The following is a 111628-nucleotide window of genomic DNA, read 5'->3' as shown; positions in this document are numbered from 1 at the left end:
TGTAGATGTACTCTTTACTTCTGAAAAGTCTGACTGAAAAGTGAAGCCTTTTATGAATGAAACAATGCAATAGGTACCATACAGTGAAGCAAAAATTAGCAACCTTTTGCAGCCAAGCAAAATCAGTAAGTTGAATTAAGGAATTTCCATATGCTGACAAATTCACTGAGTGGCTACAGTGATAGGCACTGTAAAAGAAGGGACTTAGTGGTGAGCAAGAGAGTTACCTGTGTGCCTTGCCTGCATGGTTCTTAAGATCTAGTAAGAAAGATATTGAGTGAGAAACGAAGCAGGGCCAACTTCATGGGTGTGCACTTGTACAGTCCCACAGGGACTGCTCCGAAGGTTCCTGAGCTTGATTTTAATACTTTGCTATAACCATCTTAAAATGCTTAATAGGGCCCCACCGATTATGTGGCCAAGCCTGACAACAAGTGAAATAAGTGTTACATAACAAAGGCAGGATGGTTGACTGTTGGTAGTGCTGGAAGAGCTGAGTTAATCTGGAGAATTCAGGGAGGGGAGCCAAGGAAACCAGGGTATCCACTGCAGACTCACTAGCTTGTGGGAAGTTCTTGAGTCATTTTTTTCTTCTTGCTGTCTAGATTGTCACTTTATTTTTGGCTATCAGCACTTCTACCATGATGTATCCTGGTGTGGATCTCTTTGCATATATCCTTTTTTAGGGTTCATTTAAATTCTTGGGTGTATAGATTAATGTTTTCAGCAAATTTTGGAGGTTTCCATCCATAATTTCTTCAGATATTTTTTTCTGCTCCTCTTGATAATATCATTACACATATGTTGGTGTATTTAATGGTATCCTACATTCTCTAAGTCTATTCATTTTCATTCATTATGTTTTTTTCAGATTACATAATTTATATTGATCTCTCTTCAAATTCATTTTTCAGTTTGGATCTTTCAAGACTTAAGTGGCTTTTTCATTGTAGTTATTGTACTTTCAATTCCATAATTTCCATTTGTTTTTTTAAATAATTTTTATTGATATGTCTTAAAGGAGTCGTTGTCATCATACCTTCCTTTACTTCCTTAAGCATGTTTTCCTTTAATTCATTGAATACTGTGGGTAAAATTGTAACATTTCCAGAATATCTCGCCTGGCTTTGGTGCATTTGCGTATCTGCAGGGATGGAGAGGAATTCATCTCCATGTCAGAGGGTAATCACCTGCGCAACCTAGGGCGAGTTTGAACCTGAGAGGTTAAGGGGAGGGGCTGGCTTGCTTGCTGACTTGCTTCCTACTGGAGCAGGAGAGAGAGAGTGCTGAACTGCAGTTTGTAAGCAATAAATGGGTTTTAAACTTTATTTCTCCATTTGACTGATTTCGGTTTTTAGAGGTATTTTGCCCTGGGATTTCCTCTCGCCGGACTTAAAAATACATAACAGCAATTTTGAAGTCTTGTCAAATCTGAAATCTGGGCCCTTTGACAGCCCATTTTCTTTGGCTTCTTTTTTCCCCCAGTGTATGGTTCACACTTTCCTGTTTCTTTGTATGTTTCTTTTTTTTGCTGAAAACTGGACGTTTTAGGTAATACATTGTAGCAACTGTGACTAAGGTTCCCTCCACTACCTCTCCAGCTATTGTTTTTGTTGTTTCCTTGTTTGTTTAGTGATTTAGCTAGGCTGTTTTGGTGAAAATTCTTTTCCCCCAGAATGTGAAGCCTTTGGTGTCACTCCTCAGAAGGTTTAGCTTTGCAGTGCACATTCTGGGGTGACACAGTTTTAGCACAGATCACTTTGACAGTCTGTTCCCCTAATTTCTCTGGTAAGCTGTCTGCTTCATTTGGTATTACACCCAGCTGTTGGGCTCCAATAATTGCCCACTGATGGCTCTATTATTTTTTATTATGTCACAGAGCACAAATTGCTCCACAGTCTATTCCAATGTCAGGCAGGTTAGTTCTGGGCCAGTCCTTAAGGCTTGTTCTGACACCAGGCAGTTCTTGTTAGCTACCTACTTGTCTGATTCACTCTGGTAAACTAGCTGGCCTATAGTTGAGCTTGTTGCCCTTAATTAAGAGGAGCCATGATTTTTGAAATGATTCTTGGGCTTGAACTTCCCCATACTCTCTTTCAAATAAAACCAGTTGCTTTGGTGATAGCTTTGCAGCTCTGTTCATGTGTAACACCTCTTGCCCTGGGCAAAATATGTGAGTCATACTCTGGGTGCTGAGTAGAGTGGTAACTTCTGATCTTGGCTTTCTTCTCCCAGAGTTGAACACCTGCCTTCTAAGTGAACAGGTGTGAAGGCATTTAGGAGTCCAGTAGGAGTCCAGTATTTGCACTGGGGTTGAGCCCTGTGAGTGGGGACTGGGTGGGGGAAGGGAGCCCTTGACCTTTTGGTTACATTCCCAAGGAATTTAGCCTCTTAAATATGGATTTGGAGGTGGGGATGAGAAATTCTAGTGTCCTGTGCCTCGCACTGAAATACATTTCCCTCTTGATTGGGAGCTGATGGGAGACGGAGTCCTGTCTTTTTGGCAAAACCCAATTGGAATGGATCTTCTGTCAAGCTCAGCCGGTTGGGACAGAAGGGGGGGTGATAGTGTTAGGGTCCGGGCTTCCGAGGCTTCTCCAGAGAACAAACTACACAGGCATAGAGATGTAAATTCAAGCAAAGTCTTTATTCAGCCAGCTAGCTGGGGTCCAATGTCAGCCCGACGCAGCGGGTCTCAACAAGGACCCCGAGCACTCAGAGCCAAGGGTTTATATAGCATTTTCAAAGCACTTAACTCATAGTAATTTTCCACAACTATACATTATTTTTGCAAGACATACATCCTGGGGTTAAGCAAGGGCAGGATAAGACTACTCTTCAATGGTTAGGGAGGTTCTGCACAATAAGCTTGGTATGTAAGATTAACTGACCAAGGGTCACAGCTGCCCACCAGCCAGTGCTCATGATTAACTTGTTTTTCAAGGCCTTACCCAGTTCCAGTTTTTCTTTCTAAGTCACATACTCAGAAAATGGCTTCTAGGCCTTTAAGATGGCTATGCTTATGCTAACCTATTTCTATTCTTACATTCCCCTCTTCTTCTTGTATCTATTTCAATCATGAAATTAGGGGTCATCTGTTTGGTTAACACTCTGATAGTTCTGTCTCAACACTATGATTTGCATGATGCTAATGCACTCTTTGATAAAGGTAACACATGGAGTGACTCTGGTTTGGCAGGCCTACTACTTGTTAGAATAAGCTGGGGTGGTGCTGATTACTTCTGTCCTGTTGCAGAGGGAGGTGTAAGTTTTAGGAACTCTCTCAATGCAGGTTTTTTGCCTACTTACAGAGGATAAAGTGAGTCTTGGTCTTTGTCTCATACTCTCTTCTACAGATAGGGACTCTAGCTGCTGCTAGGGAAAAGGGGCGATGACCGCTCTGGCTGCTTCGTGCTGAGAAGGGGGCGCAGTAAAGGGTGCAGCTAGGTCGCCATCACTGGTCAGTTGAGAGGGCCTCAGAAGGCTGGCGCTTCTATTCTGGGTTTCATTTCTATTACTATTTGCAGTTTTGTGGCTTCTAGGCAAGATAAAACAAATTGTGTTATTAGGTTATGTAGCAACATCTGGAGTTGGATTTTCTATTCTGGAAGGAGGCTGCCGTTATGGAAACAATACTTTTCTCTAAAATCACCCTCATTTTTATTAGAAGTAACCAGGTTAAGAAAATAATTAACAGCTGGCTTGATCATTTGCACAAGTGCAGCAAGAAGAGCAATTGATTACACAGGCTCTTTTAAATATGCTTTGCTGGAACTTTTTGTAAGGAATTTCAGATTGAACTTTTAAAGGCCTCTTGAGGCCAGACAGCCAAGTTAGACTTGCCATCAGGCTTTGCCTGCAGTACCTGTAGATTTGGATGAATTCTTCTCTTCTCAAGGTCTCTGCACCTGCCAGGAAGTGACCTTCTTTACTCACCTGGTAAGGCTGCTGGGAACTCTGTAAGCAAGGTACTAGGCCAGTTCTTCCAAGGGGCTTTGTTGGCTTTATAAAGTCAATCTCAGTTCCTTAAAGTTGTTCACATCTGAGTCCATGCACATGTCTCTCAGGTATGACATTCCAGTCAAAGCCCTGGCAGTATAACCAGTGTTCTTAAGTAGTCTTCTCACAAGGAAAGCAGATTCTTATTGAACTCGTGCAAATAAACATACTGCCATGGAATACAAAAACAGTCACTGAAAGTTTTTAAACTCTGGAGGGATCAGGTAGAGAGAAGGATGTTTCAATTCTGCTCATAAAGATAGTCATTTACTAAACTGTTGTCAGTTTAAGAGAACAAGGTTAAAACACTTTATCAGCAACATTTGAAACAAAAAGACACAAAATCATTTTCTTTAGTTTATGTAATCTTATGTAACTAATACCTGTTCTGCTGAAATCTAGTTCTTTACCAGTTTAGGGATAATACTATAAATGACAAAAGACTTACAAATGACAATGGTTAAAGATCTGATGAGAGCTTACTGTAAGATAGTTGACATAAGGAAATTCTGATATTTCTGTAATACAAAACATTCAGTAACAAAGTTTAGCATCATTCTCTTTGACAGTGCTTTCCTGGTATATATCAGATAAATAAGCCAAATTAGTCAAATACTTTCTCTAATGAGAAAAAATTCTTCTGACATGTTCCAGGGGCCCTCTGGAAAATATCAGAGTTAACTAGAGGTAAAAGCACTTTTTTGAACTTAGCATAAGTGTCCAAGACCAGATACAGAAAAAAGCAGAGAAAGTGCTTAAGTCTACAGGTCTTCCCTGAAAGCTTCAAGAATGTTTTACTCTTTAATAGTAGATATAAGCTGCTATGCAAATTCTATTAAAAGCTCTAAGATCATTTGCATTAAAAAATATGGAGAGTCATACAGCATATAAATTAAACAAGAAGACCTGGTGGTTGTCAAAAAAAAAATCTATCACAACCTTTCTCAAAAGTGGTCACACGTTTGTCCATTTAAACTTTTACAGTGAAACCTGTTTTTCTGGTAGAAACATAATCTTGTCCAGATTCTACAGTTTAATTTTTAAGGATAAATTTTGGTTTGTTAACTAAGTGCATTTAATCAGCTGAAAAAAGCTTTGTTACCATTCTGCTTAGGATAAATTAAGAAAACAAATAATCAGTAACAACTTTAATCATTTGTTGGTTAGAGATTTTTCTACTTATAAAAATATATGGAATAAATAATTCAATTTCTCAGGCCATGCAATCGTTTTCAATAACAAAATATTTCAAAGGCAAATAAAGCTTATACAGTTGTTAACAAACTTTAGCTTTTAGTCTTTTTAATATTACGATTTCTTTTCTTTTTTTTTTTTAATATTCTGGCAACTCACTGAGACTTTAAGCATGAGAAACTGCTTTGATCTTTCAACATTAAGAGCAGACTAACAGTTAAAGAAAACTGTTTAACTGGAAACGAGATTCTAATTTTGCTGTGGACTTGATATCAAGACTCACTTGCTTTAATTTCATTAGGCACGACTATATCTGTAAGAATATAGTAATTTATTCTTCATTTGCCCCATGGTCCCAAGCACATAAGCCGGTGAGAATTATGCCTGGGCTTGCCTGCGGCTTGACTGGGTTTATCTCACCTTATCTCTAAACATCCTGACCCTCCCCCCAAAGCAACAGGCTGAGCGGGTCCTCCACAACAAAAGGCACCACGCTGTTTTCTCTCTTTAAATAAATAGCTGTACTTTAGAACAAAGTTACTTTCCTTTATCACAAAACACATTCTTTAGCATGCAGAAGACTTTTCATTCTTTATACTTTTTCTTATTAAAACATACATCTTTTAGCATAGAGAAATGTTTTCTTAATTACTTTAAGTAGTTTTAATTAAAACTTAAAACTATTAGAAACTTTAATTTCCAGTGAACACTGAGAAGTAGGCTATTGTAAATTGTTAAACTAACATTCTTTAGATTGACAAATTTATGAACACATTTTATAATTTCTGTAACCATGAGCTTTACAGCACAATCTCTCACTAAACATAGAGTATATCTTCTTAACTTAGCAAAACTTTAAGGTTTTAGGTTACTACAAAGATTCTCAGGCAGTAGGTAGGTATACACACTGTAACACACAATTAAAAAGGAGTTCACTTGCCACACTCATTTAGTTCACTCATTTGTAACAACTATTCTAGATTACTTACAAGACCTTTACTGAATATTAGACAAAGCCAAGCCTTTAAGCATTTTATTCTTAAAAGATTTAGCAGATAACATGACTTAAATAACCTCAGATAAATTTAGGCAGCTGATAACCACAAGGACATGCCCGCCTCAGGCAAACTCAAATTAGCATTAATGCTTAACACTTTTTATCAGGTTTTCTGGAAGTTTTAGAATACCCAATTTTCACAAGCGCTTGTCTTTAAATCAATTTCATTAATACAATCAGGAGGTAGAAAGATATATTAATTTACACACTTAGGGGGTCGTCTGAGTCTGGCCCATGGTGAGAAAGAAGAAGGAAAAAGAATATGAGGGAGACAAAGGCGAAGGATGAAGATGCCACTTCAAACAAAATGACTGTTGTATGTGCTTGTGAACAAGTGCCTGTCGTTGCGGTTTTCATTCTATGGGGGACGCGAATTTATCTGGGATTCGCGGCTGTGACCCCCTTATCCTGTCACGGGAGTCTTCTAGCGGCGGGCGCCCTAATGGCTCTTAATTGCCCGACCCGTGCCCGCGGGGAATGATGTAGTGGCAGAAAGGAGGAATGGAGAGAGCAGGAGAACTTTAGAACAAGGAAACTTAAAATGAGAAGCGCAAAAAAATATAAACTGAAACCAAAACACAGTAAAACAGTCAATGATAACACCAAGCACACACACCACATCTGATCGCACTCGTTCGGACCGGTCCTTCTCCCACTCTGGTGTGCACCACACTCACCACTTTCAGGGTCCTCAAAAACTCTCGTAATTCTCCCGAAGGGCGTCCACTCGGACTGCCGCGGGGTGACGAGCTTGATCTTTTCCTCCTCGGGCGCCAGTTTTCTGCTGATCAGATTTGCCTTCCTAAGGCCGAGTCACTCGGATCCTAGGGCCAGGATTGGTTACCTGGGCTTTTACCCAGGGTCGCTAACCTGGGGGCCGGGACTACCAGCCCGGACTTCCTCACTCGGGACCACTAACCCAAGACCATACACGGGATGGCGACTCCCGCTTTATAATGGATTTATGCAGACACAAGGGGGCGACCCTCGAATTACACTGCCCCGTCCGAACAATTAGACCTTGCCTCCAGCTGTCCTTTGTTCTCAGGGAAGCCACTCGTATCCCGGACGAGCCCCCAAATGTTAGGGTCCAGGCTTCCAAGGCTTCTCCAGAGAACAAACTACACAGGCATAGAGATGTAAATTCAAGCAAAGTCTTTATTCAGCCAGCTAGCTGGGGTCCAGTCCAATGTCAGCCTGATGCAGCAGGTCTCAACAAGGACCCCGAGCACTCAGAGCCAAGGGTTTATATAGCATTTTCAAAGCACTTAACTCATAGTAATTTTCCACAACTATACATTATTTTTGCAAGACATACATCCTGGGGTTAAGCAAGGGCAGGATAAGACTACTCTTCAATGGTTAGGGAGGTTCTGCACGATAAGCTTGGTATGTAAGATTAACTGACCAAGGATCACAGCTGCCCACCAGCCAGTGCTCATGATTAACTTGTTTTTCAAGGCCTTACCCAGTTCCAGTTTTTCTTTCTAAGTCACATACTCAGAAAATGGCTTCTAGGCCTTTAAGATGGCTATGCTTATGCTAACCTACTTCTATTCTTACAGTAGCTCAAATGCCACAGAGTCTCACTACGCTTATCAAGATTTAGTATATTCTTTTCAAATAAATATTTATTTGCTCTATGTCTTTAAAACAATTTCCAGAGATTTTAGTTCTTTTTTTAAAGGTACTTCTCACCTGTTATTCTTGTTTCCCTGGGGAGTTGGTCCTCAGAGGAGCTCATACAGGCATCCTTTACGTAAGTGGAACCTCTTGGTAATATTTTACAGAACTAATCACTAAATACTTGTGAAACATTTTCTCCTATTGGCTCATGTAACACCACATATCTAAAGTCATGTTTTTATCCCAGGGCTCTAAATGCATCCAAATGCAGATCACTGCTAATTTTCTACCTCCAACCCTCTCCTAATCTTAGAATTCCATATATATATATATATTCTGCTGCTTTTTTGTCATCTCTTCTCAGATGTCAAAAGGACATCTCAACCTGGATGTGGCCCAAATAAGATTCTTGGTTCCTTGCATTCCCTAAATTTGCTCATCCCTCAGCCTTCTCAGTAAACCAAAACTTAGGAGTTAGAGCTCTATCCCCGACAACTAGCCCCATTCTAAAGTAGCAACAGTGTATTTGTATCACCCATGGTTGTTCAGTAACTTTTTGTAGAATAAATAAATGAGTCATTCCCGTGTTACAGGTGAAGAAACTGAAGCTTAGGAAGATTAAGTAAATCTCTCAATTTGAATCACTGAGTCTAGTCTATGCCTTTAAACCATAGGAAAAAACTTTGTTAAATTTTAAATGGTTGGTTTTCAGTAAATGTCACTGTTAACATGTTAATCAAAGGAGAGTTGAAAGAAAATAGTATAATCTATAGTTGGAATGGGACTTGAGGGCATTATCATGGAGGACTTTGCATACTAAGTCATCCTGGTGTGAAGGACACCAGTCATACTGGGTTAGAGCCTCCTTCGACCTTGCTGCATTCAACAGCCCATTTAAAAATATCTGCTTAGGAAATGTTCCCTAAAATTTCCTTAATAAATGAAAACTGATCATATACATACTGTGTTCTGTATTAGATACTGTGACAGCACACAACACATACACGTTAGTCTAAGGATTTGGCACTCTATTTTTTATTAAAGTGTCATTTATATACATTCTTATGTTGGTTTCAAATATACAACACTGTGATTCAACTGTTGCCCTGATTATTAAATCCTTACCCCCTCTAGCATGGTCACTATCTATCAACATAGTAATATGCTACAGAATCATTAACTGTATTCTCCATGCTGTCCTGCCATCCCCATGACCATTTTATCTTGCGATTGTGAATTATTGTGCCCCTTTATTCTCTTTCCCATTCCTCCTAAACTTCCCTAAACCCTCCCCCTTGGTAACTACTATTCCCTTCTTGGTGTCTATGAGTCTATTGCTATTTTGTTCCTTCTGTTTTGCTTTGTTTTTATATTCCACAAATAAGTGAAATCATTTGGTATTTGTCTTTCTCCACCTGGCTTATTTCAGTGAGCATAGATTTGACACTTTATTTTGTATTAAAAAGGAACAATTACAGTTTTTAATTAACATGCAGTGTGTATTACGGTTCTCCAGAGACCCAGAACAAATAGGATGTATATGTGTATACATCAAATAGATAGCTATCTATACCTATCTATCATCTATCTATATTACATCCTATCTATAGCTATCCATGTACCTAGAGAAATTTTAAGGAATTGGCTCATGCAATCATAGCTTCTGGCAAGTTTGAATTCTGCAAGGTTAGCCAGAAGGCTGGTGACCCAGGGAAGAGCTCATGTAGCTAGAGTCTGAAGGCTGTCTGGGGGCAGGATTCTGCGACCAACCTTTGGCAGGGTTGGTTTCTTCTGTGGCCTCTTTCCTTGACTTGTAGATCTTCTCCCTGTGTCCTTGTATGGTCTTCTCTTTGTACATATGTGTCTCAATTTTCCCTTTTAATAAGGACACCAATCATACTGGATTACAGCCTGCTCTAATGACTCATTTTGATAATTACTTCTGCATGTACCCTATCTCCAAATACAGTTGTGTTCTGAGATACTGGGTATTAGGGCTTCAACATATGAAATAAAATTTGAGGGCACATTTCAGACCATAACAGACTGGAACATGCTTTCAAATATTGACTAGGATGGAGGTATGTAAAATAGATAAGAAGTAGAGTCACTGAAGAGAAGGTTATATCAGTTATAACAGCAAGATTAAAGAGAAGAGGGGCATCTGAGATGAAATCTCCCATCTCCAAATAGGGCTGTGCAGGGCAAAGAAGAGCAAGATGCCAGTTAGGGCAGAACAGTTACCCAAGTGGGAGACTGTAGGCCATCAACAAGAAGCAAACAATGAAAGAGGAATTTGTACTTACATAATTTCAGAATATTTCTTTGGAAAAGCACAGTTTGCAGTTCTAAATGATGGAAAACCCTAAAGACATTCGTCTGGCAGGTAGAACTGGAATTTCAGACAGAGCTTGGAGTTGAGAGATTCTGAAGTCCCCTGAATTTCAGCCATGGTGGGAGATACCAGATGGCTTCAAGGAAGAATGGACACAGAAGAAGGCTGAAGAAAGCTCTCAGGAAAGAGAAGAGCTGAGAGTGATGCTGATAGGGAAAATTTACAAGGACAGCAACCTAGCGGGTGGCTCCCCTCTGCCTCGCCCCCTCCTCAACCCAAACAAAAAAACACTCCCTTGGTTTCCCTTTGCTGCCAAGCACCGGTTCCCAAGGTTTGCTCCCTAAACTCCCTCCCCCTTGCCTGCTCACTTGCTGTGCATGTAGGAATGTCACAGATAAGGAAGCAGAAAGGTATAAATTGCTCCCTTTTCCTTTGTTCGGGGCTCAGACTTTTTAGGAGATTACTCCCCTCTGAGCCCGCCGGTGTGACATAAAGCCTCAACACTCCAAGACATCTGAGTGCTGCTTGGTTTTTTCGGTCGGTGATCCAATCCAGGCTTTTTTTCAGTATTTTCGGAAACATTTTGTTCCCTGACTGAGAAACCCAACCGCGCTGGCCCTTTGTTGCCACTGATTTGGGGCAACGGTGGGGCTGTGATGGAACAGAAGATCACAACGGAGAAGGTGCGCCCTGCCTGACCTTTCGGCAGTCTCCCTCCCGGTTGCCCTGGGCCAGCCCCGCTCTGCTGTTCCCGCCAGACTCAAGGAGGCTTGGTATGTGAGGATCTGGTTCTGACACTGAATCCGGTAAGGCCCTGGGGCCCCTGACCCAGCCAATCCCACCCACTGGGGTGGAAGGGGAGCCTGATCACCTCCCGGAGACTTATTAGAAGTCTCACAGGTAGACATTCCTGGGGGGTAATGTTTAAACTCTGGTCTGCCTGGGTGTGTGTGTGTGTGTGAGTGAGTGTACAGGGCAGCTGAAGTCATTCAGTCTGCACTGAATCTGTGATTCCATGGCCTGCGCTATGGAATCTGTGTGGGCCCTCATCCGCTTTCGCGGCCAGCCGTCATGGCATATCGGTGATTCAGCTTTGGCTGACCTGGCCCAGGACTTACACAGGTGCACCTTAGCCAAGGCTGGCCAAAGTCTCTGCGAGGAGCACGAATGGACGGGCATCTGACTGGTCTCCTCTCTAGAGGAGGCACCCCTCCCTTGTCTGTTGTTGTGGCACGGTCCACGGACACGTCATGGGGTCAGGGCATAGTAAACCCACAGTCCTTGACACTATGATCAAAAATTTCAGAAAGAGATTTTCAGAAAACAACCAAGTAAAATTAACTCCTGGCAAGTTGAAAACCCTGTGTGAATCTGTATTGCCAACCTTTAGTGTAGGGTGGCCTCCAGAAGGAACCCTAGATGTCCCAACAATCCGCTGAGCCTGGTGGGTCATCCCTAGAGATCCAGGTCATCCTAATCAGTTCCCATACTTTAATTCCCGGTTAGAAGTTGCCCAAACTCTTCCCCCTTGGGTGCAATTCACTTGCAACAGTCAGGGACAGGGTAGGGTCTTAGTTGCCTCAACAAGGAAGCCTGCAAAGAAACAACAGAAGCCTGAGCCTCTGCACATTTTTACTGGTGACCCAAAGGAAAAGCTAATATTGCCCCTGCATTATGTGCCTCCAAGGCCATCAGCACCCAGCCCCTGGTCCCTGATACCTCGTCGCTGTCAGCTTCCCTGCCAACTCCAAACCAGGGAACCCACTTCCCCCTGGACCAGCAGCCTGACTGCACCCTCAGCTGGGAGCAGATGCCCTTCAGATGCCAGTGCAAGAGATGCAGGGCCTGAAAGCAGTACCCTGTTCACAATAGAAGAGAAGAGGCAGGTAAGGTCCTTGGTAGGGTGCATAGGCTGAAATTGCTGTTCCTGAGGAGCACCCCAAGAGGGACTTCACCACCCCTGAGGGACAGCACCAGATCCACCGATGTCAGGACGCTCTCCTCCAGGAGATCAAAGCTGGGTCCAAAAGGCCTATGAACATGACTAAAGTTTTTTCAGTCACTCAACAACCAGAAGAGTCTCCTGGAGGCTATTATGAGAGACTATGTGAAACTTATCGCATCTACACCCCTTTCAACTCTGAGTCGCCAGGGAGCCAGCAGATAGTAAACACCACATTCGTAGCCCAAGCTGCCCCAGACATCAGATGAAAGCTCCAAAAGCTTGAGTGCTTCACTAAGATGACTGAAATTGGCAAAAAGAAAAATGAAGAAAAAGGCAAGTCTCCTGGCAGCTGTCCTGAAAGAGATGGATGGGCAGAAGGCAGAGAGAAGTCAGCCACCAAGAGGGGGGAAGCTCAGGACCCCCCTAGCCAGAGACCAGTGTGCTTACTGTAAAAAAAGAAAAAAAGAAAGGGGGAAGGCATTAGAAGGATGAATGCCCCAAATGAGGCAAAGACCCAAAGCCCAGTTGCTGCTGGGAAGAGCACCATGAGGAAAGGCTCATTAGCCTGGCAGGAGCAGACAAGGACTGGTCTCTCTTGCATTTGGCTCCCATGAGCCCACGGTCAGAATGAAAGTGAGGGACCAAAACATAAATTTTATAATTAACACAGAGGCATAACACTCTGTGGTTACCCTCCCTGTAGCCCTCTTCAGTGAAAAAGACTGCAACTATTCTCGGTGAAAGATTATCTCGCCGCGACCCTCCTTACCCAGGACAACTCAGGAGACATGGGCCCACGCAAGATATTTTTTTATCTGAAAAAGCAAGTGGGACAGAGAGACAGAGAGAGCAGAGAGAGCAGCTGGACAGAGAGACAGAGCACAGCGAGACAGAGGGACAGAGAGACAGAGAAAGAGAGAGCAAGCAGCAGCATGGTGCAGAGAGTTGTGCCTTTTATTGTGGTAGATCCCCTTGGCCTGTTGCCTTGGGGAGGATGGAGATATTTAGAGATAAGGTGGGGCAGGCCCAGGCATGATTCTCACTGGCTTATGTGCTTGAGACCATGGAGTAAATGGAGGATAAATTACTATATTCTTACACTCAGAGCCACAAAGACAGAGGCAGTATCCCCTCTCACAAGAGGCGAGAGCAGGCATCCAGGAACGCCTGATCAGACTCAGAGAGGCAGGCATTCTAATAGAGTGTCAGTCGCCCTGGAACACCCTGCTTCTGCAAGTCAAAAGGCCAGGAGGAGGGCACCAGCCTGTTCAAGACTTGTGAGCCATTAATAGAGTGACTATTTCTTTACACCCAGTGGTCCCAAGCCCTCACACTGTCTTCAGCCAGATCCCAGAGTCTGCCAAATAGTTTACTCGCACAGACATTGAAGGGTCCCCACCGTAAGATGGCAAACTTCTGGCTTCTCTTCGGGGTCCTCAGTTCCCGCCAGCGCCACCTGAAGCCCAATCACCTCTCGCCCCCCTCCCAATCCCAGCACCTAGCCAACAGCCACCAGCCCTGTAGAAGTGACACCTCAATCAATTCATGCCCCTTCCTATATAACCCAGCACCTTTTCCTAATAAAGTGGAACTCTCCGGTGAATTGCTGCTATGTGTCGCTCCTTTCCTTTCATTGGTGCCGAAACCCGGGAGACGGGACACCCCAACTGGGCCCCGTCTTCCCCCCGACACCAGCAGCAGCTTGCCCTTGTCCTCTTTTTCCGGCGCTGGCTCATCACACTCACCACTCCTCTCTGGCCTTTAGGTAAGTTTTCCCCCCGGAGTGGGCCACTCTTCTCTGAGCTATCACAGTGCCATTGACCGTGATCGTCCGGCAAGGCCCTGACTCTCGGGGATGAGGAGGGAATGCTCCCTGCCTCAGGCCTTCACGGCTGCAGCGGACTCTCAGGCCCCTCCTCCAACAGCCATAAATCCCCGCCTCAAGCCTTTATGGCTGCGGCAGACGCTCAGGCCCCTCCTCCGACAGTCATAAATGCATTCACCATCCCTTCCATCAGTGCTGAAAGTTTTTAAGCAAAATTTCCCCGGGGTGGGCCACTCTTCCCCGAGCTATCGCAGTGCCATTGACTGTGATCGTCCGGCAAGGTCCTGACGCTCGGGGATGAGGAGAGAACTCTCCCCGCCTCAGGCCTTCACGGCTGCAGCGGACCCTCAGGCCCCTCCTCCAACAGCCATAAATCCCTGCCTCAAGCCTTTACGGCTGCGGCAGACTCTCAGGCAACCCCCTCCAACAGCCATAAATGAGGTGACTCCTTTGTGGATGAGAACGCTCCCTTTTTCCCCCTCCTCCTTCTGCTCCGTCCTCCAAAAACGCCTAGCGCTAGGTACCTCGTGACTCCGGCACTCTGCCTTCTTAGGGAAGTCTGGGTGATGACCCACACTTCCTAAGAAATTCCGACTCATATATGAGTTTCCGCAGACCACCAAGGATCATCGGGGACGCCCTTTGTCTCCTTGTGGTCTGCTTCCAGTCCGAGGATCTCCATTCATCTTCCCCTGTTTGTCTCCTTCTCTGTCCTTTTGCCACAGGAGCCGCCTCATCCCTCCCTGAAAGTTCACCTCTTGAATGCCTGCTTAAGCATCTGGCTACCCTCTCCCTGATGCCTGATATAAAACCAAAACTTCTCCATAAATATTGCTCCCAAGATTGGCCGACATACCCCCTAGACAATAACAACCAATGGCCCGCAGGGGGAACTCTTGATCCTAACATCACTCGTGATTTTTTAACTACTGCCAGCACCTGAAAAAATGGAAGGAGATTTCCTATATCGAAGCTTTCCACCTCCTCCTCCCCCCCGCCCCCTCCCAAGTTCTCCTAGCCTGCAAGCTGTCGCCCCCGCAGAAGCCTCCTGTTCACTCCCTTCCCCTTCTTCTCCTACAACAGCCCTTCTCCCTTCCTTCCCCACCATCTCCTCCCCCATCTCACCTCCTCTGCCTTCGTCCCCCGCAAATTAAGCCTGAGCCTTTCAGCCCCCCTTTAACTAGGTCCTGGGGGCCTCCTCCATCTTTGCCCTCATCACCTATTTCTCCCCTGTTAGGGACCGCCTTTGTCTTCTCACATGTTTATAGAGAGAATGGGAAAGCACCTTCCCCCATGTCTGAACGCAGCATGGGAAAGCACAAGCTAGAGAACAACCGGTGCAGTCCTTGGAAGTTATCTGTCCACAAAAACATATCTTGTCCTCGAAGATGAGCCAAGACTCTTCACTCTGAAAATAGGGAGACCTTGAAGATGTGTAGAAACACTGCCCCTGCTTCTAGCTATGCCCTTCCCCCACTTGCCCATGTGGCAGGAATGGAGAACAAAGAACATTCTCTTTACACCTTTCATAAGCAATTAACTAGAGCCCTGCTGTAGCTCAGTTAGTAGAGCATGGGACTCTTAACCTCAGTCATGAGTTCAAGCCTAACTAAAGCAGCAGAAGCAAGCAGCTGGGCTGCAGGCTGGCAACATGTGGGTCTGATTCTATCTTTCTTTATTTCCTTTGCCCCCCTTCCGCACTTCAGGACCTGCTTGAATAGGTGCGGCTAGACCACGTCACTCCCCCACAGACTGAGCCAGAACCCTTCAGTCCCCCTCAGACTCAGTCCCGAGAGCCTCCCAAAATTATCGCCCCCCTCTGGGAAGTAGCAAGATCTGAAGGCATCGTGCGCGTTCACATCCCTTTCTCCTTAGGAGATTTAGCCCAACTAGAGAAACGCCTAAGTTCCTTTTCCACTGATCCCACGACATACATCAGGGAGTTTCAATGGACCCTCCAGTCTTACAGCCTCACACATCATGACATTTTCATGCTCCTGGCCAATACTCTCCTCCCTGAAGAGCGTAGATGAGTTTGGGACTTCGCCCAAATGCATGCTACCGAAACCCACAAGACTGACCCCACCTATCCCACTGGCCCCACTGCTGTCCCTGAACAAGACCCACACTGAGATTATAACACCGCCATGAGTCTGTGCTCTCAAAATATTTTTGCCTCCTGCTTAATAGCAGGTCTGAAAAAGGCAGCTCGTAAAGTAGTCAATTTTCAAAAGCTCCAAGACATAATTCAAAAGAGAGATGAAACCCCCTCCGAGTTCTTAGACAGACTCACTCAAGCCCTATTACAGTATACCAGCCTAGACCCAGAAACACCTAAAGGAAGACACGTCCTTATGACATACTTCCTAGCTCAAAGCTACCCCGACATTAAAGCTAAACTCAAAAAGTTAGAACAGGGCCCCACTACCCCACAGACTGAGATCCTAACAGTGGCCTTTAAAGTCTTCCATAACCGGGAGGAGGAGAAAGAACGCTGTAAACAAAAAGCTGATCAGGCCAATTTCCAGATGTTGGCTCAGCTGATAAAACCACAACCTGGGCACCCCTCTACAGATAAGCCCCCACCAAGAGCTTGTTTCAAGTGCGGAAAAGAGGGACATTGGTCAAGGGCATGCCCCTCCCCCAGATCTCCTACCACCCAATGCCCCAGATGCCACAAAAAGGGCCACTGGGGGTCTGAATGCCCAACCACCCGAAGGGGAGGCTGGACAAACAAACCCCATCCTAAGCCCGCCATAGTGGGGCTGGCAGAAGAAGATTGATGGGGCCCAGGGGCTTCTTGCCCGACCATTTCCATCACCAAACAGGAGCCCAGGGTTACTTTAACAGTAGACGGTCGCCCCATCTCCTTCCTCCTAGATACAGGAGCCACCTTCTCAGTCTTGCGAGAATACCGGGGCTCTACCACGCCAGCCATTACTCCTATAGTCGGGCTAGGAGGTAAACAGATTTTCCCATTAACCCCCCACCTTTTATGCACAATCCTAGACAGTCCCATACCTTTCTTCCACTCCTTCCTAGTTATGCCCCAGTGTCCCATCCCTTTACTAGGATGAGACAACCTTTCCCTCCTCCACGTTTCCATAACTATATCCACTCCCACAGCCCCCAGTACTCCCTTTCTGATGGCCCTCATAGCCGACAACCCCCCTCTACCAAATGAAAGCTCCGGTTCCACTCTCATACACCCTGTAAATCCCAAAGTTCGGGACATTACAAACCCCTCCGTGGCCCTATGTCCCCCTGCCTCTATCAAATTACGTGACCCCTCTCAGTACATCTGTCAGGCCCAATACCCCCTAACCACTTCAGCCCTCATAGGCCTCCAACCCATCATTCAAGATCTCTTAAACAAAAATTACCTCAGACCCACTCACTCCCCATTTAATACCCCCATATTAGCTGTTAAAAAAACCAACGGACCTTTCTGCCTTGTCCAAGCCTCATCAACATAGCCATTGTCCCTATCCATCCCTTAGTTCCAAATCCATACAGCCTTTTATCGCAGATCCCTGCCTCAGCATCCCACTTCTCAGTCCTAGATCTCAAGGACCCATTTTTCTATCCCTCTAGACCCCTGCTCCCAAGAATTTTTCATCTTCACCTGGACAGACCCATACACAAGACATTCTGAACAACTCACTTGGACAGTTTTGCCACAAAGCTTCTGAGATAGTCCCCATATTTTTAGACAGGTCCTAGTTCAGGACCTCAAACAGTTTCATCATGATCACTCCAAGTCCACCTTATAATACATAGACAATCTTCTACTCTGCAGTCTCTCGTGGGAACAGTCTCAACTTGACACTGCCTCCCTACTTAACCTTCTAGCTTCCAGAAGTTATCGAGTATCCCCCTTCAAAGCTCAAATCTCTTCCCCTTCTGTCACTTACCTCAGATTCCTTCTATCTCAACAAAGAAAGTCCATTACCTTAGACAGAAAATAGCTCCTCTCTGACCTGCCCATTCCCAAAACCAAGACAGAAATCCTTTCCTTTCTAAGCCTAGCTAGATATTTTAGAGCATAGATCCCTAACTTCTCCCTGCTCCCTGTTGGCAAGACCCCTATACGACCTCAGCAAGAGCCCCCCTAAAAAACCATTATCCTCCTCACCCCGACACTCCTTCATTAAGCTCCATCAAGCCCTTGTAGAAGCCCCAGCTCTCCATCTTCCTGATTTGTCGAAGCCCTTCTCATTATACATTCATGAGAGGTCCAGTCAACCTCTAAGAGTACTAGGCCAATATTATGGCCCATCCTTTGCCCCAGTAGCTTATCTCTCCAAGCAATTAGACCCCACTGTTTGGAGATGGGCCCCCTGCCTACGAGCATTAGCCGCTAGACAGCTCTTGCAGAAAGAAGCTCATAAACTGACATTCAGGGCACCCCTTACCATTCTGTCCCCACATCACCTAAAAGATCTCTTAACCTACAAAAGTTTACAGACTCTCCCTCCCTCCAGACTCCTCACCTTACTGTCCTCTTTCCTCCAAAATCCCATTCACCCCCTTTGCCGTCCATACCCGAATCATGACTTTTTCCTCCTTTACTGCTCTCTTGCTTTTTTCCTCATTCCTATTGTCTTCCCCACCACCCCAGCCTCCTTTGTATGGGGATTCAAAGTCAGAGAGACTTACACACATCATCAAACAAAAGTTACTGCCCTCATTGCCACACCAGACTGCCCTCTGAAAAGCTGCTCTGATCCTTTATTCCTCCACTTTCCTCCCTCCACTGAAGTGTTCACTAGCACCTACCCTTATTCTCCCTACCTCTGCTTCCTCTATGACCAAAAACAAGCCTATTGCAGGCAATGGCCAGACACCTACGGGGGATGTCCCTACTGGTCTTGCACCATTCACTACATGGGTAACTTCCAGTACCCACAGTATTACTCCTCCAACCGTTTCATGAAATATCCCAATGGCTCATTCTCCTTATCAATCCCAGATCCCTGGGACTCTCGATGGGCTGCCAGAGTCACAGCCTCAGTTTACTATGGGGGGGGTCCTCGACCCCCCACGGTACCCTTCATATCTCTCAAAAGTATGTTCCCTCTCATTCCCAGATCTCTCAAGGTGCATCAGATAGCAGACATTCCAAAGAAGTCATTATCCAAACTCTTGACGGCGCCTCTTCATCTTCTTATCCCCGCCCCTCTTCCCATTTCTCCTACTCTTCATTACAGCTTATTCAGGACACCACCATCTTTCTCAACCACACCCTTAACACAGCCAATTGTTTCTTGTGTGCATCACTACAGTGCCCACTGCTGGCCGCCGTGCCCCTTAATATTTCCAACTACTCCTTCCATGCAGAAAGACAACCCCTCTTTCCCCTGGCAGACATGCCTCTATGGGAACCAGAATACGCAGATAATCTCACCATCCACCACTGTGTAAGCCCAACTCCAGCCCCCCTCCAGTGCACTTCACTGCCTCTCTATCTACACCCCTACCTCCGGCCCTAAGACTTTTACGCAACCGGGATACTTCTTTTGGTGTAATGGCAGTCTTTTCAACTCAGTGCCTCTCAACTCCGATACACCCTGCATTCTCGTCACCCTAATCCCACAGTTAACACTTTACAGCATGGCAGAATTCTTTGAGCTCCAACCTCCCTTGCCCTCATGCACAAAAAGAGCTGCTTTCCTTCCCATCATGGTCAGTAGCTCTTTGATCACCTCAGCCATTGGGGCAGGGTTTTTGGGAGAAGCCTTGGGTCACTCTCTATAGGCAGTTAGAGATCTCAACGCCAAACTTGAGGGAGCCTTGACATCCACTGCCGATTCCCTAGCCTCTCTCCAAAGACAGGTCACTTCGCTAGCTAAGGTCACCCTTCAAAACCAGCGGGCCCTAGATCTGCTTACAGCCAAGAAGGGCGGCACCTGCGTCTTCCTCTGGGAAGAGTGCTGCTATTCCGGCATTGTAGAGACTAACATTACCAAACTCACCGACCTTGCCTCCAGCCTCCACTCTGCTTCCAATTCCAACCCATTCTCTTCAATACTAACAAACCCTCTCCTCACCTAGCTCTGGCCCATTGCAGGCCCCATAATAATCATTCTTCTAGCCTGTCTCTTCTTACCCTGTATAATAAAGTTCATCAAATCCCAAGTCGGAAAAATCCCTAATCAAACTTTCAACCAGCTTTTACTCAGGAACTACCAGCTTCTGGTCACAGAAGATCCCTCACCCTCACGTGACCTCCTCACCACACGCTGAGATGGACCCCTCTCTCCACTGGAAACTGTTCCTGGAAACAATGGCCGCAGATGCCTGGCTCCTGACACCTATATCCTCTTGGCACCATTGGAATCAACAGGTCCTCAACCTTTGGTTACAGGGAACCTTCATTGATTTCCAAACGTGAAGAAGTCCACATCTACTCGTCCTTACAGTGGGGAGTCCTATCAACCCTTTCCTCCCAATCCTCATGCCCTCACTCCCTTCTCCGCCCCTGTTCAGCAAGAAGCAGCCAGAGAGAAAGCAACGTCCACAAACCCATAGAGGAGAAAGGGGGGAATGAAGGGTCCCCACCAGTAAGATGGCAAACTTCTGGCTTCTCTTTGGGGTCCTCAGTTCCCGCTGGTGCCACCTGAAGCCCAATCACCTCTCGCCCCCCTCCCAATCCCAGCACCTAGCCAACAGCCACCAGCCCCGTAGAAGTGACACCTCAATCAATTCATACCCCTTCCTATATAACCCAGCACCTTTTGCTAATAAAGTGGAACTCTCAGGTGAATTGCTGCTATGTGTCGCTCCTTTCCTTTCAGACATAAAGATGCCTTTCTCTGTCTCTGGCTGGCCCCCCAAAGCCAGCTGTTATTTGCCTTTGAATGGACTGAACTAGATAAGAGGGCAGATGCAGTTAACATGGATGCGGCTTCCACAAGAGTTCAAGAACTCACCCACCCTCTTTAGAGAGGCATTGGCTGCAGACCTTGCCAGCTTTCTGAGAGATACCACATGCTCAGCCCTCCTGTGGTATGTAGATGACCTCCTCCTTGCCAGTGACACCCAGGAAAATTGTGCAAAAGGCACAAATGCCCTCCTGCAACTCCTGTCAGACTCAAGATACCAAGCCTAATAAAAAAGGGCACAAATCTGCCAAGAGGAAGTCCAGTACTCAGGCTTCCTCCTCACCCAGGGAGAAAGGGCACCAAGGCCAGAGAAGAAAAAAAGTCGTTAACTCCTTACCCCAGCCCAGGACAAGGGGGAGCATGTGAAAGTTCCTAGGGGCCGCCAGGTTCTGCAAAAATCTGAATTTCCAGATTCTCAGCAATGGCAAGGCCCCTGTGCAACCTCCTGGGGGTGGGGGGGGCAGACTGAAAGCCCCTGCCTGGACAAAAGAGGCAAGAGCCACCTTCCTGGAAATAAAAACTGCTTCAGAACAGGCACCAGCCCTAGGCCTACCAGATATGAAAATGCCCTTCAGTCTCTTTGCTACATAATAAATGTAGCAATTCTGCATTGCAAAAATCATCAAAAAGAAAACAACCCTACAGCACACGGAAATGGGATGGCAGATAAAGCTGGCAAAACAGTAGCCAGTTAGGAGGCAGAGAGAGCTCCTTCCCTCACTGTGGCCCTAACACCCTGGTAGAGGCCCCTCCACCCAGGTACACTGAAAAAGAGAAAGACTGGAGCCCTTTAACTAACAACAGATGGTGGATGTTGCCAAACAGACGTATCTTTGTCCTGACTGCAACCGGGAGGCAACTAGTCAGCAAATACCACCAGCTCACCCACCTGAGAAAAACTGCACTGGAAGGCCTTCTCAAAAAGCAATACTACATCAGCCAGTTGCCAGCACTATGCTGAGCAGTGAGTAGACAGTGTGTAACTTGTGCCAGAAATAATACTTGGTCTGCACCATGACTCCCCTGGTGTCCAAAGAATGGGAGTTGCCCCCTTTGAAGACCTTGAGATAGACTTCACGGATGTCCAGCCAAGCAGGAGACTCAAATACCTCCTGGTAATAGTGTGTACGTACTCTGACTGGGGCGAAGCCTTCCGAACCAGAACAGAACAGAGCCGGGAGGTAGCCAAAGTCCTCCTGAGAGAAATTGTGCCCTGGTTTGGCCTACCGTCCACAATCCACAGTGACAATGAGTCTGCCTTTGTAGCGGATGTAGTGCAAATGTTAACTAAATTCCTCAATATTACCTAGAAACTTCACACTGCATACAGGCCACAGAGTTCAGGGAAAGGAGTGAATGAACTGCACCCTAAAAAGAACCCCAGTACATTCCTTCCAGGCTAGGGACTCAGTCTGAGTTAAAAATTAGAAAGAAGACCCCCTCAAACCTCAGTAGACTGGCCCCCACATTATTGTTCTAACTACTCCTACTGCCCTCAAGGTTGCAAGCATCACTCCAGGAGTCCATCATTCCTGAGTATAAAGAGCCTGTCATCCTGACAAGGAAGCACATCAGCAGGAGGCCCAGCCAGATCTCCAGATCCTCTCCACCTCCGCATCAGATAATTGCCCTCTGACTAATAGACACCTGCGCGTGGTAGATCCTGGCTTTCGTTGGAGTAGTGTCTTTTATTCTGGGCATTGGACTCTGTGCTGTTGCACCCTTGGACTGGACTATTCCTCAAAAAAGTTGCCCTTTCTATTGGGTAACCGTTTTACTGTGCTTACCTGTCTCTCCTAGCTGGACCCAAGTCTCAGCCTGCATTTCCAAAGTACCTCTCTGTAATGTTTAATTGTATAAAAGTTATGAAGTGCATAGTGGGCTAAAGAGAGCTAACTCCTTTCCCCCTGTGAGATTTCCTAGGCAGAACAAGCTGCCCCTTTACTGATCCCTGCTCAAGTCGGGCTCAGTGTAGCCGGATCAGCTGCAGTAGACACAGCAGCTCTAATAAAGAGACTTAGGGCCTGATGCCCTAACAGAGGAAGCTGATCAAGATTTAGAGCAGCTTGAAACCACCATGATTCAGCTGCAAGATCAGACTGATTCCCTGGCTAAAGTGGTGCTGCAAAATTGTAGAAGACTGGACCTCCTGTTCATGTCACAGGGAAGCTTATGTATAGCCCTTAAAAAAGATTGTTGTGACTTATCTAGCCAAAGTTAAAGAAAACATCCAGCATAGGTATAAAATGTTAGAAAATAAAAGGTCTTAGTTCCAGGGATGGTTTGAATAGAATCCATGGCTAACAACTCTTCTAACTGGCCTTGCTGGGCGAGCGATTCTGCTGTTCCTTTAAACTATTAGTGAAATCCTGTATATTTAACTGGCTCATTAACTTTATTGAGGATTGTGTTTCCTCCATACAGCTTATGTATATGTAGAGCCACTATGACCCTGTCATAAGCCAAGGAGATGATGCCCCCTAAACGAAGTGTTTGAAGGGGCATCAGAGGGGGAAGTGATAGGGAAAATTTACAAGGACAGAAACCTAGCAGGTGGCTCCACTCTGTCTCACACCCCTCCCTCCTCAACATAAACAGCACTACAAGGACAGCAATTTATGAGGTGGCTCCCCTCCGCCTCGACCCCCTCCTCAACCCAAACAAAAAAACACTCCCTTGGTTTCCCTTTGCTGCCAAGCACCGGGTCCCAAGGTTTGCTCCCTTAAACTCCCTCCCCCTTGCCTGCTTTCTTGCTGTGCATGTAGGAATGTTACAGATAAGGTAGCAGAAAGGTATAAATTGCTCCCTTTTCCTTTGCTCGGGGCTCAGACTTTTTGGGAGATTACTCCCCTCTGAGCCCGTCGGTGTGAAATAAAGCCTCAACACTCCAAGACCTCTGAGTGCCGCTTGGTTTTTTCCATCGGTGATCCAGTCCAGGCTTTTTTTCAGTATTTTCTGTAACAATGCAAAGGGGACAACTCCTGAGGGTACAAAAGACCCAGAGAGGAGAAGGCAGCGGTAGATTGCACCAAGCCTCTCAAATACAGTCCCTGATCCATAACAAAATGTTTCAGGCTGATGTTATCTGAGAATCACCCCATACTCTGGAGCCATCAACACTTACATCCCCCTAACTGGAAGTGGATGCTCATCAGTTTTATTCAAGAAAGAGGCCCTACTGAGTTCTACCCAGCCTCAAAATCCCAAGGGAGTTGTGTCAAAGGATGTAATGCCATGGCCCAGAGCACAGGGCCATTCATTACCTTTCCTCCTACATTCTCTTTCCTAAAGTGTAAAAATACATTGTAATGGCACAAACCATATGTAAAAGGTCTCTATTCATGAAACTGTAGCATAGGGAACTTATATTCTATTTTGCCATTTTCTGATCCCAGACACCAGAATTAATTTTCCAGGCCCAATCACCATCTTGCCTCTTATTACTCCCTAGAAATGGCTGCTGGATCTCTGTCAGTGATGATATTTTCCTCCTGGTGTTAGTCCAACCTAGCACCATTTACTTACTAGCAGAGGATAGCCCTAGAACACAGCTGTAGAGATAGTCAAAAACGGATTGCTCACAGGGCCCACTTTCCTCACTCTGGATGGAAAGTCAAAACACTTTCTAACCTAGTCACTCCAAAAACTTAACTTAGTCTATTAAGAAATAGTTTCCATAGGAAATATATATCTAGTTTCATTACATAAGTCTGCAGAAAAATTATTTGAAATAAAAATTTTAAGAAAAGATTCTACTACAAAAAAAGTGTGGTTTTTCTTTTTCAAATGTGTTTGAGCATGTGAATTATAGTGACCCATATTTGTGTGAAAGCTCTAAAAACTAAAAAGATCTTTATATCTTATGGGTTAATAAGTATTTAAATTTTCAATAAGTCTTTTCTTCTAAGCAGGTAGTTTTATAGAGGTGCAAATGTGATTCAAATCAATGAGTATGGTAATCATTGTTCCTCCCATCTCTTCACTGCTCAAGCTCAACATAATATGTTTCAAAAATTGAAGAATCCTGTTTGAATTATGCTCATGGCTTTTTGGCTTTCTGCACACTAGATGGCACTATATATACATTATTTCATGGGCAAGGAACCCACACATAGCTTGGTATTGCAGCCAAATACATACCCTTAGAAGAAAAAAGAAAAATAATGGACGTGATTTGGGAATGTATTGGAAAGATGAAGGGAGCAGAGGAAAATGATTTTTCAGTGATGGATACACAGGAGATGATCTTTATGAAATTTTTTTATATGTTGGTTCCAAATAGGGAGACAAAGAAGGTATTTTACAGCTGCAAGGTATGTCAAATCTCCAAATAGCTCTACCTACCAGGCCAGGCAGAACTGAACGAAATCAGCCTATTGTCAATAGACACTGGCTGAAAACAGAATTCCCCTGCTGTACTCAAGAACCCACTTAAAATAGCTGCTTAAGTAATGTTCCCTAATATTCACTTAATAAATATAAACTGATCACAGAAACTGTGTCTTATCCTGGACACTGTGAGAGCACACAACACACACAAACACACAAACACACCTCAATATACACAGCACACAACATGACTGTACACACAATATATACATGTTCATACACACAACACTCAGCAAAGAACACATGCACATAATATGCAACACATTTAAACACACAACACACAGCATACACAGAAAACGGAAACATATGATGCATACTTGCACATACAACACACTTCATACACACACGTATAAGTTCATTACACTCAGAGCACATACACACTTCTACATGAACACACACACACACACACACACACACACACATTCATACACCCCAACACCATGAATATCTAGCTTACCAAAATGATTCACTTGCAAAGGAAGGCAGCACATAAAACAAGGAAAGGTATAGCAGGGACCCCCTAGACAACAACTTGCCTTGGCCTCCAGTCATCTTCCTACAGATCCAGAAAGGAAAATTTTTAAAACCTTTAATTTTAACATGTTCCTCATAAAACAGGAGTAGCAAATATTAAAGAATACATTAATATTTTATATATTTTAAAGACTCTAATCTCTCTTGCGCATTGTAAAATTATACAGGAGATCATGGTAGAAATCAGTTTGCATTTGTCACATCACTGTGTTTACAATACTCTTTGGTGCCTTTAATGTAAATTATCCCGAAATGTTCTGGGTGGGTGTAGTTTCCTTCCCTCTGGAGATAACTTTTTTTTTTAAAGCATGACCAGTGTATAAGAACACCTATTCAGCTTGGTGTCCAAGGATATTTTAATTGGTAGCTTTACTGGTTTTGTGCTGACACCCACGTCCCATTGACGACTCTGACAGTTTTTGATTCCATTAAGTGTTCTGCAGCACTTCTCCCCTATTGAAAGTAAAGCAATGTATTTATTCTTTTAAGGTGAACATAGGTATTGGCTTTGCACATGTTAATTATATCCTGAGGTACTCACTTTCCTGTGATAGACATCACAACAAATATCTATGACCATACACCTCCTGCAAGTCCAAAAGTTTGAGAGGTGGTAGGGTTGTAGAACCACATTTTAAATGTGCCCTTTTGTTCACACACCTCCTCTCTATCCACTGAGATGGAAGAATTTTATGAAATAACACAATTGGTGTACTATATTTATTTTGGTAATCTAGAGCCGAAGTATTAGAAGTTTTTGTTTTTTTTTTTGAGAGCGCATCTCTCATATTTATTGATCAAATGGTTGTTAACAACAATAAAATTCTGTATAGGGGAGTCAATGCTCAATGCATAATCATTAATCCACCCCAAGCCTAATTCTCGTCAGTCTCCAATCTTCTGAAGCATAACGAACAAGTTCTTACATGGTGAACAAATTCTTACATAGTGAATAAGTTCTTACATGGTGAACAGTACAAGGGCAGTCATCACAGAAACTTTCGGTTTTGATCACGCATCATGAACTATAAACAATCAGGTCAAATATGAATATTCGTTTGATTTTTATACTTGATTTATATGTGAATTCCACATTTCTCCCTTTATTATTATTATTTTTTTTATTTTTAATAAAATGCTGAAGTGGTAGGTAGATGCAAGATAAAGGTAGAAAACATAGTTTAGTGTTGTAAGAGAGCAAGTGTAGATGATCAGGTGTGTGCCTGTAGACTATGTGTTAATCCAGGCTAGACAAGGGCAATAAAACATCCACGGATGCAGAAGATTTCTCTCAAAACAGGGGGGGTGAGGTTCTAAGCCTCACCTCTGTTGATCCCCAATTTCTCACCTGATGGCTCCCCTGTGACTGTGCCTGTCTTAGGTTGTTCCTCCCTTGAGGAATCTTACCCGTCTCTGGCTAACCAGTCATCTTCCGGGGCCATACAAGGAGATGTAAAGCTGGTAAGTAAGAGAGAAGCCATATTGTTTGAAAAGGTTAGCTTTTTACTTCTTTGCAGATTTATGCCCTGTGGCTTCTATGCCCAGCATTTGTCTTGAGGTATCTTTACCACTTGGAAGAATTATGATACTCAGTAAATTCGATATGAGGCACAAATTCTATTTAAGGGTTGTAATTAGGAAGGAAGAAGAAAAGCTATAGAGGTAGCAGACGGAAGAAAACATGGGAGGATTGATTATTTCTTTGACATATCTTCTTGTAGAGTAACTTAACCATGTATAGGTTTTAAACTACTAATTAAATTGTGCACACACATTAACATAATAGAATACAGTTACATAAACAAAGAAGATCTATAATTACCAGTGATCTCCAGTGAAGCGAAGAAAACCAGTTAGGCACCCTAGGCATTTGTGAAAATTTGTCTATGATATGATGGATATTGTCCAACTGTACTTGAACAGTCTAAGAGAAATCAGACAAATTAAAACAACCCATTCCTGGGAACTGTTCACATCCCATATGTTCTTTCAACAGTAGATGGTCTGTAGTTGTAAGATTTTGGAGTGCTACAACTTGCACTTCTCCTAATTCTTAGTTGAGTTCCAACAGTATAGATCCAGTCAAATTTGTTGTTTTACTGAAAGCACAGGCCAGCTTAGATATCTCCTACCTCATTCCAATGGGAAGTCCAGGAACCGGTGGGATGGATGCAGCTACAACTGCAGCATCGCCTTGATCTTTGTTGAGGTTTTTTGATGATCATCTTCTGGTATGAGTCTTCCAGAGAGTGCTGATGTTGGAAGTTCTTCTTCATATCATATCTTAGTTCATTTTCTGGGTAGCCAAATTAGGCTTTGATCCTCTGTATAAACACAAACAGACCCTTGCCCATACTTTGATACGTCCTTTATATCATTGTGTAGAACGCATTGGAGGTCACCACACAGGAACTGGTTTTTTTTTTTTTAAGAGAAAGGAATATTGTCAGAAAAGTCTACATCCATAGCTGATCATCTGACACCCTTTAAGTGATCAAAATTAAGGATATTTAAAGCATGCATTAATTTTTGACTTACAGTTAGTTTTATCCTATCAGGGAGTAATCCCCCTTTTCTTTCTTTTTTTCTTTTTGGTATCTTTAATCTACACTTACCTGAAGAATATTATGTTTACTAGGCTCTCCCCTATACCAGGACCCCCCTATAAACCCCTTTACAGTCACTGTCCATCAGCATAGCAAAATGTTGTAGAATCACTACTTGTCTTCTCTGTGTTGTACAACCCTCCCCTTTCTCTCTCCCCCACCATGCATGCTAATCTTAATACCCCCCTTCTTCTTCCCCCACCTTATCCCTCCTTAACAACCCATCCTCCCCAGTCCCTTTCCCTTTGGTACCTGTTAGTCCATTCTTGGGTTCTGTGATTCCGCTGCTGTTTTGTTCCTTCAGTTTTTCCTTTGTGCTTACACTCCTCAGATGAGTGAAATCATTTGGTATTTCTCTTTCTCCGCTTGGCTTATTTCACTGAGCATAATACTCTCCAGGCCCGTCCATATTGCTGCAAATGGTAGGATTTGCCCTCTTCTTATGGCTGAGTCGTATTCCATTGTGTATATGTACCACATCTTCTTTATCCATTCATCTACAGATGGACATTTAGGTTGCTTCCAATTCTGGCTATTGTAAATAGTGCTCAAATAAACATAGGGGTGCATCTGTCTTTCTCAAAATTGATTGCTGTGTTCTTAGGGTAAATTCCTAGGAGTGGAATTCCTGGGTCAAATGGTAGGTCTGTTTTGAGCATTTTGATGCACCTCCATACTGCTTTCCATAATGGTTGAACTAATTTACATTCCCACCAGCAGTGTAGGAGGGTTCCCCTTTCTCCACAGCCTCACCAACATTTGTTGTTGTTTGTCTTTTGGATGGCAACCATCCTTACTGTTGTGAGGTGATACCACATTGTAGTTTTAATTTGCATTTCTCTGATAATTATTGATGTGGAGCATCTTTTCATGTGTCTCTTGGCCATCTGTATTTCTTTTTTGGAGAACTGTCTGTTCAGTTCCTCTACCCATTTTTTAATTGGATTATTTGTTTTATGTTTATTGAGGCATGTGAGCTCTTTATATATTTTGGATGTCAAGCCTTTATCAGATCTGTCATTTACAAATATATTCTCCCATACTGTAGGGTTCCTTTTTGTTCTATTGATGGTGTCTTTTACTGTACAGAAGCTTTTCAGCTTAATATAGTCCCACTTGTTCATTTTTGCTGTTGTTTTCCTTGCCCGGGGAGATATGTTCAAGAAGAGCTCACTCATGTTTTTTGTCTAAGAGGTTTTTGCCTATGTTTTTTCCCAAGAGTTTAATGGTTTCATGACTTACATTTAGGTCTTTGATCCATTTTGAGTTTACCTTTGTATATGGGGTTAGACAATGGTCCAGTTTCATTCTCCTACATGTAGCTGTCCAGTTTTGCCAGCACCATCTGTTGAAGAGACTGTTGTTTCACCATTGTATGTCCATGGCTCCTTTATCAAATATTAATTGACCATACATGTTTGAGTTAATGTCGGGAGTTTCTAATCTGTTCCACTGGTTTGTGGCTCCGTTCTTGTGCCAGTACCAAATTGTCTTGATTACTATGGCTTTGTAGTAGAGCTTGAAGGTGGGGAGTGAGATCCCCCCTACTTTATTCTTTCTCACGATTGCTTTGGCTATTCGAGGTCTTTGGTGTTTCCATATGAATTTTTGAATTATTTGTTCCAGTTCCTTGAAGAACGTTGCTGGTAATTTGATAGAGATTGCATCAAATCTGTATATTGTTTTGGGCAGGATGGCCATTTTGACGATATTAATTCTTCCTAGCCATGAGCATGGGATGAGTTTCCATCTGTTTGTGTCCCCTTTAATTTCTCTTAAGAGTGACTTGCAGTTTTCAGAGTATAGGTCTTTCACTTCTTTGGTTAGGTTTATTCCTAGGTATTTTATTCTTTTTGATGCAATGGTGAATGGAATTGTTTTCCTGATTTCTCTTTCCATTGGTTCATTGTTAGTGTATAGGAAAGCTACAGATTTCTGTGTGTTAATTTTGTATCCTGCAACTTTGCTGTATTCCGATATCAGTTCTAGTAGTTTTGGAGTGGAGTCTTTAGGGTTTTTTATGTACAATACCATATCATCTGCAAATAGTGACAGTTTAACTTCTTCTTTACCAATCTGGATTCCTTGTATTTCTTTGTTTTGTCTGATTGCCATAGCTAGGACCACCAGTACTATGTTAAATAACAGTGGGGAGAGTGGGCATCCCTGTCTAGTTCCCAATCTCAGAGGAAAAGCTTTCAGCTTCTCGCTGTTCATTATAATGTTGGCCATGGGTTTATCGTATATGGCCTTTATTATGTTGAGGTACTTGCCCTCTATTCCCATTTTGCTGAGAGTTTTTATCATGAATGGATGTTGAATTTTGTCAAATGCTTTTTCAGCATCTATGGAGATGATCATGTGGTTTTTGTCTTTCTTTTTGTTGATGTGGTGGATGATGTTGATGGATTTTCGAATGTTGTACCATCCTTGCATCCCTGGGATGAATCCCACTTGGTCATGGTGTATGATCCTTTTGATATGCTGTTGAATTCTGCTTGCTAATATTTTATTGAGTATTTTTGCATCTACATTCATCAGGGATATTGGTCTGTAATTTTCCTTTTTGGTGAGGTCTTTGCCTGGTTTTGGTATTAGGGTGATGTTGGCTTCATAGAATGAGTTTGGAAGTATTCCCTCCTCTTCTATTTTTTTGAAAACTTTAAGGAAAATGGGTATTATGTCTTCTTTGTGTGGCTGATAAAATTCTGAGGTAAATCTGCCCGGCCCCGAGGTTTTGTTCTTGGGTGGTTTTTTGATTACCGTTTCAATTTCTTTGCTCGTAATTGGTTTGTTTAACTTTTGTGTTTCTTCCTTGGTCAGTCTTGAGAGGTTGTATTTTTCTAGGAAGTTGTCCATTTCTTCTAGGTTTTCCAGCTTGTTGGCATATAGGTTTTCATAGTAGTCTTTAATAATTCTTTATATTTCTGTGGAGTCTGTCATGATTTTTCCATTCTCGTTTCTGATTCTGTTGATTTGTGTTGATTCTCTTTTTCTCTTAATAAGTGTGGCTAGAGTCTTATCTATTTTGTTTATTTTCTCAAGAACCAGCTCTTAGTTTTGTTGATTTTTGCTATTGTTTTATTCTTCTCAATTTTGTTTATTTCTTCTCTGATCTTTATTATGTCCCTTGTTCTGCTGACTTTAGGCTGCATTTGTTCTTCTTTTTCTGGTTTCGATAATTCTGATGTTAGACTATTCATTTGAGGTTGTTTTTCCTTCTTCAAGTGTGCCTGGATCACTATATACTTTCCTCTTAAGACTGCTTTTGCTGCATCCCACAGAAGTTGGGGCTTTGTGTTGTTGTTGTCATTTGTTTCTATATATTCCTTGATCTCTATTTTGATTTGTTAGTTGATCCATTGATTATTTAGAAGCATGTTGTTAAGCCTCCATGTGTTTGTAAGCCTTTTTGCTTTCTTTGTACAATTTATTCCTAGTTTTATACCTCTGTGGTCTGAGAAGTTGGTCGGTAGGATTTCAATCTTTTGGTATTTACTGAGGCTCTTTTGTGGGTTAGTATGTGGTCTATTCTGGAGAATATTCCATGTGCACTTGAGAAGGATGTATATCCTGTTGCTTTTGGATGTAGAGTTCTATAGATGTCTATTAGGTCCATCTGTTCTAGTGTGTTGTTCAGTCCCTCTGTGTCCTTAGTTATTTTCTGCCCGGTGGATCTATCCTTTGGGGTGAGTGGTGTGTTGAAGTCTCCTAAAATGAATGCATTGCCATCTATTTCCCCCCTTTAGTTCTGTTAGTATTTGTTTCACATATGCTGGTGCTCCTGTGTTGGGTGCATATATATTTAGAATGGTTATATCCTCTTGTTGGACTGAGTCCTTTATCATTATGTAGTGTCCTTCCTTATCTCTTGTTACTTTCTTTGTTTTGAAGTCTGTTTTGTCTGATATTAGTTATGCAACCCCTGCTTTCTTCTCACTGTTGTTTGCCTGAAATATGTTTTTCCATCCCTTGACTTTTAGTCTGTGAATGTCTTTGGGTTTGAAGTGAGTTTCTTGTAAGCAGCATATAGATGGATCTTGCGTTTTTTATCCATTCTATTACTCTGTGTCTTTTGATTGGTGCATTAAGTCCATTCACATTTAGGGTGACTATTGAGAGATATGTACTTATTTCCATTGCAGGCTTTAAATTCGTGGTTACCAAAGGTTCAAGGTTAGCTTCTTTAGTATCTTACTGCCTAACTTAGCTTGCTTATTGAGCTGTTACATACACTGTCTGGAGATTCTTCTCTTCTCTCCTTTCTTATTCCTCCTCCTCCATTCTTACTATGTTGTGTGTTTTGTTCTGTGTTCTTTTTAGGAGTGCTCTCATCTAGAGCAGTCCCTGTAAGATGCCCTGTAGAGGTGGTTTGTGGGAAGCAAATTCCCTCAGCTTTTGCTTGTCTGGGAATTGTTTAATCCCACCATCATATTTAAATGATAATCGTGCTTGATACTGTATCCTTGGTTCAAAGCCCTTCTGTTTCATTGTATTAAATGTATCATGCCACTCTCTTCTGGCCTGTAGGGTTTCTGTCGAGAAGTCTGATGATAGCCTGATGGGTTTTCCTTTATAGGTGACCTTTTTCTCTCTAGCTGCCTTTAAAACTCTTTCCTTGTCCTTGATCCTTGCCATTTTAATTATTATGTGTCTTGGTGTTGTCCTCCTTGGGTCCTTTCTGTTTGGGGTTCTGTGTATTTCCGTGGTCTGTTCGATTATTTCCTCCCCCATTTTGGGGAAGTTTTCAGCAATTATTTCTTTAAAGACACTTTCTGTCCCTTTTTCTCTCTCTTCTTCTTCTAGTACCCCTATAATATGGATATTGTTCCTTTTGGATTGGTCACATAGTTCTCTTAGTATTGTTTCATTCCTGGAGATCCTTTTTTCTCTCTGTCAGCTTCTATACGTTCCTGTTCTCTGGTTTCTATTCCTTCAATGGCCTCTTGCATCTTATGCATTCTGCTTATAGATCCTTCCAGGATTTGTTTCACTTCTGTGATCTTCCTGACATCTGTGATCTCCCTCCAGACTTCATCCCATTGCTTTTGCATTTTTCTCTGCATCTCCATCAGCATGTTCATGATTTTTATTTTGAATTCTTTTTCAGGAAGACTGGTTAGGTCTGTCTTCTTCTCAGGTGTTGACTCTATGATCTTTGTCTGCCTGTAGTTTGCCTGTTCCTGGTGATAGAGATAGTTTGCAGATCTGGTACGAGTGACAGTTGGAAGAGCTTTCCTTCTTGTTGGTTTCTGGCCTTCCATTCCTGGGATAAAAGCGACCTCTAGTGGCTTGTGCTGGGCAGCTGTGCCCAGACAGGGCTTCTGCTTCCTGCCCGGCTGCTATGGAGTTTATCTCCTCTGTTGCAGTGGGCGTGGCCTGGCTCCAGCTGCTGCTCCAAAATGGTGGAGCCGCTTTGGAGGGGGAGTGGCTGGGAGGCTATTTATCTCTGTAAGGGGCCTCCATACTCCCTGCTGCCCAGTGGGTTAGAGTGCCCAGAGATCCCCAGATTCCCTCCCTCTGGACTAAGTGTCCTGTCCTGCCCCTTTAAGACTTCCAAAAAGAACTCTCCACTCCAAAACAACAACAGCAAAAAAAAAAAAAAACTTAAATAAATAATTAAAAAAAAAAAAAAGACAAATGCACGATTTTCTTTGTCCTCAGGTGCCTGTCTCAAGCACCCGCTCACCAGTCTTGCTGCCCTGTTACCCTAGTATTGGGGTCCCTGTCCCTTTTAGACTTCCAAAATGCACTCTCCAAAAAATATATATATATATATAAACCCACTCCCGTTTCTTTGTTCTCCGGTGTCAGCCTCAGACACCCACTCACTGGTCTTGCCGCCCTCTTTCCCTAGTATCCAGGACCCCACGCATGCACTGTGTCTGTGCTCTCTTCTGGATGGTTGGGGCTGGGTGTTCAGCAGTCCTGGGCTCTTTCTCCCTCCCTGCTGACTCCTCTCCTCCCACCAGGAGCCAGGGGGAGGGGCACTCAGTTCCTGCCAGGTCAGGGATTGTATCTTACCCCCTTTGCAAGGCGCTGGGTTCTCGCAGGTGTGGATGTGGTCTGGATGTTGTCCTGTGTCCTCTGGTCTCTATTTTAGGAAGAGTTGTCTTTGTTATATTTTCATAGATATATGTGGTTTTGGAAGGAGATTTCTGCTGCTCTACTCATGCCACCATCTTGGCTCTGCCCCTAGAAGTTTTTTATATTTAAAAAGAAATATATGCTCAGTTGAGAAAACATGGAACTCACAGTAAAATACAAAGAAAATTAAACACAATCATTTTACCCAGAGATAATCACTGGATAACAGTTATTCCACATATTTGGTTTTTTTTTTCTACTTTTCCATGGACACATTAGTGAGTGTTTAACAACAAAACATATAGTACTTGTTTTCTCACACAGCCTTCCATCTAGAACATTTCTGCTGTCAATAAACAGTTTCCTACATCATAAATTTAATGGCTGTATAGTATTTTATTTTGGGACTGTACATAATTTAGCACTTTTCTGCATTATGTAAAATAATCTGATGAATGTCATTTTTGAGCATCATGTAATTGCTTAGAATCCACATATGAAGTCAGATTTCTGGGCTTCAAATCTTCATGATGATACACACTAACTAACTAGGTGCTCTTGTGTGAGTTTTATAAACTCCAAAAGCTTCATTTTCTCAGTCTGTAAAGTGATATGACAGCAGTAGAAACTATCTAAGACAATTCAGTGAAGAACACATGAGATAAAGCTTGCAAATGCCCAGCTTGGTTCTGGCACAAACTGTCAATAAATGTTAACGATTATTATTTTTAAAGATCTTCCCACATATATCAAATGATTGCCTTTGGATAAATTACTATGTATGGAAATGATTGAGTCATAGGTATGCCCAATCTTGACAGCTATTTAAAAGTAATCTCTTTAATGTTAAAAAGAGGATGACACCTAACATTCTGGGGTACAGATTTCTTTGAGTATCTGATGAATTCCATGTGCCTTTCTGTAGAAAAAGTATCCATATATACAATATTTTGTAATAATTTTAGTAATCCATGGAAACTCTGATCATCTAATATTTCTTAGACCTCATATGAAGATACATTGATTTTGATGTGTAATCTGTATTTCTTTTCCATTTTATAATATATGTACATGGAATTATATCTATCTTCATTGTCTGAATACATTTACATGACATCAACATAATAGCTTTTGGTGACTTGGTACCATCAATTATGTTTTTCTTCTAATTTCAAATGAGATTTTCATAATAATTAAGAATAGATCCATAGAATTACATTGTGATTATTCAAATTGTTAAATACAAACATCTTTTCTTTTCCTATTTAGTTTTCCCTAGAATTATCTTTGAAACCAGTCAGAAGTAGAGTTTTTTATCTAAGAAAGCAAATTAAGTTTCCATATTTTCTTTTTTTTCTCAGAAGTGATACCTTTTCATTAAATGAAATCTTACTTAGAACTTTGATGATACAGATTTAGAAAAATTTATCAGTAAAATACTGAATATGCAAATTATATTTATTTGTTACAGAACCAACTGATCATGAGAACTATGTCTTCCTTAAAAAAATAAAATTTTAAATCAGAGAATTGAATGACAGTTCCTATTTTAAATTATTAATAATATACAATTTATTTCAATAATTTATTTTGGTTGGACAGGAATTGGAAAAATCCTCATTCACATGTAAGTGGTGACAAATGGAAACCTTTTGCAAAAATAAGCCTTGTAATCTCAGAATACATTTTAATTAAGTTGATCAGATGGTATAAGAAATAATAGGAATTATTTTGCTTTACAATTTGCTTACAAGTAATATCTAATGATTGCACATGTTTCATATGGGAAATATAAAAGGCACAAAAGAAACTCCAAAACTTGTGGTGTCAAAGTTTTTACACTTTGAATTATCTGAAATTGACCTGCTGTACCTTCACTTTAATGAGAGCAAGAGCTATATAGATTTACTTTTTTCAAGCGTTAATCTAGGCATAAGGCTTATATGCCACAGTAATAACAACATGTGCAACTTTATATCAGGAAGTATATAAAAATCAATTTAAAAAATACAAAGTATGAGACCATAACCTTCCCAAATAGTGTGATAACCATGAGCAATTCAGGTATAGATGCACGGATGTCAGAAGTTCACACCTTGGCACAAAACAGTCTAACTTAAAAGTGGTTTCCAAATTCCTCTTGAGTCTTTGTCTAAATATCAGTTTCCACATGTAGAGAGTAAAGCTACATGAGACCAGATAAGAAACAGCTTCCAGTAAAGTAGCAATTGGTGGGAACTATAAGCCTAATCTTTCCCAGAGCCTGAGAATCGTTTGTATTCCTGTGACCTGGAGTGAAGAGCCTTATTGAAAACAAGAAACACTCAGGAGAAAACCCAGGGGGCCACCCTTCAATAGAGCTGAACTAGCTCCAGAGTAAATGCTACTCTAGATACACCCTACAAATTGACCTTTTTCAAAACAAACCTTTAAAGGACCAAACTGATCTGCAAATAATGTAATGACCTGTCACAACAAAGCCCGATGCTCTAAAGAAATTTGACAAAATTAGGCAGTCAGCAATATAAAATTCACAATGTCCAGCATCTGATAAAAAAAATTACTATGCTAAGAAACAGAAAAATGCAACCTATCACCAGGAGAAAAAAAAAATCAATAGAAACAGATCCATAAATGACAGAGATGATATAATTTGCAGATAAGGATGTTAAAGAAGCTGTCGTAATGTGCTCAATATGCTCAAAGACTTAAAGGAAGACATAACCATGAGAACAGAAATGGAAGGTATTAAAAGTTACAAAAGATACTAAAAGAGGAGAAGGAAGTAGAAGACGGTGGCATGAGAGGTGAGATGGAGAACTCCTCCCAAATCACAAATAGTATGAAAATATAGATATAGTTAATTAATACAACTAACCCTAAAAGAGCAACAAGAAAGAAGACTGCACCAGACTGCATACAGATCTCACAGAGCAGACTTCATTAAACAGGGTAACATACAAAAGCCTTAATCCGGCAGGACCCAAGCCCTTCCCCCACCCGAGCTCACTGGCAGGAAGAAGAGAAAGGGAGTGGGGAGTGGGTGGAAGCCAGGGACTGCTGAACACCTAGCCCTGAAGATCTGTCTTGTGAGCAGAAACCTACATTGTGTGGTGCTCTGGAGGATTGGGGAGCTGGGATACGCAGAGTACTAGAGAGATTGGGATTCTGGCTGTTTGCGCAGGAGGGGATCCACACCTGGTTGCTCTGTGACAGAGGAAAGGGAGGCAGTCTGAGAGGCTTCCTAGCAGTGAGAGGGTGGCTGAAGGGGTGGGGTTTGCACAGAGCCTGCTGCACAGGAGAGGGAAGAGCTGGACAAGATTGTCTGGGCATGCTTTGTCCAGCTGGTTGGGAACTTTGAGGAGCTTCAGGCACTCCTTCCCCCTGGCTGCCTACCCAGCTCTGAGGCCCCCCATTGTGATGTGCAGCCTGCTGTGCCTTCCTCCTTGGCTGTGGGTACCAGTTCTCAAACTGGCAGTCACTGTGCTGGCATCAGGCCAGCTAGAGGGAGGCCCCACCTACAACAGCTAGAGATGCAAAACATAGAGGCTTACATCTGTGTACTCAGCCCACTGGCTCTGACACTGGAGACAGGCACTGCAGCTGGGAATCAGGAAACAGATACTTCCTCCCCCAAGGCACCAGCACTGCTCCCCTATGACCTGCAACCTCACTCTAGGGGCTGATCAGCTCCAAAGACTGGAGCTTCTGGGCACGAGTGGGCACCACACAGAAATATGAAATGCCAAAAGAACATGGTTCAGACCAAAATCTCACAAACCCCAGAAAAGGGCCAAAGGAAACTGAACTCACCAACATTCCTGAGAGTTCAAAATAAAAATGATGAACATGCTTAAGGAGGTACAGAAAAATATTCAAGAACTCAAGAATGAATTTAAGTAGGAGATTCAATTATTAAGAAATTTCATATCTGAAATGAAACATACAATGGAGGGATTTAAAAGCAGATTAGATATAGTAGAAGAGATGGTAAATGGAATAGAAATTAGAGAAGAGGAATACAAAGAAGCTGCGGCACAGAGAGAAAAAAGAATCTCTAAGAATGAAAGAATATTGAGAGAACTGTGTGATAAATCCAAACAGAACAATATTTGCATTATAGGGGTACCAGAAGAAGAGAGAGAAAAATGGATAGAAAGTGTCATTGAGTTGGTAATTGTTGAAAACTTCCCCAATCTGGGGAAGGAGATAGTCTCTCAAGCCATGGAGGTGGACAGATCTCGCAAGACAAGGGACCCAAAGAAGACCACATCAAGACATATAATAATTAAAATGGCAAATATCAAGGATAAAGGCAGACTTTTAATAGCAGCTAGAGAGAGAAAAAAGATCACATACAAAAGAAAACCCATCAGGCTGCCATCAGACTTCTCAACAGAAACCTTACAGGTCAGAAGGGAGAGGGATGATATATTTAATGCAATGAAACAGAAGGGCCTTGAACCAAGAATACTCTACCCAGCAAGGTTATCACTTAAATTTGAAGGAGGGATTAAACAATTTTCAGATAAGCAAAAGCTGAGAGAATTTACCACCCAAAATAACCTCTACAGTAGATTTTGGGGAGACTCATATGGATGAAAGTATTCCTAAAACTAAATAGATATCACCCAAGGCACAGACAAAGAGTACAGAATATGATTCATAATATACAAAGAATGGAGGAAGAAAAAAAAGCAGGGGTGAAAAAAAAAAAGAACCTTTATGTTGTGTTTGTAATAGCATCAAAGAGACTTAAATTAGACTGTTAGATAATAAGGGAATTACCCTTGAACCTTTGGTAACCACAAATCTAAAGCCTGCCATGCCAATATTTCATGCAACTAATAGTGAGAAATAAGCAGGAGTTGCAGTACTTGTATCAGACAAAATAGACTTCAAAACAAAGTAACAAGAGACAAACAAGGACATTACATAATGTTAAAAGGGTCAGTCCAACAAGAGGATATAACCATTATAAATATCTATGCACCCAACAAAGGATCACCTACATATGTGAAACAAATACTAAAAGAATTAAAGGGGGAAATAGAATGATATGTATTCATTTTAGGATACTTAAACACACCACTCACTCCAAAGGACAGATCAACCATACAGAAAATAAGTAAAGAGACAGAGGAACTGAACAACATATAGAACAGATGGACTTAACGTACTTCTACAGAACACTCCATCCAAAAGCAGAAGGATACACTGTCTTCTCAAGTGCACATGGAACATTTTCAAGAATAGATCATATAATAGGCCACAAAAAGAACCTCAGTAAATTCAAAAAGATTGAAATTGTGCCAACCAGTTTCTCAGATCACAAAGGTATGAAACTAGAAATGAATGACAGAAAGATAATGAAAAAGCCCACAAACACATGGAGGCTTAATAATATGCTCTTAAATAATCAATGGATCAATGACCAAATAAAAATAGATCAAGCAATATATGGAGACAAATGACAACAATAATTCAACAACACAAAATCTGTGGGACACAGTGAAGGCTGTGGTAAGAGGAAAATATATTGCAATACAGGCCTACCTCAGGAAAGAAGAACAATTCCAAATGAATGGTCTTAATTCACAATTAATGAAACTAGAAAAGGAAGAACAAATGAGGCCCAAAGTCAGGACAAGGAGGGACATAATAAAGATTAAAGCAGGGATAAATAAAATTGAGAAGAATAAAACAATAGAAAGAATCATTGAAAGCAGGAGCTGGTTTTTTGAGAAAATAAACAAAATAGATGAACCCCTAGCCAGACTTATCAAGAAAAAAGAGAGTCTACACACATAAACAGAATCAGAAATGAGAACAGGAACATCACTATGGACATGACAGAAATACAAAGAATTATGGGAGAATACTGTAAAAAATTATATGCTAACAAACTAGATAACCTAGAAGAAGTGGACAACTTTATTGAAAAATACAACCTTCCAAGGCTGACAAGAAAGAAACAGAAAATCTGAATAGACCAATTATCAGCAAAGAAATGGAATTGGTAATCAAAAAACTACCTAAGAACAGAAGCCCGGGACCAGATGGTTTCACTACTGAATTTTACCAAACATTTAGTGAAGTCTTAATACCCATCCTCCTTAAAGTTTTCCAAAAATAGAAGAGGAGGGAATACTCCCAAACTCATTTTACAAGGACAGCATCACTCTAATTCCAAAACCAGGCAAAGACACCACAAAAATAGAAAATTACAGACCAATATCCCTGATGAGCATAGATGCAAAAATACTCAACAAAATACTAGCAAACCAAATTCAAATATACATCAAAAAGACCATCCATCATGATGATGTGGGATTCATCCCAAGGATGCAAAGATGGTACAACATTCGAAAATCCATCAACATTATCCACTACATCAACAAAAAGAATGACAAAAACCACATGATCATCTCCATATATGCTGAAAAAGCATTCCACAAAATTCAACATCCATTCATGATAAAAACTCTCAACAAAATGGGTATAGAGGGCAAGTACCACAATAATAAAGGCCATATATGACAAACAAACAGCCAACATTATACTTAACAGTGAGAAGCTGAAAGCATTTCCTCTGAGATCAGGAATAAGACAGGGATGCCCACTCTCCCCACTGTTATTCAACATAGTACTGGAGGTCCTAGCCACGGCAATCAGACAAAACAAAGAAATACAAGGCATCCATATTGGTAAAGAAGAGGTCAAGCTGTCACTATTTGCAGATGACATGATGTTGTACATAAAAAACCTTGAAGAATGCACTCGAAAACTACTAGAACTAATATCTGAATTCAGCAAAGTTGAAGGACACAAAATTAATACACAGAAATCTGTGGCTTTCCTATACAGTAACAATGAACTGGCAGAAAGAGACATCAGAAAAACAATTCCATTCACAATTGCATCAAAAAGAATAAAATACCTAGGAATACACCTAACCAAGGAAGTGAAAGACCTATACCCTGAAAACTATAAGATACTCTTAAGAGAAATTAAAGAGAACACGAATAAATGGAAATTCATCCCATACTCTTGGGTAGGAAGAATTAATATTGTCAAAAAGGCCATCCTGCCTAAAGCAATCTACAGATTCAATGCAATCCCTATCAAAATACCTATAGCATTCTTCAATGAACTAGAGCAAATAGTTCTAAAATTCATATGGAACCACAAAAGACCCTGAATAGCCAAAGCAATCCTGAGAAGGAAGAATAAAGCAGGGGAATTATGCTCCCTGACTTAAAGCTCTCCTACAAAGCCACAGTAATAAAGACAATTTGGTACTGGCACAAGAATAGACCCATAGACCAATGAAACAGAATAGAGAGCGCAGATGTAAGCCCAGGCATGTATGGTCAATATACAATAAAGGAGCCATGGATATATAATGGGGAAATGATAGCCTCTTCAACAGCTGATGTTGACAAAACTGGACAGCTACATGTAAGAGAATGAAACTGGATTATTGTCTAACCCCATACACAAAAGTAAACTCAAAATGGATCAAAGACCTGAATGTAAGTCGTGAAACCATAAAACTCTTAGAAAAATATATAGGCAAAAATCTCTTGGACATAAACATGAGCAACTTCTTCATGAACATATCTCCCTGGGCAAGGGAAACAATAGCAAAAATGAACAAGTGGGAATATATGAACCATTGTGGAAAGCAGTATGGAGATACCTTAAAAAACTAAAAATAGAAATACCATTTGACCCAGAAATTCCACTCCTAGGAATATACCCTAAGAATGCAGGAGCCCAGATTCAAAAAGACATATGCACCCCTGTGTTTATTGCAGCACTATTTACAATAGCCAAGAAATGAAAGCAACTTAAGTGTCCACCAGTAGATGAATGGAAAAAGAAGATGTGGTACATATACACAATGGAATATTATTCAGACATAAGAAGAAAAAAAATCCTACCATTTGCAACAATATGGATGGAGCTAGAGGGTATTATGCTCAGTGACATAAGCCAGGTGAAGAAACACAAGTATCAAATGATTTTACTCATGTGTGGAGTACAATAACAAAGCAAAAACTGAAGGAACAAAACAGCAGCAGAATCACAGAACCAAAGAATGGACTAACAGTTACCAAAGGGAAAGGGACTGGGGAGGATGGTGGGAAGGGAGGGACAAGGGGGAGAATGGGGCATTACGATTAATGCACATAATGTAGTGGTGGGGGGACATGGGAAAGGCAGTGTATACAGAAAGGACAAGTAATGATTCTATAGTATCTTACTGTGCTGATGCACAGTGACTGTAATGGGTTATGTTTGGGGGACTTGATAATGCGGGGAGTCTAGTAATCATAATGCTGTTCAAGTAATTGTACATTAATGATACCAAAAGAAAAAAAAATACTATCAACAGAGTGAGAAAGCTGTTTGTAGAATGGGAGAAAATATTTGCAAATCATCTATCTGAAAAAGGGTTAACATTCAGAATATATGAAGAACTCCTACAACTCAATAACTATAAAAAAAAGGAAAAAAGACAAAGGCTTGAACAGACATTTCTGTAAAGAAGATATACAAATGTCTAATAAGCATATGAAAAGATATAAACAGCCTTAGCCATTAGGGAGATGCTATGAAAATCAGAGTGAGAGTGCACTTCATACGTTACAGTGGCTAGTAAGAAAGAAAGAAAGAGGAAAGAAAGAAAAAGAGACACAAAGAGAAAGAGAGAGAGAGAGACACTGAGGGGTAAGGAGGGAGAGGGAGGGAGAGAGAGAGAGAGGAAGGAAAGGAGGGAGAGAAGAAGAAAGGAGGAGAGAGGAAAAGAGAAAAGGAGAGAAAGAGAGAGGGAGGGAAGAAGAAAGCAAATAAATGAAAAAAGAAAAATGAAAAAAGAAGTGTGGAGAAATTGGAAACCTTGTATATTACAAGGTAGGGGTATAATATAGTACAATTGTTGTGGAAAATAATATGGTGGTTCCTTAAAAAATTAAAATAGAATTAATGTATGATCCACCAATTCCACCTCTGGGTATTAAACCAAAGAGTTGAAAGCAGGGATTTGAACAGATGTTTGTACACTCATGTATATCCACATTATTCACCATAGTGAGAGGATGGAGATAGGTGAAATACAAAAGGACAGAATGTGGAAAATCAATAACACCAAAAGCATTTCTTTGAAAAAAATGAAATTGATGAATCTCTTTAAAAATGAGATAAGAAAGTTACCAATATCATGAATGAACTATAGGATATTATTGTAGATCTGACAGATACTAAAGAACCATAAGCAAACATTATGGATCATGTAATGTCAATAAATTTGACTGGCTAGATGAAACAGACAAATTCCTTGATAGTCACAGTTACCAAACTTGATTCAAGAAGAAATAGTAAACCTGGCTAATAACAATAAAATAAATTAAATTCATGATTAAACACTTCTCACCATAACCTCCAGATTCAGATGGCCATATTGATGAATTTTATCAAACATTTAGGGAAGGAATAACATCAGTCCTACAGAAATTGTAAAATATATAAGAAAAAAAACACTAGGAAGTAAGGAATGCTTCGCAATACATTTTGTAAGACCATCATTCTCTCATACAAAAAGCAAAGACTTTACAAGAAAAGAGAACTACACACAAATATCCCTCATTAATATAAATGCAAAAAGTATTAACAAAGCATTAAAAAATCAAATCCAGCTAATTAACAATAGGATTGATAGGGAAAATTTACAAGGACAGCAACCTAGTGGGTGGCTCCACTCTGTCTCACACCCCTCTTCCCTCAACATAAACGACACTACAAGGACACTAATTTATGAGGTGGCTCCCCTCCGCCTCACCCCTTCCTCAACCCAAACAAAAAAATACACTCCCTTAGTTCCCGCTCTGCTGAGCACCAGTTCCTAAGGTTCGCTCCCTAAAATCCCTCCCCTGTTCCTGCTCCCTCGCTGTACCCATAGGAATGTTACAGATAAGGAAGCAGAAAGGTATAAATTGCTCCCTTTTCCTTTGTTCGGGGCTCAGACTTTTTGGAAAATTATTCCCCTCTGAGCACACCGGTGTGAAATAAAACCTCAACACTCCAAGACCTCCCTCCGAGTGCCGCTTGATGTTTTCCGTCAGTGATCCAGTCCAAGCTTTTTTTTTTCAGTATTTTCCATAACATCTGGTTCCCTGACCGGGAAACCCAACCACACTGGCCCTTTGTTGCCACCGGTTTGGCACAATGGTGGGGCGGTGAAGGAATGGAGGATCGCAAGGCAGAAGGCACGCACTGCCTGACCTTTTGGCAGTCTCCCGCCTGGTCGCCCTGGGCCAGCCCCACTCCGCTGTTCCCGCCGGACTCAAAGAACCTTGGCAGGTGAAGACCTGGTTCCAACGTTGAATCTGGTAAGTCCCCAGAGCACCTGTCCCAACCAATCCCACCCATTGGGGTGGAAGGGGAGCCTGATCACCTCCCGGAGACTTATTAGAAGTCTCACAGGTAGACATTCCCAGGGGGGGGAATGTTTAAACTCTGGTATGCCTGGGTGTGTGTGTGAGTGAGTGTGCAGGGAAGCTGAAGTCATTCAGTCTGCACTGAATCTGTGATTCCACAGCCAGCACTATGGAATCTGCGTGGGCCCTCATCTGCTTTCGCAGCCAGCCGTCTTGGCATATCGGTGATTAAACTTTGGCTGACCTGGCCTGCGACTTATACAGGTGCACCTTAGCCAAGGCTGGCCAAAGTCTCCATGAGGAGCGTGAACAGATGGGCATCTGATTGGTCTCCTCTCTAGAGGAGGCACCCTCCTTTGTCTGTTGTTGCAGCACCGTCCACAGACACGTCATGGGTCAGGGCACAGCAAACCCACAGTCCTTGACACTATGATCAAGAATTTCAGGAAGGGATTTTCAGAAGACTGCAGAGTGAAATTAACTCTGGGCAGGTTGAAAGCCCTGTGTGAATCTGAATGGCCCTCCTTCGGTGTAGGGTGGCCTCCAGAAGGGTCTCTAGATGTTGCAACAGTCCATCAGGTCTGGCGGGTCATCACTGGAGATCCAGATCATCCTGACCAGTTCCCATACATTAACTCCTGGTTACGAATTGCCCAGACTCTTCCCGCTTGGGTGCGGTTCGCTCACAACAGGCAGGGATACGGTAGGGTCTTAGTTGCCTCAACAACGAAGCCTGCGAAGAATAGTCAGAGGCATTAGCCTCTGCAGATTTTTGCTGGAGACCCAGAGGAAGAGCTAATCTTGCCCCCGCCTTATGTGCCTCCAAGGCTGTCAGCACCCAGGACACCCCACCGCCATTGGCCTCCCCGCCACCTGCAGAACCAGCAGACCCACTCTCTCCTGGACCAGCAGCCAGACTGCACCCTAGGCCAGGAGCAGGTGCTTTTCAGATGCCAGTGCAAGAAACACAGGAGCCTGAGCAGCGTGATAAAGATGGGACCACCCAGCCAGGCCAGTCCATGCTTTACTACGAACCCTTCTCCATGACTGACCTCCTTAATTGGAAAAACAACACCCCATCATACTCAGAGAAGCCACAAGCCTTGGTTGATTTAATGGAATCCCTCTTCCAAACCCACTGGCTGACCTGGGAAGACTGCCAACAGCTTCTCTGCACCCTGTTCAACACAGAGGAGAAGAGGTGAATTATAAAAGGAGCCTGCCAATACCTGGAAGAGCATGCACCAGCCGGGGTCCTTGATCAAGAGGCATGGGCTGAAATTGCTGTCCCTGAGGAGTGCCCCGAGTGAGACTTCACCACCCCAGAGAGACAGCACCATATCCACTGATAGCAGAACACCCTCCTCCAGGGCATCAAAACCGGGTCCAAAAAGCCTATTAACATGACTAAAGTTTCTTCAGTCACTCAAAAACCAGAAGAGTCTCCTAGGGACTATTATGAGAGACTGTGTGAAGCTTATCACATCTACACCCCATTTGACCCTCAGTCACCAGAAAGCCAGCAAATGGAAACACATCATTTGTAGCCCAATCTGCCCCAGACATCAGATGAAAGCTCCAAAAACTTGAGAGCTTCGCTGGGGTGAATATCACTCAGTTGATTAAAATTGCCAACAAAGTATACATAAACAGGGAAGTTCAAGCTGACAAGGATGCTGAAAGAAGAATGAAGAAGAAGGCCAGTCTCCTGGCAGCTGCCCTGAAAGAGATAGATGGGCAGAAGGTAGAAAGAAGCCAGCCACCAAGAGGGGGGAAGCCCAAGACCCCCTTAGCTAGGAACCAATGTGCTTACTGTAAAGAAAAAGGGCATTGGAAGAATGAATGCCCCAACCGAGGCAAAGCCCCGAGGCCCAGTCACTGTCAGGAGGAGCCCCGCGAAGAAAGGCTCATTGGCTTGGCAGGAGCAGACTCAGATTGACAAGGACCGGGGTCTCTCGCACTTGGCCCCCATGAGCCTATGGTTGAAATGAAAGTGGGGGGCCAAAACATGACTTTCATAGTTGACACAGGGGCAGAACACTCTGTAGTCACCCTCCCTGTAGCTCCTCTCAGTAAAAGGACTGCAACTATTCTTGGAGCCACTGGGACAAAAGCAGTCCAGCAACACTTTTGCCAAGCCCGCCAATGTGAACTTAGAGGCCACAAGGTTCGACATGAGTTTCTCTACCTGCCTGAGTGCCCTATTCCCCTCCTCGGCTGAGACATACTTTCAAAGCTTGGAGCCCAAATAACTTTTGAATCAACTGGATACACAAGCCTCAAACTAAACCCAGACCAAGAAGAGCCAGAGTCCCTTATACTGGCAATAACCACACCCAGGGAAGAGGAGTGGAGGTTATTCTGTGTCCAAACCCTCTCAAGTAGCCTACCTGAATTCAGAGCTGCCTTCCCCTCAGTATGGGCTGAAGACAACCCACATGGACTTGCTCATAACCGAGGCCCTGTCATTGTAGAATTGACTCCAGGGGTCCAGCCACAAAGACAGCGGCAGTACCCCCTCTCACAAGAGGCAAGAGCAGGCATCCAGGAACACCTGATCAGGCTCAAAGAAACCGGTATTCTAATAGAATGTCAGTCACCCTGGAACACCCCCCTTCTACCAGTCAAAATGCCAGGAGGAGGGTACCGGCCAGTTCAAAACCTGCGAGCCATTAATAGAGTGACTGTTTCTTTACACCCAGTGGTCCCAAACCCATACACCCTGCTCAGCCAGATCCTGGGGTCTGCCAAATGGTTCACTTGTCTAGATTTAAAAGATGCCTTTTTCTGCCTCTGGCTTGCCCCTCAAAGCCAGTTCTTGTTTGCCTTTGAATGGGCTGAACCAGACACGGGGCAGCAGATGCAGTTAACCTGGACACAGCTTCCATAAGGGTTCAAGAACTCACCTACACTCTTTGGAGAGGCATTGGCTGCAGACCATGCCAACTTTCTGAGGGGAGCTACACACTGTGCCCTCCTCCAGTATGTAGATGACCTCCTCCTTGCCAGTGACTCCCAAGAAAATTATGCGAAAGGCACAAAGGCCCTCCTGCAGCTCTTGTCTGATTCAGGATACCGAGCCTGATGGAAAAAGGCACAAATCTGCCAACAGCAAGTCTGGTACTTGGGCTTCTTCCTCACCCAAGGGAAGAGGGCACTAGGGCCAGAGAGGAAGAAGGTCATCATCTCCCTACCCCTGCCCCAGACAAAGAAAGGCATACGAGAGTTTTTGGGAGCCGCTGGATTCTGCAGAATCTAGATACCTGGGTTTTCAGCAATGGCAAAACCCCTCTACAGTCTCCTGGGGGGGCCAGAGCAAGAGCCCCCTGTCTGGACAGAAGAAGAAAGGGTCGCCTTCCTAGAAATAAAAACTGCTTTAGGACAGGCACCAGCCCTAGGTTTACCAGACATAGAAAAGCCCTTTAGCCTCTTTGTACATGAAAAAGACAAAGTAGCCCTCAGGGTTCTCACACAGACTTTCGGGCCTTGGCAGAGGCCAGTTGCATACTTGTCAAAGAGACTGAACCCGGTACTGCAAGCCACCCTGCCTCAGGGCACTGGCAGCCACAGTTCTATTAATTAAAGAAGCAGATAAACTTACTCTGGGACAAGAACTGAATGTTAAGGTCCCCCATGCTGTTGTGTCCCTCATGAATACGCAGGGACACTGCTTCCTCTCAAACTCTCAGTTGGCACAATATCAAGGGCTCCTCTGTGAAAACCCATGAGTCACCTTAGAAACAGTGCGGACACTGAATCCAGCAACTTTCCTCCCCACTGAAGAAGAGAAACCGGATCATGACTGTTCTAAGGTAACGGATGAAGTATATGCAAGTTGTCCAGATTGCGAGATCAAGCAATACAAAATCCAGAACTCACACTGTTCAGTCATGGCAGCAGTTACCTATAAGAGGGTATCCGAAGAGCAGGTTATGCAGTAACTACTACCACTAAAGTCTTAAAAGCACAAGCCCTGCCTGCAGGATAATCAGCACAACGAGCTGAACTGTATGCCTTAACCTGAACCCTCACTGTCAGCAAGAGCAAAAGAGTCAATACCTACACAGACTCTCGATATACCTTTGCCACTGTACACATACACAGGGCAATCTACAAAGAAAGAGGTCTCCTCACAGCAGCAGGAACAGCAATAAAAAATAAAGAAGAAATATTGAAACTCCTCAAGGCTGTCTGGCTCCCAAAGGAAGTAACAATTCTGCATTGCAAAGAGCACCAAAAGGAAAACAACCCTATAGCACAGGGGAATCAGATAGCAGATGAAGCTGCCAAGGCAGCAGCCAGTAATGAGGCAGAAAGAGCTCCTTCCCTCACTATAGCCCTAACACCCCTGGTAGATGCCCCTCCACCCAAGTACACTGAAAAAGAGAAAGACTGGGCCATAACTGAAGGAGCCACTTTAACTGAAAATGGATGGTGGATGTTGCCAGACAGACGTATCTTTGTCCCAACTGCAACCAGGAGGCAACTGGTCAGCGAATACCACCAGCTCACCCACCTGGGAAAAACTGCACTGGAGGCCCTCCTCAAAAGCAATACTACATCAGCCAGTTGCCAGCACTATGCCGAGCAGTGAGTAGACACTGTGTAACTTGTGCCCAAAATAATGCTCGGTCTGTGCCACGACTCCCACGTGGTGTCCAAAGAATGGGAGTTGCCCCCTTTGAAGACCTTGGGATAGACCTCAGGGGTGTCCAGCCAAGCAGGAGACTCAGATACCTCCTAGTGATAGTGTGTATGTACTCTGGCCTGGTTGAAGCCTTCCCAACCAGAACAGAACAGAGCCGGGAGGTAGTCAAAGTCCTTCTGAGAGAAATTGTGCCCCGGTTTGGCCTACCATCCACAATCCACAGTGACAATGGGCCTGCCTTTGTAGCAAAAGTAGTGCAAATGTTAACTAAATCCCTCAACGTTACCTGGAAACTTCACACTACATACCGACCACAGAGTCCAGGGAAAGTAGAGCAAATGAATCACACCCTTAAGGGAAACCTAGCTAAGTTTTGCCAAGAAACTGGCCTCCCATGGCCAGATTTACTGCCCCTGGCTCTCCTGCATGTTCACTGCACACCTGGAACTCAAGGTTTTTCCCCTTTTGAATTAATGTATGGATGTCCTCCCCCATGTCTAGGAAGGCTCCCAGGGAACCTACAGCAAATAAGAGATAAGGGAGCAAGAGAACAGCTCCAAGCCTTGGGAGCTACCCTAAATAAGCTACAACAGTACACCATAGAAAGAGCCCCTATCTCTCTAGGAACCCCAGTACATTCCTTCCAGGCTGGGGACTCAGTCTGGGTTAAAGATTGGAAAAAAGATCCCCTCAAACCTCAGTGGACTGGCCCCCACATTGTTGTTCTAACCACTCCTACTGCCCTCAAAGTTGCAGGCATCACTCCGTGGTTCATCATTCCAAAATGAAAAGGGCCCATCACCCTGATGAAGAAGCATATCAGTGGAAGCCCCAGCCAGACCCCCAGAATACTCTCCACCTCCACATCCGACGATCGCCCTCTGACTGATGGACATCTGCACACCATGGATCCTGGCTCTTGGCCGAGTGGTGTCTTTCATTCTGGGCATTGGACTCTCTGCTGTTGCCCCCCAGGACTGGACTGTTCTTCAAAAAGTTGCCCTTTCTGTTGTCTATTGAATAATCATAGGTTGTTTTGCTGTGCTTACCTGTTTCTTCTAACTATACTCGAGTGTCAGCCTTCATCTCCCCAGTATGTTAGTTTTATATCTTCTTTCCCTTCCCTTCCTCCCTCTCACTTCCAGAGAACCTCAGTGTAGTTGCATAAAGACAGACAAATGGGGGACTAGATTCAGTGCCTATACCTATATGCCTGCTAAATGTTGTAATAAGAATAGAGCTACTTTTTGCCTTAAAGATGGGTAAAAGTACTGGACAGGAACAATAATTAAATGAGACTCAGACTGTGCAGTTAGAGGGAAAAGAGGATCCACCGTCTGCTGGACCTACTTCACCCACATTGGAATGTCTAATGGCAGGGCGGGGGAGGGGGAAGTCCAGGATCAAGCAAGAAGAGACAGAAATGAACAGGTCAAGCAGGCCCTTAAAACACTAACTACAGAGCCAGCTTACTGCAATATTGACCTTTCAGGACTCCAAAAACTAACTCAGATTGTAGTACCTAACCACCAGGTCACCTGTGGGTTAATTCAACACATCAGCAGCCAGATACAAGCCTGCTGGCTTTGTTTACCCTTAGCCCATAAAGCCTATATTGGAACCCCAGTGCCCTCATACCGGAGTTCCACTCAGGTAGCCGAAAATAATATAGCCCAGAACCAGACTGTACTAACTAGTCCAGTAGCTTATAAAGTCCAGCTCCAACCTACCACAGACAACATAACATGCCTAACCAACTCAAAGACAGGCAACATTAGCTATGGCTCCATCCCAGCCAGGTTGTGTTCCAAAAACTACACCACCAACTCATCAAAAACTTATTGTGTTCCCCCGAGAATTTTCCTCCTGTGCAGAAGTACCACCTTCCAATGCCTCCAGATGAGCTGGACGGGTTTATGCATGCCTGTCTTCCTCACCCCCAATATGTCTGTCCGGACTAACTGACAGGTTGAACAAGCTTTCAGCCCCTTTACAGGAATACAAAAGTGAGCTACTCTAAGCATAGTTTTGTTAGGCACAAGGACATTTGCAGGAATTGGAGCTGGGGCAGCTAGCTTAGGCTCTTTGCTCCACTACTATCACAAACTTTCTCAAGAACTAAACGGGGACACGGAAAATGTTGCGGACTCCCTCCTTTCCTTGCAAGGTCAAATTAATTCACTTGCAGCAGTCACGCTTCAAAACCAGCGAGCCCTAGACCTGCTCACAGCTGAAAAGGGGGTAACCTGTGTATTCCTAGGGGAAGAATGCTGTTATTATATTAATCAATCAGGAATAGTGACTGTTAGGGTCCAGGCTTCTGAGGCTTCTCTAGAGAACAAACTACACAGGCATAGATATGTAAATTCAAGCAAAGTCTTTATTCAGCCAGCTAGGTGGGGTCCAAGTGTCAGCCCGACGCGGCGGGTCTCAACAAGGACCCTAAGCACTCAAAGCTAAGGGTTTATATAGCATTTTTAAAACACTTAACTCATAGTAATTTTCTACAGCTGCACACTATTCTTGCAAGACATACATCTTGGGGTTAGGCAGGAGCAAGATAAGACCAGTCTTCAATTGTCAGGGAGGTTCTGCACAATAAGCTTGGTATGTAAGATTAGCTGACCAAGGTTAGCTGACTAAAGGCCACAGCTGCTTACTACTTGGTGTTCATGATTAACTTGTTTTTCAAGGCCTTACTCAGTTCCAGTTTTTCTTTCTAAGTCACATACTCAGAAAATGGCTTCTAGGCCTTTAAGATGGCTATGCTTATGCTAACTTATTTCTATTCTTACATTCCCCTCTTCTTCTTGTATCTATTTCAATCATGAAATTAGGGGTCATCTGTTTGGTTAACACTTTGATAGTTCTGTCTCAACACTATGATTTGCATGGTGCTAATGCGTTCTTTGATAAAGGTAACACATGGAGTGACTCTGGTTTGGCAGGCCTACTACTTGTTAGAATAAGCTGGGGTGGTGCTGATTACTTCTGTTTTGTTGCAGAGGGAGGTGTAAGTTTTAGGAACTCTCTCAATGCAGGTTCTTTGCTTACTTAAAGAGGATAAAGTGAGTCTTGGTCTTTGTCTCATTCTCTCTTCTACAGACAGGGACTCTAGCTGCTGCTAGGGAAAAGGGGCAATGACCGCTCTGGCTGCTTCGTGCTGAGAAGGGGGTGCAGTAAAGGGTGCAGCTAGGTCTCTATCACTGGTCAGTTGAGAGGGCCTCAGAAGGCTGGCGCTTCTATTCTGGGTTTCATTTCTATTACTATTTGCAGTTTTGTGGCTTCTAGGCAAGATAAAACAAATTGTGTTATTAGGTTATGTAGCAACATCTGGAGTTGGATTTTCTATTCTGGAAGGAGGCTGCCGTTATGGAAACAATACTTTTCTCTAAAATCACCCTCATTTTTATTAGAAGTAACCAGGTTAAGAAAATAATTAACAGCTGGCTTGATCATTTGCACAAGTGTAGCAAGAAGAGCAATTGATTACACAGGCTCTTTTAAATATGCTTTGCTGGAACTTTTTGTAAGGAATTTCAGATTGAACTTTTAAAGTCCTCTCTTTTGAGGCCAGACAGCCAAGCTAGACTTGCCATCAGGCTTTGCTTGCAGTACCTGTAGATTTGGATGAATTCTTCTCTTCTCGAGGTCTCTGCACTTGCCAGGAAGTGACTTTCTTTACTCACTTGGTAAGGCTGCTGGGAACTCTGTAAGCAAAGTATCAGGCCAGTTCTTCTAAGGGGCTTTGTTGGCTTTATAAAGTCAATCTTAGTTCTTTAAAGTTGTTTACATCTGAGTCTATGCGCATGTCTCTCAGGTATGACATTCCAGTCAAAGCCCTGGCAGTATAACTAGTGTTCTTAAGTAGTCTTCTCACAAGGAAAGCAGATTCTTATTGAACTCGTGCAAATAAACATACTGCCATGGAATACAAAAACAGTCACTGAAAGTTTTTAAACTCTGGAGGGATCAGGTAGAGAGAAGGATGTTTCAATTCTGCTCATAAAGATAGTCATTTACTAAACTGTTGTCAGTTTAAGAGAACAAGGTTAAAACACTTTATCAGCAACATTTGAAACAAAAAGACACAAAATTATTTTCTTTAGTTTATGTAATCTTATGTAACTAATACCTGTTCTGCTGAAATCTAGTTCTTTACTAGTTTAGGGATAATACTATAAATGACAAAAGACTTACAAATGACAATGGTTAAAGATCTGATGAGAGCTTACTGTAAGACAGTTGACATAAGGAAATTCTGATATTTCTGTAATATAAAACATTCAGTAACAAAGTTTAGCATCATTCTCTTTGACAGTGCTTTCTTGGTATATATCAGATAAATAAGCCAAATTAGTCAAATACTTTCTCTAATGAGAAAAAATTTTTCTGACATGTTCCAGGGGCCCTCTGGAAAATATCAGAGTTAACTAGAGGTAAAAGCACTTTTTTGAACTTAGCATAAGTGTCTAAGACTAGATACAAAAAAAAGCAGAGAAAGTGCTTAAGTCTACAGGTTTTCCCTGAAAACTTCAAGAATGTTTTACTCTTTAGTAGTAGATATAAGCTGCTATGCAAATTCTATTAAAAGCTCTAAGATCATTTGCATTAAAAAGTATGGAGAGTCCCCCATGTTTTTAAAAACATACAGCATATAAATTAAACAAGAAGACTTGGTGGTTGTCAAAAAAAATCTATTACAACTTTTCTTAAAAGTGGTCACACGTTTGTCTATCTAAACTTTTACAGTGAAACTTGTTTTTCTGGGAGAAACATAATTTTGTCCAGATTCTACAGTTTAATTTTTAAGGATAAATTTTGGTTTGTTAACTAAGTGCATTTAATCAGCTGAAAAAAGCTTTGTTACCATTCTGCTTAGGATAAATTAAGAAAACAAATAATCAGTAACAACTTTAATCATTTGTTGGTTAGAGATTTTTCTACTTATAAAAATATATGGAATAAATAATTCAATTTCTCAGGCCATGCAATTATTTTCAATAACAAAATATTTCAAAGGCAAATAAAGGTTATACAGTTGTTAACAAACTTTAGCTTTTAGTCTTTTTAATATTACGATTTCATTTTTTTTTTTTAATATTCTGGCAACTCACTGAGACTTTAAGCATGAGAAACTGCTTTGATCTTTCAACATTAAGAGCAGACTAACAGTTAAAGAAAACTGTTTAACTGGAAACGAGATTCTAATTTTGCTGTGCACTTGATATCAAGACTCACTTGCTTTAATTTCACTAGGCACGACTATATCTGTAAGAATATAGTAATTTATTCTTCATTTGCCCCATGGTCTCAAGCACATAAGCCGGTGAGAATTATGCCTGGGCTTGCCTGCGGCTTGACTGGGTTTATCTCACTTTATCTCTAAACATCTTGACTCTCTCCCCAAAGCAACAGGCTGAGCGGATCTTCTACAACAAAAGGCACTACGCTGTTTTCTCTCTTTAAATAAATAGCTGTACTTTAGAACAAAGTTACTTTCTTTTATCACAAAACACATTCTTTAGCATGCAGAAGAGTTTTCATTCTTTATACTTTTTCTTATTAAAACATACATCTTTTAGCATAGAGAAATGTTTTATTACTTTAAGTAGTTTTAATTAGAACTTAAAACTATTAGAAACTTTAATTTCCAGTGAACACTGAGAAGTAGGCTATTGTAAATTGTTTAACTAACATTCTTTAGATTGACAAATTTATGAACACATTTTATAATTTCTGTAACTATGAGCTTTACAGCACAATCTCTCATAGAGTACATCTTCTTAATTTAGCAAAACTTTAAGGTTTTAGGTTACTACAAAGATTCTCAGGCAGTAGGTAGGTATACACACTGTAACACACAATTAAAAAGGTGTTCACTTGCCACCCTCATTTAGTTCACTCATTAGTAACAACTATTCTAGATTACTTACAAGACTTTTACTGAATATTAGACAAAGCCAAGCTTTTAAGCATTTTATTCTTAAAAGATTTAGCAGATCACATGACTTAAATGACTTCAGGTAAATTTAGGCAGCTGATAACTACAAGGACATGCCTGCCTCAGGCAAACTCAAATTAGCATTAATGCTTAACACTTTTTATCAGGTTTTCTGGAAGTTTTAGAATACTTAATTTTCACAAGCTCTTGTCTTTAAATCAATTTCATTAATACTATCCGGAGGTAGAAAGATATATTCATTTACACACTTAGGGGGTCATCTGAGTCTGTCCCATGGTGAGAAAGAAGAAGGAAAAAGAATATGAGGGAGACAAAGGCGAAGGATGAAGATGCCACTTCAAACAAAATGACTATTGTATGTGCTTGTGAACAAGTGCCTGTCGTTGCAGTTTTCTTTCTATGGGGGACGCGAATTTATCTGGGATTCGCGGCTGTGACCCCCTTATCTTGTCACAGGAGTCTTCTAGCGGCGGGCGCCTTAATGGCTCTTAATTGCCCGACCCGTGCCCGCGGGGAATGATGTAGTGGCAGAAAGGAGGAACGGAGAGAGCAGGAGAACTTTAGAACAAGGAAACTTAAAATGAGAAGTGCAAAAAAATATAAACTGAAACTAAAACACAGTAAAACAATAAATGATAACACCAAGCACACACACTACATCTGATCGCACTTGTTCGGACCGGTCTTTCTCTCACTCTGGTGCGCACCACACTCACCACTTTCAGGGTCCTCAAAAACTCTAGTAATTCTCCCAAAGGGCATCCACTCGGACTGCCGCAGGGTGACGAGCTCAGTCTTTTCCTCCTCGGGCGCCAGTTTTCTGCTGATTGGATTTGCCTTCTTAAGGCCGAGTCACTCGGACTCTAGGGCCAGGATTGGTTACTTGGGCTTTTACCCAGGGTCACTAACTTGGGGGCTGGGACTACCAGCCCGGACTTCTTCACTCAGGACCACTAACCTGAGACTATACACTGGATGGCGACTCCCGCTTTATAATGGATTTATGCAGACACGAGGGGGTGACCCTCGAATTACACTGCTCCGTCCGGACAATTAGACCTTGCCTCTAGCTGTCCTTTGTTCTCAGGGAAGCCGCTCGTATCCTGGACGAGCCCCCAAATGTTAGGGTCCAGGCTTCTGAGGCTTCTCCAGAGAACAAACTACACAGGCATAGAGATGTAAATTCAAGCAAAGTCTTTATTCAGCCAGCTAGCTGGGGTCCAAGTGTCAGCCCGACACAGCGGGTCTCAACAAGGACCCTAAGCACTCAAAGCTAAGGGTTTATATAGCATTTTTAAAACACTTAACTCATAGCAATTTTCTACAGCTGCACATTATTCTTGCAAGACATACATCTTGGGGTTAGGCAGGAGCAAGATAAGACCAGTCTTCAATTGTCAGGGAGGTTCTGCACAATAAGCTTGGTATGTAAGATTAGCTGACCAAGGTTAGCTGACTAAAGGCCACAGCTGCTTACTACTTGGTGTTCATGATTAACTTGTTTTTCAAGGCCTTACTCAGTTCCAGTTTTTCTTTCTAAGTCACATACTCAGAAAATGGCTTCTAGGCCTTTAAGATGGCTATGCTTATGCTAACTTATTTCTATTCTTACAGTGACCACAAAAATCAAAGAACTGAAAGAAAGAATATTAAAAAGAGGAAAAGATCTAGAGACAAGGGGGATCTAGGGATTCGATCAGTGGTCTTCCTGGTTACTTCCACTGGCTGGGCCCCTCATATCCATCCTCCTCCTTGCCAGTATTGGCCCCTGTGTACTAAATGCCCTCATAAACTTCATAGAAAACACTGTTACAAATCGAGCCACCACCATATACTGGCTCTGCAAGGCTATCGGTCTGTCATAAGTCAAGATGATGACCCCTAAAAACGAAGTGTTTGAAGGGGCATCAGAGGGGGGAATGATAGGGAAAATTTACAAGGACAGCAACCTAGCAGGTGGCTCCACTCTGTCTCACACCCCTCCTTCCTCAACATAAACAACACTACAAGGACACTAATTTATGAGGTGGCTCCCCCCCGCCTCACCCCCTCCTCAACCCAAACAAAAAAATACACTCCATTAGTTCTCACTCTGCCGAGTACTGGTTCCTAAGGTTCGCTCCCTAAAATCCCTCCCCCGTTTCTGCTCGCTCGCTGTACCCATAGGAATGTTACAGATAAGGAAGCAGAAAGGTATAAATTGCTCCCTTTTCCTTTGTTCAGGGCTCAGACTTTTTGGAAATTTATTCCTCTCTGAGCACACCGGTGTGAAATAAAACCTCAACACTCCAAGACCTCCCACCGAGTGCCGCTTGATGTTTTCCGTCAGTGATCCAGTCCAAGCTTTTTTTTTTTCAGTATTTTCCGTAACAGGATGATGATATGAAATGGGGACTTATGCTAGAATTGCAAATATTGGTTGCTTTAACATTTAAGAATCAAGGACTGCAATTCACCATATTAACAGAATAAAAGATTTTTAAAAAACCTCAATAGGTGTATGAAAAACATTTGACAAAGTTCATTACTTGTTAATAATGAAAACTCTAAGCAAATTAGGAAAAGAAGAGAATGCCTTAATCCGATAATGTGTGTCTAAGCAACATCATAGCTATTGTCACAGTTAATGGTGACAACTAATCATGCAGAGAGGTCCACCCTGGCCACTTCTATTCCATGTTATCAAAGAGATCTCAGCGTGTGCAGTATGACAAAGAAAAGAGGTAGAATATGTACCTACTAAGAAGGAAGAAATAAAACGATCTTTATTAGCCACATCATATGGTGAGGGAAGCTAGCCAGCAGAGAAAAATATAGAATTCATGAATGCATTTACTCAAAACTTTATAACAAAGTTAGGTCATTGAGTTGCCTGCTCTTGGAGCTTGTGTGGAGTTTAACTAGGAAATGACACAAAGTGATGGAAATGTTCTGTATCTTAATTTTGCTGGAGGTTACATGGATGTGTATATTTGCCCAAATATATTGACCTTTACATTTAAAGTGGATATATTTTTATTGAGTGTAAATGTCCAAATTTGCCCGCCAGCCAAAGACCAGAAATATACCTGTAACTGAACAAGTTTGGCTTGTTACTTTCTGCAGGGAGGGAGAACATACCCCATGGGGAGCTGAGGGGCATCTGCAAGAGAGGGTTTGAAAGGACTTCCAGCATCTGGGCTCACCTCCGGTAATTTGGGGAGAGTTGAGAAACTGGGGCTTGCTCTGGAGTGGATGCCATCGGGCAGCTAAGGGAGTTTTACTTTTGTGGCTTTAACAATGTACTTGTTTTGTCTGAGCTCGGACGTGAGTAAGGACCAGTCCTGTTTATGCTTAATTATCACTGTCACATAGGGGCCTTGTCTGATGTTGCTCTTCTGGGAAATTGTCCACATTAACCAAGACTGAGCTGAGAATATGGGCCGGCTTGAAACACCAGGACCTGGCCAGGAGGACCAGGTCGGCTCCCCGCGTCTGGTGCTGTTTTCCTTCCTCTTACCTCAGTAGAGCGACGTTAAATAGTTCCCTCTAAATATGCAAAACCCTTAATGCTTCCTTAGCATACAGCCTAGAGCCAGATGCTGAGGTCTGTTACTCTAGACTGGGTGGCGTACCCTGTGCAGAATCATACAGTTGCTGCTCTCAACACTGGGAATCTGAGTTCCTGGTGCTACTTAGCAGCCCTAGTTTGAAATTGCATGGTAGTGATGAATATTTCTCTTTCATAAATGTACACATTATGGGAAATTCATCCCTTGTCTGGTTTTTGTCTCTATCCTAACTCATGGTGGTCTTTGAAGACCAAAATATATATAACTTAATTTCTCAGGCCCTAGAAAGGAAATATTGTTTTCTGGTATGCAATTTATAGTCCCTTACAGAAGGAATTTTTGAGACTTAATGCCGCCATAAGCTTCCTGCTGAAGAGCTGAAAGTGCACAGAAGAGCCTGCAGGTACTGGAGACATTGCTTTTTAGAAATCTCACTACATTGTATTCTGAGTTACTTTGATTTTGGTTAATTGCTAGAATTCTCATTCTTTAGATGAAGTACTTAAAACCTGCCCATTATCATTTATGTGATAGAGTTCTTTTCACGTTTTCTTGATGTGGAAATTAGGATCTTGGACAGTTTATTCACTTCCCTGGGAAAAACTTCCTCAGTAATTGGAAATATGTTTCAGAAATTGCCTGCTGCTCCAAAAAAATACAAGTTCAAAAGTCTGTATCAATTCCTCTTTCAAACCTGATGTGAAAATGATTTTTATTATTATATGTAATCTCTAAATTCAGAGTGTTTGGTGACTAATATATGAACTTTAGTTTTAAAAATATTTCTTTTAATCATTTGGAAGCAAAACGCAAATTTCTTTGGCAGGGTGGAATTTGGAAATATACAATGTAATGGAAAATGTAAGTTATGTACATGAATTGTTTTCAATAGATGATGTGTTCCCAGATGATTTCCAGAACTCCTGTTGAAACCATATGAATATGCTTATCCCTAGCACATTCTTCACTTGGAATACTAATAAAGATACTCCTCATTTATTAGTATCCAGTTTATTGAATAAGCTGGACTCAAAATGTAAATTGAAAGCAACTTTATTCTTTCTTACAGCTTACCCTGTCAACCTGGTCTGCGAACTCATTTTTCTTGATTCTCAGTAGAATCTCATGTTGATCTTATGCTCTTGCCATTACATTCAAGTGTTAAAATGTCCATCGAAATTTCTCATCAGTCTGACTGTTTGCCCAAGTCAGCGCTGCGTCGGGAGGGAGACTTATGGCTCCCTCACCTTCCTCAGCCTTGCGTACTCTCCCTGCTCACCTCACCGCTGGCCCCGGCTCTGGCTCCCACGGGACAGCGAGTGGGAGGCCGGGAGCGGAGTGCACTGGTCATGGGTGTTGGCTGGTCGGGTGGCCTAGCGGCGTTCCCAGTTGACCTCGCAGTGGGACGCTGGCATGGCATCCTCTGAGAGATGGCCCTGCTGGAGACCTCTGACGGCAGTTACATGGCACCAGGGAGGCTTCCGCTCACTGGCTATCACAGCCAGTCACTGGCTTCCACCAGCCCAGCTACAGCCCTCCAGGGGTCTATCTGTACGCTTTGTATCTGGCTCACAGGAACGTAGACTTCTGTCCCTTCACACTCCTTTCCCAGTCCATCTTGCTCTGTAGCCAGCACACTGCTCCAGCCAGGCTCTCATCCTTTGACGTTTAGGTGTGAATTAAGTCCCCACAACCCAGATTCCGAAACGTGTCAGGTTCTCTTAGTAATTCCTTTGAAACCCCCTTCATTTAAAATGGGGAGTATCCCCATCCCCACCTCAACAGGAGACCAGTGACAAAGATGGACAGAACCCCCTCAGCTCCCTCCAGGGAAGCCTCACCTCTAAACTCTCCACCTCAGCCATTTCCAGCTGTTCCCTTATACACTCTTAAAGGAGGGAATGGGGTCATCATTTGCAGGCCCTTTCATGGGTCATTTCTCAGCAATTGCCAGGCAGATTACATCGCTGGTTCTCAGCCTTTGGCTCCTAGCAAACTTCAGACAAGGGGAAATGTCCCAGTGAATGTGACTTTCAGTCAAGGCATTCCAAGAACCCAGAAATTAGCAGGCCTACTGATTCTTCAGCATCCCTCCAATGCCCTACCTGTGGACCTCAGGCAGTGGTAGCACTGGGAGTGAGGAGTGGGAGGAACATCTAGCTTTCCAACATCTTTTCTTGCCCCTACCAAAGTCACCCCACATAATCATATAATCTAAATTTTTTTAAAAAGTATGTGTGGATTGACCTTGTCTGTCCTTGACCAGGGGCCAACCAATAGCTGAGGTAAGGAGTGTAGTCCTGCTTTTCTCTACCTTGTGCTGAGACCAAAACTCAGGCAGTCTGTGAGGCTCAAGAATTTTGAACTGCCCATGAAAAGTGGTGGCTTCGGTAGGAACCATGCAATGGGTTCCCCCTTGGAGGCCTGAGATGTTTTCCTGCCTACCTACTTGAAGGCAGTTCAGGAACATCTCCAGCTTCTTGCAAGGGAACAGATGGTTATTTCAAGGAGGTTCCTCAGTCCTAAAGGAAATCTGCCCTTCTCCTTTTCCCAGGGGTCAACATAACATAGTGAGACGTATTGAAGCATTTGAAAGAGTTCAGACCTCAAAAGGTCCTTTTATGCTTTGTCTGCAGGGCAACAGTGCCTGCTAATTTACATTTAATAGCTAAGAGTGATCACTGAAATAATTGTTCCCAATAATATTTCTCAGCTAAAGAGAGAAGCTGCAGTAGTCTGTCATAGCCTGGTGCCAAAAGAAAAAATTCTAAGTAGGCATCCCACTGTCCTAGTAGTCTTTATCAACTACTAAAAAAGTGATGACATTTTTTAAAACTTATGAATTGGGGTCTGCGCCAAAGCCCATCTCAAGAATATTGAAAATATTGAGACTGATGGCCTTTTAGACATTGACTGTTTCTCCACTTTTTAACATTCCTTATGAGGTTTGGGGAATGGATGAGGGTGCCACTGCCCAAGTGGGCCTATAATTCCCTGTGCAAATCGTTTTCACTAAGTGAAGTCACTTGTGTGATGTGTGACTGTCAAGTTTCATATGTTCCTGTCCTTACTTTTCAGTCCTAAGTTTGCTAACTCAACATGCTCATCTCCACATTCCTCCCTTCGTGCATTTAACATTGAATACATACTTAATGTGCTGTGAGTACAGGAACAGAAATGATTGTAAGGATGGGAAGATACAGCCTTGATTCCAAGGAACATGGAGTCTAATAATCTGCCAATATTTTAGCCCTCTGGGGACTGACAGTGTCAGTTTGATAATGATGTATTATGTGGCTCCAGTGGAATATCTTTGAAGAGAAATCAACTTTGAAGATAATAAAAAATCTGAATATTTTTAACGTTGGCATTGACCATTATGACATTTGGTGAATGTAAATAAATAATTGCACAGAATTGTCCTTGGTCAAATTGGAAAATAAAGCTAAAGCAGTGAGCAAAACAGACCCAAGTCTTGCCTGCTCAGTGCTTTTATTCAAGTGAGGAAAGGAAGACCAATTATTAAAGACCATATAATGTAATGTATTTTGTAAACTGTGAAAGGCTGTATGAATATGAATTGTAATAATCATTGTTTTTATGCACTAATTACAATATCAGCGCAGAAGTATGGGGTGAGTCTGTGGTCTCTGATGTAAAATGAAAGAAGCCTGGAAATTTAAATCCTTTAAATTTATTCATGTGTTTGGCTCTGACAATAGACCAGATTATGAATTTGCTCCTTGCTATTTATTCTCTGCTATATGAACCTGCATCCAGAAGGTACTGACCTTGTTTTCTTTAAGGTACTAATTCTTGACTAGGACTGAGGATATTTCCAAAGGAAACTGATTAATGCAACTCAAGTCAGAATCCACCCCTTCAGATAATATGGTGGTAGATCTTAATATGTGGTATTAATAGAAATTATATAACTTTAGGTCCAGACAAAAGAGGAAATAAGATGAACTCTCATTACAGTTAATAGTGGAAAATGTGTTTAATAATTATTTTGTATATAACTTAGGAATATTTATAAATTTCTTAGAGCTTCAGCAGCATTCTTTTAAAGTATAAATACCCATGTTTTTTTGTGAGAAGCTGCAAGTCAGAACAAAATTCAGTAAAAAATTCTCTTTTTGGTATAAAATGAAAACAATTTAAGCTAATACTGGTTATTTCTATTTTATTTTAACTCTGTATTACCAAACAAATACAAAAGAAATTCACATCTTCAAAAAAAAAATTAGTTAAGTTAGTAAATTAGGTGAAGCAAAATAAAGCAGAATTTATCAAATGCATTTTATGTGCCTGCTCAGAATATCTCAGCCTTACCCACTACCTGAGTCCTCAGTTGCTGGCTCATGAGAAGCTCCAGCTGCAACTCCCATGACTGCTTCCTTTTCGAGCTCCATGGACTCTCACAGCCTTTCCCCATTCCTGTCTCCTTTGAGGCGGCACCTAAATGGATGTAAGTTGCACAGATCCCTGGGTTCTGAAAAGCCATAGGCTTAGTTTAATGTTCTATTGTGGGCATTTTAGAATTCTTAATAACTGTGTAATTGGACTTATATTTGGTAAGTGAAGTTTAAGGGGACAATGGAGTATGCATTTAAGCAGAGGAGATTTTTGCAATATGCATGTCAGCTGCACTTTCTTGCTGCCCCATCTTCAGGTAGCCTTTGTGATTCCCTGTGAGCACAGCATGCCAGTAGACCCACAATGTGTTGGAGTTCAGTGACTTAAAGTGAGGATGAAGTAAAGTGTGTTACGTCTGTGACTGAGTAGGCAAGAGTGAGGATAACTATGAGAAGCCATGCTTTTTGTTTGCACAATAACTTGCTTTGAATGCAGAAAGCAAGCAATGGAATTCTAAGAAATATGCATATCAAGGGACCTTATAATATCATTTCCTATTATTGTTACTTTTCTGTATTAGTTAATAATTTATGCTTTAAATGATGGCATAGAAGGATAGGGAATGATAGGGCAACCCATAGTTCCTTCTCCTCTCAGACTTTCCTTACTAATCTGTAAGCAGAAAGTAGAGTTTTGTAAATGTATGCATATCAAGAAGTGCAATAGCTGAGTTAGTTCTGTGCAGTACTTCCACTGTTCTGGTACAAATGAAATACCTATGCAAGTATGAACTTCAAAAACACACTTTGGTGCTTCTACATAGGAGTTAAATGCCCTTATTGTGGCATTAAAAACACATTAGACAATATAAAACAATGGGTAATATTCATGCTAATAATTAAAATTTTTAATTTTTGTTTATTTAAAATTACATAGCAAATAAAAAACACCATAAGAGAGATACCACAGAAGAAAGAAAAAGGCTTATATTTTAGTGTCTTTAATGGAGTTGTTTCCCTGCTTTTGAAAAAGAGGACTTGCATTTTTATTTTGCACTGGTCTCTGCAAATGAAAAAGCTAGCCCTGAGTGGTGAGCTCCAACTTGGTCTTCATCACATTGCTTCTGCAGGAATTCAAACTAACCAAAAAATGTTAAAGCTCCTCTCATTAATTCTAGATCTGGTTGCCCTAGGATTTGCCCAAAAGATCAATTGATCTTTCCTAGAAGTGGTGGGAAAATTTACTCCCATTGGGAAAACATGGACCAGAGGGAGATGACAGATAGTTTCTTAACTCTTTGTCTCTTCACTGAACAATTCTGAGCCAAGATTTTCTACATGGTTTTCTGGTCTGTCTAAAGATGTCCTATATGGCCATGTAACCAGCTGCGTGGCCACAGCTCCCAAAAGTGTGGCCAGCGAGGTTGTTCATGGACAATCTTATATTTGTTTTCCATCTATATCTGTCTTCTCAAGTTACCCTACTTTTGCTGCCCATTAAAGCTTAAGTTCCTACCTTGCATTAGACTGATTTTTACAAGAAGTACAGGATGCCTTTTTGAACTGGTGGCCAGGGAGCATCTCTCTTTGGGTCATGGGGGATAGCTCGGATGTAAGATATGTGAAGATATAAATAATAGATGAAATTGATGCATTAAATCTAATGATGAGCAAATATGTGGGTTAATAGTTATGACCTTTATTTGGAAAATTTATGAAGTTTCTTAGAGATTTAGATATTTATTTTTATTTGTTGTAATAGTAAAGTGATAACAATTTGCTTTATATACCTCAGTTTACTTAATTTTGCAAAGAGGTGAAATTTAAATGTTCTTTATTGGATGGTGGATACTATGATGTCTTATATTCCTGCATGGCTCTGCCTGAGAATGAATTTTACTAATTAACAGAATAGGAAAGTGTGGCCCAAAAAAGTTCGCTTACCCATAAATTAACCAGATGTGAGTAGTGTTCCAGTGTAATACTGTTTTCAGTCCACCCTAAGCCTCATTTTAATTAGTACTCACTCAATTGCCACCAATAGATGTCCATTAGTATTTACTTTGAAATGAATTTTTTTCCACTGTATGGTTTCCTGTTCAAGTTCTTCTTTTAGCAACCATATAGTTATTCAAAATTGATTAAAAATTACTTAACGAGGTGAGCCCTTTTGGAATAGTGAAGTTTGAGCTTCTGAAATTCTGCTCTTCCATAAAAGCAATAACCTTAGCAAAATTGGTCAAAATAAAATTCTTCAGAAATCTGAAACACCACCTGCTAAGCCATAAAACAAGTGTCAATAAAATTTAAAGGATTGTGTACAATCCTTTTGTTACAAAAAAAATCCTGGAAAACCTGGACTGGATCACTGATGGAAACACCAAGCGGCACTCAGAGGTCTTGAAGGGTTGAGGTTTTATTTTTACACCAGTGGGCTCAGAGGGGAGTAATCTCCCAAGGTCTGAGCCCCAAACAAAGGCAAGGGGAGCAATATATATCTCTCTGCTTCCCTGTCTGCAACGTTTCTATGTGCACAGCAAACAGCAAGCAAGGGGGAGTGTGCCTGGCAGAGGAGGAAGTGAAGAGAGTTGCTGTTGTCTTTGCTGAGAAGCAGAAGGGAGTCACCTGGACTAGATGGCTGACCTTGTAAACATTTCCCTGTCACTCCCCCCTCTGATGCCCCTTTAAAGACTTTGTTTTTAGGGGCATCATCTCCTTAATTGATGATAGGTCATAATGGCTCTGCATATACATGAGTTGTATGGAAGAAAAGTGTTCCTTGATAAAGTTAAGGAGCCAGTTAAACATGCAGGGTCCCACTAATAGTCTAAGGAGCAACAGAACCGCTGGCCCAGCAAGGCCAGTTAAAAGAGTTGTTAGCCACAGATTCCATTTTAACATCTGCAGCTCAGAAGGTGTAAATGTCACAGGAGGTTGCACAATTGGAGGAGATGGGCACCTATTTTAAGGACCGATTAAAATTAAAAAGGAGTGGGAGGGGCATGTGCATCCCTCCCCCATCCCCCACAGTCCTTCTTGGCGCACCTCCTTAGCACAGCCCTCCACCAACATTGTGTAGTGGGAGCTGAGGACACTCAAGGGACTGAAGGCAGACCCCGTAGTAGTACTAAACTGCTTAATCTGTTACAGAAAAACCTGAGTGGTTAGTATTGCGGTAAACTGGCTCTTCAGTTAGTGCCTTTAGGGCCTGCTTGACCTTTTCATCCCTGTCCTTTTGTGCTTGGTTCTGGACTCCAAGCTATCAGACATTCCAAAGTGGGTGAGGTAGGTCCAGCAGACAGTGGATCCCTTTCTTCCCCTAATTGCACAGTCTGAGTCCCATTTATTTATTGTTTTAGTTCAGTACCTTTCTCGTCTTTAAGGCAAAGGGTGGCCCTGTTCTTATCATGACATTTAGCAGGCATGTAGGTGTAGGCACTGACCCCATCCCCCATTTGTCTGACTTTATGCAACCACAGTGAGGTTCCCTGGGAGTGAGAGGAGGAAGGGAAGGGAAAGAAGCTATAATAACATTACAGAGTAGTAGTGGGGAGATGCAGGCTGAGGCTTGAGTATAATTAGGAGAAACAGGTAAGCACAGCAAAACAACCTACGATTACATAATAGACGATAGAAAGGGCAATTTTGGGGGGAATAGTCCAGCCTGGGGGGACAACAGCAGAGAGTCCAATGCCCAGAATGAAAGATACCACTCCAGCAAGGGCCAGGATTCATGGCATGCAGGTGTTCATTATTCAGAGGGTAATCGTTGGATGCAGAGGTGGAGAGGATTCTAGAGGTCTGGCTGGGCCCTTCCACTGATGTATTTCTTCATCCAGATTGTGGGCTTTTTTCACTATGAAATGATGGACTCACAGAGTGATGCCTACAACTTTGATGGCAGGAGGAGTGGTTAGAGCAACAATGTGGCCAGTCCACTGAGGTTTGAGGGTGCCCCTTTTCTAATCTTTGACCCAGACTGGAAGGAATGTACTGGAGTCGCTAAGGATATTGGGGCTCTTTCTATGGTGTATTGTTGCAGCTTATTTAGGGTGGCTTCCAAGGCTTGGAGCTATTCTCTTGCTCCCTTATCTCTTATCTTGCATAGGTTCTTTGGGAGGCTTCCTAGGCATGGGGAAGGGTGTCCATACACCAGTTCAAAAGGAGAAAAGCCCTGAGCTCCAAGTGTGCTACTCACTTACTGCTTGGCATAATGCTGGCAACTGGCTGATGAAGCATTGCTTTTTGAGGAGGCCTTCCAGTGCAGTTTTTCCTAGGTGGGTGAGCTGGTGGTATTTGCTGACTAGATGACTTCTGGTTGCAGTTGGGACAAAGATGTGTCTGTCAGGCAGCACCCACGCAGGAGAGCCAGGGGCAGTAAGTCTGGCCACAGGAGGCCAGTTTCTTGGCAAAACTTAGCTAGGGTTTCCTTGAGGGTATGATTCATTTGCTTTACTTTCCCTGAACTTTGTGGCCTGTATGCAGTGTGGAGTTTCCAGGTAATGTTGAGAGATTTAGCTAAAATCTGAACTGCATCTGCTACATAGGCAGGTTCATTATCAGTGGTAATTGTAGACAGTAGGCCAAACCAGGACACAATTTCTCTCAGGAGGACTTTGGCTACCTCCCAGCTTCATTCTATCCTAGTGGGGAAAGCTTGGAGCCATCCACAGTATGTACAAACTATTACTAGGAGGTATCTGAGTCCTCTGCTTGGTTGGACATCTGTGAAGCCTATCTTTAGGTCTTAAAAGGGGGCAACTCCTTTGGACACCAGGTGGGGTCATGATGCAGATCAAGCATTATTTCTGGCACAAGTTACACACTGCTCACTTACTGCTTGGCATAATATTGGCAACTGGCTGATGTAGTGTTGCTTTTTGAGGAGGGCTTCTAGTCCAGTTTTTCCTAGGTGGGTGAGCTGATGTTATTTGCTGACTAGATGACTTCTGGTTGCAGTTGGGACAAAGATGTGTCTGTCAGGCAGCATCCACCATCCTTTTTTAGTTAGAGTGGCTCCTTCAGCCATGGCCCAGTCCTTTTCCTTTTCAGTGTACTTGGGTGGAGAGGACTCCACTGGGGGTGTTAAGGCCATGGTAAGGGAAGGAGCTTTATCTGTTTCTTTTTATTGGCCACTCTTTTAGCTGCCTTATCTGCTAGCTGGTTTCCATGTGTTATAGGGTTGTTTCCCTTTTGGTGTTCTTTGCAATGCAAAATTGCTTTTTTTTTTGTGTGTGTGTGAGCCAGACAGCCCTGAGGAGTTTTAATACTGTGCCAGCCAAGAGTTGGAGAGGAAGCAGTGTCCCTTCATGAGGGACACAACAGCATGAGGAACCTTAATATTTAGGTTTTTGTCCCAGGGTAAGTTTATCTGCTTTTTGTAATAAATAGAACTGTGGCTGCCAATGTCCTGAGGCAGGGTGGCCATCCTGCTGTATTCAGGTTCATTTTTTGACAGGTATGTGACCAGTCGCTGCCAGGGCCTAACAGTCTGTGTGAGAACCCTGAGGGCCACTTTTTCCTTTTCACGTACAAAGAGATTGAAGGGCTTCCCTATATCTGGCAGGCCTAGGGCTGGTGCCTGCCCTAAAACAGCCTTATCTCCTGGAAGGGGGCTCCTGCCTCTTCTGTCCAGATGGGGGGGTTCTCAGTCTGGTCCCCCTAGGAGGCTGTAGGGGGTTTTGCCATTGCTGAGAATCCAGGAATCCAGATTCTGCAGAACCCAGTGGCCCCCAGGAACACTTGTATGCCTTTCTTTGTCTGGGGTTGGAGTAAGGAGTCAATGACCTTTTTCCTCTCTAGCCCTAGTGCCCTTTCTCCCTGGGTGAGGATGAAGCCTATGTACCGGACTCGCTGCTGGCAGATTTGTGCCTTTTTCCATTAGGCTTGGTATCCTGAGTCTGACAGGAGTTGCAGGAGGGACTTTGTGCCTTTTGTACAATTTTCCTGGGTGTCACTGGCAAGGAGGAGGTCATCTACACACTGCAGGAGGGCACAGCATATGGCTTCCCTCAGAAAGCTGGCAAGGTCTGTGGCCAATGCCTCTCCAAAGAGAGTGGGTGAGTTCTTGAACTCTTGTGGAAGCCGCATCCATGTTGACTGCATCTGCCACCCCGTATCTGGTTCAGTCCATTTGAAGGCAAACAAGAGCTGGCTTTGGGGAGCCAGCTGGAGGCAAAAAAGGGCATCTTTTAAGTCTAGGCAAATGAACCATTTGGCAGACTCCGGGATCTGGCTGAGGAGGGTGTACAGGTTTGGGACCACCAGATGTGAAGAGACAGTCACTTTATTAATGGTTTGCAGGTCTTGAACAGGCTGGTACCTTCCTCCTGGCTTTTTGACTGGTAGAAGTGGGGTGCTCCAGGGTGACTGACACTCGGTTAGAATGCCTGCCTCTTTGAGTCTGATCAGGTGTTCCTGGATGCCTGCTCTTGCCTCTTGTGAGAGGGGATACTGCCGCTGTCTCTGTGGCTGGGCCCCTGGAGTCAATTCTACAATGACAGGGGCACAGTTATGAGCAAGTCCAGGTGGACTGTCTTCAGCCCATAGTGAAGGAAGCAGCTCTGAATTCAAGTGGGCTACTTCAGAGGGTCTGGGCACAGAATAGCCCCCACTCCTCTTCCCTAGGTGTGATTATTGCCAGTACGAGGGACCCTGGCCCTTCTTGGCCTGGGTTTAGTTTCAGGCTGGTGTGTCCAGTTGGTTCAAAAATTATTTGGGTTCTGAGCTTTGAGAGTGTATCTCAGCTGAAGAGGGGAACGGGGCTCTCAGGCAGGTGGAGAAACTCATTTTGGACCTTGAGGCCTCTAAGTTCACATTGGTGGGCTTGGCAAAAGTGTTGCTGGACTGCTTATGTCCCAATGGCTCTGAGAATAGTTGCAGTCTTTTCACTGAAGGGGGTACAGGGAGGGTGACCACAGAGTGTCAACCATAAAAGTCTTGTTTGGACCCCCACTTTCATCTTGACCGTGGGGTCATGGAGGCCGAGTGTGAGAGAGCCCATCCTTGTCAATCTGAGTCTGTTCCTGCCAGGCCAGTGAGCCTTTCCCCATGTGGCTCCTCCCAGCAGTGACCGGGCTTTGGGGCTTTGCCTCTGTTGGAGCATTCATTCTTCCAGTGCCCCTTCTCCTCACAATAGTCACACTGGTCCCTGGATAGGGGAGTTCCTAGGCTTTCCCCCTCTTGGTGGCTGGCTTTTCTCTGCCTTTTGGTCATCTTTCTTTCTTTTAGGGCAACTACCAGGAGGCTGGCCTTTTTCTTCATTCTTCTTTCAGCCTCCCTGTCAGCCTGAACTTCTCTGTTTAGATATACTTTGTTGTCAGTTTTAATCAGTTGAGTGATATTTATTCCAGCAAAGCATTCAAGTCTTTGGAGCTTTTGTCTGATGTCTGGGGCAGCTTGGGCCACGAATGAGGTGTTGACCATTTGTTGGCTTCCTGGTGACTCAGAATTGAAGGGGTGTAGATGTGATAAGCTTCACATGGTATTTCATAATAGAGACTCTCCTGGTTGTTGAGTGACTGAAGATACTTTGGTCATGTTCATAGGCTTTTTGGACCCGGCTTTGATTCCCTGGAAGAGGGTGCCCTGATAGCAGTGGATGTGGTGCTGTCCCTCAGGGGCAGTGAAGTCTCACTCAGGGCACTCTTTGGAGACAGCGATTTCAGCCCATCCACTCTGATTAGGGACCCCTGGCTGGTGTGTGCTCTTTCAGGTATTGGCGAGACCCTCTTATGATCCACCTCCTCTCCTCCATGTTGAACAGGGTGTGGAGAAGCTGTTGGCAGTCTTCTTGGGTCAGCTGATGGGTTTGGAGTAGGGATTCCATTAGATCAACCAAGGCTTGTGGCTTTTCCAAGTATGATGGGGTGTTGTGTTTCCAATAGAGGAGGTCAGTCATGGAGAAGGGTTGATAGTAAAGTATGGACCAGCCTAGCTGGGTGGTCCTGTCCTCATCATGCCTCTCAGGCTCCTGTGTCTCTCACACCAACATCTGAAAGGTGCCTTCTCCTGGCCGAGGGTGCAGTCTGGCTGCTGGTCCTGGGAAGAGTGGGTCCACTGGTTCTAGAGTTGGCGGGGAGGTCAAGAGTGGCAGGGTGTCTGGGACTGAGGGACTGGGTGTGATGGCCTTGGGGGTGCATAAGGTTGGGTAATATTAGCTCTTCCTCTGGGTCACCAGCAAGAATTTGCAGAGGCTCAGGCTTCTGTTGATCCTTTGTAGTCTTCTTTGTTGAGGCAACTAAGACCCTACCCTGTCCCTGCCTGTTGCAAGTGAATCACACCCAAGGGGGAAGGGTCTGGGTGATTCCTAGCCAGGAGTCAATATATGGGAACTGGTCAGGATGACCTGTATCTCCAGTGATGACTCGACAGATCTGGTGGACTGTTGGGACATCTAGGGTCCCTTCCAGAGGCCACCCTACACTGAAAGTGGACCATTCAGATTCATACAGGGTTTTCAGCCTGTCAGGAGTTAATTTTACTCCATAGTCTTCTAAAATCCCTTCCTAAAATTTTTGATCATGGTGTTGAGAACTGTGGGTTTACTGTGCCCTGACCCCATGACGTGTCTGTGGACAGTGCTGTGACAACAGACAAGGGAGGGGTGCCTCCTCTAGAGAGGAGACCAGTCAGATGCCCATTGTTGATGCTCCTCATGGAGACTTTGATCAGCCTTGACTAAGGTGCACCTGTATAAGTCCTGGGCCAGGTCAGCCAAAACTGAGTCACCATTATGTCGTGGTGGCTGACCGCGAATACGGTGAAGGGCCCCCTCAGATTCCATAGTGCAGGCCATGGAATCACAGATTCAGTGCAGACTGAATGGCTTCAACCGCCCTACACACACACACACACACACACACACACACACACACACACACACAGTTTAAACATTCCCTTATTCCCTTCCTGGGAATCCCTACCTGTGAGTCTTCTAAGAAGTCTCTGAGAGGTGATCAGGCTCCCATTCCACCCCAATGCTTGGGAACTGGCTGGGTCAGGGGCCTTGAGGCCTTACCAGATTCGATGTCAGAACCAGGTCCTCACCTGCCAAGCCTCCCTGAGTCTGGTGGGAACAGCACAGTGGGACTCTCCTGGGATGGCTGGGCGGGAGACTGCTGAAATATCAGGAAGGTGTGCCTTCTCCGTTGGTTCTGTCACCGCCCCCCTGTTGCCCTAAACAGGTGGCAACAAAGGGCCAGTGCAGTTGGGTTTCCCTGTCAGGGAACCAAATGGTATGGAAAAACCTGGAAAACCTGGACTGGATGGCTGATGGAAAAACCAAGCGGCACTCGGAGGTCTTGGAGTTTTGAGGTTTATTTTACACCGGCGGGTATTTTACACCTGAGTCCCAAACAAAGGCAAGGGGAGCAATATATACCCTCTGCTTCCATATCTGCAACATTTTTACGTGCACAACAAGCAAGTAAGCAAGCAAGCAAACAAGGGGGAGTGAGTTTAGGGATTGAGTGCCTGGCAGAGCAGGAAGTGAAGGGGAGGGGGAAACGGGAGTTTCTGCTGTCTTTGTTAAAAAAGAGAAGCAGAAGGAAGCCACCTGGACTAGATTGCTGACCTTGTAAATATTTTCCTATCACTTTAAAGGATTTCTCTGACCACAAAGTTATAAAGTCAGAAATCAATAACAGAAGGAAATTTGGGGAATTCACAAACATATGCCAATTAAACAAGTGTTCCTAAGTTAACCAATGAGTTAAAGAATAAATCACAAGAAAAGCCATAAATTAATTTGAGATGAATGAAAACAAAAACACAATATAGCAAAACTTACAGGATGCAGCTGAAACAGTGGTGGAAGGGGAGTTTATACTGTAAATGCCTATATTAAAAAGGAAGAAAGACCTCAAATCAATAATCTGATCTTCTACTTAAAATGGAAAAAGAAGAGTAAACTAAATACAAAGCTAGCAGAAGAAAAGAAGGAGTAAGATTAGAGTAGAGATAAATGAAATAGAGAATAGGAAAACCAATGGAGAGAATCAACAAAATAAAAAATTGATATTTTAAAGGATAATATAGATGGTCAACTCTTTAGCTAAATTGCCAAGAGAAAAAGAGAGAAGATTCAAATTAGTAAAATCAAGAATGAAACAGAAGATATCATTCCTGACTTTAGAGAAATAAAAAGGACTATAAAGGAATACTATGACAATTATACCATATCTAATGCCAGTACATTAGATAACTCAGATGAAATGGACAAATTTCTAGAAAGACACAAACTACCAAAACTGATTCAAGAAGAAATAGAAAATATGACTAGACCTGAACAAGTAAAAGCATTGAATTGATAATTATAAAATTTCCCACCAATAATAATCTAGGCACAGCTGAATGTGCTGTTTGAAATTCAATCAAATTGTTAAAGAAGAATCAATGCCAACCTTCATAAACCCTTCCAAAAGATACAACAAAAGAGAATACTTCACAACTCATTCTATGTGGCAAATATTACCCTGGTATCAAAGTCAAAGATACAATGAAAGAAAACTATGAATATCTCTTATAAAAGTAGATGTAAAAATCCTCAACAAAATACTAGCAAACAAAATCCAGTAACATATGAAAAGATGATACACTAGACCAATTAGGATTTACTCTAAGAATGCAAGATTGGTTTAACATCTAAAAGTCACTCAATATAATGCACCCTAATAACAAAATAAAGGAAAAATCGACATGATCTTCTCAATAGACACCAATAAAGCATTTGAAAATTTCAACACCTTTTCATGATTAAAAACACCCAACAAACTAGCAGTAAAAGGGAATTCCCTCAAGTAATAAGGAGCAACTACAAAAATCCTCTCAGTTAACATCATATGTTATGATAATATAAACTGAATGCCTTCCCCCATGAGATCAGGCACAAAAGAAGGATTCTACTCCCACAACTCTATTCAACATTGTATTTGAGGTTCTTTTCAGGGCAGTGAAGCAAGAATTAGAAGTCAAATGCATTCAGATTGAAAAAGAAGAAGTAAAATATTTCTTTTCACAGATGACATTATCTTGTATATAAAAAAACCCTAAGAAATCCACCTATAAGAAATCTGTCATAACTAATAAGTGAGTTTATCAAGGTTTTAGGATATAAAATTAACATAAAAAATCAATCATATTTCTGTGTACTGCAATGAATACAAAAACTGAAATTAAGGAAATGATCCAATTGATAATGGCATCAAAAAGAAGTGCAAGACTTGTACACTGAAACCAAAACATTGCTGAAAGACATTAAAGAAGACAGAACTAAGTGGAAAGATATCACATGCTCATTGACTAGAAATCTTAATATTGTTAAGTTGGAAAAATGTCCTATATCAATGCACAGATTCTATACAATCCCTGTAAAAACTTCAAATTACTTTTCTGTAGAAAATGATAAGCTGATCCTAAATTTGATATGGAAATACAATGAACCCCAAATAGCCAAACAATCTTGACAAAAATGAACAAAGTTGGAAATCTCACTTCCTGGTATCATAACCTACTACAGTAACTGTACAGTAATCAAGACATTATGGTACTGTTATAAGGTTAGACAAATAGGTTAATGGAATATAATTGAGAATCTGTAATAAATCCCTGAAATTATGATGAATCATTTTTTGAAAAGGATGCAAAGATAATTCAATGGAGAAAGAATAGTCTTTTCAACCAATGGTGCTGGATAACTGACTATCTACACACAGAAATGAATTTGGACCTCTACCTCACACCTTATACAAAATTTAACTCAAATTAAGTGATGGATCTGGCCCTGACTCCTGTGAATGGTCTGCACCCATGGACTTATCTCCAGCTAGCTGTGCACCTGCACTCTGGCAGCCTGACCCCCTTCACTGATGTCTTCTGCCATGCCCACACCCATGGTGAGACCATGCAGCCACAGGAGTGCACACTGACAGACAAGGCCCCTTTAACTCTTGTGGGCCTGGACTAGACCCTGACTCTTGCCACTGGCCTCCACAGTAGGGCTAGTGTACAATAAGCCCTTGCAGTCATGCATATGTATGTTGTCAGGTCAACTACCATCAGTGGTATCCACTACTTTACATGCATCTGTGGTGAGCTCCTGAAACCCTGGGAGTGTATGATTACAGCTAGGTTTCTGCAGTTGCTAGTGTGCCTACAGCTGCTAGTGTGCCTACAGCTGACCCCAGCCCTTGCCACTATGAGTGTATCTGCAAATGGCCCCTGCCACTACACAGCTGAGTGTGTACATACTACTACTTCTAGCCACTATCACTGCCTTCCCTGCTCTCTAGCCACTAGACCTGGAGTTACCACATCAAAAACACTGAAATAGTTTGGAATGAATTTAACCAAGGAAGTAAAATATTTATTTACTGAAAACTATAAATTAAAGAAGACACACATAAATGAAAAGATAGCCTGTCTTTATGAATCAGAGAAATGAATATTATTAAAATACTAGTACTACCCAAAGCCATCTACATATTCAATGTAATCCCCATCAAAATTCCAATGGCATTTTTCATAGAAGTAGAAAAAGTAATTCTTAGATTTGTATGGAACCACAAAAGGCCATGAGTAGCCAAAGTAATCTTGAGAAAGAACAAAATTGTATTATAATTAAAACCGTGTTATAATGGCATACAAATAGATAAAAATAGATACATGAAACAAAGGATCAGAATTGAGAGCCCAGAAATAAATCCTCATGTATTTGGTCAACTATTATTTGACAAGGGAGCTTCAAATATGCAATGGTGAAAGTCTAGTCTCTTCAATAAATAGTGGTGGGAAAACTGGATATTCATATGCAAAAGAATGAAATTAGACCCCTTATTTTACATCTCATAAATATTAACTTTAAACATATTAAGGGCTTAAATATAAGACCTGATATCATAAATATTCTAGAAGAAAACATAGGATAAAAGCTCCCTGACATTGATCTTAGCACTTATTTTTTGAATATGACATCAAAAGAACAAGCAACAAGTGGGCCTACATTAAGCTAAAAAGTTCTGCACAGCAAGAGGAATCATCAAAAAAATGAAAAGGCAGCCCATGGAATGTGAAAAAATATGTGCAAACTATATATCTGGTAAGGGATTAATATGAAAAACATATAAAGGACTCATACAACTAAATAGCAAAAAACAAAAACAAGACAAATAATTTGATTTTAAAACAGGCAAATGACCTGAATAAACATTTTTCCAAAGGAGGCATATGGATGGCCAACAGGTCCATGAAAGGGTACTTAATATCATTAATCATCAAGAAAATGCAAATCAAAATCACAATGAGATATCACCTCACACCTGTTAGAATGGCTAATAGGCTAATATCAAAAAGACAAGAAATAACAAGTATTGATAAGGGTATGGAGAAAAGGGAAGACTTGTACACTCTTGGTGGAGACATAAATTGGTGCTGCCAATAGGAAACCAGTATAAATATCTATCAACAGATGAATGAACAAAAATTTTATATATATATAAATATGTGTGTGTGCACATATATATATATATATATAGATAGATAATGGAATATTATTCAGCTGCAAAAAAAAAGGAAATCTTGCTATATGCCACATGGATGATCTCTAGAGATATTATGTCAAATAAATTGGACAGATAAAGAAAATCATTGCTAAGATCCATCCAATATCATCCCACTTATGTGGAATCTAAAAAAACCAAACTCACAGATACAGAGAATTGTGGTTGTCAGGGCCTTGGGAATGGAGGAAATGGGGAGATGTCAATCAAAGGGTACAAACCTCCAGCTGTGACAGGAATAAATCCTGGGGACCTAATGTGCAGCATGGTGACTGTAGTTCACAGCACTATGTTAGATATCTGGAAGTTGCTGAGAGACTTGATCTTAAATGTTCATACAGTAACAATTTTTAAAAATGGTTATTATGTGAGGTGAAAGATGTATTAACTAATTTTATTATAGTAAGCATTTCACAAAGTATAATGTATCAATTCACCACATCTTATACCTTAAACATACACAATGTTATATGTCATTTATATGTGAATAAAAGTGGAACAAAAAGAATAATAGCATTCATAGATAGTATGGATTTCATTAAAATTTTACTCCCATAAACTACTGTTAAAAGTGCTAATTGATATAATCTTTCTCAAAATCAAGTTCAGAGTATTCATCAGAAATATTTATATTCTTTAATCTTAGTTTATAATAACCCATCCAATGAACATACTGGGAGAAATTAATAAAGAATTAAATATAGGCTCCCTCTCTCTGGGGGCAGCCATTTTCTCTTTCAGATAATAAAATCTCTTGCATGGGCCCGAGACTCCGAGTCATTCTGGGGTAAGGAGGGTTGCGGCAAGATACCCTTTCATTGGTGCCATGACATCGGATGAGGTTCTCCCATTGACTTTGCTGTTCCTCTGGGAACCTGAGCTGCTTTGGGAACCCTCACTGCCTGATCCTCCTCCACGGGCTCACTGGCCTTCAGTTTGTTACTCCTCCAGGGCTATCAAGGCCTTCTCACGAAGAATAATGAAACCACCTAGATGACATCACAAATCAGCTCAGGATGCCCACCCTTCCCCAACTCTACAGCAAAGGCCTCACTAACCCCAGAATCTGTGCCCCCTTCCAGCAGGTAGTAGCTAGAGAATGAGATTCTACACCCAGTTCCCCAGAGGCCCAATTAAGAAAAGAAAAAGGTGGAAATGAAGGCAAATTCTGGCACGCTAAGACCCCCACCCCTTAAGATCCAATCACCATGGACCAGACCAGATGGTTGCCCACCCCTTAAGATCCAATCACCAACACAGAACATACCCTACCCCTACTCCTTAAAAACATGCTTCCTCACCCACAAGTTGCTGCTCCCTCTCTCTGAGGGCAGCCATTTTCTCTTTCAGATAATAAAATCTCTTGCATAGGAAAAAAAAAGAATTAAATATATGCAAAAATGAGTGATAGACCCATAAGAATTAAGATGATAAAACTTAGAAGAAAACTTTGTGACTGGGTTGGACCATGGTTTCTTAAAAAAGAACAGGAATTGCTTTTCTTTCTTTCTGAGATAAAAATCTTGGTAACTTAGCCTTATAGGGAATAGTGAATAAACACTCAACTGACAGCTGGGAGCAACCTTCAGACAAGTCCTCCCCCTCAGGAGTATTTTATAACGTACAGGTGTGAAAGGCACCAACAGGCAATTAAGGAAACCAGTACGGAAAGGGCTAGCAAGATCTGTTCAAATTTCCTTCTGTACCTATGTGCTTCTTTTGTCCAGTTTTTTTCATTTATACCAAGTATCTTAAGGTAAACAACCTAGATTTTTTTCAATACTTTATATTCTTCAGCAGCATCTCTGAAAATATACTTCCTCTTTATTTAGAGAGTCCTGTAGAGAAGGACTCTCCTTTAAGGATTTAAATCCTGCCTCCACCCCAAATATATTTGTTTCCCTTTCATCTCTCTCTTTTTAAGTTTTAATGCCTCTGGTGCTTGTTTCCCCTTTTTAAAAAATTATAGTGTGAGTATAGACTGTTTCTTCTTTGAACATTCCATGCTGTGTTTCACCCCCTTGACACATGTAGTCACTTGCTAATTCATTGAACACAAGCCTCTAGTCTATGAGTGTTTCCTGTTTTTGCTTTCAGTTGTATATAAGCTGAACACAGTGATATCAAAATATTGTGTATTTTCTGTGCATCGTGTATATTTTCCATGTCTTCTTTTTTCTATTCTACTCTCAATATAGTGATTTAAAAAATATTCATAGAACATAAGGATAGCTTATAAACTACTCTTATTTTAATCCATTCAAATTTTTCTTTTAAAAATAATCACATTCTAAAGGTCATTTGCTATTGAATATATTGCTGATCATTTTGAAATAATCCATTATCCATTGTTTATTATTATTGAATTATCCCAGAAATTTTTTCCAGCACCAGCTACTTTCTGCTGTTAATTCTCTGACTACAAAGTCCTTAAAATAATCTGTTGGCCCCTCTTCTCATTACTGTTTTATGCCCTGGTAGGAAAATCTAATTCTGTTGATTGTAGGAGGAAGAAGTAAAAACAAATATTTGCCAGTTGTCTGCTGGCATCTTCCCACCCTTTCTCATGTTTTCTAGGAATTTGCCTGTTGTCAGTTTTTATATTTATCACTTGGTTCCTCTTTTGGCTCTCTTCTCTGATTTCAGAGCTCTAGCTTTAGAATCAGCCATAATAATTTCAGTTTTCATCTGATACTTAACCTCAGCCTTTCCACCTGATTGTAAACCCCCAGTCCAGGTGTGTGAATGCACGCTTGCTGCTCAGAGTGGCCTCAGGCAGCTGCCACAAAGGCCATTCCCATTGCTCAGCACATGAGTTTGGTATCAGCATGGTGAAAAGCTGCAGATGAGAAGTTCCTTGAGGTGCTGTGGAAGAGGCCAAGGTTTTCCCATCCTCAGGAAAATACTGCAGCCTCTGAACTGAGAAGTAGCTCCAATCTGCAGAAACCAAGGGAAGTCATGACAAAATGAAAAATCCCCTTAGAGAAAGGAAGGTTAACTGTCTTCTTTCAGTCATTTGGGCCAAGACACAGACTTAGGACCCCATGGGGAAGCTATCAACTCTAGCACAGCAGAAAATCAGAAAGTGTGGCATAAGAGCACATTGGATTGTCAATCAAAGACACCTTTTATTTCTAATGTCCCCTGGGAAACTGTATGCATGTAAGCTGTCCTAAATGTTTGAAGTAGTAAACCAGATGCTACATTTAGTTCAATCTGTACTTATTAAAGTTGTCAGAATTACATTAATATTCAACATCCTAATATAAACCCGAATCAATGCCTATGTATGTTCTTGTGTGTTCTTCTTTCCATCCATTACTAACACACATGCATGCACACACATATACACCTCCCACATTTAATAATTTGTTTCATAGTGGCTACAGGGCTGCTATGAAATCTGGGCTCCAGTTTCCCTTTCCAGCTCCATCTTGACCCCATGTGTGACCATAGGTCTCAGTGCCACTTTTAAACCAGAGGTTTGACTCCTGTCCAGGTCCCATCAGGACCCCTCTGCCCCCAACACAATGGTGTGTCCACCTGGAAGGAAGCACCCTCTGGTCCTGGAACTGGCTGGGGTATCCCAGCAGGGCACTTGTCCTGTGTGGGTCCTGGTCACCTGAAGTGCTTTCCCCGACATTCCCTCAGGTGCCTGGCAGAGCCTGCAAGCAGGTGTGCCATGTCCTGGTTTCTCCTTCAGGGTGCTCTCTGGCCCAGTATCTCTCCTTGTCACCAATCCTACCCCTGTCCCCTATAGCTAACTCTGGTTGGCCCGCACAGTATTTCTTTTTGGGACTGTGTAAACGTGAGCTGATGGAATAATAGTAATTTGGAGTGATTCTCACTGCACAGGTGAGGGGTTCAGGGCTTTGGGATACCAACAATTCTTTGCAACCTTTGGGTTTTGAGTCAAATGGTAGGGCCCATCTGTTGACTCTTGCCTGCTCTGTGTCCCAAGCACAGAGCCCTTCTCTCCGACAGCTCCAAGCACACCAGGGGTGTTGTAGCTGCCCTTTGCCCTAGGTCCCTTCACCAGTGCTGGCACCCAGGGTGTCATTCCACCCCCTCTGCAGGCTCCACACGATGTCTGGGGTTTGCCTTACTTATCTCCTCTGAAGGCTTCCAAAGTGCTCTGTATGACAGCAACCCCCCGATTATGTCCTCTCACCTCTGACTGATGTGGTGACAGCCTCCTGCCCCGGTCAGTTGTAAGCCATTCCAGATGAGTGATGGACAGTCCTTAAGTAAATGGCACTGCTCTTTCTGTCCCCTCTGCTCGTGTGGATGAGCTGAAGGCTGAGTTTGGTCAACATTGAAAAGGTCACAATCTAGGAATGCAGTCTGCCAGCATGGCCTACAGTGTTCATGAGAAGATGCAACTGAAAGATGTGTTGTTTTAAGCTTATGCTAGAAAAATCCCAAACAGTACATTTAACATGACCAGGAAAAAAAACTGTAATTCAGAGTCTCCTATAAGCAAGACTTGCACGTGTGGTCGTCATTGACAAAGTACAGTAAGAAACTCTGGCACGGGCCACTGGGAGCCAACCTTCCCCGGCAGTACAGTGCATGATGCAGCTTCAGGAGTGATGATGCGCCAGCCCTGAATGTGTGGAATCAGGGACTGCAGAGGCAGGAAGGTCTGCACTGTTTCAACACAAGCAGGTTCCCAAGAGCCATGGCATTGTGGGTAAGAACAGCATTGCTACTTTTTTCTTGTGTTTGGAGCTGCAAAGCTAGTTAAAGGGTACATGTGACAATACAGAACATGACAGTGAAGAGATGGTCACTAGACTTGTACAAGAAAACATGGTGGCTGGGCAGTCCAAAGACTCTCTGTGTCTGCTATCTGAACAATAAGCAACATATTAAGTACTTCTTTTCCAGCCATTATTCTTCATTAATCAATCTTCATTAAAAGTTATTAATAAATCACTGTATTCATGGAAGCTCATGAATTTTATAATACATTAAAAAAAATCAGATTGTTTATATGAACAGGCTATGCAAAAAAATTAATTTGTCCAGGTCCCTACACCTTATAGTCATAGCCCTGTGGGTGACTTTGGGTATTTCACTGCCCTGAGGGCTCCTGGCAGAGACCACAGCTGACTTGGGAGACTTTGCAGAGACATTAGAGATCAATAAGAAAAGTGCTTCTCTCTTCAAGTTGTACAGGTTCCAATCATCACTTTGTTACCTTGAAGACATACTAAGCACCACTCTCCTACACTGGCAGACATACCCAGCTGGACTTTGAATAAAAATTTTGACACGACTGTAATAATACCTTTCGACTCAAATGTCCTTGACAATATTTTCCTTTCTAAAAGTAGCTGGAAAGGGCATAGACAGTTGAGGGATTAAAAAGCCTAGGACTTATGAAAGCACCCATAGGGGGAGAAGATTTCATGAAAGGTAAATGGCCCAATGTAGGAACAGGTAAAACCATTTCAGAACAGGTAAAGAGGTGGATGGACAAAAGTAAAGTTTATGGTATGTGATGGTGTAGAAAGAGGCTTGAGAGCAATTGCCTATGACCATGCAGAGAGCAGTAGGGGTTTAATTAACTGTCTTCATAAATGTGCCTGAAAAGTCTTTTCTCCCCAGAGGTTTATGGAATTTCTGAAAGATTCTTTTTACTGAAGTTCTTTTGTGCAAGGAACTTCATAGGCCACATATGGCCCCAAGTAAATAAGAAACATTCTTTGCTCTCAAAAATCTCAGGTTACTAGAATTTTATTTTATATAACAGTGTGTGTGCAAGAGCCAGGAGAGGATAGAGCAGAGAAGGCACATGTTCCATGGCAGGACCAGAAATTCCTAATTAAGCAAATAGGATCTAAAAGAGGCTTTGAGGATTAAGATTTTTGGCTTTGTTTATTTTATAATTAAGAACATTAAATTAGATAATAAAGAAAAGTTATCTAACTCTATCACCTTAATATAACTATTATTGCTTTTGTGCATTCCATTCAGGCTTCTCTCCTATATTTGTTTTTTAATTTATTTTCATCAATTTATCAAGGTATAATTTAGAATAAAATGCTTCCAACTTAAGTAAACAGTTCTGAAAAATGTATAAATGTGGGCAATCATCAACACAGTCAAGATGCAGAATATTTGCAACACCTGTAAAGGTCTTTTTGGGACCTTTGCTGCCAGTTCCCATTGTCCCACCTCCATTCCTGGGGAACCACAATTTTATTTTATCACTATATGTTAGATATATCTCTTTTAGATTTTCATATACATGAAACCAGACAGTAGAAATAATTTTTTTGTCAAATTATTTGATAGTGCTACTTAGGTCTTCTACTAATTGATTTTTCTGTCTAATGCTGAGAAAGAGTCTTTCATATTGAGCCATGTATTTACATTTTTGGTGGTCTGTGTTCATTTGTGTAGCTCTAAGTCTCCATGTGGTATTTTTTTCCAACTTGGTGAACTTTAAAATTTTCATAAAGCAAGTGTAATGACAATGCAGTTTATCATCTTTTATTTAATCTTAAACAAACAACTTTGCCTCTACTTTTGAAGGATTATTTTCTAGGTCATAGTTATTGTTTCAGCATTTTGAAGATAATCATTGCATTGTCTCCCTGATTACAGTTTCTGACAAGAAGGCTTCAGTTATTTAGACATTGTTCTTGTATACATAATTTTTTCACCCACTAGCTACTTTTAAGGTTTTCTTATTATCAGTGGCTTTTAGAAATTGATTTTCAAGTGACTCGGTGTGATTTTTTTTTTTGTATTTATACTGTTTGTGGTTCATTGATCTTTTTGGATTTGAGTTTTCAACAATTTTTGAAAAGTTCTGGATGTAATCTCCTCAATTTTTTTCATTTTCTCCTTTAACATTCCAATTCTACACATGGTAGGCCACTTTATACTGTCACACAGGCCACTGAGGCTCTAACAATTTCTTTAAGCATTTTTTCTCTCTGTGCTTCATTTTGATGTCTTCAAGTTAATTGATATTCTACTATGTCTAATCTTCTGTTAGTCCCATCCATCCAATGAATTTTAAATTTTCAACTATTGTATTTTCATTTCCAGAAGCTCCATTTAGTTCTTCATTTATATCTTCCATTTCTTTTTTCATTACATTCATATTTTCTACTAAATATTAAAGCATGGTTATAGTACTAAATATTAAAGCATGGTTATAATAGTTTGTCATGGTTTTGTTAATTCTATCATTTTTATAATTTCTAATCTTTTTCTAATAACTAATTGTTTTTCTGGCTGTGGGTCATATTTTCTACTTCTTGGCCTGGTAATTTTTTTACTGGGTGCTCAACATTGGACTTTTACATTGTTGAGTGTCTACATTTTGCTGTCTTCATTTAAATGTCTGGCTTTTGTTTAGGCAGGCAGTTCAAGTAGTTTGGTTCAGTTTAATTCTTTTGAAGAAAATCTAGAAAACAAGTTAGTAAGCATAATCCCCCCAACTTTGCTCTTCCTTCTCAGGATTGCTTTCACTTTTTGGGGTCTTTTGTGGTTCCATAGGAATTTTAGAACTATTTGTTCCAGTTTGTTGAAGAATTCTGTCAGTATTTTGATAGGGATTGCATTGAATCTGTAGATTGCTTTAGGCAGAATGAGTCCAATCGTTCTTTATATGCAACTTTAATGTGCACATGAGTCACCCAGGGATTTTATTAAAATAAAAATTCCAATTCAATAGGTCTTTGGTGAAGCCTGGGATTCTGCATTTTTACTAGCTCCCAAGTGAAGCTGATGTTGCTGTTCTGGGGACAGACTTTGGGTAATGAGTATTTGGGTTCCTCTCTAAGAAGCTAGGGAACTACTCTTTAAACATAAAAGAAACTTACCCAGAGAGTGATTGAAGCTCCATTTCCTCCCTTTTAACATGCTTAAGTTTGGAAAAAATAGAACTCAAGATATAAGAGAACTTTTACATTTATTTACAAAAACTTTTTTCATGATCTCTTAGCAGTTTATCTCATTACAAATCCCCTCTGTATTATATATTATGTTTATTTTCTGTGCTTCCTGTGTTATGCCAATAATGCATTTTTTTGTTTATTCATTGAACAAATATTTATTAAGCAACACACATTATTAAGGCCAGAGAAATAATAATATCTTCCTAGTCATCATTACTGGATATATGAGTGTCAATGAAATAAAAGATATGAAAGAATTTTTCAAACAATAGTAATGCAAAACAAGAATTATTTAATTTGAAGTGAAGGTAGATTGTTTTGTTAAAGACTCTTAATCCTAGTGCAATGATGTATTACATGAGTTCTTAAACTAATTAAAAAAAGATTTTCCACTAATATTGTCTATGCTTAATCTCACTTATCTACCTCATTTATATTATAATATTCTTATCTAGAAGCACAAAGCACATATTTTTATCGGATAGTACATAATGTTCTGAAACAATGCTTGAGAGAAATGCTAGTAATTAGAACAGACACCATTCACATCTACTGCTCTAAATGACATTTTTCTTACTATAAAAAAAGTGTGTGTGTGTATTAAAATGGAAAAATACCAAGAAAAATTCATTTCAAGGTGTTTCCTTTCTAGTATTTATTATATTACCAATTACCTTTTTATAAAAACTCTTCTGGGGCTTATCAGGCAATTAAAAAAACCCCACAGGTTTCTCTCTTGCATAAAGTGTTTCCATTCCATTTTAAACTTTAGCTTCCTGGAAAATCTTTATCCAAAGTCCCAGAGGCCAAATAAACTCTGGTTGGCCATTTTCCCAATTAGAAGACAACAAAAGGGCAGAGTCCTATTTCTTTTCTGTGCTGTCTTTGGTGGATAAGGGGAAAATGGGAGGTAAGACAGATCTTTTTGTCTGCTCCTCAAAATATAATTTGTGAATACACCTTCCTCATGTATCTATTAGAATAGCGGAGAGGTTTTTTTTGCACAAAAATCATCCACTGTAGTGAGCAACAATGATCTTTTGTTATATATAGTGGTCACAACTTAAGTATTCCTTGATCACTATCAATAAAAGGCTCTCATAGCAAGACACTAATAACTTTTGAATGCCATGGTATCCAAAGCTTTCTCCACCTTATGTGTCTTAGTCTTTACACAACAGGGGAAAAAGTACAGCTTACTGGGTAACAACTATCTTCTTTGTAATATTTTTGATAGCTGGCTTAAGTGCACAAATTCAGAAAACGGATGTTCAGACTTAACAGATTTCAGAGTGTTTGGGTCAGAAGTTGTAAATACTCTTGAGTGTATCCATTTCAGAAAATAACTCATTTTCAGACTACCACTTTTAACTGTTAATATATTTTTCAGGAAGTGTACAAATGTGTCTGTATGTTTTAAAGGTAGTAAGACACTGAGTTGCGTCTCCAGGCAGTGGACAAGGAATCCACCCTAACATCATGACACCAGGATGTGAAAGCAGCTGTCCAAATTACAGTCAGCATGTCTGGTGCAGGGTTTTCTAGGTTCAGGGTGCATAAAATTATTTAGAAATAATTGGATAAAAAAGCAATTCAGTAACCTCATCTTGAGACTCTAATTTGGTAGGCCACAGCTAGGGTGAGGAATCTGAATTTTAAACACCAAATGCAGGGTGACTGCAATGCAGCCTGTCTGTGGACCATATGTAGAGGACTTTGGCCTGAAATAACTAACTGGACTTCAAAAAGCATACTTGGCAGCTTCAACACGAGTTTGGTAGGAGCAAATGCTGCACAGGCACACACAGACACACACAGTCCATGCTTGCTGGATTGGCTGATGCTGGTTACTAATATTTTGTCTCTATATTCATGAAGAATATTGGTCTGTAGTGTTTCTCTTTTTTTAATGTCTTTGGTTTGGGTACCAGAGTACAAACTTCTTAAAATGAATCGGGAAGGGTTTCCTCCTCTTCTGTTTTCTGGAAGAGATTTTGTAGAATTTGTATTAGTTCTTTAAATTTGTGATAGAATTCTCTACTGAAACCATCTGGACATGATTCTTTAAGCATGAGGGCTTAAAATTATGAATTCCATTTCCTTAGTAGTTATAGCATTATTCAAATTATGTTTTTCACGTTAGGAAAGCTGTTATAGCATTTTCAAGGGACTGGCTGATTTCATCTACGTTATACATTGATCTGTGTAGAGTTGTGCAGCATTCTGCTATTATCATTTTGATGTTGCAGAGTCTATAGTGACATCTTTTGTTTACTTCTGATTTTGGTAACTTGTATTCTCCCTCTGTCTTGCTAAGAGTTTGTTAATTTCACTGATCTTTTTGAAGAATGAGCTCTTCATTCTTTGGTTTTCTCTATGGATTTTTTTCTGTTTTTAATTGCATTGTTTTTGCCCTTTATTCTTTCTTTTCTTCTGCCTTCTTTGGGTTTAATTTGTTCCTATTTTTTTGGATACTTGACGTAGGACTTGAATTATTGTATTGAGACTTCTATTCTAATAGGTGCATTTAGTGCTGTGCATTCCCTCTGGGCAGCACTTTGACTATATCCTACAAATTTTAATTTTAATTCTCATTCAGTTCAATGTATTTTTAACTTCTCTCAAAACTTCTTTTGTTGCCCATGAATTATTTGTCAATATATTGTGTAGTTTACAAGTTTTTTTGAATTTTTCTGTAACCTTTTGTTAGGGAGAGATCGGTTGGGAGTTGCAGAGAAGTCAGAGTACAAGGTGAGGAAGGAATTTATTAAAGTGAGAGCATTAGGGAATGACAGAATAGAATAATGAAGGAAGTTCATTGAACAGCTACTCATCATGCAGAACAACCCCTGCTAACTCCTCAATCCAGTGTCACCTGGCGTCCAGCATCTGCTTGGATCTGCATGGCATGAGAACCAAGTCCCTACCACCCCAGGCTTTGGGGGAGCTGCAGAGCACTGGATGGAGTGAGATTATGTTCTGCCAACTTCCTACAGGTAAAGAAGGGAGACTTTTCGGCAGGTTACTAAAGGGCGTGACTGTAAACTGCAGTTCCCAGTCACCTAGGCGACGGTAATTTGCAAACCCAGATCTGAGCTCTCAGCAGCCCCTCCCTACTTGTCTGAAATAGGATAGAGTGAAGGTTTAAGCCAAAATCTGGAGGATTAGAATGACAAAGAAAAGTAATAAAATACAACTGGAAAGCCACAGAGACAACGCGTTTAAGTGAGAAGTTTATATAAAGCAAAAAGGAGCACACTTGGAGAAAGGGAAGTGTGGGCTGCCCTAGAGAAGAGGCGCCCCTAAAAGCTGGGAAAAGGTTCAGATTAAAAGATTATGCACCTAGAAAGTGCGGGCAACCTCAGAGAGAGGGACACCCTGAAAGGTTTGCGGTTCCCTCTTTTAAAGATTCTTTAAGAATGTGACTAAGGGCTGGGGATGCAAACTTGTTAAGTAGTCTTTGAATATTTAAATTAATTTAACACAAGGAACTTTACTGCTCTGATTTCTCCCTGGGATAATGGCATCTTGGTCTGGGAGCGTATCAAACAAGACTGCTTGCCCAGTCCCCCAAGGTGGGCTGAGTTATTGTCTGTTTGCTAAAGAGGAAGTTAAGAATCTTACTTAACTTCCTGGTTATTAAAATGCAATCTTATTTTTAAGATGGAATTTTTCCTGCTTTTTACTATGTTATTTATGGCTGGACTTGCATGATTAACACAATGAAGACATGGGCTTTGCTGAGGAACCTCCCTTTATCTGGGGAACATTCAAACATTTCAGGTTAAGTTACTCCTGGCTTTTGAGTTTTGTTATTAATCAACTAATTTTAATTGATTAAATTAGTGGGTTTTTTTTAATGGGCTTTTTCCTGGACTTATTCTCTTTCCACCCCACTCATATCTATTTTCCTGCCTAACATTTTCATATAACAACATATCAATATATCAATAAGTCAATTGATGTATTGATCAACAATAAAGCAATAGATTTCCAGAATCAACCCTTCTGGTCAGAGAATACAGTTGATATGATTTCAATTTCTTTAAAGTTTGTTTTATGGCCCAAGATATTAAGTCAACATATTGGTATATGTTTCATGGGCTCTTCAAACAAGAATGTGTCTTCTGTTGTTGGATAGAGTGTTCTATAAATCTCAAATAAAATAGATGGCTGTGTTGAGTTCTTCTGTATTGTTGCTGATTTTCTGTCTTGTTTTTCTATCAGTTGTAGAGAGAGGGGCATTGAAGTGTTTAAATGTAATTGCAGATTTGTCTATTTCTCATGTCACTTCTATCAGTATTTGCCTCATGTATTTTGTGGTTCTGTCATTTGGTATGTATACATTTAGAGTAGCTATGTTGGTACGTTGATGTTTTTATCATTATTTGATGTTCCCCTCGATCTCTGGTAAATTTGGTCTCAGAGAAAACCTACTTTATCTGATATCAATAGAGTTATTCCTGCTTTCTTTTGGTTTATGTTTTACTTCCAACCTGCTTAGCTCTTATATTTGAAGTGAGCTTTACTTTAGCACACAGTTGGTAATGTTTTCTCATCCAATTTGCCATGCTATCTTCTATGGTGTATTTGACCTTTTATATTTGAAGTAATCATTGATCATGCTAGGGCTTAAGTCTACCATTTTATTTTTTGTTTTCTGTTTGTATTCTCTTTTTTTTATTGTAGTAAAATATGCATAACATAAAATCTACCATTTTTCAGTGTACCATTCAGTGGTATTAAGTACATTCACACTGTGCAACCATCACGTTCATCCATCTCCAGGTCTTTCCCAACTGAAACTCTGCAACCATTAAAGACTAACTTCCCCATTTCCCTATCCTACTAGCTCCTGGCAGTCATCTTCTACTTTCTGTTCATATGAATTTGATTAACTCTATATACCTTATATAAGTGGAATCATACAGTATTTTATCTTTTTGTAATTGGCTTACTTCACTTAGCATAATGTCCTCAAGATACCCATGTTGTAGCATGTGTTAGAATTTCCTTCCTTTTGAAGGTTGAATAATATTCTTTTATTATCATATTATCAAGACTCCCTCACACACCCCATTGCAGTCACTGTCCATCAGCATAGAAAGATGCTACAGAGTCATTACTTGTCTTCCCCAAGCTATACTGCCTTCCCCATGACCTACCTGTATTGTGAGTGCTAATTATAGTGCCCCTTCATCTCCTTCTCCCTCCCTTCCCACTTGCCCTCCCCAGCCCTTTCCCTTTGGTAACCACTAGTCCCTGCTTGGAGTTTGTGAGTCTGCTACTGTTTTGTTTCTTCAGTTTTGCTTTGTTGTTATACTCCACAAATGAGTGAAATCATTAAGTCATGTGCCTATTTAACTGCATAACATAAACTTGAGGAAGATTCTTTTCCTTATTCCTTATATGGTATATCTTAAAACAATCTTTTCATTAGAGCAGGACATTGAAACAAGGATTCAAATTCAAACAGGGGCCAAAGCAAACTATCCATTGAGGATTTCTACAATGGAAGTTCAGGGTGTGTGCTGGGCTGCTTCTGCAATGGATCCCCATAAATCCCACCTCCTAGTATTGACATCCTCATGTAAACTCCCTTCCCTTGAGGGTGGGCTGGTCCTACTGGCTTGATTCTAATGAACAGATTAGGGCAAAAGTGATTGGGTGTTACTTTGAGATTAGGTTACTGATGGCTTTCTCTGGCCTTGGTCATTCTGCTGGAGCCTGTTGCTGTCTTATGAATTGCTGTGTGGGGAGGCCCATATGACAGGAAACTGAGGGAGGCCCTGGCTGACAGCCAGTGAGGAACTGCAACCCTCAGAGCAGCAACCTGAAAGGAACTGAGTCTTTCCATCAGCTACTTGTGTGAGCTTGGAAATATAGTCATTCCCCCTTATTGGCAGGAGATACACTCCAGGACCCCCAGTGGATGCCTGAACCAAATACATATAATGTTTTTTATTATACATACATGCCTATAATAAAGTTTAATTGGTAAATTAGGCATAAGAGCTTACCAACAATAACTAATAATCAAGTAGAACAATTATAATATACCGTAATAAATGTTAGGTGAGTGTGGTCTTTCTCTCAAAATACATTGTGCTATACTCACTGTTCTCATGATAATGTGAGATGATAAAGTGCCCACATGATGACATGAAGTAAGGTGAGTGACATAGGCATTGTGATGTAGCATTAAGCAACTATTCACCTGCTGAGGCTAGGTCACAAGGGAGATCATCTGCTTCCAGAATGCAGTTGACTTTGGAAAGTGAAACTGCAGAGAAAGGGCATGCTATAATGCTATCCCCACTGGAGCACACATGCCTTATTAAGACCCCTGACATTCGTGGTACCTCCAGCTTATCTGAATGAATCAACATAAAGTCAACAATGCAATAGGGCAATGTGATGTTTTGTGGGATGTCCAGGTGGTCTGGATCTCTTCAGACTATATTGGGAAAGGGGGAGGGAGAGTTAACATAGCATACAATGGGATTATCAATGTCTCACATGGTGAATCAAATCATAAATTTGATCTATGTGTAGTTCATGTACATGTCGATGTGCTTCTGGACTCTCTATTTTGTTCTATTTGTTTATCCTTCCACTAACACTTCCACTAATACACTGTTAATTACTATAGGTTTTAGTAAGTTTCAATGTCTGGTACTATAAGTCTCACAACTTGGTTCTTTGTCAAAATTTTAAAATTATTCTTGACTCTTTGTATGACTACACAAATATTAGAATCAACTTCCCAGTTACACACACATGTATGCACACACACTCACAAACATGTGATGGTATTTTTTAAAATTAAGATTGCATTGAATCTATATTAACTGGGAATAGCTGACATCTTTACAACATTGAGACTTCTGACCTAGACTGTTAGTAAATACTTACATTTATGTAGGTTTTCTTTAATTTTTATTAATAATGTTTTATAGTTTTTATTGTTGAGAACATACCCATATTTCATGAAATATATTCTTAGATATTTGATGATTTTTGATGTTCTTGTAAGTGGTATTTAATTTTTTATTCTCTATTATTGGCATGTAGAAATAGAATTGATTTTCTATATTGAAAAATAATGCAATGATTTGTTAAATTTATTTATGAAACATAATTCTTGGCAGGTTTTTTTTTGGATATTCTATTAACACCATCATGATAGCTTTTTTCCTTTCCAATATTTATTCTGTATATATTTTTCTTTCCTTATTAATTTAACTAGGACCTCCAGGACAGTGTTTCATACAAGTAGTGACAGTAAGTACCTTGTCTCATGGCTGGTCTTAAGGAGAAAGCTTTCAAAAATCGTCTTTACAACTGCTGTTCACTGTAAGTTTTTGTTGATATTTTTATCAGATGAAGAAATTGCCCTTCTTTTTCTAGTTTGCTAAAAGTTTCACAAACAAATTTTAGAGATTTTCAAAATATTTTCTTTTACTTATTAAGGTAATTGCATGATTTTTTTCACCTTTTCTCTGTTAATATAAAAATTACATTGATAGTTTTTATTTTAATATTACACCATCCTGTAGTAAACCAACTTCGGTTATGATATATTATTATTTTTATGTGTACTGGGTTTGACTAGCTGATAATTTGCTTGGGATTTTTGCAAAATACCAATTCAGGTGATGGGCATGTAATTTTGTTAGATATTAAAATATCCAATTTTTATTGTTTCCTTAGCAGAAGTGTTGATGATATCAAACAAGCTAATCTACCATTGTCAGAGCCAGAAATCCAGTAACTCTGACACCTTACACTTCCAATAACTGAAGTGTAATCTATTATTTGAAGAAATATAACAGTCACTTATCCTCAGATATATCTTTTATTCTTTAAGATTTCATCATAATTCACAGATGGGCTTGTGACATAACTTTCTTTCTTATATTAGAAAAACTTCAATTATTGAGGTGTCCTTTTTATTCTCATAATTTTTATTTAATGTAATTGTGGTCTCTGTGATAATAAAAATACTACTTTAGTCAGCCTAAGAGTCAAAGACAAAAGTCTTCAGTGTGGGCTTCTCAATGTTTTGTACTTTTTTTTAAAATTAAATTATCGTTAATATAAAATCTTGTGTTTGTTTCAAATGTACATCACAGTGGTTCAATAGTCCCTGTGATCAACTTCTATTGTGACGAGTGTGCCCCTTTAGCCCCTCCCCCTTGCCCCTTCACCCCACCCACCCAACCCCTCCCCCATGGTTTGCTTTAATATGACTGTTTAACAAAATTAAATGCCAAAAAGCCTGTCTTTGTCTCAATCTTGATTTTCTAATACCAAAAGCACTTTAATGAGAGACTTAGAATTCCTAACACCCACAATGTGACTGTCATAAAATGGTGCCACTGTAACAGAAGTAGAGAAAATAAGTAGAAGAAACCCCAGTGAGGAATAGTCATGTCAAAGCAAATGTTCAGGTAGAGTATAAAAGAAGAATGACATTGGCCAGGAGGGCATGGGGGGGACAAGATGAAGGCAAAGCCAGTGCTGTAGTTGATCTGCTGTGAGTGCTGAATATTGAAAATGTGCTTTATCAAGGCTGTCCACAGAATTTCATTCTCTAGTAATATACTGGAGCAGGAATTTCCTTATGTTTGATAGTATATCAAAACTCATATTTTAGCTGAGAACAACATAGTATGTTTCTTCACTATTAGCAAGACTTGCAGGAGCCCAAATACTGATTCCTGGCAATCTGTACTCACTCAACAAGCACCAGAGAGCAACTGTTGTCAGCCCGGCCAGGGCTGGGTCCTCCTGCAATGAGAATGGCCCTTGTTTGTCAATGCTGAGCACAATCTTACCCAATCATCTGAAAAATCTTTTATTAGATCATTTAAATCCCACCATCAGCATTTCCCCCAGATAGATATGGTATTTATTAGTTGTCAAGATCCATTTATTTGGGAATTAATTGGCTGTTGAAAGAAGAAAAAAAATGTAGTAGATGGCATTAGCCCAACCGAGTTTCAATATCTCAGAAACTAAACCCACCAGTGTGAGGTGGGACTAAATAATTTCCTGTTATCAGTCTGGACTAATACCCTTATCCGAAATAAGTTATTCAAGTTTGGGTTATACTACTTAAATATCAACTCTAGGCATTAAAAGCAAGCGCTACAGTGAGATCCATTCAGTGGTGTAGGGGCAGAGGCACTGATTTTACATGATTTTACAAAGATACCTTTGAAACCAGAAAACATGCCTTTAATGTTCTTTCATTGATATTCAAAAAATCAAAATTCATAAGATAAATAAAAATCAAGTGGGTGGCTCTTAATGTTCAAAAACATTAAGCCTCAGAATTAGATAAATAGAGATTGGTTGTGTTGTTCTGGATTACCTTAAAATGTCTACCACTTCAGAGGAAAACACAAGGGCACTGCAGTTCCCAGAGTTAGGGAGTCAGAGAAATTACTGCTAGTGGAACATTAATCAGCATGAAGAAAACTGCTATGTACATACAATGAAATGCTAATGATGAAGGAATACAGTGAGCTTTCCTGAAGCAGAATTTTACCCTGTATCCCATTGGTTTAAAGCCTATCAGTAGCTCCCTCAGGTGCCAGAACTCAGCATAAAGTCCCCCAGCTTGGAGTGACTTCACTTGCCCCCAAGCACAGGTCTATGGCTCCTTCACCTGCAGTGTGGCTTCCTGGCTCTGGCCATTGTGCTCTTGCTAGAGTGCCTTTCCTACTTTTCCTCCATCCCTGGCCTCTGTCTCCCTGCTCTTCTGCTGCTAAAGCAATCTTGTCCTCCTGACAAACTGCTACACATCCCTCAAGTCCAACTTAAGGATTCCCTTCCTGGCAAAGTTTTCACTTTCTCCCCACATCTGGTTATTGTAGCCAGTGGCTGAGGCGGCTGTTTCTTAGTAGACACCCAATAAATGTTTGTTGAGTGCATGAAAAAAGGCACACAACCTGATTAACTAGGATGATTGTATAAACTCTCCTACTCCTGAATTTAAAGTTATCATAACTACTTATTTGAACATGAAGTATATTTTAAAGCCTTCAATCAAATGTGATGAAATAAATGTAATTGGATACTGTTTTCAGTGCTTATTTGAATTTTGCACAACAAACCTCCTAAAATATTTTCTTTTGTTAGCTAAGTTCAGATATGGAGACTCCTGTGATTTATTGAAATGCTCCAAATGTATGGCTTTCTCAGAATAGAAGAGAACATTCCTTTTTACCATTAATTGTCTAAAGCTAAGATCTGTGTGGACTTGGAAAGTTTCCAGGCATACCAATCATCTGGCTCAACTGTCCATTTCCAGAATCTTGCAAAGATGGACGAGAATGTAAACTAGAATCACTTTCCAGTAGTTTCAAGTTGAGCTGAATCAAGGAGGATGATGGATAGGAGGAGCCAAGATGGTGGCATGAGTAGGCCAGCGGAAATCTCCTCCCAAAACCATATATATTTTTGAAAATACAAGTACAACTATTTCTAAAAGAGAGACTAGTGGATACAGTACAACAGCCAGGCTACATCTACATCTGTGAGAACTCAGCATTTCACAAAGTGGGTAAGATACAAGCCGTGGTCCAGTGGGACCCAAGTGCTCCCCCCACCTCAGCTCCCCGGTGGGAGGAGAGGAGTCGGAGCAGGTAGGGAGTGAAAGCTCAGGACTGCTAAACAACCAGCTCCAGTAACCCACACCAGGAGCGCAGACACACAGTGCACAGTCTGCTGGATATTAGAGAAATGGAAAGGCAAAATCTGTGAGTGGGGCTCCGCAACTGGCTTCCCTGGGACAAAAGAAAAGTGAGTACTTTTTGAAATTATTACAGGGACAGGGACCTCACAGCTGGATGGAATGGTCCTGGCACACCAATTCCAGTGGCTGGGAATCCTGGGAAACTCCAAGTGCTCTAACCCTCTGTGCAGCAGCATGGCTCTGAGGCCTCTCAATGTGATAAGCAGCCTGCCAGTCATTCCCCCGGCTGGCGTGGCCCCTGACACAGTGACCCAGTAGCCTGAGAGCTGTGGAAGCAGAGCAGCCTGGGAGCGGGAGTGCCAGCCAGAGATGGCAGCAGCCAAGTGGCCTGGGAGCGGGTGAGTGCACAGGTGGTGGCAGTGCCTGAGCATGCCTGTGGTGGAGGCAAAGCACCCCAGGAGAAGCCACGGCCCCAGCAGCCACCCATAATCTCCTCCTGGCACACAGCCGCCTGGGCCAGACCCAAATGCTGCCACCAGCGTGCAGCTGCCTGGTGCAGGCAGAAGAAACTGGGGCAAGGTGTAAAGGGATGCCGCTCTCACAGGAGAGCACACCCAGTGAGCCTGCCACTCCCCGCAGGGCTCTGGGCTACCCTGACAGTGACCCTGCTCATGGCAGCTTAGAAGATTAACCCAGAGGCTGCTCCAGGAGTGTGGGTAACTGACACAGGCAGCAGAGAAGGGCAAAGTGACCAGCAAACAGGAAATGACTTTGTTCTCCCAGCTGATGTATGTGCCTCCTGCCAACAGCTATCTCTATTGCCATGAAAAGGCAGAAGAATCTGGTCCAGTCCAGAATTACCCAGACAACCCCTGAGAGAGGGCCTGGAGAGATAGATTTAACCAATCTTCCTGAAAAAGAATTCAAAATGAAGGTGATAACGATGCTGATGGACCTACAGAGAAATATGCAAGAGCTAAAGGAGCAAGTAAGAAGGGAGAATACAGAAATACAACAATCTTTGGAAGGATGTAAGAGCAGACTGAATAAGGTGCAAGAGGCCATAAATGGAATAGAAATCAGAGAACAGGAATACAGAGAAGCTGAGGCAGAGAGAAAAAAAACAATTTCCAGGAATGAAAGAATATTAAAAAAACTGTGGGACCAAACAAAACAGAACATTATTTGCATTACAGGAGTACCAGAAGAAGAAGAAGAGAGAAAAAGAGATAGAAAGTGTCTTTGAAGAAATAACTGCTGAAAACTTCCCCAAACTGGGGGAGGAAATAGTCTCTCAGACCATGGAGGCCCACAGAACTCCCAACACAAGGGACCCAAAGAGGACCACACCAAAACATATAATAATTGAAATGGCAAAGACCAAAGACAAGGACAGAGTATTAAAGGCAGCCAGAGAGAGGAAAAAGTTCACCAACAAGGGAAAACTCATCAAGCTATCATCAGAATTCTCAACAGTAATCTTACAGGCCAGAAGAGAAAGACATGATATAGTTAATGCAATGAAACAGAAGAGCCTTGAACCAAGAATACTGTATCTAACATGAATATCATTTAAATATGAAGGAAGTATTAAACAATTCCCATAAAAACAGAAGTTGAGGGAATTTGCCTCCCACAAACCACCTCAACAGGATATTTTAAAGGAACTGCTTTAGATGGAAGCAGTCCTAAGGCTAAATAGATGTTAACAGAGAAAATAAAAATCACAGCAAAGAAAGCAGACCAACCAAATACTAACTAAAGGTAAAAAATAAAATCAACTACACACAAAAGCACTCAAAGGAAACACAGAAAAGTGCAGAATAAAACACCTAACATATAAGAATGGAGGAGGTGGAATAAGAAGGGAGAAAAATAAAAATCATCAGACTGTGTTTATAATAGCTCAATAAGAGAGTTAAGTTAGATGGCTAGACAGTAAAGAAGCTATCCTTGAACCTTTGGTAACAACAAATCCAAAGCCTGCAATGGCAATAAATACATACCTTTCAAAAATCACCCTAAATGTAAACGCACTGCATGCACCAATCAAAAGACAAAGAGTAACAGAATAGATAAAAAAGCAAGGCCTATCTATATGCCGCTTACAAGAGACTCACTTCAAACACAAAGACATACACAGACTAAAAGTCAAGGGATGGAAAAAGATATTTCATGCAAACAATAGGGAGAAAAAAGCAGGTGTTGCAGTACTTGTATCAGACAAAATAGACTTCAAAACAAAGAAAGTAACAAGAGATAAAGAAGGACATTACATAATGATAAAGGGCTCAGTCCAATAAGAGGATATAACCATTATAAACATATAAGCTCCCAATACAGGAGCACCAACATATATGAAACAAATGCTAACAGAATTAAAGGAGGAAATAGAATGCAATGCATTCATTATAGGAGACTTTAACACACCACTCACTCCAAAGGACAGATAAGCCAGATAGAAAATAAGTAAGGACACAGAGGCACTGAACAACACACTAGAACAGATGTACTTAATAGACACCTACAGAACTCTACACCCAAAAGCAGCAGGATACACATTCCTCTCAAGTGCACGTGGAACATTTTCCAGAATAGACCACATACTAGGACACAAAAAGATGCTCAGTAAATTCAGAAAGATTGAAATTCTACCAACCAACTTCTCAGACCACAAAGGTATAAAACTAGAAATAAATTGTACAAAGAAAGCAAAAAGGCTCACAAACACATGGAGGCTTAACAACATGCTCCTAAATAATCAATGGATCAATGACCAAATTAAATCAGAGATCAAGCAATATATGGAGACAAAAGACAATGACAGCAGAAAAGCCCCAAGTTCTTTGGGATGCAGCAAAGGCAGTTCTAAGAGGAAAGTATATAGCATTCCAGGCCTACTTAAAGAAGGAAGAACAATCCCAAATGAATAGTCTAAACTCACAATTATTGAAACTTGAAAAAGAACAAATGAGGCCCAAAGTCTGCAGGAGAAGGGACATAATAAAGATCAGAGAAGAAATAAATAAAATTGAGAATAATAAAACAATGGAAAAAATCAATGAAACCAAGAAACAGTTCTTTGAAAAAATAAACAAAATAAATTAGCCCCTAGCCTGACTTATTAAGAGAAAAAGGGAATCTACACACATCAACAGAATCAGAAATGAGAAAGGAAAAATTACCATCACAGAAATACAAAAAATTATTTCTGTGAAAATCTGTATGCTAACAAGCTATGAAAATCTATATGCTAACAAGCTGGAAAACCTAGAAGAAATAGATAACTTCCTAGAAAAATACAACCTTCAAAGACTGACCAAGGAAGAAACATAAAATCTAAACAGACCAATTACCAGCAATGAAATTGAATCGGTAATCAAAAAACTACCCAAGAACAAAACCCAAGGGACAGATGGATTCATCACTGAATTTTATCAGACGTATAGAGAAGACATAATATCCATTCTCCTTAAAGTTTACCAAAAAATAGAAGAGGAGGGAATACTCCCAAACTCATTCTATGAAGCCAGCATCACTCTAATACCAAAACCAGGCAAAGATCCCACCAAAAAAGAAAATTACAGATTTCTTTTTTGATGATGAACATAGATGCAAAAATACTCAACAAAATATTAGCAAACTGAATTAAAAAATACATCGAGGATCATACACCATGATCAAGTGGGATTCATCTCAGGGATGCAAGGATGGTACAACATTAGAAAATCCATCAACATTGTCCACCACATGAATAAAAAGGACAGAAACCACATTATCACTTCCATAGACATTGAAAAAGCATTCAACAAAATTCAACATCCATTCATGATAAAAACGCTCAACAAAATGGGTATACAGGGCAAGTACCTCAAAACAATAAAGGCCATATATGACAAACCCACAGCCAACATCATACTTAACAGCAAGAAGCTGAAAGCTTTTCCTCTAAGATCAGGAACAAGACAGGGATGCACATCTCCCAACTGTTACTCAACACAGTACTGGAGGTCCTAGCCATGGCAATCAGGCAAAACAGAGAAATACAAGGAATCCAGACTGGTAAAGAAGAAGCCAAACTGTCACTATTTGCAGATGACATGATATTGTACATAAATAACCCTAAAGACTCCATTCCAAAACTACTCGAACTAATACTGGAATTCAGCAAAGTTGCAGGATACAAAACTAATACACAGAAATCTGTGGTTTTCCTATACACTAACGATGAACTAGCAGAGAGAGAAATCGAAAAAAATTCCATTCACAGTTGCATCAAAAAGAATAAAATACCTAAGAATAAACCTAACCAAGGAAGTGAAAGACCTATACCCTGAAAACTACAAGACATTCTTAAGAGAAATTAAAGAGGACACTAACAAATGGAAACTCTTTCCATGTTCCTGGCTAGGAAGAAATAATATTGTTAAAATGGGTATACTGCCTAAAGCAATCTACAGATTCAATATACCTATCAAAATACCAACAACATTCTTCAATGAACTGGAACAAATAGTTTTAAAACTCATATGGAACCACAAAAGACCCCGAATAGCCAAAGCAATCCTGAGAAGGAAGAATAAAGCAGGAGGCATCTCGCTTCTCAACTTCAAGCTCTACTATGAAGCTACAGTAATCAAGACAATTTGGTATAGGTACAAGAACAGAGCCAAAGACCAGTGGGAGAGAATAGAGAGTCCAGATATTAACCCAAACATGTATGGTCAATTAAATATATGATAAAAGAGCCATGGACATACAATGGGAAATGACAGCCTCTTCAACAGCTGGTGTTGGCAAAATTGGACAGCTGCATGTAAGAGAATGAAACTGGATCATTGTCTAACCCCATACACAAAAGTAAATTTGAAATGGATCAAATACCTGAATGTAAGTCATGAAACCACAAAACTCTTAGAAAGAAACATAGGCAAAAAATCTCTTGAACATAAACATGAGCAACTTCCTCATGAACATATCTCCCTGGGCAAGGGAAACAAAAGCAAAAATGAACAAGTGTGACAATATAAAGCTGAATAGCTTCTATACAGCAAAGGACACCACCAATAGAACAAAAAGGCATTCTACAGTATGGGAGAATATATTCATAAATGACAGAACCGATAAAGGGTTGACATCCAAAATATATAAAGAGCTCACGCACCTCAACAAACAAAAAGCAAATAATCCAATTAAAAAATGGGCAGAGGAGCTGAACACATAGTTCTCTAAAGAAGAAATTCAGATGGCCAACAGACACATGAAAAGATGTTGCACATCGCTAGTCATCAGAGAAATGCAAATTAAAACCACAATGAGATATCACCTCACACCAGTAAGGATGGCCACCATTCAAAAGACAAACAACAAATGTTGGCGAGACAAACAGAAAGGGGAACCCTCCTATACTGCTGGTGGGAATGTAAACTAGTTCAACCATTGTGGAAAGAAGTGTGGAGGTTCCTCAAAAAGCTCAAAACAGAAATACCATTTGACCCAGGAATTCCACTTCTAGGAATTTACCCTAAGAATGCAGCAACCCTGTTTGAAAAAGACAGATGCATCCCTATGTTTACTGCAGCACTATTTACAATAGCCAAGAAATGGAAGCAACCTAAGTGTCCATCATTAGATGAATGGATAAACAAGATGTGGTACATATACACAATGGAATATTATTCAGCCATAAGAAGAAAAGAAATCCCACCATTTGCAACAACATGGATGGAGCTAGAGGGTATTATGCTCAGTGAAATAAGCCAGGCAGAGAAAGACAAGTATCAAATGATTTCACTCATGTGGAGTAAAAGAACAAAGAAGAAAACTGAAGGAACAAAACAGCAGCAGACTCACAGAACCCAAGAATGGACTAACAGTTACCAAAGGGAAAGGGACTGGGGAGGATGGGTGGGAAGGGAGATAAGCGGGGGTGAAGAAATGGGGCAATACTATTAGCATGTATAATGTGTGGGTGGGGCATGGGGAGGGCTGTGCAGCACAGAGAAGACAAGTAGTGATTCTACAGCATCTTACTACACTGATGGACAGTGACTGTAATGGGGTTTGTGGGGGAAACTTCGTGGTGGGGTGAGTCTAGAAAACATAATGTTCCTCATGTAATTGTAGATTAATGATACCGAAATAAAAAAAAAAGAAGATGTTGGTTTCTTCTTGAGCTTGCTACCTCTGAGTAATTCATAGTATGCTTTGCTATGATGACCCAAGGCACTTTGGAATCCAATATTTCAAAGAATGGGCCTTGAACAATGAGTGTATCAGAGCTCTGTCTCAGAAGAGACAGATTGTATTGATAACAAAAAACTTCATATATAACAGAAGAGGAGGGGAAAAAATGAAGCACTACAGATGAAGAGGCTGTGGATATGATGTGCCTTAATTTACATTCTAAAAGCTGCCATGTCACTGGCAGAATCCTGTATTTGAGTAAATAAGCAAAGAGATTGCTTCAGATTTGTAGCTCTAAAAAGCATCTTGATGAACTCATGCTTTGAGCAGATGAAGGTAAAGGTATGTTTCTGTCCTTGATATTTCCAGGGTACTTTTATGTTACAAATGTTGTCCACTCATTGTTTTAGTCTGCTAAATCCTAAACATAATGAGGGCAGAGGTTCAGTCACTCTGGCATCTCCAACAACTAGCAGAATGTTTGGCATATGGTAGGTATTCAATAAATATTTGTGGAAGAAATGGATATTTATAAAATGTCATAGTTTTGTCTCTCTCATTTACTATCTCTAACACCTTCAACAGACAGCATATTGGAAGTGATGCTGGAGTTCTTGTTTGTGGAGCCGAAGAATGAACTTAGCAAACACCCAGGGTAGGAGAGCCATGGAGAGGCTTTTATTGAGAGATACAGTGAGAAGGCAGAGTTCCTGGCTCGTGCCAGGAGAGGATAAAAGAGCCTGTAGTTGTACTTTTCTAGGGGTTTTATAGACAGTTGAGGATTTTGGGGAACGTGAGAAAAAGGCTTATGGGTTTGGACTTATTAAGTGGTCCTTGAATATTTAGAATTAACTTAACACAAGGAACTTCCTGCTCTGATTTTTCCCTGAGATACTGGCATCTTGGTTTGGGAGCAGATTAAACAAGACTGCCTTCCCAGCCCCCAAGGTGGGCTGAGTTATTGTCTGTTTGCTAAAGAGGAAGTTAATAATCTTACTTCTTAACTTCCTGGGTGTTAAAATGCAATCTTATCTTTAAGATAGAATCCTTCCTGCTTTTTTTATGTTGTTTATGGCTGGGTCTGCCTGCTAAATTAGTTGTCTGTTTGCAAAATCACCTCATCAGGTCTGAAGGAGGAAAGACAGCACATAGGCCTGGGCCTTTTAGTATGCTAAAATGAATCTTACCCGTGATTACAAACGATGAGCATTATACAAACATGGGCTACTTTCCTTTATCTGGGGAATATTAACTGATATTACTGAAGAATGACTCCAGAGCTTAATGTTTAATATAGAGTTTTGATAGGGGGTTTCCTTGCATGTAGTTACACTGCTCTGACTATAATTATTTTGCCTTGCTTTTTCCGGGGGCCCTCACCCTACTCTGACTACACCCATGGTCCCTGTATCAGAAGTGCTCATGAAATATGTCTTGTGGATAAAATTGTAGTATTTCCAGAATCTCTCACCTGGCCTTAGTGCATCCCTGTATCAATAGGTGTTTTCAAGGGGTAGAGAGAAGTAGTCAATCGCAGTATCAATAGGTGATTATGTGGGGAGCAAGAGCATATCTGGACTGGAAAGGTTGGGTGGGGTCCCTTTTTGCAGCCGGGTCATGAAAGACACAGGTGAGCAGAAGTGGACAACTGCTTATAAGCAATAAATGGGTTTCTCCCACTTTATTTCTCCATTTGACTGATTTTGGTTTCAAAGGTATTTTGCCCCAGGATTCCCCCCACTCCCCACTCCTGGAGTTACAAGAAATGCTTATCAAACCATTAAAATGCTTATTGGTAATTGCTGTTTATGGTGATAGAATGGAGAGCTAGAAAGACCCTGAGAGATCAACCAATCCATCTCTCAAATTACACAGCTGAGAAAACAGGTCCTCATGAGAATCAAGCAGCTGGCTGTGGGTCCAAATTCATGTTGGTAGCTGAGCAGGAAATGAAATTCAGGTCATCCATCCCATGCTCTGTGGCTTTTTCCATTGTACAAAGTGTTTCAATAAAAATGTGTATGGATTAGGAGGGAAGTATTAGACCTTTCACTTATCATCTATGTAGATGATTCTCATCTAAAGACATTTTGTTTAAAAATTAAGAGTTACACAAACTTCAAGAAGGGACTAGCAGCCACCAAAGGGAAGGGGTGGGGGAGGTCGGGTGGGGAGGGAGGGAGAAGGGGATTGAGGGCTATTATGATTGACACACATCTTGTCGGGGGGATCATGGGGAAGACAGTGTAACACAGAGAAGACTGTTGTGCCCAAAGTCGCAAATCCCAAGGAGACCACCAAGGAGCCAACACGGATGCAAAAGCAAAGAGCCTTTATTCGAGCTAGCCGGAGCTCAATCTCACACCCGTGCCAACGCAGTGGCCAGGTGCCAGAGAGAGTGCGTTTTCCCCAGAACAAAGGTTTTATGGGTTTCCAGGGCGGTTTGGGGGGGGTGATGGTCGTGGCCCTGGCTGATTGGCTGGGCCTGGGGGTAGTTGTGGGGGTGATGAGTCGTGGCTTTGGTCAATTGGCAGGGTCCAGGGGTGGTGGGTGTACTTCTTGCTGACTGGAGGGGAGAGAGGGACTATGCTCCGATTGGATGAAATAGGATCCAGGTCCCGATTGGCTGAAATAGAATCTGGGAGCTTGCCCTTTCAAAGACAAGTAGTGACTCTGTGGCATCTTACTACACTGATGGACAGTGACTGCAATGGGGTATGTGGGGGGGACCTGATAATATGTGTGAATGTAGTAACCACATTGTTTTTCATGTGAAACCTTCAAAAGAGTGCATATCAATGATACCTTAATAAAAAGAATCAAGTTAAAGCCATTATTAATAAATTAAAAAAAATATTCTTTGGTGGGGGAGGTGGGGGAGAAGGTAGTTGTATGGTCAACATATATTGAATTTTATAATCCCTCATGTGCTTACAGATTTTAGCATGAACTCAAAGGTGAGCGTTTGCCATTTAGAAATACTAAAGCCCCACCTCCAGGAGATTCTGACGTGCTGGGTGTCTAATGGGGCTCTAGAATGGGTCCTTCCCTTTCAGAACCCACAAGAGATCTGCAATGGGAGAGCTGTGTGAGAGCTCAGTGCCTATTTAGGGGTAGGAAGGGAAATGCTCCTCACAAGGTAGGGGGCCCTGGCAGTGGACGGCTCACCCTGAAGACAGAGAAAACATGTCTGAAATCGTGTCCTTCGGGACAGAGCAGAGTGATTCAACAGTGTGGTTTTGGGAATGAAAGGCTGGAGGCCAAATTCCAGCTCTACCACTTACTCATTTATCCTGGACAACATTTAAAATTTTCAAACCTTTTATTTCCGAACTTGTAAAATGGGCATAATAATAAAGTAAATGAAGTATTGATCACAGTGCCCAGCACTTAGTGAAGATAAATTGCTGAACATTTTTCGTTGCTAATACTCCATATGCATAAGTTTCTAGGGAAAGATGCCTGTAAAGCTGAGCTCCATTCAGCAGGAACTAATTAACTTGTCAAGGTTATGCCATTCTGCTGGAGAGTGAGGGGCCTTGGAAACTCTGACTCCCTGTGTCAGATTGCAGAACACACAGCCCATGATTCAAGTACTGTTCCTGGGGCCACACTTTCCTCATCTCTTTCTCTTTCTCCAAACTCTGCCATTCATCAGTACTGCCTGGAGGCAAAGCTCAGTTCCATGGTTTGACTGTCCAGGCTAGTCTCTTTAATGCCATGGTAGAACCTAATGGGTAAACACCTGAGGTCCCAGGAGCCTCCTTCACCCACAAGGGATAAGTTTTCATCCCCTCAAGGCATTCCAGCATCCAGATTTGCATTTTCCACATACTCTCCTAACTGGAAAATAAGGCTGTCTTTTAATCTCAGTTCATTTTGCTATGGTTAACATTTCTTCGCTAAGACAGCTGTATTCAATCCACTGTATGATAGCCTAAGGGGAAGGGCACACATCCCAGGGCAGATGGAAGCCTGTTCAGCACGTGAGCCCCGAGAGATGCAAGACTCAGCCTTTTCCTCCCGAGCAAGGCTTCCAGGCAGGGGGAGAAAACAGAAAGTAATGGTGGCCTATTTCTTAGAACTCTGAACAATGGAAAGATTTCCTGGGAAATCCACTGAAAGCTAAATATTCTTGGAACGGCATAAATGAGCTGTATGTAGATCAGGAGAACTAATCCATGAATCAGGTTCTACAGAGGACCAAAGGAAACAAATATCCAAGCCGTTGCTGGAATTGACTCAGGGCACAATGTAGAGTGCATGAAGGTTTTTTTTTTATGTGTTTCTATTCACTAACTGTCCGCATTCATCCCAGAGGAAAGTTGCTCCTCAGTGAGTCTCAGTATTTGGATTTAAAATGAAACCAAGCTTAGCTTTATTCTTTTCCAGGGAGATTTGGATTTTACTCAAAGGGAAGGCCTCACAGAGGTGGCATTTCTGGCCACAGTGAGGGAGGCATGTGGTGGCCTTGCTGGGGATCCCGTCTTCCTCGTGCACAGTTGCTGTTCAGTCTGAGGTAAGAACTGTGGACACAGGCTCTGACTCCCGCCCTCCCTTGTAAGTCTGGGGAGAGGAAATCTCAGGGCAAAATACCTCTAAACACTGGAATCAGTCAAAGGGAGAAATAAAGTTTAAAACCCGTTTATTCCAAACTGTAGTCCAGCGCCATCTCTCAACCCTGCTCCAGAAGCAGCAAGCCAGCGCCTCCCCTTAACCTCTCAGGTTCATACACACTCTTGGTTGGCCAGGTAATTACCCATTGACATGGAGATGAACTTCTCTCCACCCCTGAGGATATGCAAATGCACCAAAACCAGGTGAGATATTCTGGAAATACTACAATTTTACCCACACTCCCCTTTCTCTGTAGAGCAGCTAAAACATTCTTACTGCTTGTATCACTTAGCAGCAGAGAGGACCTGAGGTTTTCAAAGACCAAAGCCTGGGGCTGCCCATAGATGTCCCTGTTGGGCTCCTTTTCTCTTGTTTCTCTTAAACTCCAGGTTTCCACAGAAGGAATGCGGCCTTTGGGCCTCAGAGGTTGAGGAAGAAACCTTTTCTCTCAGAGTTTTGTGGAGTGTTTGCTTCACGAAGAGGTTGCCCAGGAGGCTGGTGTGCGCTGGCCATCGAGGCAAGGATCTTAATATAAGCTGGTCCCTGTTGAACTTTCTAGCCTCTTTCCCTCTATGTCCCACTGGACTATTCATGCCATAGAAGGCCCCTCTTGCCTTTTTGTCTGTGCCAAGGCTGTCTGTCTGTCTGGGACACCACCCCTACCTCTTCCCCTGAGTAACTCTTAATCGTCCTTTAGTACAGAACTTGATATGAACCACAGCCAGCTGCTGGTCTAGGACAGGCTGGTACTGATGTTGGACAAGATAAGGAGCCTGCGTCAGAACATAAACTGACTGAGTCACTCAGTACACTATTTAGTTCCATTCTTTTGTTTTTAGCAAGATTTCCTTGATGAAGGAAGCAGTGCATCAATGTTCCTTCTGACACAAGCTCCTTTTTTGACCACAGACTGGCTCTTTGAGTAGGGTACCATAGCACAGGAATGGCATCCTCCTCCCCAGAGCTCCTCCATGCCCACCCTCCCACTCCACCCCACCAGTGTCAAAATATCCAGCAAACTCTGCTGTAATTGTCCATAATCCCCAAGCCATTTATAAGCATCTTTAAATATCTGGGGCTTGCTTGGGAAATGTCTGTTGAATAAGTAAATGAATGATTTTTGTGTATTTTTAATAACAGCCATTCTTTTTGTGCAGTTGATAAGAATTTTTAATTAGCATTTTATCCAGTTTTGGATATTGTACTCTCTGTCCTCCTAATATTTTAAGCTTTAGTGAGGATTTCAGAGATAGAATAGATTTAATCCTTCAAATAAATTATCCTTTCCAAAAATATCATACAGGAACTGGAAATAGGTTAAATCCATGTTGGTTTGAATAGGAACTGCCTATTCATTATCATTACCTTAAGTTGTAAATAAAGTAGCATGGTGTTCAGTATGTTTAGCTGTCACACCCAACTTCTCAGCTCCAGTTCTCTGCCTCCACTCTAGAATCTTCTTGGAGTCTTGGTATGCCTTTCCCCACTCAGGGATCCCTCACTGGATGCTTGGGAGGAAGGAGGGTGGAGCCAAGGTCTTGTTCTCCCCTAATGCTCTCAGGGCACTCCATGTTTTTTACTGAAGCTTGGATTTCCTTAAACAAACATCTGAGCTTGGGGCATGAGACATAGGGTTTCAGCCATTTAAAGTGTGCTTGTTTTCTGATGTTTTGCCTCCTTTGCTCAGGATCTGCCTTCCCTCTGTTAAACAACAGGTCACTTGAAGCCCAAAGTCTGGGAATGGCAGCCCCCTACCCACTGAGGAAAAGCAGTGACTCTCCACCAAAAATAAAATTGGTGAGAGAGAGAAAAAAATAGAAAAATCCCAAAGAAAAAAGTGGATGTAAAGAGCTGGTTCTTCAAATTCGTGAGGTGCTGCTTTTTGTTCATTTCTTTCTCTGTACTGTATGTATTCAACCAAATGTTTATTTTAGGGTGTGTCTGTATGTATGCATAAAATTTTTTCCCCAATTTCTTAAGATTTTTTTTTTGGTATCAATAATATACAATTACATGAGCAACATTATGTTTACTAGACTTCCCCCATCATCAAGTCCCCACCACATACCCCATCAGTCCCTGTCCATAAGCATAGTAAGATGCTATAGAATCACTACTTCTACTTGTCTTCTCTGTGTTGTACAGTCCTCCTCATGCCCCCCCCTACATTATGTCTGCTAATCATAATGCCCCTTTTTCCCCTTGTCCCTCCCTTCCCACCCATCCTCCCCAGTCCCTTTCCCTTTGGTAACTGTTAGTCCATTCTTGGGTTCTGTGCTTCTGCTGCTGTTTTGTTCCTTCAGTTTTTGCTTATTTCTTATGCTCCACAGATGAGTGAAATCATTTGGTACTTGTCTTTCTCTGCCTGGCTTATTTCACTGAGTATAATACCCTCTAGCTCCATCCATGTTGTTGCAAATGGTAGGATTTATTTTCTTCTTATGGCTGACTAATATTCCATTGTGTATAGGTACCACATTTTCTTTATCCTTTCATCTACTGATGTACACTTGGGTTGCTTCCATTTCTTGACTATTGTAAATAGTGCTGCAATAAACATAGGGGTTTGTCTTTTTCAAACTGGGCTGCTGCATTCTTAGAATAAATTTCTAGGAGTGGAATTCCTGGGTCAAATGGTATTTCTATTTTTAGTTTTTTGAGGAGCCTCCATACTGCTTTCCACAAACGTTGAACTAATTTACATTCCCACCAACAGTCTAGGAGAGTTCCCCATTCTCCACATCCTCGCCAGCATTTGTTATTGTTTGTCTTTTGGATGGTGGCCATCCTGACTGGTGTGAAGTGACAGCTCATTGTGGTTTTAATTTGCAGTTCTCTGATGATTAGCGATGTGGAGCATCTTTTCATGTGCCTGTCAGTCATCTGAATTTCTTCTTTGGAGAACTGTCTGTTCAGCTCCTCTGCCCATTTTTAAATTGGATTATTGCTTTTTGTTTGTTGAGGTATGTGAGCTCTTTATATATTTTGGATGTCAACCCTTTATTGGATCTGTCATTTATGAATATATTCTCCCATACTGTAGAATGCCTCTTTGTTCTACTGGTGGTGTCCTTTGCTTTCCAGAAGCTTCTTAGTTTGATATAGTTCCACTTGTTTATTTTTGCTTTTGTTTCCCTTGCCCAGGGAGATATGTTCATGAAGAAGATGCTCATGTTTATGTCCAAGAGAGTTTTGCCTATGTTTTTTTCTAGGAGTTTTATGGTTTCGTGACTTACATTCAGGTCTTTGATCCATTTTGAATTTACTTTTGTGTATGGGGTTAGACAATGATCCAGTTTCATTCTCTTACATGTTGATGTCCAGTTTTGCCAACACCAGCTGTTGAAGAGGCTATTTCCTCATTGTACATCCATGGCTCTTTTATTGTATATTAATTGACCATGTATGTTTGGGTTAATATCGCCTTTGGTAACCTCTAGTCCCTTCTTGGAGTCTGTGAGTCTGCTGCTATTTTGTTCCTTTAGCTTTGCTTTGTAGTTGTATGAATGTTTTAAGTAAATATTCCAGGTGCAGCTATAGATTTGTTTTCAAGGTGACTCTCCCTGTCTCTCACCCTGACGCCTACACATTTAAGACTAAAATAACCAGGAGAAGCCTTGAGACAGGTGCTGTGCTGAGGTATGTGCTGCCTGGATGGTATTGGTCTCCACATTACATGACAAATTCCATAAACTTAATTTTCTATCCCCTGTTTCTGGGAGGAAACTAGCTTTCCTTTGGAATCTGCCTTCCAGCCAGAAGGATCCCAGGTTAAAGGAAAAAGTACTACTTGGTTGTCGGTAGCCTTTAAATCATTGGCAAAGGAGGTTTGCACTGGTAACAATTATACAAAGCTGACCTTTACAAAATGCTTTTAACCTTTGTAAAGTACTTTTCATTTTCATGATCTCTCTTGACCCTTCAAACAACACACACATGAATCATTTTAAGAATGAAGAATTTCATCAAAGATTTCAAGTATTTTGCCCCAAAGCCTATCGATGTTAAGTGGCAAATCAGGCATCATGCCACATAGTCTAACCCAGGTCTGACATCTTCCTCATGCCTTTGGCCTCCAAAAGCTTCTCTGAAGGAAAGAGGAGCAAATACTATATGTGGACAGTTTATCACAACACTGTTCTTTTCTCCAATAAGTCAGGGTGGATTGAAAGGGGCTTCCTTAGTCTGCAAGAACAGGGTCTGTTATATGGCACCAGTGGGGACCTGGTGGCCTTCACCACTCCTGCTGGTGGCTGTCAACTCAACTGCTTCTCCCGGTGCCCAGCCAGTTCTCTGGGCATGTGCCATAGGTAAGGCTGAGTCCCCAGCAACACATCTGTAGAGGCTTCCTTTTGGCCCCACATAAAAGATAATGAAAAATGACAGACAGCCTTCTCCCAGCTGCCATTTGCCTCCAGACTACAAGATGAGTTTAAAGTCTGGGCATGGATGGGAAGAATGGCAGTAGAGACTTAATCACATGGAAAGGAATCTGAACTTTCTCTTATAAATGATATCCCTTTGTTATAATTTCCTACAGAGCTCAATATTAGCAGCTGAAATATTTTTAGAATAAATGAACAGATTCTGAGATGTCCATTAACCTTACCGCTTGAAGATAATTATTTCAGTGTAGCTGTGACACAGCTGAGAAATAGGATGTTTTTACATAGAGAAAAAACTGGCTGGAAAAGTCTATCTAAAGTTCATCTAATCTCACAGAATTTGCTTGTAAAGGTTTCAGTGAAAAGGAAACATAATTATAATTAATATCTGAGAATTGCTTATCATTGTGCCTGCCCAAGCTATGACAATTTGTGTCTGAACATCTAAAAGCTGATATTTAATAACACATTTACTGAAAAAGAATTAAGATAAAAATCTTTTGTATCCCATTGTGTTTAAATTACTTTGATCCCACCCTGGGAAAGATTTCAAAATTAGTTTAAGGCAGAGGCTGAACCAACCTCCCCGCAAATAAGACAATGGAGGCAAAGACAAAACTTTCCACCTGTGGCCACTGGGCCTCAGAATTTAGCAAGCACTTACAGGGCTAAGAAACTAAAGAAACAAAACCAAAAACAGGTGGAAATGCAAAGTAAAATGGAAGAATAGTCATAAGGGCAAGCGATTACTCACATCATCTGGAAGCAGTCTGCTGACCAGGGCTGCCTGCCACCCCAAAACCTTGAGCCAAAGA

At 41.5% G+C, this 111628-nt stretch overlaps 2 long non-coding RNA genes across 2 annotated transcripts; both read right to left on the bottom strand.

Moving 5' to 3' along the window:
• Positions 1-2628: 2628 nt before the first annotated feature.
• On the bottom strand, positions 2629-57130 carry LOC118972204 (uncharacterized). The gene is made up of 3 exons (XR_012133324.1): positions 56253-57130; positions 34419-34589; positions 2629-4168 (listed from the first exon to the last, which is right to left on the bottom strand). It is a non-coding gene; the product is annotated as an uncharacterized lncRNA (long non-coding RNA).
• On the bottom strand, positions 25830-34404 carry LOC140850460 (uncharacterized). The gene is made up of 2 exons (XR_012133325.1): positions 28647-34404; positions 25830-28200 (listed from the first exon to the last, which is right to left on the bottom strand). It is a non-coding gene; the product is annotated as an uncharacterized lncRNA (long non-coding RNA).
• Positions 57131-111628: the final 54498 nt, after the last annotated feature.

This window comes from Manis javanica, chromosome 7, assembly GCF_040802235.1.
Source record: "Manis javanica isolate MJ-LG chromosome 7, MJ_LKY, whole genome shotgun sequence".
Lineage (NCBI taxonomy): Eukaryota > Metazoa > Chordata > Mammalia > Pholidota > Manidae > Manis > Manis javanica.
The sequence above is the reverse complement of the archived record's forward strand: the minus strand, read 5'-3'. Positions and strand labels throughout refer to the sequence as shown.